The sequence below is a fragment of the Schistocerca americana genome, chromosome 1, assembly GCF_021461395.2.
Source record: "Schistocerca americana isolate TAMUIC-IGC-003095 chromosome 1, iqSchAmer2.1, whole genome shotgun sequence".
NCBI lineage: Eukaryota > Metazoa > Arthropoda > Insecta > Orthoptera > Acrididae > Schistocerca > Schistocerca americana.
Window position 1 is genome coordinate 172405993 of NC_060119.1, and position 144179 is coordinate 172550171.

Consider the following 144179-nt stretch of genomic DNA (forward strand, 5'->3'; position numbering starts at 1 on the left):
AGGCGTTACGCAATACGGAGAGGTCTATTATCGAAATTACGAGAGAGCACATTCCGGGAAGAGATGGGCAACATATTACTACCGCCCACATATATCTCGCGTAATGATCACAACGAAAAGATCCGAGAAATTAGAGCAAATACGGAGACTTACAAGCAGTCGTTCTTCCCACGCACAATTCGTGAATGGAACAGGGAAGGGGGGATCAGATAGTGGTACAGTAAGTACCCTCCGCCACACACCGTAAGGTGGCTCGCGGAGTATAGATGTAGATGTAGATGTAGATATCCAACATTAATATCATATTCTGGTGGTGTCCTGTAGCACAAACGTGATGCTCCCGCAGCACGCAGTTAACAAATCTCTGCACTATAGTATACAAATAGATAAATTTAATTGGAGAGTCTAAGATGAGACATTGATTGCTGCTGAAAAAACCTTGTATGACCAGTAAAGCAGACATGAGTAAATGATGACTTTAGTTTTCCACTTAGCTACAGCAAAAGTCTGGTTCACAAATGAGCAAATGCAGAAGTGAGTCAATTGGTGGATGTATAAATTGCAAAGATTCAGTGAGGGGCTAGGTAAAATAAGGTTTAAATGTCTCATTATTACACACATGTGAACTGACACAGATAAATTAACAACTTACAATATAATTCTTTTGAAACACGCTCCAACCATCAAGGTAAAAAACACAAGAATGATGTTCAAGGAGGGTTATGGTAATATCTCTCTCCATTGAGGCAGTCCATGCTGTAACGGTTCCCTTAGAAGAACAATATGATTAACTGATGGAAGAGAGTATGTTTCACACAATTCTTCAGACATTAAGGTCAAACATCATCCTAAATTATGACTCCACTGTCACTTCACCATCCACTACCGCAATACACCACACCAAGCATTTGTGGGAGCTGTAGAGGCTTTATACTGGGCTCTGATCCTCACACTTGAAATTTCAGAAAAGATGACAGAGGAAATTATAATAAAGCTGTGGCATAAGGCATTTAATGATTTGGCATTTGTGTCTGCATATGCATACTGACACACAGGTAGAGCATTTAAACAGCTAAGTACACACTATTAAACAAACCAATTTGTTTAAGACTAAAAAATTTGGCATATCATCGTACTGTAATTTTACTCGGAAGAGCTGTTGCAAGATATATTTATATGTACAATTTTCCATAATTTATACACTGAACTCCAAACTGCTTCTTCATAATATCTAATAACAATGTCACTCTTGGTCATCATGCACATTGTAATGGGTCAGCCAAATCCATGTAATGACATAACTCTGCAGTTTCCAAATTGAAGGACTAATCACTCCATGGATGAAAATTGTCAGACTTACTGTTACATCCAGTGCACATCATTATCACATGAAAATAACCATACTGGCTCCTGCTTAGGATAAACAATATGTACTTTTGAAGGAAATAGTAGAACAATATGCAGTCAAATTACAGTTTTTAATACACGGCAAGAATATCAGTTATTCTAGGATAACTTTTTCTGATATTTAATTTCTCACTGCAGCATAAACTGAAACTGTTTTATTCTATAGTGCAGTACATGGTACTGCTTTACATATTTGCTTCTTCTGTACAAATAATTGCACATTAAAACACATACATGCAAGAATTTCTTAATTAAAATAAATATGCAATCTAAATATTAGATAACAATATATATATAAATATGTGCAAGGTGGGTCCACTTTAATTTGAGTATAACTGCTTGTAAGTACTACACATTTAACAAATGCAAAAATAAAAAAGTTTCATCGACCAAGTATTAAATCACTTTGGTCATTCACTAGAAAATTGTAAACAAAATTCGCCTTCTTCCTGTCAAGTGCCTGCTGATTTGTCCGAACTCTTGAACTCAAATCGCCACGACTACGTGGTGGATCACGTAGGAAGATTGTCCCAAACAGTGTGGCTGAAAAAATTGCAATATGTAAGATTTTTTGTAATGGCCTTCACAGCTCACAGATTTTATTCTCATCTTGGGTTATAATTGGAATAAGTTACCTTACTACTTTTAAAGATCTTTTTCAAACTTAACACAGTGATTTTATATTGAAGAGCTATTACACTAAATAATAATTAAAAAAAGGTATAATGATTAAGTGGATACTCCACCCTCTTCAAGTGGTTTTTTTATTCTGTAGTCATGCAAATACTCAGTATAGATATATTGGGGATCAGTAAAGTGAAAATGGGATTTTTTTAAGGATTTCAGGGCAGATGAATATAGGGTAATATCAGTAGCGCCAGACGATGAAATGGGGGTAGGATAATCATGAATAGGAAGGTACAGAGGTAGAGCAGAAAGTGAGTTATTGTGAGTAATCCAATGAAAGGATTATGCTCACCAGAACAGACAGTAAATCAATACCAACAACAACTAATCAGATATACATGCCAAGGTTCCAAGCAGAAGATGAGAGAGAGAGAGAGAGAGAGAGAGAGAGAGAGAGAGAGAGAGAGAGAGAGAGAGACTACATGAAGGTACTGAATGTATAATTCAGTACGGAAAGGGAGGTGGAAGTCTAATAATCATTGGTAACTGGAAAACTCTATAGGGGAAGGAATAAAGCACTGTGTTATAGGAGAATATGGGTTCGTTAACATGCAGTAAACTTCAGCTTAATGGCAAATGCACTATTCAAAAATCACACAAGGTCATGGTGAACCCTGAAAAGATCAGCAGACACAGGAAAACTTCAGCTGGATTACACTATCATCAGACATAGATTCCTAAATAAGATACAGCATTGTAAGGCCTAATCAGCTCATAATTTATAAATGCTGAAAAGTATGCTGAAGTTCAAGAGAATTATCAGAAATAATCAACGTCAAAATAAGGGAGGTACTGGAGTACTGAAGAATGGTGAGATGCATTTGAAGTACTTTAAGACTGTAGATACTGCAATAAAGAATACCACAAAAGGTAGATCAGTTCAAGAAAAATTGAAATCTCAAAAACTAAAATGTCACAAGTTGGTGAACATTTCAGCTTCACCGAGTTACTGCTGTGTCAGATTTGTCCATCTTGAGCTTTTGACAACTCCCTACGTCATCACCAGGATATTTCAATGTCTATGACTGAAGAACATTGGTAGTAATGCCGATTTCTTTAGATAAGTGACTCGATTTATCTGTCGCCTTTCAGTGTCAAGCATCAATTTCCATGCACCACTAAGGGTGTAACTGCTGACTCAGTTAAAATAGCTGTTACACATTCTGATGTTAACACCTTATGGATGACACAATCACAGTAAATAGATGCACAGAATAATATTCTGTTTCATCATACATAATCACGTGCCTCTTCACGAGGCTACAATTTGGAATAGCAAATCTGAGAAAATCACAATATTTTCTGTGTTGTTGGTGCTCTTTGCAGTCTCTGACATCAGTGGTATTGACTGACCAATCCAAATGCTACCACATGCAAATTCCATGAACACTGAGACTGAGGCTGTCTTTTCCTGGGTGCAACATCTTTAAATTTTCTTTGAATACCTTTTTTTTTTTTTTTTTTTTTTTGGGCGCAAAAACTGCTACGGGCATTAGCGCCAAGTCTGTGGCTTAAAAAAAAATAAAAAATATGGAAATCAGCAGCAATAGGAGTGAAAATCAAAAAGTGGGGAAACTAAAAAACAGAAGGAAAGCTAAGAAAACCACTATAGAAGAGCTTCAAATGACCGACGTCGTCTCACTGACACCACTGACACTAATAAACTCAAGGACGCAATCGGCTGAGCGCGTGTCATCTCCTAAAATGGAAGATATATCAGGCGAAATCCATAGACGGGCGCATAGCGGAGTAAAATAGGGGCACTCAAGTAAAAGATGTCTCACAGTTCAAGGGGGAAGGGGGGACAGGATTGCCACTTAAAAGATGTCGATGGCTAAAAAGACAGGGAACCACGTGAACAGCAGGCTGAAGAAGGGAGACTGCAGCCTTGGCCACTATATTGGCCGCCTCATTTCCATGGGTACCAATGTGTCCTGGGATCCAGAGGAATACCACAGAGACACCCCCCAAGTGGAGGCAGTCCTGAATCCAGTGGACCAGAGGATGGACAGAGTAAAGAGCTTGGAGACTGAGGAGAGAGCTGAGTGAATCTGAGCATATAATATACTATATCCGCTGATGGCGACGGGTGTATTTGACAGCCTGGAGGACAGCGTAAAGCTCCGCAGTAAAAACCGAACACTGGTCAGGAAGCCGAAATTGATTAGGGGTGTTGCCAACAATATAGACACTCCTAACACCAAATGATGTTTTTGAGACGTCAGTGTAAATAAATGTGGCATCCTTTATTTGTGCGCATAGAGCAGCAAATGCCCGACAATAAACGAGAGAAGGGGGTACCATCCTTGGGAAGCTGACAAAGGTCACGGTGCAGGCAGGTTGTCAAAAAAGTTTTAGGAAATTGGAAGGAAAGAGAATGTAGCAGTTGACGGAAGCAGACTCCCGGTGGTAGTAGAGAGGAAGGGTGGCCTGCATACCCTAAAAAAAAGGTCATGGGCCAGATTAGCAGGCATGGAAAACAGATGGCTAGCATAGCAACTCAGAAGGACAGCTTGCCGATAGGACAGCTTGCCGATAGGACAGCTTGCCGATAGGACAGCTTGCCGATAGGACAGCTTGCCGATAGGACAGCTTGCCGATAGGACAGCTTGCCGATAGGACAGCTTGCCGATAGGACAGCTTGCCGATAGGACAGCTTGCCGATAGGACAGCTTGCCGATAGGACAGCTTGCCGATTGGACAGCTTGCCGATTGGACAGCTTGCCGATTGGACAGCTTGCCGATTGGACAGCTTGCCGATTGGACAGCGAAGGGTCAGCAGTCTCAGCATAAAGGGTTTCCACAGGGCTGGTGTAAAAAGCTCCAGATGTTAAATGCAATCCATGGTGGTGGACAGAGTTGAGACGCTGAAGAATAGATGGCTGAGCAGAGGAGTAAAATATGCTTCCATAGCCCAATTTCGAGAGAACTAAGGCGCGGTAGAGGCGGAGAAGGACCACTCTGTCCGCTTCCCAGGAGATAGCATTCATTCAGAGGAGATTGTGTTGAGGGATCGCAGACAGTGAGCCAAAAGATAGGAAACTTGGGAGGACCAGCACAGTTTTCTGTCAAACATAAGACCCAAGAATTTAGCGGCATCCGCGAATGGAAGGTTGACAGGGCCTAGATGTAGGGAAGGCGGAAGAAACTCCGTACACCACCAAAAATTTACACAAACGGTCTTACTGGGAGAAAAGCGGAAGCTGGTTTCGATGTTCCAAGAGTGGAGGCGATTGAGACATCCTTGAAGACGTCGTTCAAGAAGGCTGGTCTGTTGAGAGCTGTAGTAGATCGCAAAATTGTCCACAAAGAGGGAGCCCGAGACATCGGGAAGGAGACAATTCATAATTGGATTTATGGCAATGGCAAACAGTACAACCCTTAGCATGGAGCCCTGGGGTACCCTGTTTTCTTGGGAGAAAGTACGGGAGAGAGTTGTGTTCACTCACACTTTAAATGGGCGCTCTGCCATAAATTCAATAATAAAAAGGGACAGCCGACCTCGAAAGCCCCAAAGAGAACAGTGTGTGGAGGATGCCTGTCCTCCAACAGGTATTGTATGCTCTCTCCAGATCAGAAAATATTGCTACCGTTTGGCATTTCCTGAGAAAATTTTTCATGATATAAGAGGAGAGCACCAAGATGGTCAACTGCAGAACAATGCTTTCAGAAACCGCATTGGGCAGGTGTTAAAAGGCTTCAGGACTCCAGCCACCAGACTAAACAGCAATTCACCATATGCTCCAAAACCTTACATACACTACTAGTGAGAGAAATGGGGCGATATCTAGAGGGGAGATGTTTGTCCTTTCCAGGCAAAGGAGGTAATGCAGACTATGGTAGGATAAATGCAGCAACATTTGGATGTGGATACCATCTGGTCCTGGGGCAGAAGAGCGAGAAGGAGAGAGTGCGTGTTGGAGTTCCCGCATGAAGAAAACAGTATTATAGCCTTTGCTATTTTGAGAGGAGAAAGCAAGAGTTCGCATTTCTGCTGCACATTTCTTTGGGAGAAAGGCTGGCAGGTAATTTGAAGAGCTCAAAATCTCAGCAAAGTGTTGACCCAATGAGCTAGAAATTGCAAGGGGGTCCAATAAGGTATCATGTGCGACAGTGAGCCCAGAGATTGGGGAGAAACTAGACGTGCCAGATAACCGTCGAATTCGACTTCAAACTTTCGAAAAGGGAGGGAAGATGTAGAAAGAGCTAGTAAAGAAGTCCCAGCTTGCCATCTTCCTGTTGCGGATGACGCGACAGCATCACGCACCTAGCTGTTTGTAGTGGATACAGTTGGCCGAAGTGAGATGGTGGCGGAAAATGCGAAGAGCACGTCGCCACTTACATATTGCGTCATGGCTTGCCTCGTTCCACCAAGGAACTGGGGCGTGCTGGGGCAAACTGGAGGTGCGAGGTATTGAACGTTCTGCGGCTGTAAGAATAACTTCTGTAACATGAGTGACCTGATCGTCGACACAAGGAAAGTGATGGTAATCGAATGCTGCTAGAGACGAAAAAAGTGTCCAATCGGCTTGGGCAAACTTCCAGCGTCTCGGGCGCATAGATGGCAGCTGTGGCTGCAATTTGACACATGGAAAACTGTCACTCAAGTGTGTATCAGCAAGAGAGAACCATTGAAAGTGCCGAGCTAGCTGAACAGTACCAACCGAAAGATCGATATGAGAGAAATTCGATGTGGAGGCAGACAAAAATGTATGGTCCCCAGTGTTGAGGCAAACGAGATCCACTTGGTGGAAGACGTCAATCAATAGGGAGCCTCGTGGACAAGGACGCGAAGATCCCCAAAGCGGGTGGTGGGCACTGAAGTCCCCAACCAGCAAATAGGGGTGCGGGAGTTGACCAAGGAGATGAAGGAGATAAGCTCTTGTCATCGGTGTGGACGATGGAATGTATACAGTACAAAGAGAGAAGGTGTATCCAAAAAGGGAAAGATGGACAGCGACAGCGACAGCAACAGCAACAGCTTGGAAGGAACTGTTTAAGGGGATTCGGTGATAATGGACAGTATCATGGAGAAGAATCTAAGTCCCCCATGTGCTGGAGTGCCATCAACAGAGGGGAGATCAAACCGGACTGACTGAAAATGAAAGAAAACAAAGCGATCGTGGGGACACAGCTTTGTTTTCTGAAAACAGATGACAACCCGCGAGTAGGATCGTAAGAGGATCGACAATTCATCCCATTTGGCTCTAATGCCACGGATATTCCAATGGATAATTGACATAGGGTGGGCAGAGAAGGGAAGAATCTTACCACGGTTGCTCTCAACTCGACTGCTGAGAGTCGGCGGCTGACAATGTGGAACGGCATTCAGCCAAAGGCAGAAGATCCTGATCCATAGGTTGTTCGGGGGCAGCTCCTGCCACCAGCAATCGGCCGGTTGATCGGCCGCCAGCAGTGCTGCCTTGGCGACACGGAAGACGGCCAAGGGGGTTACCGCCAGGTGACACTGTAGACGAGACACGCCTTGGCGGAGAAGGAGAGGAACTTAGTTTCTTATGAGCCTTATTGGAAACAGAACATTGAGATGAGGGAGGAATCGATGATTGTGAAGTTGGGGTACATAAAAAATGTTCACGAGTAGGCTCTTTTTTTGGAAGTCCGGGTGTCTGATTTTGGGGCTCGTGATTTAGCACAAGCCGATCAAGGGTGAGCTGTGAGCAGGTGATAGTGTGGAGGTTGAACGGGCGATCTTGGCACTGGCCAATGTGATGACCGTGGCGTTTAAGGTGAGATAACAAGTCTGTGTGGCTGTTCCCTAGTAAGCCAAGAAGATGCAAGAACAGTGCTATATTTACCTGCTGGAGGCACAGTGGGCTTTCGATTGGCGAATAACTTACGGGCAGCAAATGTAGACACCTTTTCCTTCACTCTGATTTCCTGAATAAGCTGTTCAACTTTGAAAATGGGGCAATCTCTAGAGGAAGCAGTGTGGTCACCCATACAGTTGATGCAATGAGAGGATGGAGGTGGACAAGTACCTTTATGGGCATCCTTGCCACACACAACACATTTGGCCGGATTGGAACATGACTGGCTGGTATGATTAAACCGCTGACACCAATAGCAACGCGTAGGGATGGGGATGTAATTGAAACTATCTAACAGCCCGCTTTAATGTTCGATGGAAGTTTAACTCTGTCAAATGTCAAGAAGATAGTACGGGTTGATACCAAGTCCTTGTCAACCCTTTTCATGACTCGATGTACAGCCTTTACGCCCTGGTCAGACAGGTAGTTTTGAATTTCCTCGTTGGACAATCCATCAAGTGAGCATGTATAAACCACCCCGCGTGATGAATTTAAAGTGCGGTGTGCTTCCTCCTGGACAGGGAAGGTGTGTAGCAGTGAAGTTCACAGCAATTTTTGTGCCTGGAGGGCACTGACTGTTACAACAACAAGGTGCCATTTCGTAATCGGCAACAAGACTTTACAGGACCTGCAATTGCGTCGACACCTTTCTGAATAATGAAAGGGTTGACTGTGGAGAAGTCTTGACCTTCGTCCGACCGAGAAACTACAAGGAACTGTGCCACTGATGGAAGAATTGTCCGTGGCTGAGACTCATTTAACTTTCTCTTGTGAGCAAAAATTGTAGACATAGAGGAAACCATTACGGAAGCATCCCCCATGATTACCGGTGTCTCCGATGGCACGCTCCTGCCTTGTGGGGGGGCCCTATCTGTGGGCACTCCCGCCTTAGGCGATTGTTCACACCTCCCAAGAAACGGATGGAAGGTACCAGCTCAGGTAATAACCCCTCCCTGGGCCTGGCCGTTCCCAGGGGATACATACGTGTCCTACCTGTCTACCCGGGGTGGGGAATTACGCGTTACACCATCACTGGCTACACTTGGGAACGCATGGGTCAGCCTTGAGCCACGCATAGGGAGCAAAGAAAGAGAAAGGGAGTAACAAAGAAAAGGAAAGAAGAGAGGACTCAAACGCCGCAGCGGAGAAGAGGGTAAAGAGAAGAGGCAAGGAAAAGAGAGGGACAAAGGGAGGACAGAGACTTTCCAGCATAGAAAGCAAAGAAGAGAGACTGTCTTACAGTTACAAGTGTTTGTCTCCGGACGTAGGCACGAAACATACTCCCATAGGGGGAGAAGGGGAAGGGAAGAGGCGCAGGTGGGGGGGGGGGGGGGGGGGGATGGGGAAGGATGTGGAAAAGGAAGGTACGCAGCCCAGAAAGGAAAAAGAGCCGCACTAGCTTGGGGTCTCGTGCTCCCCACGCATGTAACAACAAAAAGAGTTGTGGGCCCCCTGGTGGGAATTGAATACCATGTCTGCCCAGGACTCTGCCTATTTTATTAATTGCTGTAGCTTCAAAGAAAGAAGGAATGCTATGGGCTGATCACCTGATTATTGAGTATCTCAGTTTGTTTCTTGAATGTGAGATCTCGGAATCCATGTGTTCTTTGCCATTGTTTACTTTATTTATCAGAATATTTAAAACTGCTCCTTTATGGGATGGACGAAGTTTGTTTTGTGCCCTGAGATATACTTCTGTATGGCTCGCTTTCCAGAGAATAGAGTGCCCTAGCTGACTATATAATTTTCGTTGAAGCAGACCTCTAAAAATGGTAACTTTCCTTCTCTCTCCATCTCACCTAATCAATGAACAGGTGAATTGCTTCAATTTCATGTGACCAAATCATAAATGTGTGTCACACACAGCAAAACAAACAAGTTAGACAAGGAGTTTAATTTCACGTGCGTGTCTCAAAGTGCTCCATAAAGACATTGCCCACTGCTGGAGACAACAGATTTTCCATTAGTCATTTCATTTCATAAAATCTACCTTTATATAAAAATGTGTGGTTGTCGAAGTATGGTGAAAGAGTATGACAGTCTTGAGAGGGAAGTGGTCCAGTAGTAACTTACGTGTCCTCCACAGGGACTTTTGAACAAAGAGACCACATCCAAACTAACAGTAATTTCACCTTGATTGGTTCAGATCTGTTTGTGACCAAAAAATTTGAAGAGTTTTTAATATCGTGTTCACAGTGAATAGCAATTGACTTACGTAATGTTTTAAGAATATTGTGAAAGGATAGTTGTTACTCACCATATAGCAGAGATTCTGAGTAACAGAAAGATACAACAAAAAGACTGACTGAAACTGAGATTTTGGCCAACAAGGCCTTAGTTGGAAAAACATACATACAAAAATCAGATGGATAGCTCAGGCACTATGTTTACCGGAAACCAACTTATTTTGACCTATATCTTAATGCACAAAGATCTCATCATCTAGCCCATAAAACAGCAGTTTTAAATATGCTGATAAATTAAGCTAAAATTGCCTGTGCAAAGGCACACATGGGTTCTGAGATAGCATATCTAACAAACTTATTCCAGGAATTGCTATAATTATTCAGGTATTAAGTTAGCCATGTCTAAGAAACAAAAACAGAGATACTCAATCACCAGAAGCTGATCAGTCCGTAGCAATCCTTCCTTTCTCCAAAGCTACAAAAATCAAAATAAGCAGAGTCCTGGGCAGACACAGTATCCCATCCACTTTCCAATCACACAAAAATAGTTAAGAGAGATGATAAGCCCATAAAAGGCAACCTTGGTCTCAGTGTTCCCGGAATTTATAAACTAACTCATGAATGTGGTACAGTTACACCAGTAGTCAAGATGAGTGATTTCAGGGGGGGAGGGACCAACAACACGGGATTTCAGCAAATCTGTCATTTCTGAACACAGCCTCATGCATGAACACACGATTATGTTTGATGAAATGGAAATAATATCCCAGGTATCGACCTATTGCGATTCTGTCATCAGAGGTGCCATTGAGATCAGAATGTGCAACAGCAACTTTAACACAGTCAGCAGCTACACCCTCTGTAGGGTGTGGAAATGAGTGTTTTATGCTGTAAGGCAACAGATAAATCAACTGAGACATCCACACTCTACGAAATCAGCATTGCTACCAATGTTCCTCAGTCACAGACATCAACATAATCTACGACAGCATACGGAAGTTCTGTAATGACTCTGCCAACTAATGTACCTAATGGCTTACTGGAATCTACTGATGACAATGACAGAGGTAGTTTTCAAAAGCACTAAATTGACAGATCTCACACAGTAAGAAATCTGTTACACATTTGTTGAAGAATGTCGTCGTGAAAAATTACGTTGCCAAATACTTCAGCTGATCGAAAAAAGAAGAAGCAAATGTTCATCAATACAAGTCATTTCAGAATAAAATAAACAGGAAGAGCAAAACAACCTTCCATGAAATTAGAAGCATTAAGAGTGCAGTCTGATTTCCACTGTTAAGACCCAAGAAGAGAGAGCAGATAGGAGGAGAAAGTACACTGAAGACTTCTACTTTAGAGAGGAACTGTTTGGTGACACAATTGCGAAGAAGTGGGAATTGATATGGAAGACATAGAGGATCCAGTATTGAAATCTGAGTTTAACAGAACAATGGAATACTAACAATCAAATACGGTGGAAGGTATATATAATATTCCTTTGGACTTTTTAAAATTTAGGGTTGCCACAAGTTTTCCCAAGTGAAATTCCCTGACATTTCCCTGATTTCCAGACAAATTTTAGCATTTTTCCCTGACAAATTTTGAGATCTCAATGGTAAGTAAAGACATAAGTTGACAAAAAAAATTTAAGGACTTCTGTATTTCTAAATGTGTGAGCAAAAAATCTTAGGTACTAAAATCCACATCTTTTGTAATGAACTGTTTTCAGATGGAGAAAGAAAGCCAAGATGGTATGTGTTTCATCAAGATCACTGATGTTATTTTATGTCAATAAAACAAAACCCACTGTGTTATGTTTTATTTGACAGGTATTGTATGATCAAGAAATATGTGAGTACATAGTGTACTGACTGCCTGTAACTGCCATGATTTTCTTCTTCTTATCACCCATACTTTCCAATATATAAACTACTTTCAGTGCCAAAATATACTAAAATAAATAAAATGTCTACAAAACACCACACTGTACCATGTACTTGCGGTGAGACAGTTGCAATTCCTGAAATCCATTACCCATGGCTTCTGGCCTGCCAAGGAGCATCAGAGTCCAGGGTCTATGGATAAACCACAAAAATCCACCACATTATGCCACACACAAACAGACCTGGTCTGCGAACAGATCTGTGAGACTAGATACGCTGGGCAGGGAATGTACATTAGTGGGAAACAATGGGCTTTAGATCAGCATGACCGGTCCATTACAGTTACCCACAGAAATAGCCTGCAGTTTTGGCCTGTAGTAGAAGTCTACTCATGTGACCAGTTATTCACATGTCTCAGACACCATGCTGAGGAAATGAGATGGTTTAAGTGGGGAGAAGGGAAAAGAGAGGTGGGAAGTGACAACAGGTTATAGAAAAAGTAGGAATAGGACTTTCTCAGACAATGTTGTTGTGAATGTGGAAAATAGATTTGATCTGTTGCCACAGTTGGAAACTGATGAGCCACAAGCAGATGTAGGAGTAGACAAGACACAACAAACTTTCAGTAAGTGTTTGAAAAGTAAGAAGTCAGAATACATTGTGGAGAAGAAGATGAGGAAATTTTTGTTGTTATGTTGTTTACATGGTAGAGGTGTTGGCCAACTGTTGTAGGATGAACTAACGTCAGGTTACCGGGTCAAGTTTTTTTTAAACCTAGTGCAAGTCTGGGTCAGGTGATAGAGGATGTAGGTTCACTTTGCAAAGACTTCACAAAGGAAGACACTATGGTAATAGTGGGTGGGGCAGGCAACAACATGGACAGGAACCCTAATTATTCAATTTAGAGTGAACTGCTAAAGATAGCTTCAGCAATGAGACATACTGGTGTTGGGCTTGTGTCTATCGTGAGGCACCATGATTGGCCTCATTTAAACTCTTCTGTTAGGAGAGTTAATTCTGAAATGGAAAGGCTGCTTGAATCAGGTATGGGGGTCTCATATTGGTGTGGTTCCTGTTGACTCCATCAATAGGATGGGACTATACTAGGCATGGCCTTCACCTCAACAGGCAAAGGAAGGGAAAATTTTCTAGGCTAGTAGCAAATATGGGAGTTGATGTCATCTACCACAGATGGTAAAGTACCAGTTGTTACAAGTGACAGAATAGCAGTTTTTTTCTTTTCCTTTTTTGAGGTAGGGAGGGCAGAAACAAAAGATGTTCAGACACAGTCTGAAAATGACATTCACATTGATAAAACAGGCAGTTAGAAAGTAAATTTTAACGTACACAATTCAAGGAGACAGCCTCTGACAAACTAGAGATATTCAAAAATTGACAGAACAATTACGTTCATCCAGTTGTAATTCAGCCAGTGTACAAAATCAGTTACCCTTATTCCATCAGAATACCAAAGGACTAACGAGTAAGCTTTACAAGTTGCTTATTTGTATTGAAGAATTAGAGGTGAGAAAACCAATTGATTTAATCTGCCTCTCTGAACATCATGTGATCACTGGTATAGATATGTTAAATGTTACAGGATTCAAGTTAACTTCTTACTGCTGTAGAAAAAATATGGAGAAAGGAGGAGCTGTCACATTTATCAGAAACTGTTTTGGTTTCAAGAATATTGATATTAATAATTTTTACTCACAGCAGCACTTAGAAACTCATGCAACAAAAGTAGTATTTCATAATATGTCCTTTATAATGGTAAGTATATACAGATCACCTTCAGGAGGAAATTTTAAGCTCTTTGTAAAGAATCTGGAAGCTCTATTCTCCCATCTCACAAGGAGGAGGGGGGAAAAAAAAAAAAAAAAAAAAAACCAAGGAAATGATGGTTACTGGTGATTTTAAGGTGGATTTATTGAAAAGCTCTGTCAGTGAAAAATTATTGCAATCAGTAACACTGGCATTCAATTTAGTTCCTACTGTGAACTATGCAACCAGGATATGTAAATGCTCAGAGATTGCTACTTATAATATCTTTGTAGACAAATCTAGGGAAAAAAGTCATATCACAGCACCAATAGCAAATGGGCTATCTGATCATGACATGCAGCATCTTGTTTTAAATGTTGAAACTTGTCAGGATAAAAAAAAAAATCTGTTAAATCTGAGTACATGAGAGTAATAAATCAGTCAAAAATTGAGAAATTCGGGAAATTTCTCAAAGACATTAACTGCGAAGATGTTTACAATATCTCTGACTCAAATGGAAAACACTAATAAAGTTACTTCGACTTTTAAAAACTGTTTTCTCCTAAACATAACTCAGATCACACAGCAGTCAAAAAATAAACCCTGGGCTACACAAGGAATAAAGATATTCATGTGGGACAAAAAGGAGACTATATCTACTATCTAGGAACAGCTCTGATGTTAGCATTGTAATGCATTACAAAGAAAACTACAAAATATTGAAGCAAGTGACCCGGAAAACGAAGCAACTTTATTACAAGAAAAAGATAATCACATCAGGCAACAAAATAAATAAAAAAATCGTGTGGGATATAGTGAAGACAGACACAGGTGGGGCCAAAACGAAAGAGGGACAGATAGCTCTAAAAATAAATGAGACATTGATAACAAGTGCATGTAGTGTTGCAAACCTCTTAAACAAGTACTTTATTTCTGTTACTGACAGCTTGGGGTTATCAGGTTCAGTGAACAGTGCAATGTAGTATCTGAGACCAGTCTTTAAAAAGAGCTTCAGTAAAAAGGACACACCATTCACGTCTCCCAAACAAGTAGCAGCCATCATAAAATCCTTAAAATCTAAGCATTCTAGGGGGTACGATAACATATCAACAGAGTTAATCAAAGAGTGCTCATGCAAGTTGCCTATCTTAAGTTATTGGTGTATTCGATCTCTTATCAGCAGAAGATTTCCAGACTGGATAAAATATGCTAAAGTTAAGCCTCTCTTGAAGAAGGGGGATAAAGTGATACCCTCAAACTACTGACCAGTTTCACTTTTGCTGGCTTTTTCAAAAATATATGAAAAGTTTGCGTTCAAGCATCTGACTGCAAATAATATATTGCCCAAGTCACAGTTTTGGTTTCGTAAGGATTCTGACAGAGAGAAAGCTGTTTATACTTACACTGGAAATGTACTTAATTCATTAGACAATAAATTAGAGGCTACTGGCGTGTCAAAAGCCTTTGATGTGCGACATGCAGATTGAAGAGGTTTACAGTGTTAATTTTCTGGGATTACAACTTGATAATAAATTCAGTTGGTAAGGGCATACCACAGAATTGCTGAAGCACCTAAAAAGTCTACATTTGCAGTGAGAATGATGTCAGATTTAGGAGATATAAATATAAAAAACTTTCTTACTTTGCTTACTTTCATTATATTCTGTCATACAGGATCATATTCTGGGGTAACTAATCAAACCGAGCAAACATTTTTAGTGTCCAAAAGCGTGTAACAAGATCATCATGTAGAAACCTGTTCAAGGAACTTTGTATTCTAACCACTGCTTTTCAGAATATTTATTCCTTAATGAAATTTGTTGCAAGTAATATATATATATATACTTCCAGCCAATAGCTCAATACATAATATCAATACCAGGAATAATAACAATCTACATGAAGAATTAAAATCACTTGCCTTGGTCCAAAAATGGATCCAATATTCATCAACACATGTTTTCAATAAACTGCCAGCAACCATTTAAAACTTGGTTTCAGATGAAGCACGGTTTAAACAGAGTTTGAAAGATGATCTTCTAGGCAACTCCTACGCTATAGATGAATATCTTAACAGGGACTGTTAGACAAGTTTAAGTAAAAATGTCTGTTGGATTTTAGTTTTGACAGCACTTGGTCACAACAGTCGAGATTAGATTTTTTTTGTACGATAAATTTATTAAAAGTGCATAACAATGTTTAATTCTGTAAATATTAGCAGTTCCAGTTTACTGTAATGTATTTACTTATTTTGACAATCTCCTGACAAATGATCTGGGTAGTAAGTATTATATTCATATGTTTTATGATTTTTTTTTTTTTTTTAGTCTATGGAGCAAAAACTGATTCTAATCTAATCTCATCTAACTAACTGTGATGATCAAGCCATGCAACAGATAACTTGTGTAAATACTCTGAGAATCAATACTAATGAGGATAGATAGCTAACCCGTCAAAGAAGATTCCTGAGCCACATACAGGCACATGGAAAAAACAATCACACTCTCACAACTAAATTTTTGGCGATAGCCTTTGTTAGAAAAAGGGAGCACGCACGCAAAGGCTAGCAGCACGAAGTGGTGGCAGCACTGACTGCAGGCTGAGGGGAGTGGTAGAAAGGGAAGAAGCAGTAAGAATGAGAGAGTAGGGGAGCGGCGCATATATTCAGCGGCCCCAGGCAACAATGATGCACGATATCTCAGCAAATAAACGATTTCACATACCGAGACAAAAAAAAAAATTCCAATTTTTTTTTCTTTTTCAAATTTCCCTGACACGTCTAAAATTCAGTGATATTACCCGATTTTGAAAACTTGTGGTAACGCTGAAATTATTGGGGGTGTGGCAACCATACAACTAATCAAGTTGGTGTATAGAGTCTGCGAGTCTGGAGATATCATCCACAAAATTCCTCAGATAGCAAAGGCAGATAACTACAAGAACAACTGCACATTCAGCTCACTAACTCAAGCATCCAGACTGCTAACAAGAGTAATATACAGAAGAATGAAAAAGAAAATTGAAGATCCATTAGATGGCAGTCAGTCTGGCTTCAGGAAAATTAAAGGCATCACACTGCACTTGATAAAGGATGCCACACTTATGAAACATCAAGACAGGTTTATATGATTTATCGACCTAGAAAAAGCATTCAACATTATAAATTGGTACAACATGTAGGTGAAGGTGGATAACACAAAATATGAGGGGCATTCAATAAGTAAAGGAACACACTTTCTCCTCGCCAGCTTTAGTTGAAAAATGCGAAATTTGTTGTGTGACATCATGGACTTTTCCTGTTTCAGCTCATACAGTTTCACGAAGTTTTGATAGTTGACGGTGCTATACATAGTCTTCAAAATGACGTCTGTAATGGAGACGCGTTCCAAGCTGAGAGCTGTCATTGAGTTTCTTTTGGTCGAAGCCCAGAGCTTCACAGATATTCATAGGCACTTGCAAAACGTCTACTGAGACCTGGCAGTGAACAAAAGCATAGTGAGTCATTGGGTGAAGCACCTGCCACAATCACAAAAAAAGTAACTCAAACCTGACCAATTTCCCGCATGCTGGCTGACCACCCACAGCTGTGACTCCTGCGTTATTGGAATATGAAGACACTCATTCGAGTTGGTCAATGAATAAAAATCAAAAGCCTCACTGCTCACTTGGATGTCTGTGTTGGTAGTGCTGACACACTCGTCCACCAGTTGGGGTAATCAGGGGTATGTGTCCACCGAGTTTATCACCACCAAGAGAACCAAATACCATCTGTACAGAATTTTTTGCACATTATGATGCTGATCATGATAATTTTTTGTCAAACACCATAACAGGTGATGAAACTTGGGTTCATCAATTCGAACTGGAACCAAACCACCAATCTCCCAAAGATAAAGTTCACAGCCGCACCCTCAGTTAGTAAAGTCAGTCGACAGTCTTCTGGGACTCTGACGGAATTATTCTGTTTGATGTCCTCCCTCATGGTGCAGCGATCAACTGAAATGTATCGTGCTACCATCAGGAAACTGAAGAAACTACTTGAACATGCTTGTTGCCACAAATGCATACTAACTTCCCCACACAAATGCATACTAACTTCCCCATCACCAATGACAATGAAAAGCATCACGCAAGTCTGCACACCCAAACAGAGCTCACAAAATTCATGATCCAAGATCTTGTGCTTTGGAAGCATACTAAAAATTAGATGTACTGATGAGAAATGAGTAGATTCCGCACAGAAATGGCGAGGAGAGGAACATGTGTAAAACACTGAAACGGACAGACAGGATGACAGGATGTATGTCAAGGCATCAAGAAATAACTTCTATGGTACTTGAGATAGTTGCAGAGGGTAAAAACTGTAGAGTAAGACAGAGATTGTAATAAATGTGCTTCATCAGGAAAGAGGGAAGGAGAGGGAAAGACGAAAGTATGTGGGTTTTAAGGGAGAGGGTAAGGAGTCATTGCAATCCTGGGAGCGGAAAGACTTACCTTAGGGGGGAAAAAGGACGGGTATACACTCGCGCGCGCGCGCGCACACACACACACACACACACACACACACACACACACACACACACACACACACACATCCAGACACAAGCAGACATATTCAAAGGCAAAGAGTTTGGGCAGAGATGTCAGTCAATGCGGAAGTGCAGAAACAAAGATGTTGTTGAATGACAGGTGAGGTATGAGTGGCGGCAACTTGAAATTAGCAGAGATTGAGGCCTGGTGGATAACAGGAAGAGAGGATATATTGAAGAGCAAGTTCCCATCTCTGGAGTTCGGATAGGTTGGTGTCAGTGGGAAGTATCCAGATAACCCGGATGGTGTAACACTGTGCCAAGATGTGCTGGCCGTGCACCAAGGCATGTTTAGCCACAGGGTGATCCTCATTACCAACAAACACTGTCTGCCTGTGTCCATTCATGCAAATGGACAGTTTGTTGCTGGTCATTCCCACATAGAATACCAACTGCACATTAGAACAGCATGCCACCCTCCACCTCAAAAAACTATCCAATCTCCTGGTTTCCCACCTCCGGAAAGGCAACTCACTCACCCTTCACAACCTTTCCAGCAAACCTCAACCTCCTCTCATTGCACACAAACCCAGTCTCTCCCATCTACTCAATCTCCCACTTCCAGCTCCACTCCCTCCAAAACCTCAAAATTCCAATCAACACAATCTGGAACCACAACACCCTAATTCAGTAGTTAACCTTTCCTCCAAACCTCTCTCCCAATCCGAAACCTCTGTCCTATCCAAAGGCCTTACCTTCAGCCCCACTCCCAGATTCAACCAAACAGCCCTCATCAAAGTTTTACTGTCCTACACTCATACTCTCTGCTGGAAATATCACTTTGCCACAAAGAAAAATGACCCTAATCCTACTCCTAATGATCCAACTCCCCAAGACACTATCCAAATTGAACCCTGCCTGGAACAGTTCCGTCCTCCGTCACAGCGGGACCCCCACCTCCTCTTCCTCAAAATCACCCTCTCCAAACCTTCCAGGAATTTCTGACTTCCAGCCTTGCCTCTCAATCCTTCTTAAAAAACCTTAATCCTGCTCCCAACATCACCACTGCTGAAGCCCAGGCTATCCGTGATCTGAAGGCTGACCGTTCCATCGTCATTCTTCCGGCGGACAAGGGTTCCACGACCGTGGTACTAGATTGTCGGGAGTATGTGGCTGAGGGACTGTGTCAGCTTTCAGACAACACCACATACAAAGTTTGCCAATGTAATCCCATTCCTGATGTCCAGGCGGAGCTTCAAGGAATCCTCAGAACCTTAGGCCCCCTGCAAAACCTTTCACCTGACTCCATCAATCTCCTGACCCCACCAACACCCCGCACCCCTACCTTCTACCTTCTTCCTAAAATTCACAAACCCAATCATCCCAGCTGCCCCATTGTAGCTGGTTACAAAGCCCCCACAGAACGTATCTCTGCCTGCGTAGATCAACACCTTCAACCCATTACATGCAGTCTCCCATCCTTCATCAAAGACACCAACCACTTTCTCGAATGCCTGGAATCCTTACCCAATCTGTTACCCCTGGAAACCATCCTTGTAACAATTGATGCCAGTTCCTTATACACAAATATCCTGCACGTCCAGGGCCTCGCTGCGATGGAGCACTTCCTTTCACGCCGATCACCTAACACCCTACCTAAAACCTCTTTCCTCATTACCTTAGCCAGCTTCATCCTGGCCCACAACTTCTTCACTTTTGAAGGCCAGACATACCAACAATTAAAGGGAACAGCCATGGGTACCAGGATGGCCCCCTCGTACGCCAACCTATTCATGGGTCGCTTAGAGGAAGCCTTCTTGGTTACCCAGGCCTGCCAACCCAAAGTTTGGTACAGATTTATTGATGACATCTTCATGATCTGGACTCACAGTGAAGAAGAAATCCAGAATTTCCTCTCCAACCTCAACTCCTTTGGTTCCATCAGGTTCACCTGGTCCTACTCCAAATCCCATGCCACTTTCCTTGACGCTGACCTCCACCTGTCCAATGGCCAGCTTCACACGTCCGTCCACATCAAACCCACCAACAAGCAACAGTACCTCCATTATGACAGCTGCCACCCATTCCACATTAAACGGTCCCTTCCCTACAGCCTAGGTCTTCGTGGCAAACGAATCTGCTCCAGTCCGCAATCCCTGAAGCATTACACCAACAACCTGACAACAGCTTTCACATCCCGCAACTACCCTCCCGACCTGGTACAGAAGCAAATAACCAGAGCCACTGCCTCATCCTCTCAAACCCAGAACCTCCCACAGAAGAACCACTAAAGTGCCCCACTTGTGACAGGATACTTTCCGGGACTGGATCAGACTCTGAATGTGGCTCTCCAGCAGGGATACGACTTCCTCAAATCCTGCCCTGAAATGAGGTCCATCCTTCATGAAATCCTCCCCACCCCACCAAGAGTCTCTTTCCACCGTCCACCTAACCTTCGTAACCTGTTAGTTCATCCCTATGAAATCCCCAAACCACCTTCCCTACCCTCTGGCTCCTACCCTTGTAACAGCCCCCGGTGTAAAAACTGTCCCATGCACCCTCCCACCACCACCTACTTCAGTCCTGTAACCCGGAAGGTGTACACGATCAAAGGCAGAGCCACATGTGAAAGCACCCACGTGATTTACCAACTGACCTGCCTACACTGTGATGCATTCTATGTGGGAATGACCCGCAACAAACTGTCCATTCGCATGAATGGACACAGACAGACAGTGTTTGTTGGTAATGAGGATCACCCTGTGGCTAACCATGCCTTGGTGCACGGCCAGCACATCTTGGCACAGTGTTACACCGTTCGGGTTATCTGGATACTTCCCACCAACACCAACCTATCCGAACTCCGGAGATGGGAACTTGCTCTTCAATACATCCTTTCTTCCCGTTACCCACTAGGCCTTAATCTCCGCTAATTTCAAGTTGCCGCCACTCATACCTCACCTGTCATTCAACATCATCTTTGCCTCTGCACTTCCGCCTCGACTGACATCTCTGCCCCAACTCTTTGCCTTTACAAATGTCTGCTTGTGTCTGTAAATGTGTGGATGGATATGTGTGTGTGTGTGTGTGTGTGTGTGTGTGTGTGTGTGTGTGCGCGCGCCAGTGTATACCCGTCCTTTTTTCCCCCTAAGGTAAGTCTTTCCGCTCCCGGGATTGGAATGACTCCTTACCCTCTCCCTTAAAACCCACATCCTTTCGTCTTTCCCTCTCCTTCCCTCTTTCCTGATGAGGCAACAGTTTGTTACGAAAGCTTGAATTTTGTGGGTATGTTTGTGTGTCTGTCGACCTGCCAGCACTTTCATTTGGTAAGTCACTACATCTTTGTTTTTAGATATATTTTTCCTACGTGGAATGTTTCCCTCTACTATATATATATATCTGTGTGTGTGTCAGGAATTCCTCCCCTGTGCCAAGAGTATCATTTGCACCCAATGATCCCAATTATAAAGAGAGAGAGAGAGAGAGAGAGAGAGAGAGAGAGAGAGAGAGAGAGAGGAGGGGGATGGCGAGTGGGGGGGTTATGAAATACAGGCTATTTCCTAAAGCAATCAATGATATCAGACTAACCTTATAGAGGAAGATCTTCAACAAAAACATATGAGAAGTTCTTATCTATGAAAAGAAGCAAAAGAGAAGTTAAAAGGAGAGCCAAAACAGATAGGTAGTTGAATCTACAGCGCAAATTTTTACAAAAGATAAAACTGAGCAGAGAGACTACCCTTAAGGATGCATTTACCAAGAACTTCACACATTTATTACATTATACACTAAAAAAGAAATTGACTATTAAGTTATGTTAACATCTTACAAAAATTTTCTTTAACTGGAAAGTCATTTACTTTATGGTATGTCACTATTAGACTGACATACGCATCACAATTCCTCTAACTGCCATCATCAATGCTCCTTTCATACCTTGTCACAGTTTGCCTTTTGAATAACATGACATCACTTTTATTCTTAAAACTAGCTCACAAATCTGGCACTGCCCAGGTATTCATTTTGCCAATTTCCTATCAGAAACAAAAACAAAAAAGAACTTGTGTTTTTAGTGAAGCACAGAAAAAATTTCATTTCCACATATTCATGATTATGACCTTCGAAATTATGACACAGTTGTACAAACAAATATGCGTAATGAACAGAAGTATAAGTTCTGTAACCACATTAACAAACATGATCCCGTGCACTAGGTGCAGCTGCTTCACGTGCCTACAACACAATTTTGTAAACATCTCTATGGCAATGCCTCTTCATAGCTCTACAGATGGCTATCGTTTTCACCTACAGCTGTTTGCACTTCACAGTTCAAAGCTGTAAAAAGCACTGCCAGATGTCAGCAATTTCCTCAAGTCACCTCGACTATAAGAGTGTCTTAGGCAGCAGTTTTACCTTGAATCTTGCTGTTTATGACATCTTATCTGCTGAACTATAATAGGTAGGTGGTTCTTAACCTCACAGCAATTGTTGCCTGACAGTAACAGGTGTGTTTACTAAGTCTGATTGGAATCAGCCCAATGATTTAGGGGAGAAATGAAAACACACACACACACACACACACACACACACACACACACACACACACACACATACTTAACATATTAATGGATGGAAGACTGTGTAACACTAGACTGTATTCCCTAGGAACATGGAACTTTTTTTATTCCAGTGTTTCATAAATATGTGGCATTTAATCAAACACACTAACTCTCAAACAAAACATTTTAACTACCAGTAGTTCCTCACCTACTGTTTTTGCATCCAGGCCGTTATCATTCATGTGACTCAGTACCTCTTGTAGAAAGGTACACAAATACAGGAAGACATTCTTCCTATGTTCAGGCAGCTGCATGACAATCTAAATTTGAAAACCAAAATGAGCAAAATAGGAAAATTTACAACAAAAGATAGTACTTAAATTTGAAAACAATTAAGTTATGAATCCTGCATTATGCTCAGACGACAAGAAAAGATGATATTTTTGTGACTTATTAAGTAGTTAATTGATTATTCATTCAAAAATCAATATTACAATGATGTTAAACATTTCAAGTTGGTATAAAGAGAAAACAGAATTAAAAATTAACTGATTCATACATGCAAACAGGTAGTTACTTGGAAGTCTAGTTTAACAACTACCTATAGAGTGCTCTTTTGTATATGCATAATTTCAAACATTTGTTTGATGGTATGCCCTCTTGCCACACCTGTGGATCAAAATGAAAAGGCTACTTCAATAAACAGCCAACCAAAGTATATCATGCTATACAGATAAATTACTTTGAAGTATTTTTAAGATAATTATTGTGTCATTAAAGCTGTAAATCTCCGAGTTACCTTTCAAATTAACTTTCTATAAGGATGACATGATGGATATTTTTCATTTTACTGGACAAAATATTAAGTCACCCTCTTATACGAGCATGATGGTACCACCACTGATAAACATCACAGCAGTGAGGTAATGTGTATGTTCCAGTCAGCACAGTCAGATGGGTCAACATGGAGGTGATACAGAAAGGAAGTATTGTTTTGGATGTGCCAATGACCACACCATGAATGGAGTTGCTCCATTTGTTGGTATATCAATGTGGATTTTCCAACTCGCATACAAGATATAGTGTATCACATGCAGCTATGTAACACGGCATATGAACAGTGGTTGTCAAAAGATTTTAACTAACAGGAACCAGAGGAGTGTCACATCTTGTCAATGACAACTGGTTTCTAACCTGACAAAAACTGCTGCTGTCAGTGAATGTTAGTCCATCTCAAGCAGATCCCAAGCAAACTTTGTTAAGGTAATGCAATGCGCATGTGGCACATAAAGCTGCACTAGTTCAACAGGCCAAACACACAAACTGGACAGTAGAGGATTGGAAGCATGTAGTGTAGCCTGATGAGGTGAAATATTGCCCCTTTTCAATAATACAAGACACTGAAGGCACAAAGGCCCAGTGAATTGTTTAACCTCTAGTGTATGGAAGGTGTAATTGAGGCTGGAGATGGTTCTTTGATGTTTTAGGGGTGTTTTCCATACCCTAACTTTGACTGACTCCTTTAGATTCTGGTGAACAGAAATCAATAAGTTTATTTCAACATTCACAGTGACCAAGTGTTGCCCTTTCTTCAGAAATGGCATAATGAGCATGCTGTGGACACATTTCTTTTAAGATGACAACAGGTGTGTTCATATGGCTGCACACATTTGTTCCTGATTGACAGAAATATAGGCACTGTGTTATACCTCTACTGGCCTGCTAATACACTGCCTTAATCCTACAGAAAGTATCTGGGACAATTTGGACCAATGGGTGAAATAAAGCAATTAACACCCCACCTATTTTGGTAACTGTACAAGACCTCATTACCAGTGAATGGCTTTAACAGACACAGCATACCTGAGAAAATTTTTGGTCCCTCCTGACTACACTGATGTCATTATCACTGCTAGAGGTGTGTTGCATGGTATTAGCATGTCATCTTCTGCCAGTGACTGTCTTGTGTACTTATATAAATGTGTGTGTTTATGTAGAAATTTGAGTGTCAGTAGCAACAATCATCATCTGTATTAGAATGTGCTATTATTGTAATTTCTTTAGTCTGCAAACAAACAAGAGGCATTACTTGCAGGATAATGTTACTGTGTCTTATGCAGTCTCTCAACTCATTTGGCTCACTGCCTTCTCTATGTGCACAATTTAGTCCTAGTTGTGTATTACAGAAAAAAATTGGTAATACACTATGAATGTGACAAGTGAAGGGTAAAAGTTTTCACCCAATATTGCTGAGATGAGCACACTTTGCAAACAACAAAAATTAAAACTTCCTGCCCAATAAAAGGTAGGGTAACATTTGAAAGCAGCCATGTTCTATATCAGGTTTGCTGCAATTACTGTACAGCATTCTATGTGGGTATGACAAGTAACCAAATGTCTACTCACGATTAGCCACCGTCAAACTGTTGCAAACTGCAATCTGAACTGTCCTGTTGTTGAACATGTTGCACACCACAAATAAATTACTTCAGCATCTGCTTAACTGCAAAGGCTATTTGGATGCCCCCTCCAAGCACAGGTTTCTCTTAACCAAGCAAATGGGAATTGTCTCTCCAACATGTTGCGCGCACTCACTATCCCACTGGCCCAAACCTTTGCTAACCTGTTCCACTTTCTCACCTTGCCTCTTCCCTTCTCTCTTCTGTTCATGCCATAACTCCTCCATCTGGATCATGCACTGCCTTCTCTCCACTCCCCTCCACCCTTTTCTCCCCCACCCAAACCCTTTTCCCTCCATCACTTTTTGTTGTGCCATCTGCACTTCTTGTGCAGCTATGAAGTCACCTGTTCAAAGACCTAGCTCTTTACCATTACCCCCTCCCTGCATTCTTGCCTATTCCCTCTCCACCTCTATCAGCTCAAGCACCTGCTTTCGAAAATTAGTCTTGCCGTAGCCATGGGAGTGTACGCCTGGGTGTGTGTGTGTGTGTGTGTGTGTGTGTGTGTGTGTGTGTGTGTGTGTGTGTGCGCAAACGTGTTGTTCCTGGAAAAAACTGCTACTGCTTGAAAGCTAGGGTGAATGTTTTTTTCTGTTGTGTGTTATTGTGCTCCATGCATTGATCCGTTATAGGTAAATGGTTGCCTTTCCCTTATTTTACATATTACTTCATCCAGGAATTTTTGTTAGTGTTAGAGAGCAAAAATTTTTTAATTAAATTTTCAACTACGTTTTTCTGCCTTCTTTTGTTTGTGTTTGTTGTTGTTGTTGTTGTCCTCAGTCTGAACACTGGTTTGATGCGGCTTTCTGTGCTACTTTGTGCTGTGCAAGCCACCTCATCTCCAAGTAACTACTGCAACTTATATTCTTCTGAATTTGCTTACTGTATTCATCTCTTGGTCTCATCCATGATTTTGTAATTGGTGATATTTAAGTGGTGATCCCTTAATGTATTAGAATGTGTCCTGTCAACAGATCCCTTCTACCAGTCACGCTGTGCCACAATTCTTTTTTCCCTCCCCAGTTCTATTCAGTACTTTCTCATCAGTTGTGTTACCTACCCATCTAATCTTCGGCATTCTTCTGGAGCACCCCATTTCAAAAGCTTCTATTCCCTTCTTGTCTCAACTGTTTAACACCCATTTTTCACTTCCATACAATGCTACACTCCACGTCCTAACACTGAAATATATATTCAATGTTAACAAATTTTTCTTCTTCAAAAACGCATTTCTTGCCATTGCCAGTTTGCATTTTATATCTTCTCTAGTTCAGCCATTGTCAGTTATGTCGTCCAAATAGGAAACTCATTTACTGCTTTAAATGCCTCAGATCCTAATCTAATCCCCTCAGCATCACCTGATTTAATTAGACTATATTCCATTAGCCTTGTTTTGCTTTTGCTGATTTTCATCTTATCTCCTTTGAAGACACTGTCCATTCCGTTCAACTGCTCATCCAAGTTCTTTGCTGTCTCTGACAGAATGCAAAATCTAAAATTCCCCTCTACTACACAACAAGAGGAAAAATTCCCAACAGGACCTCTTGTACTTACAGTAAAAATTACAATCTAATTGCTATTATAGTGTTGTTGTGGTCCTTGGTCTTCAGTCTAGAAACTGGTTTGGTGCAGCTCTCAATGGTACTCTATTCTGTACAAATTACTTCATCTCCAAGTAACTACCGCAACCTACATCCTTCTGAATCTTCTTAATGTACTCATCTCCTGGTATCCCTCTATACAAAAGGTAAAAGTGACAATCTGAGTGTTAAATCAAAAAAGATGTCTCCCACAATCTGGAGAAACAGCCAATGCTTTTGATTTTTCTGCATATCCGTTTAATTTAATCTTTGTCTTCCTATTTCTTGTTTTCATAAATATCAAAATATGTAAAGTTCTAAACTTACTATAGTTGAATTCTTTTATCTTGGCGGCTCGCGCATGCCCGCCCAGACGCGGGAGATTGCTGCGTTGCCAGCTGCACACGACGCACGTGCCAAGACAAGCAGCGTCATAGTATAGTATAGTTCGCAAGCTTACGTTTAGGGGGGAGCGCGCAGTTTATGAAGTAAAGCCACAACTGCCGCATTAACCCTTTCGCTGCTACAGAGACGTGCTCCCCGCATTCCGCGCTGTGCGCGATTTTGTCACTGCACTGCTCGCCTGTGCTGACACATGGTGTTTCCGACTGCTTTGACACACTTATCATTCGATTCCACAAAAACTATTTGGCCCAAAAATTAGATTTTTACACATCATCTTGACTGATACCTTCCCTCCACTTCCTTTGACTGATTAAAGAGCTTTAAAATAAAGCCAAACGCGCCCGGTGTAAATAAAACTTTTATTACAGTCGCGAAAGACGGAATATTTCTCAATATTACATACGACACCTATGTGGTACTTACATTAAATGAGATATTGCTATACGGTAAATTTTATATGAAATTTAGGTACCTTGTCCACATTTCATTCTCAACATTGTGGCAACTAAAATCGACCATACGGAAAGTATACGCTATGGACTTTTACCTCTGCAAACTCTTCAAAATTTCGTGCAATGGTTTTCTACATTTAATGCTGCACAATAACTGGGTTGAACATCGAACCAAAATTAAGTCATTTATGGGGGGAGGGTATCAGTTAAGAAGATGTGTAAAAATCAAATTTTTGGGCCAAATAGTTTTTGTGGAATCGAATGATAAGTGTATCAAAGCAGTGGGAACACCATGTGTCTGCACAGGCGAGCAGTGCGGTGATGACAAAATCGCGCACAGCGCGGAATGCGGGGAGCACGTGACTGCAGCAGCGAAAGGGTTAATGAAGAGACAAAGCACTAGAAATTTCAAAAAATTGCATTCAAACGAATAAAATTCGTGAAGTAAGACACTTTGATATCGTTTTTAAATAAAGAAAATATTTAACATCCCACAAGGTTTGAACTCTTTACCTTTCGCTTACTAACCCAACGCCCTAACCGTTACGCTAGCGCAGCTCGTCCTGCTGTGTCACTCCATAAGGACTCTAACAGGTCACGCAAAATTCTGACAAACATTGTTGGTATGCCTATGAATTACTCGCACTTCGTCAAAGTACAATAGGAAATAAACAATTACCGCTGTTCTTTATTGCGAAAAAGCGGTTCGTGAAATTGATACAAACACCTTTCCTTGCTATCGCCTGAATTAGGAGTCTTATTGCTTGTTTGGTTTAATTAATAAATAGAAAATGAAGCAATTGGTATAAAGAATGGTTTTTCCAAACTTTCTATAAAACAAAGTCTGCTATCAAGACATTGCTTTTGTTCTATTACTTTATTTATGATTGAACGTTTCTAAAACTGAAGACACTGGTCCCTGCTCTGCTCTGCAGTCGAAATCTGGCAACGTTGTTCTCTGTTCATTGACTGACTGTATTTTTTGACGTCAGATGCGCAGAACGAACCTAAACTCGGCCGCCAACATAAATGACGCGCACTTTAGTGTTTGCTGTTGACTGATAGTGGTTTGTGATACATAAATACAAAAGTATCAATTATTGACAAAATTAAATAATTTTGCCAACAAATACAAAACTAATATTTATGAAGTAATTACCTGTTTACACTGCAGGTAATTGCTGGACGCATTCAGGCAAATATTATGTAAATTGTACGGTATAACTGGCTCTGCAGTGGATTCCAGAAGTAAGAGTAAAGCTTCAGCAACTGAATGAACACTGCCAGCTATTTAACAGTTAAGTGAAAAAGTCAAATGCAATATGATACATGGAACCCGTTAAATGTATAAATAATCACATTACAAAGCAGCTATACAATTTTTCTAGAAATATACAAGCTACCATTTACAGATCTATTATATTGGCCTCACAACATAAGAGAAAAAAAAACCTTATACTGTTGTGTGTGCTAGTATGATTTTGTCCAACTGCAGTGCAGTTAGTGAACCCTTTGACTGCAACATGTGATACTTTGTGGTCATGGTGGAACACTGCACTGGCACAGCTCATGTGCTGGGTGCCTAGTACTTCCAATGCAGTTACTATTTTTCAGTGTTGTTATTACTCTGACATTTAGACTTGTATTGGGCAATTTAGAAGTACTTATTTACAATATTTACTGCAGCTTGTAATGCCTACACATCATTTCAACAAAAAATTGAAGATGCAAGATCAATGGAAATCACTGGTTTTATAGCAAATAGTGTGGTGAAATTCTGTTGGAAGCACTTATGATGAACAAACAACAGTCATCCATCTGTTAGACCTAAAGCATACTACAAAGTCTGGAGCAGGAACAGCAAAAGTGCACATGTCTAACTGGGAATGCAGTCGTGTACGCCAAATTGAAGTTGGAGTAAATGATAGTGTGTAGTGAGACTCTGCTAGTTATGATGCGCCATATGGACTGTGTTCCACCACAGTGAAATGATAAAGAAGCATAAGTCTGAAAATGTCTGCAGTTGACGACCCAATATGGCCCTGTTGACACTGAATTGCTGTAGTACTCCACTGCAGTTGGAACATGGTGCACACTGACTGCTGTGGCAGTCCACTGCAATCAAAGGATCAAATGTAAATACCATCCACATTTTTGATAAACTGACTCCCTCTATTAATCTACTCACCTATAGTTCACTGCTTACTTTCAACTTATTTTCATCTACAACTACATGACTCGTCTTCCGTTCACATTTAAGTGTGTGGCAGAGGATTCATCGAACCACATTCAGACTTTTCCAGTACCTACCAATGTGCAGGAAAAATGAACACTTGCATCTTTTCATTGTAGCTCTAATTTATTGTATTTTACCACAACGATCATGTCTCCCTAGGTAGGATAGCATTATCAAAATATTTTCGCATTCAGAGGAGAAAGTCCGTATTGAAATTTCATGAGAAGATCTCACTGCAATGAAAAACACTTTTGTTTTAATGTTTGCCACTTGAACTAACATAACATATGCGTCACACACACTATTTCACAAAAAATCAATATGAGCTGCCTTCTCTGAACTTTTTTGATGACCTATGTCAATCCTATCTGTGCGATACCATATCGCACAGGAATACTATAGAAGAGGACAGACAACTTTAGTGTACACAGCCTCTTTATATGACCTGTTGCATCTTAAGTGCTCTGCAATAAAACTGTCTTTGGTTCACCTCCCCCCACAACTTTATCTATGCCCAGCTGAACTGACAGACTTTAAATTTGTGTGATTAACAGCATAGCCGAAAGATAATCAATTTAGTCAACTGCCTTTTTGCACTGTACAAATATCTTATCAATCACTATGTAACTGGTTTTGATCACAAGTCACTAGTAAGAAACAGTGTCAAAAGCCTTCTGGAAAACTAGAAATACAGAATCAATTAGAGATTCCCTATTGAAAGTACTCATTATTTCGTATGAAAAAAGAGCTAGCTGTGTTTCACAAGAACAATATTTTTTTAATCTGTGCTGACTGTGTCAATAGTTCATTTTATTCGAGGTAATCCATAATATAACTTATTTAATTCTTGTAAATAATCCTTTACTAGTTAAGATCACAAAAATTATTTATGACAATATTATGAAATGGACATACTGTTACTCACCAAATAAAGGAGCTATTGAGCCACAGGCAGGCACAATGAAAGGACTAATTTAAGCTTTTGGCCAATAGTAAGTGCACAAACATTCACACAAGCGCAAATCACACACATGTGGCCTCTGTCTACAGCTGCTGTGGCCCGACTACAGACTGATATGAGCAACAATATAGAGAGTGTAGTAGGGCTAAGGAAGAGGTGTGGGGCAGGAAGATCAAGGAATAGCAGGGTAGGGGGTGGGGAAAGGAAGTGTGCTGACTTGTCAGAGTGAAAGAGAGCATACAGGGATGTGGTAGGAAGATTATGAGGCTGATAGGTGCTTGGGGGGGGGGGGGGGTCAGAGAGGGGGGGGGGGGAGAGAGAAAAGGGAGAGAGGACAGGGAAGAAGTAGAGAAGGGGAAATGCTAGTGGTTCCTTTGGCATGTATAGTGCTGGAGTGGAAGCAGGGAAGGGACAGGCAGGTGGAAGACTGGAAATAGTGCATGTTGCTGCCACAGGTTTAAGGATATGTTGTAGGGAAAGTTCCCACCTGCAAAACTCAGAAGAAATGTGATGCGTTAGTAGGAAGGATCTAGATTGCGCAGGCTATAAAGCAGTCATTGAGTAGGATCCTTCCTACCAACATTTTTGAATTGTCCTGGTAAGAACCCTATCAACAACATATACATCATTCCTGCAAGCCACAATGTCATAAAACAAACTGTTTCATTCCAATTTAATAACATATTTTCATTTAAAACCAGTTATGATTTTATTTTTTGTGGTATAATACATCTGTTTCATATAGGCACAAAACCAATATGCCAAGTTGGTGTGCTATTTAGACACAAAAAACATTTACCATGCATTTAGGAAAGGTCATCTGCAGCAATGCCTTTGCAGAACTTAGCTTTTGGTTGTATGTGGCTTTTATCACTTACATATATTTTTTAACAAAAAACTACATAGTTGTAGATGTGGGGCGACTGGCTCAAGCAGTGTAGGAGAAAACCCATCTGCTGCTTGGATGGAAACAGAGCGCACGTGCAAATATTTCTTTTCACTCAATGTGCAGAATACAACAACAGATAATGACGACTATTTATATGGAATTAGATTTTCTACAGCTGTCAGTTCAGTTTATGCCATCAATCTCCTCTTCTATTCACTCCAATGTAGTAATTACACATGAAAGTCACCAAAACTGCTGTAAGTTCATATACTACACAAATGGCAGAACTACGATCATTTTCAACATACATCTTTACTGATGTATACCTACCCATGTACACAGGAGGAAAATGGTACATCTGCAACAGCCATTTGATTGCACATGCTGTGGAAACTCGCTTGCAGTACGTCAAATCTTTATACAATTGTGCATTGAATGTGAGAACATTAAACATTTCCTACATGCTTTGTTACATCTTTATAGAACTGTTAAATCACAATTGTTTTACGAGTAAAGATGGTTTAATTATGACAATCTAACTAACCTGTGACAATTAAACCAAAATGCTCTTGGACACGTTATTTACTAAACAGCTCCAGAAGGGAGGGGGGGGGGGGGGGGGGGGGGGGAGGAGAAGATTTTGAAGAGCCACCTTTTTTACCACTGAGCCACCTTTTTTACCACCAATGAAGGCTGGCAGTGAAATTGAGATCCTTTATGAGATTATCAAGTGACAAAACTGTGGAGGTAAGAAATGGTGAAATATTATTAAAAAATTTAACACTGAATAAGTAACATGAAAACTGTACATTCCTTCTAGAATCATATTTTAGGTTCAATGGAATTTTAAGGAAATTCTGAGTTATCAGGTACGCCAATAAAAACAATTTTCAGATGAAATGGCATTGTGGTTTACAGCAGTACAGAGTAAACTCAATAAAAAGAAATTGAACAGTGTTCCATCAATACAAAAAGGCATAATAATGCATGTTTTCAGCATTTGCAAAAAGTTGATCAAGATCACACCATTCTTCTCTACCCTTCATAGTCATCATACCTTCAAATTTAACGGTATAGCATGGAAACGAACACCACTGGGAATCCTGGACTTGTGAAAACAAATCACTTTTTTCATTGATGAAAAATGGGAACTTAAAAGTGGAACCAAAATTAAATAAACACTCAAGACACTCTCCGTATGAAGTTTCTGGTTCCAAAACATATTTCTGTTTGACAGTGCTGGTGCAGAGGAGTTTAGTATTTTAATGTGATTAAATGCCTAAAAGTAGTGGATAAATATCCAAAAGAAAAATCTTGTAATTACTTTCACAGTACAGCAACGCAGTACCTGTTGTTCTTCATCCAACTCCTCTTTATGAGTCAACATACTGTTTTCTTGTGAAGTGAATTTACTGAAACATCAAAGAACTACTGAAAAGAAGGCTTGTTTGCTGCAAAGGATACGCAGAGGATCAGGTGAGCCATTATCAAGCCAGTTTCTAATTTGCAAAATTTCTGAATGCAAACCAGGCTGTTCAAACAAGTGTGGCTGTTTTAGTCCATGCCTGTAGAGGTGGTCAACCAGAAACCATATTTCCTTTGGTATTGGGTATGGATCCTGTGTTGATGTTACTTCCTTACTGCTTTCCTGTACAGAAGGAAGGGGAAAAAAAAACAGTCCTTTATTTACAAATTAAGTTTATGAGGTTATTACTATAGTCTTATTCTACAGTCAACACTTACCAGTTCAACAAGCCTGCCAACAGGTATTTCACGTATTGGAAGTGTAATATACACCAGCGCTTCAATTGATGCTCCAAAGCAACTACGCTCATATGTTCCTGTAAGAACAGTGTGCAAATGTGAAACTATTTTATGCCTAACAAATTATTATTTAATTTCCAAATGCTGAGTAAATCTGTGAAATTTGCATCAGAGAAGGACAAAAGCTGTGCAAGACTAACTGTACAACACCCCAACTAATTACTGAAACATAAATCATACTGTCAGATGTATTTTGTGTTGCACTTAAAATTATCAGTGTTATCATAAATTTCTAAGAAGGGTTATCCTAGATATTCTGTAGCAGTTCAACAAAACTTTCATCAGGGACCCAAAGAAACAACAGAAAATGAATAACCCAGGATCACAAAAAAAGTGTATTACAAGCCATAATGTTATATAAGCTCAGAAAACAGTACAGAACATTTCTTATTTCTCTTGGCATTATCACAAGAAGTCTTATTTTTTTCTCTGCTCTTTACTTTCTGGACGATTTTTGCATGTTTCTGATACAGATACAGGTAACATATCAGTTCTGGGAATTCCAAGACCATATCAAAACCTTTTCAGTAGTTTCACAGACAAGCCCGGACATACAAAAAGAAGTGAGCAGCGGACTTTAGTTTATATATGTAAGAGAGAGAAGAGTTACTAAAATATTTTTTATTTACCTACTAAAACGAGGGATGATAAATGGAATGTTCAGTCTAATGGGAAAACAATATTTTTATGTAATAACAGAAAGTACCCTAGGATTTTCATGAAGCGAGTTTTCCATTATCCAAAACTTATGACAGAAATGAACATATCTTTTGCTTGCATTGAATTAGAAGTTTGAAATTTTTACGCTGTCAAGATACCATAGACCTTAATATGTGACAAATTTGAATTTGATATATCTGCCCGTTCCTGAGAAAAAGGGTTCTAAACAGTTGGACGGACAGACAGACAGACAAAGTGACCGTATGTTGTTGTTGTGGTCTTCACTCCTGAGACTGGTTTGATGCAGCTCTCCATGCTACTATATCCTGTGCAAGCTTCTTCATCTCCTAGTACCTACTGCAACCTACATCCTTCTGAATCTGCTTAGTGTATTCATCTCTTGGTCTCCCTCTGCGATTTTTACCCTCCACGCTGCCCTCCAATGCTAAATTTGTGATCCCTTGATGCCTCAAAACATGTCCTACCAACCGATCCCTTCTTCTAGTCAAGTTGTGCCACAAACTTCTCTTCTCCCCAATCCTATTCAATACCTCCTCATTAGTTGCGTGATCTACCCACCTTATCTTCAGCATTCTTCTGTAGCACCACATTTCGAAAGCTTCTATTCTCTTCTTGTCCAAACTGGTTATCGTCCATGTTTCACTTCCATACATGGCTACACTCCATACAAATACTTTCAGAAACGCCTTCCTGACACTTAAATCTATACTCGATGTTAACAAATTTCTCTTCTTCAGAAACGATTTCATTGCCATTGCCATTGCCAGTCTACAGCAAAGTGACCGTATAAGGGTTCTGTTTTTACAGATTGTGACATGGACCGCTAAAAACCAGATATCAATTATTTCTTCCGGACAGGAAATAGTAAGCACATTGTATGACAACAGAAATAATGAAATATTAGCAAAGGTAGTATTCGTAACTTGTGAGGGATCATCAACATTAATTTTAACCCTCAGATGGAGTGTAAGTATAGGATTTTTTGGCAATTACCACCATTGAATAGGCATGCTTGCTGCAAGTGCAGGGTATGTATTTATAGTAATGTTTTGGAGAATTCTGCAGAAAGATTTTTTATTGTAACCCTATGCAGAATCCTGAGGAGCTAAAAGAAAGAAAAATATCCATCTAAGGTTACCTGAATGGTGACAGCTAGTCTACAAAATGTCAGAATTTATGGAGTATTGGAGCCAATGCAGTGACATGAAGCTCTTGAAATGATGCTTGCAGAGTTTTAGTTTCCTTGTGGATTGTGTACTGAACAGCTCAACACACCAGGCCAAGCTTGTACTGAATATTGAATGTAACTGAACTTTCGGAAAGTTAGTCAGCAATTTTAAGGTGCATAGAATGTACCTTTTGATTCACGAATATATTCAATATACATTACACAAGTACTCTTCATTGTGACTTGTAGACTGGTGTCACATGAACTGATGTTATTTGGTAGTGATTGCTTGTTCCAGTTTAACTTTGAACAGTTTGTTCGATTCTGAGTGAGATTAATTACTACACATGTGCATTTCAATAATTATTCTTAGGAATTTATATGATCTCCATGTGACTTTAACTTTCACTAGTAGTGAGCAGTTTCAAACTTCAAGCCTAGGCAATTAGATGAACATCTTTATTAGGGCTATATTGTCTATTACTTCTAGCACGTTCTAAGAGATTTGGCTATCTTTTATGAGCAATCAACAAAAATTTTTTTTTAACTTCTCGTGATGCTCTACATCTTTAAAATGATGTGATGAAGGAATAGAAGTAAAAAAATTACATTAAAAGAAATAAGAGTGAATAAAAATAATGGTCAAAGTCATTTCAACATAGATTTAAAATTAAAAAACTTCAAAGGACTTGATGAGATTCGAACCCACAGCTTATTGCATGTGAGAACTATACCTTAATCAATATGTTACACGACCAATCTGTAACATTCTTTTTCTAAAGCTACAGAACACCACATTTTTTTGGTGATTACTCACAAACAAAGGCCCACCAGGATGAATGGTTGCAGGGTGTGATAGCTGGAACTTTAACTTGCATAACCATATAAATGGTTTCGAGAAGTCGGACCCACCACTGGGGACCCCTACTTATAAAGTCCCTTTACTTGGCACTGCACATTGTCCAGGTCTAATAATCTTTATGCATACATGATTAGGAAGGTGGGTAGTGAACTGGCTCTTGACACCAAATATAATATAATATTCATCCACCCCCCACCCCCATAGGCAGTCCACCAAAAAGTTAAGATTAGACAGACTCTACGATAAATGGGAAAGTAAGTTTAGCTTCAAAAATTATGACTGTTTCATAAGTAACACACTCAACTGCAGATCATACTACTTCAGAAACTCACAGCATAGTTTACAGTCGGTCTTAACAGCTGACTGCGTCAACCTTGATTCAAGATTAACCACAGTAAAGTTGGCATTCAACCCTTTTAAATGCAATATTCTGGTGTACCGAAACTGATCCCAAGTTCAAGAGGAGAATTTACTGCAGTCAAATTTTACCAGCTTTCTCAAGATGACCAAAGTTTTGTAAGTGTACAGTTTTAAGATAGGAGCACGTTTCAATGTACTGAGACAGACTTGAGGCTTTGTATACTGTAACCTAAATGTAACATGAACCCAGAAAGTTTATTAATTTATGAATCAAACTTTCCATGAGTAAAATTAAACTGCTTCCCCACATGTGAACACAATTACTGTATTTCCCTAACACGGGAAAGAAATAATACAAGTTTCCTAGAACAATCATTGGAAAAACTGAGAAAATTCATTATGGCTGCACTAAAATTTAGATCTGTGAATTCATTATTTTACTGCTACCCATTTCTGAGGCTTCCTCAGTTTTGCACACAGTTTTGTAAAATATATGTGTCACATAATATACCATACCTGTAACTGTGATAAAAATATCTTTTCCTCCTTCTAAATGTAGAACTAGAATGTCATAAAGCTTATCCTCTCCAGAATTCAACTTAAATGCCGATTTCTTGTCAACAAAAACTTCCAGCCTGATATCACATTTTTCACCTAAAACAAAGAAATGTATATTTTAACAAGAATGGAACGAGAATAAATATTAAAACATTGCAGTGAGACTTTTAGAAGAACTGCTGATGCCAATAAGTTGTTCCTGAAATAATTAACCCAATGTTTATTGCTATTACAATGTAACAAGCTTTTTACATACTCAACAGGAGTGTGCATTTAGAACATTCACTATCTGATCGAAAGTATCTGGGCACATATTAGTAGATACTAATGTGGGGTGTCTCCAGTGTTCACCTTTATGACAACTTTAACTGGTGACAGGTCATTGGGCCCCCAGCAAACAACACTTACCAATTACAAAGAACTTTATTGATCTCAATATACGGTGTAGCGAGGCAGTCACATCTCTCTTCATGGACCCTGGTTGGGGTTGTAGTATGGGTGGCAGCTTCCACCTGGCACTGCTGCTGAGACTGACATTGATGTTAACGGCATGTCGTGTAGCGCTGCGACAGCATCTAACTCGGGAAATGGCCCCTTGGCTCCGCAAATGGGCGCAGTGGTAGCATGAGGAGTATAATCTGAGCGCCCTCTGAAGAAGTCTGGCAGCAGCTGCTGTTGTGGTGGTGCCCTGGATCCCACCAGGAATTCAGTGTTTGAGTCAGAAGTGCAGAGATCAGACCCGTAGGGCTGAGACACCAGGTACCGTGAAGGACTTAGTGCAGACAGCAGGTGCAATCCACTCATCCCACTGTCCGGCATCATCTTATTACTGGCTTCTGGCGGCGATGAGTGATATCTGCCCTAACCCAACAGGTTCTTCATATTCCTCCAGTGCCCATTTGTTTCTCTAAAACCCGACACCTAGTCACGCTATCAAAACAAGATACTTGCCTTAGCGTGGTGACCTGCCTCACCTGTTACACAGTCACGACTGTGCACCACCATTCACTGCTGAGCTCTGCTACCCTCGCTGCGCAACTACTGACTTGTCTGTTACTGTAACCCACATGTTGCCACACTGGTGGCTACCAAACGGTGATGGTTAACGCAACACTCTGTGGCCCTTCCATGTTACTTCTCCTTACTTTTGTTAAAGACTAATAATTTTCTGACCAAAGACTGGGTCGTGACACTACAGAGCTGTTTGAATGTCTGTGGAAGAATGGCAGTTCATTCTTCTTCAAGAACTGAAATCAGAAAAGGTAGTGATGTTGGACACTGGGGTCTGGATCAAAATCAGCTAACTCACCCCGGAGGTGCATCAGTGCGTTCAGTTTAGGATTCTGGGCAGGCCAGTCCACAAACCATTCCCTCAAAGATGATTTAATAAGAAAGGTCTGTTTTCATGTTGATACCCACAATTATCTCCAAAGTGTTTCTCTACTGTACACAATACACAGTGCTATAATGCGTTCATGTCCTGCATTTAGCATTCTCTCAAGTGCAATCAGGTGATCACACCCTAACTACAAAAATGCCCGAACTGTAACACCACCATCTCCGTACTTCACTGTCTACAGTACAATTAATGATAGATAACATCCACCAGGCATCTCCCGCAGCCAAACATGCCCACTGGATTGCCACAGAGTGTAGCACAATTCACCCTGTGAAGTCACTAATTTCCAGTCATTTCCAGTGGCATCACTCTTACACCATGTCAAATACCACTCAGCATGTGTAGCTTATGAGGAACTGATCAACCACTGCAACCCATTAGCTGTGGTTGTTCCTTCGAATTTCCACTTCGCATTCACATAAAAAAATCAGCTTGGACAGCTTTAGAAGTGATGAAAATAATGTCCCTGATGGATCTTTTGCTAAGGTGATATCCAATGACTTGTCTGCATTCAAAGACACTGAATGCTCCTGACCAACCCAGTCTGCTGTTAATGCTTATCTACTGACAACACAACACTCACCAGCTCTTTTATACTGGTGGTTCTGCACCTTGTGACATTAGTGGTCAGTTCCACATTACACGTGGGTACAGAACCTGTATAAAGATGGATTTATAATTAGGTACGGGTGTTCAGATACTTTTAATCAGATACTATAACTCCCCTTCCCCAGGTACTGCATTTTTTTGGTATAATTCCAATAATTTTCCTATTCCATAAAGAGAACTTGGTGTGCCATTTTATTACTCAAAGCAGAAATAACACTTCATTTTGAGACACCTAAGTTCCAGAACTTTAGCAGGTCATAATCTCATTTTGCATATTTTTGAAAATATATTGGTCACAATAAACAACATGACCATGAGATGTAATTACAATGAAATTAAAAAAATGAACTCTTTGCTGTACCGGTTTTACAATCCTCAAGAAAAATAGCCTATGACAAAACAATTATTCACTTCTAGTACCATTTAATAGATTTAGTCCTTTAGAAGCCAAGTTTACTTCCAACCAAGTTCTGCTATTACTGAAGCAATCTACTGTAATATTTTCACTAGCAATGTCTTATTAAGGTAATCTACAGATATCTACTTCTGCTCATTGACCTTTCTACACTCTGCAATTTACATCATGTTGCAGCCTGTGAAAAAGCCTTAATAGCAGTTGTCCAGAATTTTTGTACAATCCTTGTTAAGTGGACCATATGCAGTAAAACTTGCTCAAATCGACACGTGTATAATTCGGATTTCTGCCCAAACCATACAAATATTTCTGTCCCGGTGCATTCAGTGCACTTGTATGTGCTGATTTTTGTATAAAGTGGAACATGCCTAATGCGGAAATGGAAAGCAAATTTTAGAACATACTTAATAATTCATTGTATAATGCAGAAAAGAGCCTACACAATACTACAGTATTACAGTTCATTAGTTATTCACGACTTTACAAGGACATTACTTTTAACACCTCTGTTAAGTGGGGCAAAACCAAGAAAAGAGTTCCAGCACAGCACTGCTGGTGTGGACCTAAAACCATGCTGCTCTGTACAACAATGAATAAGTTACGCTCAAGTGTCGGTAGAGTACATCAAAGGAAACGGTTCATTCATCAGCACTCTGCCGGCTTTCTGTTTTCCTCATTGATGCATGCCAGCACATACAGGAACATTGTTCCGAATCTACCAACACACTGCTGCAATGTGTTCCGTTAAACAATGGTTTTACCCGGCAAGATCATTATTTTCTGCCAGTTTCAGTTGACTAGTAGCACTTTAAAGAGATACAGTAACATGATGTCGAACAAACGGTATGTGTTGTTAATACCTAATGAAGAGATTGATATAATTGAGACGAGTGAGAAAGACCAATTCTATGTGCGCAAAATTATGTTGCATTTCAAATGCGGTAAAACACAAATTTATGAGACGTTAAGAAATAAGGATAAGATTCAGGACGAATGGACGAAAGGGAACGGGCAGATGAAAAGAAAGGCAAAGAAGACCAGAAATGAAGAAATTAACGAAATAGTGTGGAAATGGTTCGTAAGTGTGCGCGCAAAAAACTTATCTTTATCTAGACCCATGTTGCAGAGTGTGGTTTGGAAAGTCGCTGAAGAGCTTTGAATTATGGAGTTTAAGGCATCCACAAGACGGCTCGACAGTTTCAAAGGTAGGCACAACATCATGTAGAAGGAAGTGTGTGGGGAAGCTAAGGATGTGCAGGAAAGTGTAGCGATAGAATGGAAGACAATACTGTCCAACTTAATTGTGAATTATGACCTGAAAGACCCGTTCAATGCTGATGAAACAGGACTGTTATCACGCGCTGTCTTCAAAACTGCTAGCAATTCGAGTAAATAGTGCACCGGCGGAAAAATGTCCAAGGAAAGACTCATTGTACTGCTGCCTGGAAACATGTTAGTTTAAATAGAGAAGCCACTGGTGATTGGAAAGGCGGCAAAATGGAGTTTCAAAAACAGACGTCAGTAAGCTTCCAGTCACATGACAAAGCAATAAAAAGGCATGGATGGTGAGTGGTCTTATGGAAGAATGGCTGGTCTCCTTCAATGCCAAAATGAAAAAAGGAAAGCGGCAAGTTCTCCTTATCCTAGACAAAACAACCTGCTACCTGAAAGTAACGTTATCAAATGTGAAATTGGCTTGGTTCCCTCCAGGTTCAACCAGCCTCACACAACCCATGGATCAGGGCCCTATTTAAACATTCAAGTGTCATTATAGGTGATTACTAATGCAATCTCTTATTCTTAGTGTTGAAGAAGCCGAAACTGCATTTGCTCTTGCACGGTCAGTTTCTGTTCTGGATGCAGTAAACTGTATTTGCTTGGCAGTAAAGGAAATAAAACCTGAAACTGTCACCGAGTGCTTCAATAAAGCGGGGTTTGGGGACAAGAATAAGACGCTTCTGTGGCCATCGAAGTTCAAGAAAATGCAGCAGCAATTGCTGAATTAACGAAAATGTGAAACGTTTCGTGTAGTGCAGATGATTACATTCGAAATGATTCCCTTTTGTCAATTCACTCCACTTTCACTTCAACAGATTTAATTGAAATCCATAACACAGAGGATGATGAAGAAACAAAGGAAGAAAAAGAGGAGAAAAATGACTTCCCTAGAAAAATCAATAAGCTTGAAGAAGCCATTGCACGCGTAAACACTGTTATGCAATTTGCAGCACACACAAATTCTCCCAACTTGTCAGGACTATTGTATGGTGTAAAAATTGCCTAGGAAAAACAATTTTGAACAGAAAATTGAAACAAGTTTCCCTCCTTGATATGTTGTGAAAAAAAAAAAATAAATAAATAAATAAATAAATAAATGTAAAGCAAATAAACATGGGAAAAATATGAATGTACATACAATAATAAACGAATTTAAAGTTAGAGTAAAAATATAGAAATGCTGTGTTAGTTATCAATTAGTGTAATGGTCCAGTGTTTTATTGTCCAATATACAGCAAACGAACATCTACAGTGCTGGAGTGAAGGTACGAAGATACAGTATATGCATAGTTAAAAATTTTTACTGTAATTTTGTTCATGATACCTGACAAATTTTACTTAGCCCCGTGAGTTTTGTGTAATCCGGAAACTTGTCCAATTTGGAAAATTATTTTAGTTCCAGGCGATTACGTTTTGAGCAAGTTTTGCTGTATATATATGGAGACTGACAGTGGCTACAAGAGTGTGCGTTTGAGTGTGGGTGATTGTGTATTTGAATCTGTGTACCTTTACTGAAAAAAGAACAAGAGCTTGAAACCTAGTGCAAATACGGTTTTCCGTTATGTGTTTGTGTCCCAACCACGAGTCTGCTATAGGTGAGAGTGTGAACGAGCTAGGTGGATACTTTCCATGTGTTATGTTTCTCTATTCCCAAAATAACCAAATCTTTCATTTAATTTCATCTTATTCTCAATATGTTTACCTATTGACACGTAGCACTTACCTAAAAACCTCAACTTCTTAAATTTATTATTTTAAGTGTTAAGTTTGTTATTCACATTCTCATTTCCAAGTGTTCTGATTCCATCTGCGTAATTAATTTTCATTAGAACAAAAGTTACTGATAATTGAAGTTAGCACTATAGTTCCAGATGTGTAAAACTTTACAAGTTTATCAGCATAATATTACAAAGCGAGCTGTGGAGGACTTTAAATTACTGAAAACTAATTACCTTAAGCAATACTTAACATAAAAGTTTCTAGCTACTGCCAATTTCCACTATCAGTTTACAGAGTGATTACTAACTTTTGTTAACTTATTTTTCCATACCAACTGACATACAGCATTAATTAACTCACCTTACTAAGTTTTGCAATATGGCACTCATCCATATAAATAAGGAGATGCACACTGGCATTACAATAATAGTTCTTCCACGTATTTTACTAAATTTCTGACTAGCAACATTTTATATAAGTGAAAATCTTATTAACGTTGCTGCTCATCAAAAACAATAAACAGCACATAAACGATTTTCAAAACATGTGCTTTTCAAAATATTAGTTTGGTTTTAAGCCCATTTATAAATAGTCTGATGTTACCCAACAGACAGTTCACAGTTTGAGAGCTAAAGAGTAACACCTATGCCGGACAGTCTCTTGTCCTTTGACTTATGTTTCTATTATGTATATTCTTCACATGCGAATACAGACTCCAGTCACCAAAACTCACAAACTTTAATGTTTAATTACTTTTGAGTGACTAGTTATTGAAGTTGTATACGATTATTGTCACTGAAGTGAGGAACTTGTTGGACTCAGTCATTTGTGTAATGGATGCACTCAAATGAACACGTTTAACAGATAGCTAAAGGACTGTGCTAAATGTGAACTGTGTTGTTTTTAGATAAACGTGAACTGTTTATTTTGTACCACTATTGAAAACTGTGTTTGCTTGTGCTGGTCTGTTGACTTGCAAGAATGATTGTTCATAGTGCAAAATTGAATCACCATTGCAGCTAGAACGCATAATAAAGTGTGTGTGTGTGTGTGTGTGTGTGTGTGTGTGTGTGTGTGTGTGTGAGACTAGGTTCACATCCATAATCTTACTACTACAACTTGCAGCTATTACTTCCTAAAACTGGAATGTTAGTTCATGTATTAACAGGCAGCTTTACGCAAAAATAGTACCAATCTACTGTAAATAACGCGATCTACAGACGTTGGGCAACTAAAAAATTCAAATAATATATATTTCTGGAAATTGTGGTATTCTCTAATTGATCATTATTATTTACATGGAGCACAGATGTATACAGCAATATTTACAACTTCTGGAATGTGCCATTACAAGATGGGCTACATTTTTAAACACATATCTAGTGTGAATGAACTGTTTTTCAAAGAAGAAAGAAACATGGTTTTACACACAAAGGAATGAACCAATGCTGACAACTAAGCACTTAAGAATATATATATATATAGTATGGGTTACTGTGCTAACTCCATTAATCTATTCGTCTTCTGATGTGGACTTACTTACAATCTATTAACATAATGTAAGCCAAAAAACTTGTCAGATTATAACCAATGTCCATATTCAACATTATACAAAATTCTAATTCCTTAACATTATATTTTTGCAATTTTGGAGAGACTAAAGGAAGCTTCAGTTACATACCTGGCATTATAAATCCTGCATATGGTTCTATATTCAACCAATCCTTGCAATAACTTGAATCATCCAATTTTTTTATGAACTCAAATGTGACAGGAACCTGAAACAGTTTATCATGTAAAGATATAGTGTCTAATAATATACGTTATAGTGTGCCTAGCTCATACTATTACAAATTTTACAGTTACCTGCCCTGTATTAGCAATTATCAAATCTTTGGTCTGCGATTCTAAGTAGTAAATAGTGTCAAATATTATTTCTGTATTATCCACCATCACTTGAGGAAGAAATTCATTTTCCAATTTATCCAATTTTTTCATCACTTCCTCGTGTATTTTTCGATATTTGGCAGCATCAATCACTCGTATCTGCAGTAAAAAAATATCAACTGGTTTTCACAATAATACAAAAATACTTAAGTAAATTAGGAAACCAATGTAAATCAATCACACAACAAGTAAAAGCTCAATATGAAATCATTCATGGTTTGTCTTTGGTAGAAGAATACTTCAATGGTTTACAACATTTTGTGATTTTACTAATGTACCATCTGGTACTTAACTTAGTATGAAAAATTGGTTCATTTGAACTTATAATTGCCTATAGTAGCAACTAATTTATTTTACTGCAAAAGTATAGTACTGCATGCATTACACTATTGCTTCAATTGTCTATCTCATTTCTCCAAAATGTCTACTCAACCATACTCTGTATGGCTGCTTTGAAAGACATGACAGATATATTCCATTTAAAGTCCTTGCCTGTATTGAAAAAGACCAACAATTTCATTATCTGGGAATACTAGCAGAATTTCAATGGACGGTGACTAAGTGCTCTATGATCAATTTTTCTTTTGCCTTCCCATGGGTTAGCTTTTCCAATATTATTTACTTTAATATCTATCTCCAATACAACAGTGTATTTTCATACAAATGGACATTACAATAGTCCTTTGCTACAGGTCATCTTCCTAGAGGAAGAATTTTGCTGCTATCATCCCATAGCTCCGTGCAACAAAATTAGCTTGAAAAATTTCTGCCCAACGTGACAACTGCTACGCAATCCCCCAAAAACCACAATGTTTGAAAATGGATCTACAATTCTGGCCATTAAAATTATAAGCATTAAATTAGCATAAAATAGACTATGTCCTTGGATAAAATGTTTAGCATTTCAGAGTTACCGCACAATGTAGGACGAGAGAACACCATCTACATCCTGCATATGAACAAGTTTAGGCAGGAGATATCTCATTCAGTAATAGCGCCTGAATGTTAATTTTTGTGAGAAGATCGTTATGCCTCATGTAAGAAGGAGAAACTCTAGCAGCACATATTGGAATTTGATAGTGACAGGATCATGGCCTATTGAGATGCCATTCATTGTTCTGCAATATTGCAGGACACGTTAGTCGGGACTGCAGGATAGACATGGTAGTATGGAATGGGTTGTAGGGGGCTATACTCAATGCCATGCTCAATCCCAAGTGTTGCTTGAGAGGTCGGAAACACTCTTTGCTCTGTTGTGCAGAAACACACAGGTACATCACACATCTTGTTATAGCTTTACCGTCATCAATATTTCAATTTTTGTAATTAGCTGGTTTTGTGAATTTGGATATGTATCTTTCAAAATACACTCCCCTGAAAAGTGATATCTGTGGTGGTGCCACACTGTGACTTAAGTTGGCAGTAAAAAGAATACCAGAGGAGCAAAGTGTTTTGGTGGCCACTTATGTATGAAACAGTGCAGGAAGGGGTTGAGTGGAATGACCACTTCAAAGTACGGTATAAAAATATATATTGAATAAAATATATTCTCAAGAAAATACTATATGTTGCTCAAATTACTAAATAGTACATAAATATGAAACCTGGAAAAACCTGCATTTCATATGTCTTGAGTTGTAGTCAAGAATAAATGCATCAACAAAGTGCAGTGGCTGGTAAGAAAAATCCAGTGTTCAAATATAAGTGGAACTAGATGCGTAATCCTGCTACAGAGGTGCTATAGAGGACAGAAAAAAGGTAACCAGCCACACAACCTTGAGTTGAGAAATGGACTTGTTTGCAGTAAGACAAGATTCCACATTGACAGTGCTACAAAGTCCAGTGCACCACTAGCTATAGCATGATTACCTTCATTCCAACTTCCATTGACAGGACAGCAGAGAGATGTGCCAGTAGTGGTGTGCCCAACAACAACACTGGGCAAGAGTTAATCACACTGTCTTTCTTATAAGAGCAAAATCCTGCATACAGTATCATGACAGACATAATTCGTGCACAGAGACACCAACGAGAATGCAAATTGCATTTGTTATTGTAATATGAGCCCAGCACCTGGCAAGATGGTATAGTGTGCTGCTTGTTCCACAAGATTATCACTTCTAGTTTGCAGAGTCAGTAATTTGCACAATAGGTCTTACATTTCTGACATGTTGGGCCAGCAGTTGTGCCCCGTCTTCAAGTCTCCATGAATTTATTTTTTAACATAATAATGTAAGACCACAAGTTGCCTTTGCTCTCTTGACATACCTTGATACAGGAAGTGTGACTGTTGTCCTGACCAGCACATTCTCCTGGTCTTATACACTGCGAACATTAGTCACGGGTTGCCAAGAGACTAGCATGCCACCACTCACCATCCACTATGACTGATGAACTCTGGCACTGAGTTGAAGTAGCATGGCATTATTTACCTATATTTGTGATCCGATTCAGTCTATGAAGTCAGTGTTGCAGCTGAAGGTGCCAGCTATGTGTACTACATTTCACCATATGCATATTTTATAGGGGAAATTTGCATGTAAATTTTTCCAACTCATTAAATACGCACAAAATTTATGTGTGATTGCAGTAATTGGATTTGTCATTTCCCCTCCAGTGCAAACTGTCTGTAACTGAATTTAGTACCTTCCTTTAAGTGCTGGGTAAAATGGTCACTAAGACCTACATCTACATCTACATCTACATCCTCCACAAGCCGTATGGGGTAGAGGGTACCCTGTACAACAGTTAGTCATTTCCCCTCTTGTTCCACTCGCTCAGTGAGGCAAAAACTACTGTCTATATGCCTCCGTATAATCCTTAATTTCTAGTATCTTATCTTCGTGGTCCCTAGTGTAATGCATGTTGCTGGCAGTAGGATCATTCTGCAGTCAGCTTCAAATGTCAGTTCTCTACATTTCCTAAATAATGTTCTTCGAAATAAATGTCTTCTTCCCTCCAGGGATTCCCATTTGAGCTTCCGAAGCATATCCATAGCAGTTGCATGCTGATCGAACCTATCGGTAACAAATCTAGCAGCTCACCTCTGAATTGCTTCAGTGACTTCTTTCAATTCAACCTGATGCGGATGCCTTAACTCTAGCAGTACTCAAGAATAGGTTGCACTAGTGTCCTATATGCTGCATTATTTAAGATGAATCACACTTCCCTAAAATTTTCCCAGTAAACCAAAGTCCAACATTTGCCTTGCCTACCACAATCCTCACATGCTCATTCCATTTCATGGCACTTCTCAATGTTACGCCAAAAACAACGTGACTGTGTACAGCATGACACTACTAATGCTGTATCCGAAACATTACAGGTTTGTTTTTCCTATTCATCCACATCAACTTACATTTTTCTACATTAAAGAGCCAGCTACCATTCATCAAACCAACAGAAATGTTGTCTAGGTCATCTCGTATCAACCTACAGTCATTTATCTTTGATACCTCCACATACAGCACGGTATCGTCAGCAAACAACTGCAGATTGCTGCCCAGCCTGTCTGCCAGATCATTTATGTATATAGAGAAACAGCGACAGTCCTATCACAACTCCCTGTGGCCTTGCTGATGTAACCCTGTTGCTGTCAAGGACAACATACTGGGTTCTATTACTTAAGATGTCTTTGAGCCAATCACATATCTGGGAGCCTATTCCATGTGAAAGTTCCTTTGTTAACAGTCTGCAGTGGTGTACAGTGTCTAATGCTTTTCAGAAATCTAGAAATGTGGAATCAGCCTATTGCTCTTCATCCATAGTTCACAGTATATCATGTGAGAAAAGAGCTAGATGGGTTTTGCATGAACGATGCTTTCTAAGGCCGTGTTGATTCGTGGACATAAGCTTTTCGGTCTGTAGAAAATTTATTATATTTGAACTCCGAATTCTGCAGCATACCAATGTTAAGGATATTGGTCTGTAATTTTGCACATCTATTCTTCTACTCTTTTTATTACAGGAGTCACCCGCATTTTTTTCCAGTCACTTGGCACTTTGCACTGGTTGACAGATTCACAATATATGTAAACTAGGTAATGGGCAAATGCTGTGGAGTACTCTTTGTAAAACCGAACTGGGATTTCATCCGGACCTGGCAACTTATTTCTTTTCAACTCTGCCAGTTGTTTCTCTATCACAAGGACACTTATTATTACATCACCCATCCGGGACACTGCGATGGTCAAACAGTGGTACATTTCTGTTTCTCCTGCATGAATGATTTCTTAAATGTGGAATTTAAAACTTCTGCCTTCCTTTTGCTATCTTCTACTGCCGAACCAGACTGGTCAGTGAGTGACTGCGTGGAAGACTTATACCCACTTAGCAATTTTATACACAAACAGAATTTTTATGGGTTCTCTGCTAGATCTTCCGCTGCCTTCACTACTTCATCCCTCAAAGCTACCCATTCTTCTTCTACTGTATTTCTTTCCCCCATTCCTGTCAATTGTTCCCTTATGTTCTCCCTGAAACTCTCTACAACCTCTGGTTTAGTCAGTTTATCCAGGTCCCATCTCCTTAAATTCCCACCTTTTTGCAGTTTCTTCAGTTTTAATCTACAGTTCATAACCAATAGATTGTGGGCAGAGTCCACATCTGCCCCTGGAAATGTCTTACAATTTAAAACCTGGTTCCTAAATCTCTGTCTTACCATTATATAATCTATCTGATGCCTTTTAGTATCTCCAGGGTGCTTCCATGTATACAACCTTCTTTCATGATTCTTGAACCAAGTGTTAGCTATGATTAATTTACGCTCTGTGCAAAATTCTACCAGACAGCTTCCTCTTTCATTTCTTACCCCCAATCCGTATTCACCTACTATGTTTCCATCACTCCCTTTTCCTACTCTCGAATTCCAGTCACCCATGAGTATTAAATTTTCGTCTCCCTTCACTACCTGAATAATTTCTTTTATCTCATCATACATTCCATCAATTTCTTCATCTGCAGAGCTAGTTGGCATATAAACTTGTACTAATCTAGTAGGCATAGGCTTTGTGTCTATCTTGGCCACAATAATGCGTTCACTATGCTGTTTGTAGTAGCTTACCCGCATTCCTATTTTCCTATTCATTATTAAATCCAATCCTGCATTACCCCTATTTGATTTTGTATTTATAACCCTGTATTCACCTGACCAAAAGTCTTGTTTCTCCTGCCACCGAACTTCACTAATTCCCACTATATCTAACTTTAACCTATCCATTTCCCTTTTTAAATTTTCTAATCTACCTGCCCAATTAAGGGATCTGACATTCCACACTCTGATCCATAGAATGCCAGTTTTCTTTCTCCTGATAATGGTGTCCTCCTGAGTAGTCCCCGCCCGGAGATCCGAATGGGGGACTATTTTACCTCCAGAATATTTTACCCAAGAGGACGCCATCATCATTTAATCATACAGTAAAGCTGCATGCCCTCGGGAAAAATTACGGCTGTAGTTTACCCTTGCTGCCCATAGCATGATTTATAATCTGTTTAAGCTTTGCCCACAATTCCCCTATGGCCATCATTCTGGAACTTCATGATTGCAGTTCATTGTCTAAGTGAGATGCTAACAACTGCTTATCTGCTCTTTCTAGCAGAAACACTCTCCTAGCCCTCTTGACCGATTTATCAACTTTCATAACCATAGTCACTATGATGACATCATGGTCACTAAACCATATATGCACAAAATGTTTAGTAAAAGTCTCAGGTTTACAAGGTAGTGTTCAAGAAACCAACAATAGTAGACGTGACATACGACAGAAGGCGTGCCAAGGTAGTCTGCGCGGCTGTTGTGAGCACTATGTCCAGATGGCGTAGTGGTCAGCGTATCTGCCTAGTAAGCAGGAGACCTGGGTTCAAATTCCAGTCCAACACAAATGATATAAATCAATGCCCATTGCCAGTAATGTCTTTAATTCTTCTGTGTCTTGAAACTTGACATTGACAGGCACTGGCTCGCTACTAGTTACATAAATCTTCTTTAGTGTCATTCAGGTATGTTTACATCTTTTGAAAATCATCATGTCTGGGCCAGAAGTTAAACTATCAGTGAGTCTGAGTAGCTCCACAAAATGACAACATACGACAATAGGTAAGGTACGACAGATCACAACCAAACAGTTTTCCTACATTTTTTCAGATAAAAAACTGTTTGCTATCTCATCAGAGCAAAGTGCTTTAATTTTGCCATTTATACTCTCAACAGTTCAAATGGCTCTGAGCACTATGGGACTTAACATCTGAGGTCATCAGTCCCCTTGACTTAGAACTACTTAAACCTAACTAACATAAGGACATCACACACACCCATGCCCGAGACAGGATTCGAACCTGTGACTGTAGCAGCAGTGTGGTTCCCGGCTGAAGTGCCTAGAACTGCTCGGCCACAGTGGCCGGCTCTCAACAGTTCAAAAGTTTGTTAAAGACTGAGTCCGCAACCTTTACGTAATTACTGTATGTAGCCATTCCCAGCAACTGTCCCTAGCTGTGAAAAATCATTATTACCAGTTTGTAAACCTTTTCAACAGCTGAGAGAGCTGGGGGCACCCTATTGCTACACTGATTCTTGGCAGTCACTAAGATTAAATTTGTAGCTTTTTCTGTGTCATTTGCCTAATTTTTTCAGAGACTCTGAAGAAAGGTACAATGTATTACTAGTTTTTCAGCCTCCCACAAATAAGCTTCTGCAGCGGATGTTAATATGGAAACACAATTTTCATCGCTTATCTTGCATTTAGCAAAAACCAGAAGTACAGAAGTGCAAAGTTCCTTGAGACTTGCTGTAAATTTTGCTGCTGCTGCTACTGTTGTTGTTGTTACATATCATTGCTGAGTGATGATACATGACATTTTACAATTGTCACCAGTATCCCTGTTTTGCTGGTGTATGTTGAGTAATTTGTTTTAAATCAACAAAGCCAATAAGTGTCAAAGCATTGGTCAATTTCTTCATATGACCTTTTTCTCCCGGCAGTTTCCATTTGAGTAGGCTTCAGTGATCTTTCTTCTTCATGTATTTTTCTGATCAACGCCAATGAAGGTGACCTGTTGTCGTTTTTAGTATTTAACAATTGGGAAAGTCGTGCCCACTTCTTTTTTCCATCTGAATGAGCTATGAGATAGGAATCCTTAATCATTTCTACAAAAGTAGGTGATTCTCCATTCTTCTTGTCTGCAAATGTAATTAAATGTTTCTGTAAACCTTTCAATTCCTTGCAGAGTCTGAGTAGCTAAACATCACGTTCAAGGGTGGGGGGAGGAAACTCCCACACTTAGGGACCTGAGAAGGTATCATCTATTTTTGCCGAAATTTGCAAATCTCTTTGCAAATGATGAGACATATAAATTAAAAAAGATATCATGCTATCTATGGGCCTTAATGCTTTTAACTAAATTTCTGGTGATTCAGGAGCTTCTCGACTCCAATGTTTGCTTTTGCAACCACATCAGCATTTCACCACTGCTCCTCATTAACTGAATCCCATCACAAACACCCGTAAAGTTAAAATAAGACTAATTTTTAGCCACATTCATTGGGGTTTATAATAAGATTATAAAAATTTTGTACCTGAATATACTCTCTTTTGCAGTTCTATAAGCCTAATGGTAATTCACATGGTGATTACTTAAATAACGTTCAATGTACAAGAGTATGACATTAATTTTATTTTATTTAGGTTGGTAGCGAGTGTAATTGTCTAGTAGAAATAGTAAATCTCTTACTTTTCTTGTCCCCTCTTGAAAAAATCATTTGCAAAATGACTCCCCACAAACTGCAAGGAACTCATCATCAGACCACCTTCTGACGTGTGTCCGCAAATGTTCCATAATCTTCCTTAACGGACATGAATGAAAGTTTACTTCAATCTTTATCATACCAAATATAAAGTCAAACTTAAAAGAAACAAACACTACATCTGAGGTACTCTTGTAATCTATAATATATGGTCATTTCCTAACTTTACAGACAAGCTGAGATTTTTGCCTGTTTGAAACTCCCCTCTGCTGGTCTTTTTCAGTATCACTTAAAACTTTGGAGATGGGCCACTTAGAAGACTATCAGGCTAAGGTGATCCATCATTTATGCCATTATTTAAAGCATTAGTGACACGTATGTAACTGATGTATCTTCAAGATTAATACATACTAAAAGAAAAAGAACAAGATTTATTTTCCATATTTAACTTAATACTTTTATAGATTACATATTTTAAAGATGACAGAGTATAATTATTCCCACAGGAAAAAAGTGAGAGGTGAGTTATTGAGCAGTTTCTTCCTCTTGAGCTTCCAAAATTTCTTGCTCACCCAACAAACATGATGTATTTGTAGCAGAATTACAGCAAACTGTGAAACCTAATAAGCACACACACAAAATTGTATCACTGTGATCATATTGGCTCAGCCATTTGTGGAAGCAGCTGTTACATTCACTGATGTCTCTTTCGAAATAATTCTGGAGAATAACAGGAGACAGCAACAGTCAAGGTACAGGTAGCGTGATGTCCATACATGGTTCTCCTACAAAACATGTCTAGCTTTTGAGTTAGAAGTGGCTCGCATATGAAGAAAATCACAGCTTTACCTATTCTAGGGTTTGGTCTTTCTATGACGAAGTTGTGGACTAAGCTATGCTCGGGGCTTGGTCTCCAAAGTGTTGAACATTGACATAAAGAAGGTTGTTTTCCATGGTTAGCATACTTCACTTACCCCTTCACAAAGCACCATATCCTTTAAATGTATGTTGGTCTGTCTGCAAGAACGAGTATACTCAAGTGATGATCACTGACACAGATCAACTTAGTAACTCCTAAGTTGTCACTTTTTCTTGTCCGAGAGAATAATATCATTTCTTGTAAGTATAAACATGTTACACAATGGAAATGCTTTGATAGTCACAGTACAAATGTTTATTTTAAACTTGTTTTACTTGTAAAAAACATACTGCTTGATAAACAACGAACACATGAAGTTCATTAATTTAATCTTTTCTTCCATTAAAGCTTGTGAACATGGAAAAATGTGAATCACTCTTGCAGTAAGATGCTGAGTCATTTGCATAATTAAATGGATGAAAATAACTGTTTGCAGTCAAAGACGTCACAGGTTTCTGTTTTATTAGGAACCAAAGCTTTGAATTCAGCTATATGGCCAAACAGCATAAATATTTCTCAATTTTTTTGAACTGCCTCTTACACAAGAGTAAAGAAATGATGAAAGTAATACTTTGGCCCCAAAAATAAACCACAACTCCGAAGAATAGCCACAAAAGCAGTGCTGTCTTTGGGTCTTGGGTAGGATAAATGATAGCACACACACTAAACCCAAACTTCTGAAAAAGCCATCAGCCCAACATGGTTCAGGCGAAGTCAGAACAGAATCTCTTAATTATGAAGCACCCTCAGAAAATTCAAATTGTTTCTGGACCTAAACACAGCGTGTACTTAAAATTCTTCAAAATAAGGGAGCCTTAAGAAATTCCCATTCAACAGTCCATTCCTGGGACATGTTATGACTTCCTTCATAGTTGCAATTAACATTTCCAGAACTGCCAGTGAATGGATCAAATAGCATGTTGTAACATGAGCCAGCATCTCATGAGAGATGGAGAGATGCTTACTCTCAGGGATAGTGGTGGGTGAAAGGGGGCATTAGTGTAAACAATCAGCAATTTGTGTATGTTGCAGTATCCATCCAAACACTGCCAAAAAGCAATTAAAACCAACACCTGAAAGTGACAGCTGAATTTCATGTACACTTCCAAAGGAATGCAGTAGATGACTGTTCACACTCATACACATTAAATCTACAATGGAAATCAATATAATGAGATTACAGTAACAATGCATACAAATGTCTGTCTAAAAAACAAAAGTTAATTTACAACAAACTACACTTGGTATGAACTGGCAACCAAGAAATAGGACTTCAACTAATGAAATGAGATGAGCAAGCCTTACCTGTGAATCAAATAATGCACTAACTGGCTTATGATCACTAATTTTGAGTTCTGGATGACTTCTGTAAGCTAACTGTTTGATACCATCACCTTTCCACAGTATTCTATCACACCATGCTGGTGCTCTATTTTTTTCACTGTGAATAAAATGTACAACGTTAAAAATTAGGAAAACAGTGCAAATGTGAACTGTAGCAATTTTATTATCAAGTTACCAGGTTATCTTCAGATTATAATTGAATACTGTAGAAAAGGTAACCCAAAGATACAAAGTAAGAACTATAATCAGATGTAAAATGATTGCCAAACAAATACCCTAAAAATTGGAAGAGATATACGAAGATGATATCTGAATAATCAAAACTGAAGATGGGAACACTGTGGGATGATTACAGTTTTAATATGTAGTGCAACACATTGTCAATACTCAACCATAATTTGCCTGCTACAAACACTTCTACATTAATCCAAAATTTAAAGTCTGCACCTCAATGACATTTACGCTCCTTCACCCAATTGTTGTAGTAATCATTATTGAAGTGCACTTCAAACATTATAAGCAGGAAGAACTGGCACAATTGTCAAGTTTTGCCACATTTATTTGGTAAGACACTTAATCAAATACTCTAATGCACATAAAGACTTATATTTCAAATTATACACAAATTTAGTATGTTAAAAAGGAAATAACATTTACAGCATTACCTTGAATCCCAGTTGTCTGATCCTGGGTCATATTTATAAGTTGGTCGGAAAGTGAGTGACCCTTCTTGGTAGCCTACAAAAACATTTTTGTTCTTGTGTTGTTGCCGTAGCTGGTCAAATTCAATAATGGTCTCTAAATTATTTTTATCAATACAATCCTTCACAATCTTCGGATCTAGATCTGTTATTCGGTAATTTAAATCTCCAAGCCAAAAAATTTGACTGCAAGTACAAAAGAAAATCTGATATAGATTATACCTCATAAACATCTTAAAATGGCTCAGGTATTCTCATCCCAAATCATATTTTAATGTACAGGTAGCATCATTCAAAAGTTTTATTTGATCTTCTGTTTGTTGCTTAGATTTTTCCAAGCACAAATAACCAAAAGATGAGAATTTGCAAAATGTTTGGGAAATTGCTTGAATATCTGATCAAAACATAAACAAAAATAACTGTTTACGCATGCAGACTGACGCAGCGAGTGAAAGCCTGTACAAACGCCAGGAATCAAACCCAGGTCTTCTGGTTACTAGCCAGGTGAGTTAGCCGCTAAGCAACCTTGGCACAGTGGTCCACACAACTGCATGGATTACCCTGGCAAGCCTCCCTCCTTGAGCTAAAGTTTCACAGCTGCCCCAGTCTACTTGAAATTCCCCCTTACACACAAACAGAATTGCTGAGGCTCTCCATGTTCTGAAACAGCATCTCAGCATCAATCGGAGATCCAGCCTGAGACCCAGGTGCAGGTACTTAAACAGAAGCCTAGTAAGCAGGAGGCCGGGTTCGATTCCTGGCCTTGGTATAGGTTTTCACTCACCACTTCAGTCTACATACATGAAATCTGTATCTGTGTGAGACCAGTAAAGTCTCTGAAATTGGGTCATTTCATCCGTAAAAATAATTTTATCTTTCATTTATTATAATAAGTTACAGCTTTGGCATCTACATATCTGCTACATCAGTGAATTCCTTAATATCTAAATCAACAACCTCTCCCAGGTTTTCCTCTCCTCTACGCAACCCACAGATTTTGCCCACAATGAAATCTCCCATACTGTCTTCTTCACACCCTCTGTTAAGTACAGCTCCCACTTCTAAAGGAAACTTAGAATCACCAGTTACTCCACAAACACTAACAAGGGGACCATCAGAAGAGTAAATAACGGGTTTTGAGGCATCTTTGATATGTTTTAGAGGGACATGCTCCGAGTATGATGCTAAGCGCTTTTTCTAGCGAGGGGCCTTGGTTTCCGAGAAAATTGATCTTAAACCTCACTGTGCATTGTAATACACATAACTTTAGCCATATTCCAACCAAGTGAGCGTGCGACAGCAGTTAAGGTCTACAGCTATCACACTGGAGGTCATTTCCGTGTTTTTGCTTTTTCTAACATCAGAATAATTTAATATTTTTCCATTTTATTTTACAGAATATCAACAAACAGTATAATTGTGTGAAATTACTAAGAAGTTTAAATTGTGTAGGTTCGATCAAACAGAAAACGTACTATCCGTGCGGACTTCTCATGCGAACTCTGTGTATTGTGAGAGTGCGGCCCCATCACCGCCTTTACTTGGCTACGGTGATACAATTTCATAATATGCAGAGTTCACATGGACAGTCCTCAGTGTTATGAATATGTATCACCATGGTCAAACAAATGGTGGTGACCTAGCTCCTGAACCAATAGTTTGCATTTGTCTTCAACGTCTGTCGCGCGTAACGCGTTGTTAATGCAGTGCGTGTTCAGAGACTACAGTGAAATGGACGGCCCAAGTGTGTCTACAGATGTGCAGCCAGAAGAAGATACATCAGAGGTAGAGTAGTTGAATTAACACTTCAGAGGCGAAATCACTAACGCCATCAAATACACTGAATTAGATTTAAATCTTCTAACAAATACACCGCCCAACACGATCTCTCCTAATTCAATTGCAATTGGCAATGAGATATGCATCGCAATACAAGACCTGTTGGCCGAGAGACGGATCATTGATGACGATGAATTAATAAACATCAACGAAGAAGACAAAGTACACAAATATGAGGCGGTTAAGTTTCAGTTTTGGGTAGATGTTCTCTTTCTTGCAGGGGAATCCAAATAACATAAACCTGTTTATTTTGTAATATATGGGAGTAGAGGGAGACGGCAATTTCATTGCCAACGAATTCGCACATGAACCAGCAGATTATGTGCCTCCATCCTACAAAGTACGAGCAGCCGCTCTTGCAGTACCTCATCTGAAATGGAGCCTAAAGAGTTTGCATTCCTCCGGTGTCTCTCATTTAAATAAAAACTCAATGCTATATCGATGGAAAGAGGAAGTGAAACGAGGTGGAACTCATCATGATAAATGGAACACTATCAATCGTGAGACTTGCGAACGGTTTGTTGAAGTGAGACAATTTGGAAAAGGTAAATCATATCAAAATTTATGTCAAATACATCATAAGAAAGAGACTGGCTTGTGAAAATAATATAATGGATTATGAACACTGCTGCTCCATTTTTATCGATTACCTTTAATTTTGTGGCCAGCTTGGCTTGAATCAAATGATTTAAGCAAAAGCATAAAATCAGGCAAAGGAAGATTACGAAGTTTATCAGTTGCAAAGAATGTGCAATGATGGAAGACGTATTAGTAGGTGCGGAAGAATTCCGCACACATACAAAAATACGTGTTTGTAATTTTAACCTCTAGTACATAATCAACACCGATCAAACGGATAGTCAGTATCAACCAACTTACATTAGATCCCTATTGGAGAAATGCACGAGAACCAGTCTCATGCACAGAAAAGATTTAAAAAAGATAAGTACACACTAACTGTGTCAGGGAACGTGATCCTGTACGATTTTTTATGTATGCAGCAACTGTTGGGAAAATTTGGTCCAAATATTCAGAAAAGAGTGGATGAATTAACCCTCAAATTTAAAAACTTAATTGTGTCCTGCACGAAATGAGGGAAGTTCATGAAACTGGTGTATGAAGACTTTTTAAGATCTGTGATTCTTCCATACATGGGACAGGAAAAGTTTCTATGCATCATTGATACATGGGGAGGGCAGACTGATCTGACCGTATATGATCACATCTTCGTGGATGAGAGGAAATCGTGCACTTGCACCATAAAAGTTATCCCACCAAAGTTAACTCCACTTTGCCAGCCATGTGACATATATTTTTACCGACAGGTTAAAATTGTCACGAAGGAAATTCAGAATGCTCCAGATTTGTTTGAAGACCACCAGAGCAATCACATCCAGCGACGATTCCATAAAACTACTCATTAATTTTGCATCAATTCAGGGCACCTGGTTTTTCGAATATGAAATGGATGAAACAGAAACTTCTTTGAATGTAAATGAACAATGTTTTCCGGTATCACTCTTAAAAAACCCCGTGCGCCTGCAAGACAGTAGCTATTATTAAATTGGCTAAGTGCTGTAAAACATTGTGTTTCGGTTACTTTTATGACAAATATCATCCGGAATTCTGTTGTGGCATAGCAAGCAATGCAGGCGATAGCAAGTACGATTTTGTAATAATGATGTGAATATTAAATTACTACAGCAAAATTGGATATTTCTTAATAATTTCGTTGTGCCCAACAAGGATGTGCAAAGTTTGTATAAAATACAAAGTACGAATTGAAACGATGTTGGGAGTGATTTACATCTACCACAGTGCTTTCAAAACTCTGCAGGACTACAAATTTTTAGAGTTGTAGGCACAGAGTACCACAAACAAAACTGATACGCCTCGTGTATTGGTTAATTATCTCTTGTCAAAGTGCTTGTGAAGTGGCAACAGTCTCAGAAAATTGGTTGCACTGCATTTTATCAGAAAGTTGGGTTGGTTGGTTGGTTTGGGGGATTAAAGGGACCAGACTGCCATGGTCATCGGTCCCTTTTTCCAAAGACAAAGAACACCCACAGAGAATAAAAACAAGGAACAGAAGAGATCACAGACGATACAGAACAAGAGATACTGAGACAAAGACAAGACAAAACAAACTAAAACCACACAGAGTGTGACGGTGGTTGGCCGACCATAGACAAAAAAAGGAAAGGCCAACCACTTAGAAACACATTAAAAAATCAGTGTAAAACCATAGGCCAAAGGCCAGAATCAACACAAAACAATAAAATAAAACAGAAACACTCAGAGTAAATGATAAAATCCCCCTGCCCGAATAAAACGTAAAACTAAGTCAGCCATAGTGGAGTCATCTGTTAAAAGGGCAGGGAGCGTAGCAGGCAGCGCAAATGTCTGCCTGACCACAGCTAAAAGGGGGCAGGCCAGCAAAATGTGGGCCACTGTCAAAGCTGCCCCACAGCGACATAGAGGAGGGTCCTCCCGGCGCAGTAAATAACTGTGTGTCAGCCGGGAGTGGCTAATGCGGAGCCGGCAAAGAACTACTGAGTCCCTGCGAGTGGCTCGCAGGGATGACCGCCACACAGCCGTCGTCTCCTTGACAGCACGGAGTTTATTGCGCATTGGCAGTTCGCGCCATTCATCGTCCCATAGCACCAAGATTTTGCGGCGGAAGACTGCCCCCAAATCAGTCTCTGGGAGGCCAATGTCCAGAGATGGCTTACTGGTGGCCTCTTTCGCCAGGCGGTCAACATGTTCGTTACCCGGGACACCGACATGACCGGGGGTCCACACAAAGACCACAGAGCGGCCGCAACAGGCAAGAGTATGCAGAGACTCGTGGATAGCCATCACCAAAGGAGAACGAGGGAAACACTGGTCGAGAGCTCGTAAACCGCTCAGGGAATCGCTACAGATAACGAAGGACTCACCTGAGCAGGAGCGGATATACTCTAGGGCACGAAAGATGGCGACCAGTTCAGCAGTGTAAACGCTGCAGCCATCCGGCAAGGAACGTTGTTCGGAAAGGTCCCCTAGAGTGAGCGCATATCCGACACGACCAGCAACCATCGAACCGTCAGTGTAAACAACACCAGAGCCCTGATACGTGGCCAGGATGGAATAAAAGCGGCGGCGGAAGGCCTCTGGAGGGACTGAGTCCTTAGGGCCCTGTGCCAAGTCGAGCCGAAGGCTAGGGCGACGAACACACCATGGGGGTGTATGCAAAGTAGCCCGGAAAGGAGGTGGAACAGTGAAACCCTGGAGCCCAGAGAGAAGCTCTTTGACGCGGACCGCTATTGTACAACCAGACCGGGGCCGACGGTCTGGCATATGGACGACCGACCGCGGGAACAGGAGGCGATAGTTTGGATGCCCGGGCGAGCTTAGAACATGGGCAGCATAAGCGGCCAGCAAACGTTGGCATCGGAACCGCAGGGGAGGTACACCTGCCTCCACCAGTACGCTGTCCACAGGGCTGGTGCGGAAAGCACCAGTGGCAAGGCGTATCCCGCTGTGGAGAATCGGGTCCAGCACCCGTAACGCAGATGGGGATGCTGAGCCATAAGCCAGGCTCCCATAATCCAGACGGGACTGGATTAACGCCTGGTAGAGCCGCAACAGTGTAGAGCGGTCGGCGCCCCAGCGGGTGTTGCTCAAGCATCTCAGAGCGTTTAGATGCCGCCAACACGTCTGTTTCAGCTGCCGGATATGAGGCAGCCAAGTCAACCGGGCATCGAAAACCACCCCCAAAAACCTGTGGGTCTCCACCACAGCAAGGAGTTCGCCGGCAAGATAAAGCCGCGGCTCAGGATGGACTGTTCGGCGCCGGCAGAAATGCATAACGCAGGTCTTGGCTGCCGAAAACTGAAACCCATGCGCTACAGCCCAAGACTGCGCCTTACGGATAGCGCCCTGTAGCTGACGTTCAACAGCTGCAATGCCAGTAGAGCTGTAATAAAGGCAGAAGTCGTCAGCATACAGGGAAGCGGAGACAGAATTTCCCACGGCCGCAGCAAGCCCGTTAATGGCTATTAAAAACAGACAGACACTTAAAACAGAGCCCTGTGGCACACCGTTCTCCTGGACGTGGGAGGAACTATACGAGGCCGCGACTTGCACGCGGAAGGTACGACACGACAGAAAATTGCGGATAAAAATCGGCAGAGGACCCCTAAGACCCCATCCATGAAGCGTAGAAAGAATGTGATGACGCCATGTCGTATCGTACGCCTTCCTCATGTCGAAAAAGACAGCGACCAAGTGCTGACGGCTGGCAAAAGCAGTACGGATGGCCGACTCCAGACTCACCAGATTGTCGGTGGTGGAGCGGCCTTTACGGAACCCACCCTGAGACGGAGCCAGAAGGCCCCGAGACTCCAGTACCCAATGCAAGCGCCGGCTCACCATCCGTTCAAGCAACTTACAAAGAACGGTGGTGAGGCTAATGGGACGGTAGCTGTCCACCTCCAGAGGGGTCTTCCCAGGTTTCAAAACAGGGATGACAATGCCTTCCCGCCATTGCGACGGAAACTCCCCCTCGACCCAAAGACGGTTGTAAAGATCGAGAAGGCGCCGCTGGCAGTCCACTGAAAGGTGTTTTAGCATCTGACAGTGGATGCCATCTGGCCCAGGAGCGGTATCAGGGCAAGCAGCTAGGGCACTGCGAAATTCCCACTCACTGAATGGAGCATTGTAAGATTCCGGGTGGTTGCTGCGAAACGAAAGGCTCCGACGTTCCAGCCGCTCTTTAATGGAGCGGAAGGCCAGGGGGTAATTCGCAGAAGCGGAACTCATAGCAAAATGCTCTGCTAAGCGATTTGCAATGACGTCGGAGTCGGTACAAACGGCTCCATTCAGTGAGAGCGCAGGGACGCTGGCAGGGGTCCGATAGCCGTAGACGCGTCGAATCCTGGCCCAGACCTGCGAGGGAGTGACATGTAGGCCAATGGTGGACACATACCGCTCCCAGCACTCCTTCTTGCCTTGGCGGATAAGGAGGCGGGCCCGCGCACGCAGCCGTTTGAAGGCGATAAGGTGGGCTAAGGAGGGATGTCGCTTGTGACGCTGGAGTGCCCGCCGGCGATCTTTAATCGCTTCAGCGATCTCAGGCGACCACCAAGGCACAACCTTCCGCCGAGCGGACCCAGAAGAACGGGGAATGGCAGATTCGGCGGCAGTAACGATGCCGGTGGTGACAGATTGAACCACCGCATCAATGTCATCAGTAGAGAGAGGCTCAAAAGCGGCAGTGGAGGAGAACAAATCCCAGTCAGCCTTATTCATAGCCCATCTGCTAGGGCGCCCAGAGGAGTGACGCTGTGGTAGTGACAAAAAGAGCGGAAAGTGGTCACTACCACACAGGTCGTCATGCACACTCCATTGGACAGACGGTAAGAGGCTAGGGCTACAGATGGAAAGGTCAATGGCGGAGTAGGTGCCATGCGCCACACTGAAGTGCGTGAAGGCGCCATCATTTAACAGCGAGAGATCGAGCTGCGACAACCAATGTTCAACGATGGCGCCTCGACCTGTGGCCACTGACCCACCCCACAGAGGGTTATGGGCATTGAAGTCGCCCAATAGCAAGAAAGGCGGCGGCAATTGGGCGACCAGTGCAGCCAGGACATGCTGCGAGACATCACCATCCGGTGGAATGTAAAGACTGCAGACGGTAATAGCCTGTGGCGTCCATACGCGTACAGCGACAGCCTCTAAAGGCGTCTGGAGAGGGACAGACTCGCTGTGCAGAGTGTGAAGGACATATATGCAGACGCCACCAGACACCCTTTCATAAGCTGCTCGGTTCTTGTAATAACCCCGATAGCCACGGAGGGCGGGGGTTCGCATCGCTGGAAACCAAGTTTCCTGGAGAGCAATGCAGAAGAAAGGGCGAAGGCTGAGAAGTTGGCGGAGCTCAGCTAAATGGTGGAAAAAACCGCCGCAGTTCCACTGGAGGATGGTATTGTCCATGGCTGAGAAAGGCGTGAAAGGACTGGGAAGGCAATTTACGCCGCTTGTTCACTCACTGCCACCGATTCAGTACCCGTACAAGAGGCATCCATGGCGTCTGAGGGACCAGCGAGATCAAGGTCCTCAGCGGACGCTAGAAACTCGACTTCATCCTCAGACGCAGAGCGCGAAAGGTGCGGTGGGGTTGGTGCCACCGCAAGTTCTTTGGCCTTAGAGGTCTTTCTCTTGGACTTCTCTCGCTGAACCTTGGGTTTCACCGGCTGGGAAGGCTTCACCGATTCAGTCTCCGGGACAGAGGAGGATCGTGAAGCCCTACGCCCGGCCGCTGGTGAGGACTTATGCCACTGGTGGCCGTCATCCTTCCCGCTGGTGGAACCCTGGGAAGGGAGGGTCCCAAGGGAACTCTTACGGGCGAGAGTAGTCGAAGAAGTTAGACGCTTCTCCGGCTGAGAAGCGGGGACGGACGTCCCCGACGGGTGGGAGGAGGTTGCTCCTGAGGTAGGTGGTGCAGGAGCAACCTGTTGGGTAGAGCCCCCAACGGGCAAGGGGGCAGGAGGAGTCTTACTGCTTATCGAGCTGGCTGGAAGTCTCGAAACTGATGGAGCTAGCACAGTTGTTGTAGCAGCTGCATAAGAAGATGTCATTCTCACAGGATGGAGTCTGTCATATTTCCGTTTGGCCTCAGTATAGGTCAGCCGGTCCAGGGTCTTATATTCCATGATTTTGCGCTCTTTCTGAAAGACTTTGCAGTCAGGCGAGCAAGGTGAATGGTGCTCCCCGCAGTTGACGCAGATGGGAGGCGGGGCACATGGAGTATCGGGATGAGATGGGCGTCCGCAATCGCGACATGTGAGGCTGGAAGTGCAGCGGGAAGACATATGGCCGAACTTCCAGCACTTGAAGCACCGCATCGGGGGAGGGATATAGGGCTTGACGTCACATCGGTAGACCATCACCTTGACCTTTTCCGGTAACGTATCACCCTCGAAGGCCAAGATGAAGGCACCGGTAGCAACCTGATTGTCCCTCGGACCCCGATGAACGCGCCGGACGAAATGAACACCTCTACGTTCTAAGTTGGCGCGCAGCTCGTCATCAGACTGCAAAAGGAGATCCCTATGGAAAATAACACCCTGGACCATATTTAAACTCTTATGTGGTGTAATAGAAACATTAACATCCCCCAACTTGTCACAAGCAAGTAACCTGCGGGACTGGGCGGAGGATGCCGTTTGTATCAGTACTGACCCAGAGCGCATTTTAGACAAGCCCTCCACCTCCCCAAACTTGTCCTCTAAATGCTCGACGAAGAACTGAGGCTTTGTGGAGAGAAAAGACTCCCCATCAGCTCTCGTGCAAACTAAGAATCGGGGCGAATAATTGTTACCTCCATCCTGAGACTTACGCTCTTCCCACGGCGTGGCCAGGAGGGGAACGTTTTTGGATCGTACTTCTGAGCATTAAATTGAGCCTGAGAACGCTTAGAGACTGCTGGCGGCTGGCCGCCAGCGAGAGATGATGTACCACGCTTCATTGCGGGTCATCCGCCCTGATGCCACCTACTCCGACCAAGGGCCCTCCCCACGGGCGCCACCCAGCCACAGCAATAGCTACCTGGCAGGATGGCCATTGCCGGGAGTCCTGATGCCCCAGGGAGATGGGCATCTACTCCTTGGCATACGTGGGGAGTTAACGGCGCAGGCATCAGTAGAGCGATCCCTGTGTTGTCAGGGGGCTACAACCAAGAGGGTACATGGCGGCCCCACCACAACGGACTGGCTACCGTGCTGGATGTTAGATGACATGTGGTCCATGGGCGTCGTCAGTGCAGAAAATGGCCCTGCACAGTGCTTGGCAGAAAGTGCACGCAGGGGCGCATCGATGCCCAAGAGATGGAGAGCGGGCAAGACTGCAATGCAACGACGAATAAGATGGCGAAAGTTCTCAACACAACACGGACCCAATGCACCAAGTAAGGCGCCCTTCCCCAATCGGCTCGCTCTGCGGAAAAATTTTGAGATATGGAGGTCAAACCCGACAGGGGACCATCACATAAGGCCGAAACGTTTGAGACTCCTTTTAGTCGCCTCTTACGACAGGCAGGAATACCGCGGGCCCATTCTAACCCCCGAACCCGCAGGGGGGAGAAAGTTGGGTGCACTATGTGTTTGTGCATCAGTTGTTGTGAAAAGCTTGTATTGTTAATTTCTTACAGAAATAGGACAGCGCTCAAATGGTTTAAATCATACCTAACTGGAAGAGTGCAGAAATTTTAAATAAGCAGTTCACATAATATGAAAAAACTGGTGATTTCTCAAACTGGGGAACAATCAAGAATGTGGTGCCACAAAGGTTCGGTCTTGGGTCCTCTGCTGTTCTTAATATATATTAATGACTTGCCATTCTACATTCACGAAGATGCAAAGCTGGTACTTTTTGCCGATGATACAAGTATAGCTATCACAGCCAATGGACAAGAATTAACTGATGAAATTGTAAATGATGTTTTTCAGAAAATCATTAGTGGTTCTCTGCAAATGGGCTCTCATTAAACTTTGACAAAACACAGTATATACAGTTCCACGCAGTAAATGGAATGACACCATTAATAAATATGGACTTCGATCAGAAATTGGTAGCTAAGGTAGAATATTCAAAATTTCTAGATGTATGCATTGACGAGGGGTTGAAATGGAAAAAAACACACTGAAGATCTGCTGAAACGTTTGAGTTCAGCTACTTATGCTATTAGGGTCATTGCAAATTTTTGCGATATACATCTCAGTAAATTAGCATGCCACACCTATTTTCATTCTCTGCTTTTGTATGGCATCATGTTCTGGGGTAACTCATCATTGAGTAAAAGAGTGTTCATTGCACAAAAGCGTGTAATCACAATAATTGCTGGAACTCATCCAAGATCATCCTGCAGACACTTATTTAAAGAGCTGTAGCCTCACAGTAATAGCAGTGTACATGGCTACAACACTAGAAGAAATGATTATCTTCACTACTCAAGGTCAAATCTAACTTTGGCTCAGAAGGGGTAAATTATGCTGCCACAAAAGTCTTTGGTCACTAACCTAATAGCATCAAAAGTCTGACAGATAGCCATATAGCATTTAAAAGGAAATTAAAAGAATTTCTGAATGGCAACTCCTTCTACTCATTAGATGAATTTTCAGATATAGTAAGTGGGTAATTTCCCCACCCCAGGTCATGTAATTTTTGTGTAATGTAATATCTTGTATAGACACCTTTTATTAACCTGACACGTTCCACATCATTACGAAGTGTCGTATTCGTGATCTATGGAACGAGTACTAATAAAAAAAGGGGAGCAATTTGCATTAGAACAGATATTTTTTATTGTAGAGTGTTACATAAAGGCACGCTCAATCGATGAGTGTAAAGAAATGTTTCAAGCAAAGTATCCTGGTAGGAAACTCCCCATGGTCAGCACATTTGAGATCTGTACATGAAATGGTGGTCTATAGGAACCATTCAGTATGTGCAGAGTAACATGCGCCTACAGTGACGACCCCTGAAATTATAGGCAGACTTCGCATGGACATTACCAGAAGTCTCCCCCAAGTCAGTAAGGAAGTTATTGCAGAAGGTAGGTGTAGCTCGTACATCATTTCATTGCGTACTAAAAGAAATAAAATTAAAACCTGTGGTGTGAGTATGGTGCGGAAGTTGAAATTTGAGGATCAGGAAAAAAGAGTTGATTATTGTGACTGGCAGTTACTTGAACCCCTTGCTTACTTCATGTAAGATGAGGCCTTGTTTCATTTATCAGATTATGTAAACTCCCATAATTACAGATCCTGATCACAGGACAAACCCACATATTCTGCATGAAGAACCTCTCCACTCAGAAAAGGTGTGCATTGTCTGGGATGTGCACTACTGGCCCCATATTTTTCAATTACACCTTAAACAGTGCCAGAGATCTTTGACTCTTTCTATGCACAATTAATAGATGTAGAGACGCCGATCGAGCAACCACTCACATATCCAACCAAAGTATGGTACAGATCATCAACGTGATCACTGAAAACAGACTTATCAGTAGAAGTCTCCGGCCTCTAAGGTCACCGGACTTAACATCTTGTGAAATTCACGCCTGCAGAGTTACAATGTGTTGCTGATAATGTCATCACACCAAGTCAGCAATGCCAGGATGGTCATAGTCACCACTTCCAGCATCTCTTATAAACAAGTGACTACATGAAACTTCCTGGCTGATTAAAACTGTATGCCAAACAGACTTGAACTCTGGACCTCTGCCTTTCACGGGTTGTGAGTTGTGTTTGGGTAGACCAGTTGGTAGACCACTTGCCTGTGAAAGGCAAAGGTCCCGAGTTCGAGTCATGGTCTGGCAAACAGTGTTAACCTGCCAGGAAGTTTAATATCAACACACACTCCACTGCACAGTGAAAATTTCATTCTGGAAACATCCCCCAGGCTGTGGCTAAGCCATGTCTCCACAATATCCCTTCTGCCAGGGGTGTTAGTTCCGAAAGGTATGCAGAAGAGCTTCTGTGAAGCTTGGAAGGTAGGAGACGAGATACTGGTGGAATTAAAGCTGTAAGGACAGATCGTGAGTCGTACTTGGGTAGCTCAAATGGTAGAGCACTTGCTCGCGAAAGGCAAAGGTCCTGAGTTTGAGTCTCAGTATGTCATACAGTTTTAATCTGCCAGGAAGTTTCATATCAGTGTGCACAATGCTGCAGAGTGAAAATTTCATTCTAGATGACTACATGTGTTTTTAATGTCACTATTATCTGTTCTTTACTAGTTAGTTCATTGTTACTTGAATCTTGGGCATGAGGCGTACTGGTTTTATACGAGACACCCTGTCTTTTCCTATTAGAAATACATTCAAGGGCAGCAATTCTTTTTGCAATTAAAGATTTTTTGACAAATCTACTTTTAGGCATTGTGTTATTACATTCCTTCTGAAGGTGTCACACCTGAAGACACCCAAGAGGATTGTAGTTTCTAAGCATTGTTTATGTATAGAAATTTATATTTTGAAGTATTGTGTTAAAAATATATGTATAAAAAGGGGATAAGAATTAAATTAGTGTTGATGTGCACAAGAATAGTATTGCATGAAACAGATAAAGAGTACAGCTACATAATAAATCTGTTTGTACTGTGATTGCCCCATGCATCATGCTGGCACATTTAGCACACATCATTTCCAACTGCTTGGGCATGGACTTCATCAAACTAAATGGTACAGCAAGGGGTTAACAATCCCTGGGCGCTGTTAACTTTAAGTGTGAGCAACCTGCCCCTGGAGAAGGAACTAACAGTTCCAAAATCTAGGCTAAATTGTTCTATGCTTGTAAATCAAAAAGCAGTACTTATAGTTTCATACCCTGAGGGCAATAACTGGCTAAGCTTTCCGTCTCGCTATAATTTTATAGTTTTTCAAGTAAATTTTCCTTTTGATACAGACAAAACAGTTGGCACAACAGTGCCAACCATAGCTAAAACGGGTGCCAAAGATAAAATTATGCAAATACTGAGCATAAAATGAACAGAGCCGCTTGGGAAGCTGCAAATCCATAATGATTATGAACCACTACATAATTGTGGATGCAGTTTTTGGTTGTATTTTATTTATATTCCATATTTCATCTTTGATATGTAAGTTTTATTATTTTACCAACTGTTACCTTCCATATGTGAAATTGAAACTCCCTAATACAGGCTGAAGTCTTACACTTTTAGCATGCAACAATATTACGAAAAGGAAAGTTGCTACTCACCATATAGCGGAGATGCTGAATGGCAGATAAGCACAACAAAAGCTATCAGCCGGCCAATAAGGCCTTTGTAAAAAAAAAAAAAAAAAACCGCCCACACACACACACACACACACACACACACACACACACACACACAGTGAGTCTCAGTGGCTTCAGTTGGTCGAGACTGCAATCACGTGTATGAGGTTTGTGTGTGTGTGTGTGTGTGTGTGTGTGTGTGTGTGTGTCCATTTTTCACAAATGCCTTATTGGCCGAAAACTTTATTTGTGACCGTCTTTTTGAATGCCTATCTGTGACTCAACATCACCACTACATGGAATTGTTATATCCCATCCTGGATTTTCCATAGTTTTTGCATGTCATACGATAAACAGACACACTTAACATTCAGAGCAGTTATTGATACACCTAGGCAGTTACTGCTAGACTCCTTGCCAAAATGTACGCGGAAGAATTATGTCCTAGATGCAAACTCATGAAATCCTGGAAGGTTTAAAGTTACTGTTGAGTATGACACCCACATCACATACATATTCTTGTAACAAAAGATTAAGGACAATGAGGCAGTCTAACCTCAATGCCATGACCATTAATAGTATATTTAAAAAAGGTTTAATGAACAAAATTATATTACAAAATCTGTAGTCAATGGTCTTTAGGACCATGCCATTCGGTTCACTTTGCTAAATGTTAATACTGAACAACATAAAACATTACTAAATATGAACTGTGGATTATTTCAGGATTTTCCTTATTTTGATCCTACAATTGGTTCTCGGTAATTAACTTTCCAACACAGGTGGATAAAGACAGCTAGACCCTAATGCATATGGCTTTCTCTGATGAAGCTCAACATGTGTCAATAACTGTATAACCAGTAACAAATGCTCTCTGTGTGTGACACACAGCTGGTTAGGATAAATAAGATAGTGTCTTAGAATAGTTAATGACTCCAGAACAAACATTTTTAAGAACAGTTTACATGAGTTGCCTGGAACGAAATTTATAATGAACCAATTTAATCTATTCCATGATAAATTCATATCATTATTTGAAAATAGCTTTCTGCATAAGCTAATCAGAAAGGATATCAAACAGTCTTGTGAAAAGAGCCATCTGTCACTGGAGAGACTTTCTTGTGAAAGGAAAAGGGGCATGTATCTCTTGATAAGGAAAAGTAGAGATCTTGCAGTAGCTGCACACTGCAAGGACTATCCAAAATTATGGAGAAAATTACTAAAACCGAGGAACATGCACATTATGTCAGAAATAAGTAATTCTGAAAACAGGCTTATAGCTACAGAAATTTAGTGAAATGAGAGACAGCACAACAACTTACACTACAGTATACCTTCACTATTGATTTAAATGGAACAAAATTAAGAAAATTCTGCGTTTACGAACATTATATGCTCTCTCAAAAATAAAAGCTCATTTTTATTTGATGGTGTTTCAAACAGAGTACTGACGATTTGCTCCCCTACAGTAACCCTTGTCTTATCTGAAATATAATGCATCTCTATGCATGTAAAACAATCCCAATATAAGAAAGGTGATAAAGATCAGCGGTGGCTGCTGGGGCATTCCACTGGTGGTGGTGGGAAGGGGTGGGAGCTTAGTCTGGTACCATCGAATGTAATTCTGTCAATAATGCATATATTTAAATATTTAATAAGATATTATATCAAACAAAATGTACAAGGAAACAGAAATAAACACTTATTAAATAGTGCCCTTCTTATGTACAATAAGACTTTGATATGTTCCTGGAGAACATGATAGCAAGCATTTGTATAAAACACACACACACACACACACACACACACACACACACACACACACACACACACACACAGACAGACAGACAGAGAGAGTGCATGTCTGTATGAGAATGACAACAACAACACAATTCTTCAGGCTCACAGAGTATGTGCAATCACTTTTACGTGCCATTCTTAGGTAGGAGGTGTTAGGATGTACGGTTGCTTAAGATACCACTGGAGATTAGGCCTCAACTATCGCCTTAATGACACTGTCAACGTCAGCTAACAATTGCACTTTAACAGTTACTGAATGATTTGTGCGCTCCACTTTGCTTTGAGTTATGCTTGTTGGTGTTTCCTTTTCTTATTTTGAAATGAATGCAGAGAGCAATCTTGTTCTGTCACAGGGTTCAAATACAACTCTCACAACACCAGATGGAATCTGTGATCGATATGTCCATTATTACATCGGTTCTGCCTTCCCAGGAGCACAGAATACGGATGTAGAATGCCACTCCTGTGAGAGAGAGGCGTGTCTTATCCCCACACTCCGCTCGTCTCCCCTCAACTGCCAGAACTCCTAATTTATTTTATGTTCGTGGCCGACTGCTAGAAAAGTGTCCCCTACAACATGAGTGCCAGTATGAGCTTGTTAATTTGGATTTTGCAAAGCAAATTTAATCAAATTACCAACATTTAAAACTAAAATCATTGTACTCACCAAAAGCAGTAACTCCATAACTTTGGGAAGACAGTTTCAAAATAATTAGTAGGAATGGTATTGGAAATCCATTCGTCGCTCCTTCTTGTTGGCAAATAAATCTGTCACTCTCAAATTGAAATCCTCAATTTTACACATGAATGACTTTTCACAGGATAGCATCCCTAAGGCACTCAGTCATTCTTCTTTCATGGTGTTTTGTAGGAAAGTTTATTCAGCTTCTAATGTCAAGACAGTCGTCTTGATCAGCAGTTTCTAAACTCTAACAGTCTCACCGAATGTGTCACAAAGTTTCTGACACAGTTCCATTTCTTTCGCTGATTCTAGAGTGAAAGAAACTGAACTGTGCCATAAACAGTTCTCAATTCAGGCCTAGCATAGAAGACTTGAAGCTCACCCTTCAACTTTCTTTTTTCCAGAAATGTATGTGTGTCTAATTTCAGGGCATTCGTCTGCAAAATTTGTAATGTATTTGTCAAACTGATTTACATCAAATAAGTTGGCTATAATTAGGTGTCCAGTGAACTGAAAACGTAATTTTATTTCAGAAAGGGTGGCATCGCACACTTCCAAAGCATCTCTCTCTCTCTCTCTCTCTCTCTCTCTCTCTCTCTCTCTTTTTTTTTTTTTTTTGTGCCCATCAAGAATCCATGGTTTCTTGGCTGGTATCATTTTGTCATTTTCGAACTAATATTGTTAAGGATGGAGTCAATCTCTGATGTTCTGCATTACTGCTTCAAAGTTCTGGGTGTTTTGTTTTGCTCCGGTCAGTTCAGTTGTTTTCTTCTGAGGCTGATTAAAAAGTATGTATGCATGAGGCATTATCATACAGCAAAATGATATCCAGAAAATGAATTTGTTATCTTGCAGTCTTGGTTTGCATGAACCAGCTTTTTAAATAGTAGAAGATAGTTTCATGCTCTCACTTGTTTCAATGACTTCCGTAACAGTAATAAAATCTTTCTTGTTTTCAAAAACATCTTGTGACACACACACGCACGCACGCACACACACACACACACACGCGGGGGGGGGGGGGGGGGGGGGGGGCAAGCTTTTTTGAATACTGCTATGAGACACTTTTGATCTACGAGTCGAGTTAGAAAAGAAAGAAGAAATACCTAAATACCCGAAAGACGTGCAAAAGAGATGTGGGCTTTGTGATTAACAGAGGCTGCCGTAGACATATTAAGGTTGAACTGATACACATTTGGGTATTTGTTTTTAATTAATTTCTGAATCCCATTTGACTTGCTACTCAATGTTTACACCGTCTTAACTCTCAGCTGTTAGTTTTGATTGGTCATCACCAACTAATTGTTAAATTTCTTTCAGAATACTCTCAGTTATAGTAAGAGCATTCTGACTTTCTGGATTTAAAAAGTTCGAAAATCTTTCAACAGGGTTTCCCTCAAAAACGTAACACAAACCAACAACCAATTGAAACTCGCAAGACACATCTGTGGTTTCATCCGCGATTATTGCATATAATCGGCATGTTTTATTTCTTTATGATCTTCACCTTGGTACACTTTTAACATGCATTCTGAACAGTCTTAGAAATATCTCGAGATGAACTTTAAGGTCTCTATCCAGTTCCGTGCTGAACTGATTAGCTCACAAAAAATGCCCTTATTTTGAGAGTTTGGCCCCTGAGAGCCAGTTTCAGAGCACCACAGAACCAAATACAGTTTACAATTCAATTCATTCTACATGTTTGTTGTGGCTGTCAATTGTTTGTCTATATTGCGAATGTAATTTCTGCCGAATGTTGGTTTTCCCTAGAAATGAAAAGACTAAGCACATTATTCAAGTGACACTTTGACATTTTATGTTCTTTCATTTTCGACCATCATCAGTTATTCCAGTCTTACATCAATGAACATCTCCCCTCAAATAACATGCAAGAAAGAAAAGCAACAGTGTTGCTTTCTTCACAGCCACAAATCCATTTGTTCTTTTGGTAAATTCTTGGATAGACCATACGGCATCGATTTTTTTGTTTGCTGCTGCAGATTCAGATACGGGAGTTGCCTACGTAGTGTTTTTTTTTATCTGAAATTTTTCCTTGCGAGTACTTTCGCTTAATGGCATTTTTAATAGCTCACTCATTTTGTTCATGTTTGCTAATTTCATAGTCAACTGAATTTTCCCTTACAGATAACGCTGTGCACACAGCCATATATGGTCAATTACCTGACCTCACATCGACTACAATGTGTTTGTACAGAATCTTATTACACAAACTTAATGAACATAAATAGAAATACTACACTGTTTGGAAAATAGATGCTAAACAGGTGGTGAATATGTTAGTTTTTCTGTTCTGTAGCAAGATGCCTGCTGTTGTGAAATATACCAATATTGAAATAATGTCTCAGTTTCAAAATCTTGGGGCACAATTATATTAAAATCATATATAGCTATTTGCACAATATTTAAGTGTATTATTTCTCTATTTGATTTAATAAAGCATTAATTTGTGTTTAGCATTGCATTAGCATTAATTTGCAGCCAGATTGTATACTGGATTACAAAAAATTTGTGCCCCGATGTATTCTAACATGATCGCGAGACGGCAGATCGTGCTTCTGCTAGTTTTCTACTTTACTGCTCTCTGGTGGAAGGAACATAAAGCTCAGAGTCAAACTAGCTGTGGCTCCATCTCCTCCATAAGAAGCATGTAGAAACAAATGGCCGAACCTTTTACACAGTGCTTATGATGGCGGAAGGTGCCAATTTAAGTTGGCTCCAAGCTTCAGAAAACTACAGTGAGAGCGCGCGTGCCAGAATGCACCTATTCAAATCAGATAACAGATACTTCAAAACAATGTTTTATGTGCAATTTGCATAGATTTCTCTTTCTTTCTTTATCATACAAGTGGTAACACGGCACAATGGCACTACCTCAGAAGCTGCCCCTGATAGAGTTGTTAGTAAACACCAATACATTTCACTACAGACATTTTTCAAAATTTTTGAGAAGGTGATTTACTCCACAATAGTATATCAGCTGAGCAACAATAATAGCCTTACTGAACCACAATTTGGATTTCAGTGAATGCAATTTACATGTTCACTCACCAAATGTTACAAACGTTAAAGAACACCTGTCTACAGCATTTGTCTCTGTGAATCACACTATTCTCCTACATAATTAAAGTTTTATGGGATTGGAGGTATAGGCAACCAACGAATTACGTCATATCTAACCAAAAAAATTCAGAAAGTTTTACTCAGTAATTCAACCAATGCAATTAGGGGGCGTAACTCATGGGGGAGAATTCATATACGGGGTTCCCAAGGCTGAATCTTAGATCCATTATTGTTCCACATACATGTAAATGATCTTCTGTCTAATATACAACAAGCAGAATTATTTCTTTTTGCAGATGACACTAGTGCCATAAGCAATCCAAGCACACATAGAGCAACACAAGAAAAGGTAAACAATCTCCTCAAAAATTTTATTTATGTTTTTTTTGTGGATGGTATCATCCTCAATTTTAAAAGACATAACATATACAGTCCTGCACATCTAGAGGTACTACTCCAGTGTTAAGTGTAACATATGGTTAGGAAATAGTAAATCGAGTGGAAACTTCACATTCTTAGGTGTCCATATTGTTAAAAATTGAACTGGAAGGTGCACATTTTGGAACTCCTAAAGCAACTTAGTTCAGCTACTTTTACAGTCAAAATCACTGCAAATCTTGGAGAGAGACAAATCAGTTACCTGAAATATTTTGCATATTTTCATTTAGACCTGAGGTAACTCATCTTTACAAAAATTATCCAAAAATGTGCTCTAAGAATAACATGTGGTGCTCAGCCACAATCATCATGTAGACATCTGTTAAAGGAGTAGGACTGTAATGTGTAAAATGTGATGGGCAGGAACTACTAACTCACATCTGGCTTTGTAAATAATCATCATGAAGGTATATGTAAAAAATAAATTGTGATATTAATATAAAAGGATTTATTTCACATCATTACAATTTATCAAACAAATGATCCATGGAACATGAAACTAAATAACTAACATGAACTGGAATAACGTATACAATGCTCATGGCATGAAAGAAAAAGAAAAAAATCATTAATGAAGTCCTTCTCTTATTTGATTACTGGTTTCCCCCAATACTAACACAAATTACACCAAAGTCTACAAAGAAGCCACAGATTGCTCACAGAATAAAAGTATCTCGCGAAATGAAAAGGAAACAGTAAGTCAGGAAACAGTAACTTGTAAGTCAAACAGCTCTGATGTTGTTGTTATAGCTCATTGCAAGACATATTGCAAAATATTAAAGACAGTAATAATGACATCAAAAGCAAATACATTACAAGAAAACAATCACTTCAGATAGGAAAGACAATATGGGATACAGTGCAGAAGAAGACTAGTAGAACCAAACATTTCACAACTATTATTACTGAAAAAATGTGGCTATCATGTTCAGACAATGCTGGCACAGAACGTCTCAGTCCAGTCACTACAAGTAACTTCAGCAACATGACTATGATCCTCCTTACAGTGGTAGAAGTCCACCATCAAAATATTCAAATGGTTATAGTAAAACATCAACAATGTTAATTAAAGAGAGTGCTTCTAGGTTTAGTAACATTAAGTTACCTGTGTAATGAGTAATTTATCAGTGCAACATTTCCTGAATGGCAGAAGTATGCTGAAGTTAAGGCTTTGTTTAAGAAAGGAGATAAAGAAATACTTCTGTCCAATTTAATTCTTTCTACCAAAGACAATCCCTATAAATTATATTCACAGAAACCTGTGTACAAGGATAAATTCTATTCAGTCTTACTGGTACAAGTGCATCAACAAAAGATTTCACATGAGGCAACAGAAAAATACTCACTCATGATCCTTAATCCCTTTAGGAGGCAGAAACCTTGTAAAACTCATTCTTTGGCAAATGTCATGATAATCCTGATTTCTTCTTTCATATTCCTCAACATGAGCTGCTAAGTGGGAATTCACAAAACAAATTGATGTACTGTGGAAGTCTAGTCGAACACCCACGCCACCTTTGTTTCCCTGAAAGAAAACACCACTATACAGCAGAAGTTACATGCAAACTTATAGCCATCTACTCTGCAAGAGCAAAAAATTATGGAAGACTGGGGTTTAACATCCCACCAACAAGATTAGATACTGACACAAGCTCACATTGTAGAGATGAGAGACGATTGCTGGACACAAATTAGGACTACTACTATCCCAAACACGAGTTCCTCCATTAGTGCAATATAAGCTAGAAAAAGTTGTCATTTATTGTCTCAAAACTATCAAAGATACACCCTAAAAATGAGAGAATTTCAGATGTCTTTCTCTGAAGCAGCAGGTTGTACATACATTAGAATGGTCCTGGGTAAAATTTCAAAAGTTCAGTTCATTTGCTTCCTTCATGAATCTCCAAAAACTAGAAGTGCTAAAGATGTTTCCTTGTAGCTTTGATATACATGAGTACAACTTTAAATATAGCAAGCTCCAATCCTTCCGTCTGCTCTTCCTGCACTTCTACTAATAACTATAAGTTTTCGATTTTTTAACTTCCACGTAAAGCTAGTCGAACACAATGTGTATATGTAGAGTGTGCGTAATCTTAATATTATATTTGGACTGTATATTGGGTAATTATCATTCAGGTGCTAATTGTCAATATGCTGATAACAATAGTAAATTTAGACTTGCTCAAAACCAGGTTATTGGAAAATAATGGATTGAAAAATTTTACTGAGCATGTAAGGAGGAATTTCAACTGAGACAATCCGTCATTTTAGAGACTTTCACACATACCATTAGACTGGAATGCAAGCTTTACTGCAACATGCTTTTATTTTTCTGAAACTAATTAACTTGTCAAACAATGGAAATTTGAGGTTGGGATGATAATAACTATGAAAAGGATAGATTGTTACTCACCATGAAGACAGCATTTTGAGATTTCGGTCAAAGCCTTCTTCATAAAAGAAAGGAAACCACTGTCTCCAGCTTCTTTCTTTTCTAAAGAAGGCTTTGGCCAAAAGCTCAATATGCTAGTTTTTCGTTGTGTCTGTCTGCAACTTCACGTGTCATTTTTTATGGTGCATAACAACCTATCCTATTCATAATTGTTAGCTAAATCATCAGGTAATTAGTACTGAAGTTCACATTCACCTAAAACTACTGTAGCCTTCTGTGCCTTAATAAATATTTAATTCCAAAGTTTAACACTATACTTTTGTTGTCCGAAATTTCTGACCATATGACACCTTTCATTAATTAAGAATCTGCATCTAATTAAGAATCAGCATATTTTATCGTAATTTCAAATATGAAAATTGCACTCAAACAGATAACTCTCAGTATAGGCAAATAAAATAGATCTGTGACTTTCTGTATTTTATTAACTCATCTACATATTCTGTAAAGTTCTTCTTGAAACAATATTATTAAAACGATAGTTGCTACTCACCATATAGCAGAGATGCTGAGTGACAGATAGGCCCAACAAAAAGACTGTTACAAAATTAGATTTCCGCCAACAAGACTTTTGTCGAGGTGGTGGGAGGATGTACAGGACAGGTTTTGCATCTTTGTCTATTATAACGATATGAGCCTAGAGGCAAGGAGTTGGGAGCAGGGGTTGTGTAGGGATGGCCGAGGATATTTTGTAGGTTCAGTGGGCAGCAGAATACTACTGCAGGAGGGGTGGGAAGGATAGTGGGTAGGACATTTTCCATTTCAGGTCTCGACAAGAGATAGTCGAAACCCTGACAAAGAATGTAATTCAGTGGCTCCAGTCCTGGGTAGCACAGAGTCACAAGAAGGGAATGCTCCTCTGCGGCCGGACAGTGGGACTTTGGGAAATAGTTGATGACCGTAAAGATAAACGCACGAGAAATCTCGTGGTTTTGTACAAGGTTAGGAGGATAATTACAGTCTGCAAAGGCCTCAGTAAAACCCTCAGCATATTTCAAGAGGGACTGCTTGGCACTGCATATGTGACAGCCATGGGTGGCTAGGCTGTATGGAAGGGACTTCTTGGTATGGAATGGGTGGCAGCTGTCAAAATGGAGGTATTGCTGGTGGTTGGTAGGTTTGACATGGACAGAGGTACCGATGAAGCCATCTTTGAGGTGGAAGTGAACATTGAGGAAGGTGGCTTGTTGGATTGAGGAGGACCAGTTCACAAAGATGTCATCATCCACTCCCAAATTCATTTGAGCAGGACTTCTTAAAGACCTTCCTCCTCCTCCCGGTCCTTACAATGGAAACACGTTTTTGCCACCAACAATTTTTTCCCGAAAATAAGTTCATATAAACAGGCCGACAGCGCTGCTCTGAAATAAAATGGGAAAAATCTAGAGTGTTCACAAAAACCAACTTTCAATCTTGCACGGAGGCTTGAATGGAAAAAAAGATTCAAAACAATTTAAATCACTTTTGTGATATCATTGGTATTTTACAGGTGGAAACGGAATTAAAAGTTTCCACCAAACACCAACAGGATCATGAGGAATCTGGCAGAACCAATGAAGCACGCCAGTTGAGCCATGCCTCCAGCAGCTCTGGACTACAAGTGTCCTCTGCTGCTGCTGCTATATAGGGTGGCTGACGGCAGCTGCTCAACCCACTTGCACTCAGAGCCATTTTGTCGTGTGGCACTATGCAGACATTGCCTAGTCACAGAACACTATAGTTGGTGCTCAGTAGAGTGAAACTCTTCCTTATTGGCAATAATGAGCTGGACTATATCTTGCTGCAATATTTGTAATGTGACTTCGCTCATACAAATACAAGTTAAGTAAATTTTCTGTTTATTGTGTTAATTTGATTGCTAATCGTTTCTGCTCCTGTCCAGCTTTCCCATGACAGCAGTTGCTACACCACTTTGTAGCTCATCTCTCCTAACTGTTGTGTACAAAGTTGTACAAAACAGCTTCTTCAACAGACAGTATTATTGACAGTGTTTGTCCCTCTAGTGCAAACTTATGATAATATTGCTTGTTACATGGCTTTCATTATCTTTCACACTTCTCATCACAAAATGGTATTACAATGGCAACTCAGCTCAAACTCTCCCTCACTCCCAATCTGGCATTGACAGACTCCTTGACAAGTTTCAGAAAGCTGTGGTAGCTTAACTGAAAGAGATTCAGTTTCATGGTTTCCAGCACTAATCACAAGGAACATCAAGGAAACTATTCTAATGGAAACACACTGTGAATAAACATAAAAATCTGAACAGTGTCATGCAAAAATCTCATGTTTTAAAGGGACCTTCATGTGTCACAGACTGCATAAACTGATGTAACGGAGAGTGCCAGATGACGAACTGTAAAATATGTGTAACAGTTATACTATACATATTATTACTTCATTGAAAGACATTTTAGTGTAGAGGTGAAAGTGGCAAATGAAATACAAACCATTTTGCCCATTATTCCTGTTCCTACAGTTTCTGTGGCAACACCTCTAACATATGCCACATGTTGCTCTTGAACAAATATCAGTAACATCATCCCAACAAGCCTCACAAGTGCAATTTTACGATACCGAGCTTTGGGGTGAAGACTGTTCATAACAGCAGATCTGAAATAAAAAAAGGGAAAAGAAACTCAGCACAGACAACAAAACTATAATTTTACAAGTGTTGCGAGATTCATCACTTTGATATGCCATTATTCACTAAAAACTGCTTTGGTACTGCACTATTTTCATATTATTCCAGCTGCTAACCACTTAACAATTAGAAAAGGAAATCTGCATCACAAAATATATCTGCACTTCCCTGTGAGGTTAAAAAATAGCTAGTAAAAGAAATGTGCCAGCTTTGGTTCGACATACCATCACTGACATCTTTATGAGATGAATACAAGAAGTGGGACAGGGGAGAGCAAGAGGCTGAGGGGTAGGGACTGGGTCGCAGGAGAGTGGAGTAGTATACGCACACTAGGACTGTAACAACATCCTTGATTTATAGAATAAGCAAGTTTCAGACCACATTTATGTATTACAATTCTCATTTAGTGTGCTTTCTCAGAATTCTTCTAGGTAACTGACAAAAGGTTTCCGTCAAAACATAATTGCCATTGTACATGAGAAGTAATTTTAAGGGCTCGAAGTTCACAGAACAAGAATATCTGGATGCATACTACTTTTGTGAATTTTTAACTGAAATGATCCCCTTCTATAAAATGTTTATTTCAGATGTTGTAACATGAAAAGTTTCCACAACAACTAGGAGTCCTACACCACACTTGCCTGCAACAAGTCTATCAGAACAGCGTTCTGAATTTCATTAATAGAATTTAAGCTCTTGACTACTGACTGCCTTGAATTAGAAAGGGCTCTCTCTCTCTCTTCTTGGTGCAAGATATTTTAATCTCACGTGTTACCTTATCTTGTATTTGCTTTTATCCAATTTTACACATTTGTATTTAAGGTGACAACAAAGCTAAGTCCTGTACAGATTTGCTTAAGAAAAAGTTACAATTTTACACCTACACTGTTGGCTTTACACACGTCTTCCCAGCATCTTCCTATAACTTACCTTTAAACACTCTTAATCGTTATGGTTCTATGACAGTACTTTTCTTCAGTGATCTGAATCCAACTAACTAGGATGGTCAAATCATCAACTATCATTGTTACTTCACTTAACGTAGTTGGGTCTAGGAACAAACAACCAATAGCTATTACACTATTTCCTTTGATTCTCGTTAGGAACTTTCCTGTAGCAAATAATCCAAATTTGGATATCAAACTCCTTTATCAGCATTACTGACAGAAAATCAACACTAAAGTCTCTGCAAAAATATGATTTTCCCAAGTTTGTGCTACTAGCTCGTGAATTTCCTCATATTGTATTACAGCAGCAGTTCAGTGTCTTACCATTGCACCAATTAACTTAGTTTACTGTGAGTTATTTACTTATGTATCACTGCCAGTACACACTTTTATCATGCTGAACGTCCTCTCTCGTCTTTGTTCGCTAGCATAAACCCGAACAATATTATTAGCTTTACATTGCCTATGAGCAAATAAATTATTTGAAAGGAACTTTTTTGTTCAATATACTTCCCTGGGCCACACCCGAAGCTGCTACTACATCTGACGATGACTATCCACCCAAGAGAACATGTTGTGTCCTCCCTGCCAAAATGTCCTCAATCCAGTCACAAATTCACTTGATACCCCATATGACTGTACTTTTGACAATAAGCGTAGATGAGGTACTGAGTCAAATGATTTACGGAAATCAATAAAGACTGCATCTACCTGGTTGCCTTTATCCAAAGCTTTCAGTATGTCATGTGAGAAAAGTGCGAGTTGCGTTTCACATGATCAATGTTTTCGAAAACCATGCTCGTTGGCATTGAGGAGGTCTTTCTCTTCAAGATAACTCCTTATGTTTGAGCTCAGAATATGTTCTAGGATTCAACAACAAAAGTATGTCAAGGACATTCGAAGGTAGTTTTGTGGATAACTTCTACTATCATTCTTGTAGATGGGTGTAACCTGTGCCTTTTTCCAAGAACTGGGCACATTTTTGTTCGAGGTATCTATGATACATTATAGAAGGAAAGGGGCCAACTCAGCTGTGAATTCACTATAGAATATGACAGGCATTCCATCGCAGGTTGATCATGCATACCACAGTCTTTTTGGTGTCTGCATTCCTTACCTATTACTTTATCTTAATGAATATAGAGGTTTCCATAATGTGTACAAATGGTAATAGAATAACACCAAATGTCTTAAACAGAGATTTGCATGAGCCTCTAAGTTTGCATCCAAACATGAATCTAATGGCCTTTTTTTGTATTTTAGCTGTTTTTCAGAGTTTCCCCAGAACATGACTTCATATCTAATACGAAATGGAAGTAGGCATAGTACGCATTCATTGCTATTTTCTGGTATTCAATATTCCTAACATTGCTCTGCAGCGAAACTCCTAATTATCTTGTTTCAGTACTGCTACTAACTAGTTCATCATTGATAAATACCAAGGGATAAACATGTCCTCCTTTGGAGCATTGCGGAATTTTTTTTTTTTTAATTAAAAGTTGTTTATTCTGTGTTCAGCTGCTTTGTTGTTTTGTGACAGTATTTACTGACTGCTGTACTTGTTCTTTACAGTCTTCTTTCAGTAGAATTGTGGTATCATCCGAAAATATGATTGTTTTATGTGCACCCACATTGAAGTTGAGATCATTTATATACAGAAGGGGTCCCATTACTGATCCTTATGGTATACCAGATTTAATTCGTTCAAATGTCTGATAAGTGTTCGTATACTACTTCAAGCTAGATATTTGTGTATTTGAAGCACACTGCTGCTTAAGATTGCTCAGGAAGGAACTGATCCAGCTATTGGACAGACATCAAATACCATATTTTTCAAGCTATGACAGCATAATCCTATGGTCCACCATATCAAAAGCTTTTGACAGGTCAATAAATACTCTTACTGATTCGTTTTTCTCATCCATCAGGCTTAATATGGAAGAATAATAATAATAATAATAATAATAATAATAATAATGTATGTTCGGCCAGTCATAAAAGGCGACGAAAAGAACAAACCACTAATATGGCTAACCCCCCTTTTAGTGTGATTAGTTGGTTCAGGACAGAACTAATGAAGCCTCGGACAAGCACTGTCATGGTCGGGGATGGTGCTTGAACCCTATGCCCGTCCACAATGGTAACGACACTGTTAGCCACACGGAAAATGATTTAAATCCAAATAGAGGTGTTTTGCAGGATATGCCCCTTGCAACCACCCTACAAGGAAAACAAAGACAGATGATGAGATGGTCAGATGAAGTTAACCGACACCTCATGTTCTGCTATTACCAAGCAACAAACTTAGGAACCAACAAAACTGGATACAGATCACAAGTATACACAACATTTATAACCAGATACCCAGAATTAAAATGTTTAACAGAACAACGACTAGCTGATCAGATCCGTGTAATAATAAAAAATAACAGGATACCCCAGTCAGAATTAGAAAACATCAAACAACAAGTACAACAAATACTGGAACAAAATAATAACAACAATAACAAAAATAACATATGGCTGAACAGCCTGTATTTTTCACAATTAAATACAAGTTGGAATAATAATATCCATGTGGACTGCCACCTTGTTTACAGTTCAGAGTATAATTCTGTATTCTGATTTCATCTCGCACAAAGTTTAACAAAATTAAGAATTCCTACACATTCAAAAGAACGTAAATCTATACTTTATTAGCAATTTCTTCTAAAGATTATCGAATCAGTTATATGACTGGCTTAATGATTACTGTTGGGCATATGAACACTAGCCATAATCATTGTGAACTGGTTTCTTGCTTAGAAGTGACAGGTAACTGTTATTCCATGATAAATGTAACTGTGGTCACGTAAATACTAAGTGAGAAATAGAATATAAATGGAATCCATCTAATATAACAAAGGAAGCAGCTATTTGTCCCCCGCACAGTAATAGCATTCTTTTAAAATTGTACGTGCCTAAACATAGTTTGAGCAAGCACAAGTAGTTTAATGTAGTCTGATAGTAGTTTCAAAACACTACTCCACTTTGTTAATGAATGAAGACTGACTAGATTCTACTATTTTGTCCACATACTCAGCAATATACATCACAGTTCAGTGGCAAACTCACACCAAATGAAGGTTTATCTTTTTTCCCAGCTGTTCATGCAATTTACTTGATGATTCAAAAATACAAGTTTCCATGTCAACATCTAGTAATGTATCAAAAATTATTTTTTCTACAATCTAAAAATAATGTAATAAACTGCATTATGTCACACTCATTTATTGCATTTCTCACCATATAAGTATCAGGAGGAATATAAAAATGTAAAAATAATGAGGATATTAATAAGGACTCAACCAAAAACAGCAAAACTTACAGCCATTCTTCTTCTCTTGGTGTATCATTGAACAAAAATGCTTCTTTGCTCAAATCAAGCTCCTGAAATCCAATTGCGTATATGTCAGGTGGTTCAGGGTCATGGGCAAGCCATTCTGTAAGTGGCACAGTTGGCGGCTGTCCATTGACATTCCAAGTGCCAATGAAAACCCTAGAGAGGGAAATCTGCATAATGATTGACATTTCAGAATTTATAAGCAGTGTAATAAAATAATTTTTTGCACTTTAAATGTTTATTTGTCCCAAAATAATTTTAAAAAAGCTATAAAAAGTCATTATAAAGCAAGATGTTCAATACAGAAGAGCTTAGAACCTCTAGTTCAAATATTCACTGCTCTTACTAAAAAGACAGACAGACACACACACACACACACACACACACACACACACACACACACACACACACACTTTACAGTGCCTTGACAAAAATCACAAACACTGTAATTTTCTCTTAAAATACCATCTGTGCTTCCCCAACTGTTTCAGCCATGTTCAATCCAATTAAACTTTGTTTACTTGCTATTACATATAACTGAAATTATTTCAACATGAAAAAATAATAAAGAAAAAATAATAAAGTGTCTACTTACTTCAGAACTTGAGTGTATGTATAATGACGTTCTTTCATTGCCATCTGATATCTAATAACACTTTCCCTTGCTGCTATAGGCGTGGTCCCTTTAGCAATGCTTTGACGTGGTAATGTAATATCCGGGCTTTCAAGCTCCAGCAGCTTAATTAAAAAAGGCAATTAGCTAATTACACAGCTGGCACTTAAAAGCTACTATGCATTGCATATAGTATGAGTGTGGTGTAGCATAAAGTGACAGTCTCAGCTTACTAAAAAGCTGATGCTCTAAAATTATTCTAATATGGCCAACATAATTTAAGAAACAGCCTTTATATATATATAAACACATTTATGGAATAGGAAGAATATGAGAACCTGTATGCAAATTATAAATTTAGTGTAGCCAACAATTAATGTACTAACCAAGTCTCTGAACAGCATACCAGAGCTACAAAAGTTCTGCACTAGCACTGTAAGGTAAGTTAACATTTACATAAAAACAAGTATTACTAAACAACTCACATATGTCAATCTGTTTTACTGCTGCTACTAGTCTTCCAACTGAACCAGATTCAATAAGTAATAATATGTGTAAGTAAATGAAGACAATGTCAAATATTAATGGGCTACACCAACAATTAATCTCACAGGCAATGTTTTCTTGTCACATAAGGAGATCATTAAGAACTCTTAACAGTGGCATCAGAAATGGCGAATGTCATGGTATCAAATGATTTTTATAGCATAGTTTGTGTTGTCATTCTCTACAGACCTATAAATCATTTGAGAAAGTCTGGACCCATCATGATCCTAAGTACCACAGTATATCCCCCCCCCCCCCCCCCACTGTCAAACCTCTGAATAGCCTCTTACCACAAACCCAGAGAATCTTGCAAAGCAGATCTCTTCTCCAAACACCTAAATCTTTAACAGTTCAGTCCTCCCCACTGAGCTCATCTTCAAGCCAACAACAACAGTAAAACACATGGACTAGTCAAAGATCTACAGCCTATAGTGAACACACACCTTTACCACCCACTTTAGAACAAACTAAGTCAGATGTTTGTGCCAAAAATCTCATAATGCTTGCCAGCAGGTCAAATATGCAGAATGCCACAGCAATATTACAAATTTTTCAAGACAGTAAAAATTTGAAAACTAACATTACTCTTAGAGTACCCTTTTGGATTTTATCATTTGAAACAATGGTGATGATCTTTTCTAACAGATACTGTACCACCTCGCGCATTTATCCTGGCCTACTTTTTCCTTTTTTTTGGTTATGTCTTTCGTGATAAAAACAAATTCTATAATGCACAATTACCTTTGCAGTTTTAAAATGACTCATTCATTAAAATTTGGTTTTCTGATGGGCACTGAATGCTAGCTCATGCAGCTAACTCTGTAACTTGCCTCCAATTCAATCACTTCATAGTTTGCCCTGACTTGATCCAAAAAAAAATTCCATTCTGCACTTACATTAAAATCCCTTTGATGGTAACAATTGAGGAAATTCTCAATTTTTTTGTATTGGACAGCAGAATCATCACTAGAATAGTGAGAATAATGATTATGTTTCATTTCTATGATGTTGCATTTAAGCAACTTTACTAGTGAAAAAAAAAACCGCACTATATCTGTATCATGTTTTAGGCATGCAGTAATAATGCAGTAGCTAATAGTAATTGTTTTCATTTTCATTATCTTTGTAGTAAATGAGAAATGGGTAAACTGACATTTAACTGTTTTCTCAGTGAGAGCCAGCAACTGCATCTTTAACAACAAAGGCATGATTTCCAGCTAAATTCATTAATATAATCAACTCACTAAATGAGAAATCATCTAAAACACTTTGAAAGCTTACTTTGAGTCTTAGCGATGCTGAGTACAAAAGCCAAATTTTTTTATTTCTAGTTCTGCAATTAATTCTTGCAATGTCAGTTGTCTCTTCATCAGTGTGAAACCACCATTAGATTATATTTTAAGATCATTATTTTCAAGTTCAAATGTATCGTCCAGAATTTTTTTTTTTATATAGCCTCTGTTCCTGAACTTCCCGGTTCCAATCTACACACAATTTTGTTAAGCAGCACTTTATAACATTTTCTAGTGGGCTGCATGCCACTACTAGTTTCCCATTCTGGTGTGTTGTGCAAAAACTGAGTATGAATCTGTTAATTTACAGTCAAGTGCTACATCACATTTGACATACTTCACGAAATTCAGATCAATTTCCGTTTCAATAAGCAATCACTGTTTCTTTGCTACTGAACAATTTGGAAGTGTTGGGCTTCTGAACTTTTTCTCTATATACTTGAATGGAAACATAGGCTTCCTTGCCACAAAAAATTTAATTAAATTCTTTATCTTCAACTACTTCAATGATCTTTACACTTAAGTTTCAGGAAACTTTCTCACACTTATATTTTGGATGTGCCACTATTCCAAGGATGGCAAACCAATGGCACGCATGCCACTAGTGGCAAATTATCAAATAGTTTGGGCACAATGTTAAATGAGGAATTTAGGAAGGCCTATCTAACTGAAATAATTCATTTGTTTGTTTGCATTTGAAGTCCCAGCAACAGTGTTCATCGTGAACGGGCTATCGATACCAAGGCATCATAAAAGTTTTAGATGACAGATTTTCACTCGTTCTCACTCACTGTGAGCCATGGTGTACTCAAATGCTTTAGTAAAAATACACTATTGTTCAATGTTAGATTGCAGCTGTTCCAACAACCATGACTAATGACTTCTACTGACAAGTACCACACTGCCAAACAGTTTCACTGAAAAACATGTTCACATGCTTGTTTTCATTGTTACACATGTAAGTTGTGTGCTGCAAACAGCTCTATTTTTGAGCTTTTGAGTATTATTCAATAACGTTAGCTAGGCAAAAAAAGTGCAAGGTATGTGTGATAGAGAATTTCAGACTTGGTGGACAGGGAAACATGGGTAAGATTAACAAAGGCAATAAAGCAGTGTGTGTGATATTCCTCGACTGTGGTATGCAGATCTTCTGTAAAACAGCACTGTGAAACAAATCACATATCTCTCTGTCAAAAAAAGTGAACCAGAGCAATAGGAATGCATTGTATGTTCTATTAAAACAGGAATAAACAGACAGCATCTATGATTAGGTATTTTAACAAGTACTGTCGTACCAGCGCTGTCAAGAAAAAGAAAAAAAGAATGAAAGGCATCAAGTCATTTCCTTATATTTCACAGTATCTTTATGAAAATACAGAAGTTACTAAATCTGCTTGTTTAACTATGTTTTCTCGATATTGCGTTGTAAATGACATCAAAGAAAAACTGACTGTGATAATATCATTGCCAGCAACTACTAAGCCAGATATGTGTACAACTGTTAAAAATTCACTTACTGAAAAAGAAACAGATTTAAGCAAAATTGTTTTGGTAATGACAGTGTGTTCCCAATATGCTGGCCAAAAAGAATTTTATTATTTTATTCCAAGCAAACAATGGACATTCTATTCTAGAAATCCACTGCATCACACATCAAGAAGTCTTGGGTGCAAAGAGTGGTTCTGCTTCCCTTGACAATATAATGGCCGTAGTTATTTTGAACGTGTCATTAGATATGGTAGACGTCCAAATGGTGTTTCTCAAATACTGGAACTGCAGAAGAAATTATTATATATATGTACAGCAAACAGAATCTTGTTGCCCACTATTTTGGAAATGTCAACTCCTAACTGTTCCCTCCATACACGTTTATGATGAAATAATCTTCCCACATAGCAGAAAAATAATTGAGGTAAATAATTTTAACCACACATACAACATGGGAAATAAAAGTAATTTTATGCTACCTACACAACAACTGAAATTATATGTACGGACTCCACAGGAAATGGGGATGACAATACATAACAAGTTCATGGGCAAAAACATATTTAATATGAAGCCAGAGATTCTAAAAACAAAGTTAATCAGGTTCTGTGGGAGAAATGCTGCTATTTAGTAGAAGAATTCATAGAGGATGAAATAATAATTTAAGCAATGGGAAATTAAGTGTTAAATTTTTTATTGTCTGTATATATAACAAATTGTATTATTATTCTGAAGCTGTTTGTTAACATCAGCTATTATATGTTTATGGTGAAGTTTTACCACAATTTTGATGTGTTTCATGTACTTGTGTCAAATGATTATGTCTGTTATGAGACTAATAAACCACAATTCACAAAAACAATAAACCTTATGTTGTCGCAAGCTAATAAAAAAATGATGGTGATGTCAACTCTGTGTACCCTGACCCAATGATGTACAACATTGTTCACTGGTTGGCCACGGCAACAAACTCAAAGATTTGTGGATTTTTTTTAGAAGAAATCGGCGTGCTTTTTCCAAATGAGAGAAAACTGTGCAATACTCACAGCTGATGGATGTTATGTGGCTTACAAAACTGACGTTTCGTTACGCACGTGCCAGCGTTTCAATGATTTGAACATAAATCTTCAAGGCACAAACAAAACTGTTACTGCTATGATAAATCTTATTCACACTTTTAAGGATGATATTGCCAGTTTCTAACAGCGATATTGTTCCCATAAGTACAAGTATTTCACAAATTTAAAAACTATCAGCAATTCAGATTTACTCTAAAAGCCAGACCAAGAAAAAGTCACCAAGGAACTTTCTTTGGTAATACATACAACTTAAGAATTTGCATCGATATTTTCTCAGTTCAAAGTATTGTTGAAAACACTAAAATTTACTATGAAGTTAGATGTGGCTTTACTGAATACACTGAACTTTGTTAAATTTGTTTGGTTGGGAACTGAAAAAATTGAATTCCAGCTGACTGATTTCCAGTCTAGTTCAATGTGAACTCAAAAATTTATTGAAGCAACAAAGGAACTGAAAGTAAACTTATCAGAAGGACCATCACACAATATGACAAAAAAGCCAACATTAAATTTATCAGAATGTTGAATTCAATTCCAGACAAATGCTGGCATTTGCTACCTTGATTGTATTATCTAATTACGCCTGTGAGTCATTATTTCCTGAAATGAATAACATCAAAGACTTGCTAAGAAAGCAGTGATCAGACAACTTGAGTTCAGCTTCCATTCTGCTAAAAGTTACGAAGCGTGCACGTAATATAAATTATATGGCATTGAATTTGCAACTGCAGTAATCACATTAATTTTTATTTTATTTAGATAAACTAAAAATGTGTATTTTATTATTACTGTTTCAATGGTCTATTTCTGGTTGCAAATCAAGAGTATTAATATGGAAATATTTAGTTTTTTTCTTCGTTAATTGGTAGAGTTCATACTTCAGTGCACTAGCAAATCTTAAACACACATGCATTCATTCATGCACTATCACACGTGCAAAACATGAACAAAAATACAAAAGAAAGTGTAATATATGATACCAAAACTTAGTTCTACACTTAGTTTGATGGTAAACCATTGCCTTATTAAAGATTTCTCTGGGAAAAAATGACACACAGATGTACAAAGGTTCAACATCTCTGCACTATTTCTTTTTTCAGCTTGAACTTCCTTACTTCTTACGTCTAATACTCAAATCTTAAGAATATCTGTTTAACATGGTATTAAATGTGCAGTTTTATTTGTAGGAAACCATTTTCTGTGTTCAGGTCTGGTTTCATATCAGACTATCATACATTTCAGCTGATAAGCCAGTTCCATAACAAATGAATGCAGACATATTTGTATTGTGCAATTATTTTTGATAAATGGGATACACCATCACCTTCATAAAAGATCATACCCACATAAGAGCAGTAATTTAACATGAACACACCTTTGAGCACCTTCATTCACACAGTGTCGATTCAGCGGGTCATGTTCCTACAAAGAAAATTATTTTACAGCTTCTAGGCCTTTACTGAATATGTACAGTTGAGTGGCACACATTCAAATTTCAAGGCCTCAATTGCTCATCTTTCACCTCTATATCACAAATTCACTGCTGACGGAACTATGACAAGTTTTCAGTCACTACTACATAAAATGCAGTGCAGTAACCTGTCTTCGAATCCTAAGCGTACTTATTACTATAAATACTTAAAAGAGCACATAAACCAACAGTGCTACAAATAAATTTGGGATGGAAGCAAGAAACTGTTATTGTACTGACCACAAAATAAACAGTACTTAAATACACAGATAAAAGCACAAAATTTTAGCCAAACTTTTGTACACTAATTGAAATGACACCAAAATTAAAATAAAAGTTTCTTATTGACTTACATGATTCTTCAATGGTGTAAGTAATTATACGATCAGTGCTGTTAATTTTAAGATACACGATGTGAAATATAGCCGGAGTTTGGTCTTTTTTTTTTCTTTTGGAAATTTTAGATGTTAATTTTTCCTAATGGTAGACAGACAAACCACTGACAAATGATAATGCTTCCAGTCCCTTTAACTTAATAATGTACATGAGCTAAAAAAATCATACTGATTACGACTGGTGAGAGAAATACATTATCTGTGGTGACCTCGTCACGCGAAAGAGATCTGAATGTGTTCTACTCCTGTCGTCCTGACAACATCACAGAGTACTGACCAATGGAGGTGCAAGCTTTTGCTAATGGACTATTTGTTAAATTCTACATTGCACGATATATATCCAAAAGGCCAAAAAAGTAGTAAAAACCATTGTGCTTATTACTGTTTGCCAGTTGACCAGCTTCTTCAGATCATTGACTGCTAACTTCCCACTCTAGAAATTGCCCACTTTCACCATATATATATAGGCTCCCTGCTCTTCACTGTTGGTGCCATCTCCATATGACTGTTCCCACCCCACTCCCGAACTGTCCATCGCCAAAACAGTTTATCCCCGTGGCCATGCTGCACTGAACTAGCAGTGCTGCTCCCACCAACTGCTTTTGGGGCTTTGAATTCAATATAACCACAGACCTAACCAAGGCTGATTTGCAACATAGCACTATAGAGTAACATACATGGCTTGGAACTGTTAGAGATGATGTGAGCCCTAACACCCCACCCCCCCCCCCCCCCCAAAAAAAAAAGACTGACCATAGTTCAAGCTAGAAAGAAAACTGAATTAAGTACCAACCAAACCTGGAATGCTGGTTTTCATTAAGCAACTGTCTATTGACTAACAAACAACTTTAAAACAAATGTACTTTTCTACACCAAACTAGGAGATCAGTGTCAATATTATTCAGGGTTAAATGCAACATTCCACTATCTTATCAAAACAGGTAAAGGCATACACTGTATCCTCTCTTCTTCTTCTTCTTCATGTGTCTTCCAGTGGTAGATGACAATGAGGAGTTTTGCCAATGACACTTTTTGTGTACCTTGCATCAGAATTTGTTTTCTACAAATGTGGACACTAATGTGAAAATGTGTAATTTTTTTCAAATCTATACAAAAACAAAAGGGACACATTCATACACCAAAACATGAAACATATCATAAAATATTTAGGTTTCCTTCTCTCTCCTTTGCCATCTTTCTTTTTTATACATTCACATTAGACATTTGAGTTCAAAGTGAGAAAATTATCTGAATGTGTCACCATCCCAAACTTGTACTGTCTTATTTCTCGTAAGCATGCTGTAAGTTTTGAGTAATTTGGGGAAAATCTGAAATCTGATGCTGAATCCCGTATCATATGCAAACTGCAATAAATATGTACCAATTCCATATTACTCTTTACTTTCAATTTTATTTACCACCCATCATAAATTAACAAGAATTACTTTTTGTTGTAACACACTGTCAATAATATTAAATTAGACTATAAAATAACAATCCTTACAGAGGTGGCCAACGAGTCATCCTTGGTTGCAGGCGGTATTTCCTTCACATCTACTGGTTTTTCAACATTAACTAAGGCACTGTAAGAATTATCTGCAGCATACTTGCGTAGCCACTGGAATTCTGGAGGTGGGCCCCTCCTTTTACTGTAGACTGAAACATAGAAATAAAAACAAAAGGGACATATTCATACATCAAAACATGAAAAATATCATAAAATATTTAGGTTTCCTTCTCTCTCCTTTCCAATCTTTCTTTTTTATACAATTACCTACCAATTAGGAGCTACACTGAGAAAACTCAATTGTTACCTTCCATTACTCTGAATAATTCTCCAACGAAGTTGCTTGTTTTCACTCCAGGCACCATTTCAAATAAGAGCTTAAGTTTATAAGAAGATATGTTGACATACACATCAACACCATCTTGATGTTTACTTTCAGGGTCTGAAATAAAAACAGCAACCATAATTACATAATGTGTCAATGATGAATCACATTAACACTCGGAAAACTAACAAAACAAAAATGAAACATCACCTATTTCACACCTGAAGTCAGCATCTACTGGCAATGTTCGCTCAATAGTCAGATCAGTAAAACTTTGAGGGGGCACTCTTGAACTCAGAAAAACAAACAATGCATGATCATTCTCATTTTCAACCAGAGCCAGAACTCTAGATGTGCGCACCCATCCTTGCATTAAGCTTGCTTCGTGGACATGTTTCAGTTAAGAAACAGATATATGGAAAAAATTACATAGCAGCACACAATCTATTAAGCTTTGAATTACTAACGTTTTACCAACAATAAACACTTTTAGCCTGCAACACAGCTGTTTTTAATAGTAACTGAAAATGTACATCATATGATTTTTTTCCCTACAAATTATAGAAGTGTGTCCATTTTTTCCATTTGATATTATTATTGAAGCAAAACTGGCTGCAGAAACTGTCTTTTAAAAACCTTTCAACTTACCAGTTCACAGAACTCCTTGTTTTTAGAAAGTTTTGTGATGTTACTAACTTAAGGTTGTTTTGTGATGAGGAATTCTTGCGATTAACACGACAGACAAATGGGAGAGAAAAGAAGTTGTGGGTTATACGATGAACATTTTTGTGAAGTTAAATGTGAATAAAATTCATTCAGTATTTGATTTCTTATTTGAAGCCTATCTTCCACATTCACTGTAAGGGCCCACGTGTTTAACATAAGTGTTAAAATTTTAGTATGCATGATCAGTCAGTGTTAGGAGCAGGTATATGTGATGATCATTGTTGACAACTGATAATAGGCAATTCATTTAGATGACCAGAATATGACACAGGGCAGACTGTTACTCATGTGTGCGCGTGCTTAATAGCTCCTATTTCCATTCCGGATTTTCTACTGTTTGACTTCATTTAGACTAAGCAATGGTCCTATATTTTAGTCCAACTGTCTATTCATAAATACAATTACACTAAAGAATCCCTAAGCTATTATATCCATATACAACAAAAATGAGAGTTTATTTCTGTTAATATCATTACTATGTGGAAACATTTAATATTATTGCTAAAGCATGAATGTGTCTAGCTCAGAAACTTGACGAAGTTTAGCATCAAGAAGGTACCCAGGCTCCTCTTTTAGAGATCTTGCAGTAGTTACAACTACTCCAAATTACTAAAAAAGGTTACTAAAACACAAAGGAATGTGCACCTAATATTAGATATCAATAATTCCAACAGTCTTAAAACTATATGGAATGTAGTGTAACACAGGACAATTAGCCAAAGAACAGGATAAAAATCACTGCTGAACTGAATGAAAGGGCTACAAATGATGAGTCACAGGTAGGAAATATATATATATATAAAACTCACATTTTCTTAAACAGTAGGAACTATAGGGAGAAACAGTTCAACAGAAAATAACAGCAGTATGTTTAAAAAATATCTCTCATAAAATTCAGTCATATGTATGCCAACAACTTCCCCTGAAATTAGTAAAACTATATATTCTCCCAAAAATAAAAGTTCATCTAGTTTTGATGGTGTTTCTAACACAGTATTAAAGAGTTGTTTCCACACATACGTAATGCACTATCTCAAGGCACTTTTCCAGGAAGACTGAAACATGACATTGTCAAACTACTATTTAAGAAATGTGATATGAGAGATGTCAATAACTACCGACCTATTTCCCGTCTGACAACATTTTCCAAAATTTTGAAGGTGGTGTATTCTAGAACTGTATCTCACCTTAGCAATAATAATATCCTCAGCAAATGACAGGTTGGATTTCAGAAGTTTTGCTCTACTGAGAATGCCATTTACATGTTCACTCACCAAATGTTACAAGCATTAATTAATAAAATGGCACCAGTTGGTATTTTCTGGAACCTATCTAAGGCATCTGAACGTTTGAATCACAGTATTCTCCTATATAAATTCACGTTCTATGGGACTGCTGGTGCAGTCAAAAAATGAATGATGTCATATCTAAACAGAAGAATGTTACGCTGTACTTAATAATTCAACCAATATAGTCCAGTGATTTAATTCTAACAGGAGAGAATTCATGCAAGGTGCTCCCAAGGCTCAATTTTAGGTTCATTATTGTTCATGTGTGTAAATGATCTTCCATCTAATATATAACAAAATCTTGAATATAGCTATGTTTCATCAACTGTATAAAATTGAAGAGGTTTAAAAAATCAGCCATCCAGTTGCAAACCAAAGCTTTATTTAGCTTTAACAAAATTTCTTCTTCAGAAGGGGTGGGCCTGCTACACCCACAAAACCACAGGAATCTGACATTGCCCTTGACATATATCGCTCAACTGAGGCTATTGATACAAAAAATCAACACCCACAATGCCAAAAAGTGGAATCTGACATTTCACTTTACTTATATAGCTCAATCACAGCTATCAATACCAAAAAGACAACACCTACAACTCCGAAAAGTGCAACCAAACACCCAAATACTTCCATTTTCACTACATGATAATAATAATAATAATAATTAAAAAAAGACCTACCATAGACAAGATATCACAATTACTACACAATAAAACTCAAAGAAAAATTACTTACGAACAAAAGCCTTCAGCAATGTCGCCTAGGCTGGCCACACAAAGCACATGCACACACACCAAATATAAAAAAATCTCCTTGAATACCCACAACCTCCCACCCATAAACCAATCCCAACCCACCCAATATCATCCTTTTAAAAAAAAAAAAAAACCATGGAAACCAATTACACCTAAAAGCTACAACCAAATTGGTTCTCTCCAACATAATTTCTAAATGCCCCCCAAACTCGCCCCATTAACCCCACAACCAATATCCATTCAACTCACCACCATCACCCTATACATCCTCCCTACTCCCCCCCCCCCCCCAAAAAAAGAACACTGTCATAAAATCAATACTGTGGTAAACTACTAAATGATTATAACACCTCTCCCCAAACCTCTATATAACAAACACGCATCACAAATTATAGTACTAACCCCTCAATATATTTCTCAGTCAGCCCCATTAGTTTTCTCCTACTATGACTGTAAAACTGTAAAAACAATCAGCACCCCCCCCCCCAACACCACCACAACCACATCCACAAACCAAACCAAGTCGAGCCGAGAACTGCCCCTCCCTAAGTTCCTCTTACCAAACTGTGATTCACCAATTTCAACAACCTCCAGCCCACCCAACTTCCCACTATATTTCACATTCTCCGAACAAACCTCTCAGCAGAAAGAAAATCGATCCAAAATAATTCTCCATTCATACCAGTCCTATTGCCACAAAAACTCTTAAGAGGACTAACAACAAAAACAGAAAGTAACCAAGACAATCACCCTTATGCCCAATCTAGATTTCTCGAACCAGGTACCATGTATTATCGAGCACCACATATTATTGCACCAACACCACCACATATACATGGCCCTGGTCCAAGCTGTCAGAACTCTCAGCAACCTCACATTGCTGCCACAGCACCAGACTGAACATCTGCAGAAACTGTATGAAAGATGACATATCATCGTCCATTGCTGACTGTAATGTTACACTCTTAAACTTCACAGTCATATCCATGACTAACAAAAAGCAATAAGAAAATTTAGGCTTCTTTCTGCACAATGAACACCAAACTAATCAGATATAACAAAAACGCCAAACACCAACTACCCTAACCCAAAACCACATTAGCACGATGACAACCAAACCTCAATTGAACCAAATACCACACGTTCAACTCAGCATGTCAACATCCACCACCAGAGAGAACCATCAAATACAACATAATACCTACAAACACAACTGACTCAAAAACACCGCGCCATAGTGACTTCACACATGACAACATCATTACATCACAGGCCAGAGCAGACGGGTGGAATCAGACACTTCCATTGACCCCAAAATGCTACCTCATAAAATAGTTGTCACAAATTACAATACAACTATCAACAACACATTAAAAGAACAGTAGCCAACTGTTTTCACAGACACTACAGTCACTATTTATGATCTTCATACACCATCTAAATTCTTGCTTAGCACTTATCTTGATGTTTAGATATTTCTTGAATGGTAATTATATAACTCTACTAACTTCTGTATTAATAATTCACGGATTTTATAAAGTACTTCATGTCATTTGCTGACACAATTAAAACATTTGTAAACAAAAAATTAAAAGTAATATGAGGTTAAAAAATATTTCAATTTTATTTATACTACCGGCAAATGGATCCAGAGTACAAGTAATCATAAATGTTAGTATAAAAATATTTTTCTGGTTGCACAATTAAAGCAAATTACAAATACTGTATTTAACGAAACTAGCCAACAGTTACACAGAAAAATACAGACTTGCTTGAATTACCTAACTCAAGTAATAACCAAATAACATTGCTCTGCACTCACAGATGACAATTCCTTCTACATGTGTGCTTAAACTGTCATAATTTTGTTTATCAAAGAATTCAGGTCCAACAACTAAAAATTTAACTCTCTTAACTAGTTCCACAACTCTTAGTATGCCTGTGGGAAAATATGAACTGCAAGTAATAGAGTGGCATCTCAAATTGGTCAGCAGCACTACACTAAGCACAGTACTGTACTCAGAAGCTAACATCAATTGCTGGCATTCAACTGTTTCCTAGTAAACTGGTACAGTGTAGCTATTTTCCCCCTTTAAGTCACAATCTTATGACTCTCTGGACAATCTGCTAATAATCTTCTACATATTTCCCTTTGTGTTTTCTTAAGTTTGGTCACCTATATAGCAACACACTTATTTTTCAATGAATAAAGAAGCAGGTGATAAACAGTATTGCATACAAGAAATCAGTTTAACATCCACTCAAAATTTTAGTTTTCACTGTAGTGTTTATATTACTGAAGCAGCATTATCACCGTTCTATTACCAGATAACTGTTTTTTTCTTTGAAATAGCTCCAATTATGTCTACGAATTTTAACTGCCTCCCCAACCCCATACATTCATGAAATATAATTTTCTTTCCACAGAAGTGAAATAACTGGCTTGACCTAACACTTCTATATAAACACAAATTCTGAAATACTGAAGGAAGTACGTCATGTCTAAAAGTTACCTGAAATAATTAATAAAATAGAAAAAAATCTCATTTCTGTCAACAGCTTATGGAAATGCATATTTATTTTTCTTAGTTTCATCCTCGAGACAGTCACAAACAGCAAAGAAAACAAGGACTGTTCCGGTACATTTTTTGTTAGCGCCTCATGTTCGTCGCACAATAAAGATGCGACGTGTAAAATGTTTATCACGTAACATTTGTAGTTTAAACGCTAGCATTAAAATAGCATGCTCAACCAATCCCAACGTAAAAAATAAAGTTTACCTCTTTCAACAACAAAGCATTTACTTGCAATTCAAATCTTGACGCGAAAGTATACCCGTCTTTGCACTGCTGCCAGATACTAGGCTTCACGTCCGAGTAACTCCTCCGTCACTGCACGCTACGCTTCACATAGGGGGCGTTCCGTAAACAAGTTTCCGGCAATCACCGCTAGGCTGAAAACGAATATTTAAGGAAAAGGATACTGAAACCACATTGTCTTCGGCGCTCAGTTTGGTCTGAACAACAGTTAGCACATCCATGACCAGTCAGTGTGTCCTTTCCAGCGCCCTTACACTTATAACGCGCTGGAATTAAGAATGCATTTTCTTCTGTCACTGGAAAAGAGGTTAAGAGTAAGAGTTTCGTTAAAAAGCATACAATATTTTGAACCTACTTCTTGTCTAGTCACATTTATTTACATCATTATACAATAGTTAACAATGAGCAAAATATGACAGGTAGTCAGCTTCAACTCTCAAGTTACCTTAGTTACCTCTGCTACCGATCGGAAGAAGCCTGTTGCCAGCTTTGTGTCTCTTATTGACAGTTATGTGTTTAACAACAACAATTTTCAAGTTACGTAGCATTTCAGTTGACGAAAATACTACTCAAACAATCGTTACACAAAAATACTACATACAGTATTCATAATAACGCACGTAAAGTTCGCATTAAACAATTCTACCAACAGTGGAAATTTACCATCTAATCTCTTCGTACTACAGAAGCCTGGCTGTATAAAATGTGGAATAAGATAAGTAATGCTTCAAACATCGATTTTTGTAATATTGTGTGTCATTTGCAACCTTAATTATCAGGGAAGTCAGACGTTCATAAAATACAAAATATTTATTTTTCCTGAAACCAGTTGTAACTGAAGTTGCTCAAAGTAGAGAGATGGAAATCGGCAACATTTCTACACTAAAACTCACAATGGTGAGCATAGCAGACGGTACTCCCCATTAATTGAACTGGGTTTATTTGCCAATAGATAACTTGTGTTGTATAAGCATCGTCACACGTAACATAGTATCCTAATTAGAGCTTCTGCCCACTCCACTCACGCATGGGGCGCAGGAACAGTGTTCAAACAACTATATGCGCGCTGTAATTAGACTAATAGTGTCTTCCTTATCCCTACGGGTACGGTAGGTAGTATATTACTAGATACGTCATTTAAACCTGGTTCTTGAAACTTTCTAACCGGGCTTTCACGGTATAATCTGCGTCTATCTCGAAGCGTCTGCCAGTCCGCTCTCCCATGGGTCAAGCAAACCTGCGACCATTCACGCTGCCTTTCATTTTATACAATCAACATATCCTGACGTCCCAGTTGGTACGGGTCTCCCGAGCTTGAGTAATATTCTAGGATGGGTTGCGGGTAGGACGTCCATTCGTCCCGTTTTTTCCAGGACATTCCATTTTTTCGGTCTCCTGCCTCCCCGAAAATTTTTGTGGGAACCATGGAGGTGAGAACGCTCATATGTCGCGGTTTTTTGAGATTGCTGTTGGCTACAGTAACCTCTAAGACAAACAAAGACGCATCATGAATAAATTATCCGAATGGAACGGAAATCGGTAGATGTGATGTAGGTGCACAGTGAAACAAAACGTTCTATTTAAATTGTTTCCAGCAATTTTTTTGTTAATATTGGTATGCCTAAACATTGATCATGAACAAAGACAATTTTGACTGTTACCACAGTCAAACATAACAGTCGCGACACTCACTGCTGTAAAAATTGTTACCGTTTGACAGATGGAGCGACACTAGCGCTCCAAGCGGCACGTACGGTGAACGTCAGACGCGTCGTAAGCAAAATATTTGTTTTGCATCCATTTCCTACGTAATTTACGAAATATTTGAGTTATTTTATTGCCTCCAAGAGTTTATGTAGTATCAGATGGCATATATATTTCTAAAAATGATTCTAAAATAAGCGCAAGTATGGACAAAAACCATGAATCGAGTGGCAATCTACAACACATTCGTGAAGAAACACTTGTGACTTTGGATAGAATTGCAGCTTAACACGTTGATATCAAAAGAATATAAACAAACATATTCACAAGTAAGAAGCACAGACATGTACCTCTACATACAAAAGCGACCGACAGCTCATTTTTCGTTCTATAGTCCTACAATGTTTGTCATTGTCGCCTGTTGCCACAAGTACGACCTCCTTCTTTATATTATTCTAAGTGGGACAAGCAACTGCCAAATAGTTGGAGAAATATGTTGAAAACATTATAATGAGCTGATTACATTACATTTCACGCAAAACCAAATATTTGAATAATTTTTAAACAATCTGTCAGCGAACAAGGTGCTAACAAAATAATGTCATCACACGAAGGAAGCAAGGAAAATTAAGTGACTAACAACAGAAGTGAATGAAATACATACCAAACATTACGCTTTCGTAAGACACGAATAACTGCACATAATGTAACCACTTCACCGTCAAAGCAGGTCTGTGTTGACGATTCACACGAATCTGGCACTGATACATGGAGAGTTGAACTGGCTGCTTCTGTGTCATAGAACTGTTTTACAGCTTTAGGTGGATTGTCGAATCTTTGTGGCAGTTTCCTCTTCATCGTCAGCTGAAGTGGCTTATTTGGGATGTCAAACAGTGTGGGTACTACATTCCACACGAGTTTATTATTGCCTGTATGAATGAACTGGTTTTGTTCGAAATGTAGCGAACAAAACCTAATACTATTACACAGGTAAACTGGGTCTTTTTTCACAAGGTCTTCTCGTCTGCTATTGACTAGCCATTTTCTGCTCCTAAAACGAATCATTAATCACTCAAACACATGTAGTTTGCAAGTGAATCCTGACGGTACAGTTTAGTAACATGATGGTATATACCTCTCCAGATGCTTAGGTAACCTAAAAAAAGACAGCTGTGGTGTCTTCTTCCTGTTGTTGCTGGAATCTATTGCGCTACAAACGCTCCTGCTTGTAAAAAACCATTGTAGGAATCAAAATAAACAACCACTATTGGCATTCACGATCGCGCTGAACTCACAGTTTAAGTTACTGGCCGCTTGGGGCGCTGCTGGCGCGGTAGGCAACAAAATTGAGGCGAAGTGTCGTGACTGTTATGTTAGACTGTGCTGTTACCGTGGACTGTTTGGAGGATTGTAATCTTCTTTCATAAGTGTATGTTTTTGGTGGTCATAAGCTACAGTTAACGTCTCTGTATAAATTTAATAGTTCCCGTAAAATATACAGCTAATAAGAGTTTGGTATCTTATGACCAAGTATTCACTTTTAGCTGTATATCGACAGGTATTACATGTGATGTAACAATTTTATCTTCTTACAGGTTAAGGATGTAGGCCTAGTGCACAACACAAATAACGTTCTTACGGACTGCAAGCAAAGTGGAATTATGAAATTCTAATCAGTGTCTTAATATATCTCTCTAGCTTTACCATGGTTAGACAGAAAGATATACCTCAGAAGATTGGAAGAAGTGATGAGCAGCAGATCCTCTGGTAGGGGTAGGAAGAAGAGTTAACATCTCGCTCTGTAAAAAACAACTATTGCGAAACTTCTACAAAGTAAGGTCGGACGGATGAAGGAAGACGGATCTGACATGGAAAAGGACAAAGAGGATGGCATACAAGTAAATGAAGGAGGGAAAATTAGGAAGAAGAGAAATATAAGGCGTAGATCAGATCTATATATTGGTACTTGGAATATGAGATCCCTATATCGACCAGGAGTACTGGAAGTAATGCTGGATCAAATAATGAGTCTGAAGCAAAGTATAATAACACTACAAGAAATTAGATGGACAGGGAGTGGAATTTTAGAAAAGAAAGAGGCGAATATATTCTACAGCTGCAGTGAAAGAAATCACCAGCTGGGGACAAGATTTGTAGTACACCACCAATAAAGCATTTGATAATAGGGTTTACATCCATTGGTCCAAGATTATCAACACTCAGGATAAAGGGGAAATTCTTTAACTACCCCATAATTAACGCCCATGCACCAACAGAAGAATCTGAAGAAGAAGAGAGAGTAGTATTCTATGAATCTTTGGAAAGAGTATATCATGAGTGCCCAGGGCATGATATTAAAATAATAGCTGGTGATCTAAACGCTCAGGTGGGGAAAGAACAGATTTACAGACCAATAATATATACACCATATGTGTTGTGGCTGGAGGCAGTTCGCTCTGCGCTCTTGTATATGCCATTGCTGAATAAACCTTTGTTAAGTGAAGTTAGTGTTCGTCATTCATCTAATTATACCTTCTTCTCCGTGACAATACTAATAACTGAGAAATACAACATCTATCTACTACAACTTTCTTTAAAAAACTAACTTTCACGTTAATTTTACTTTGTTAAATTTAGCTTGAGTAAGCACAAATAATTTACATAGTTATGAGAATAATAGTAGCTGGTGGATAGTTTTTTTCTCTGAAGCAGTCACTAAAAGATGGATAGTTGTCCTTATGAAAGCTAAGAGTGAACAATTATTTTCTGCTATAGATGTGGCTGAGGTAACTCATCACATTAGTGTACAATCAAACAGTCATAGTAAGCCATCAATTACAGAAAAACGGTACTTCTCACAAGTACAATATAAGATATTTCAGTTTAAGTTATCTTCAACTAGCTACAATTTGATATAAAGGACACTGAAAATAACCTGATGTTCAAGAAAAGCTAAAAACATAGCATTCTAGGCACTCCTTCATTATGCTAAAAATATGCAGATTCAATAACTAGATTCCTATTCTGCTCTTGTAACACACATACATAGCTATTATTTTATGTTAAATTTGGAAATTTGTGGTAAGGTCTCATGGGACCAAATTGCAGAGGTCATCGGTCCCCTAGCTCATGCACTACTTAATCTAACTTAAACTAACTTATGCTAAGAACAATACACACGCTCATGCCCGAGGGAGGACTTGACTCTCCGATGCAGGTAGCTGCGCAGACCGTGACAAGATGCCCTAAACTGCATGGCTAGCCCATGCAGCTATGCTAAATATATGTGAGCTTATGTGGATGATACTGATAACTGAAAAACACAACAGCTATGTTTGATAGTGGGGAAAGAATCATCTTTTTTTTAAAAAAAAGAAACAACTAAACTTTCCTGTTACTATCACTGTGTTAAACTTAGCCTGGGTAAGCACAAATAGTTCACAGACTTTAGTGAATAATGGTAGGTGGGAGACATTGTTCTTGATCTGAAGCATTAATGGGCATGTGATCCTAATATTTTCACTAACAGGTGGAAATTTGTTCGGATCGGTTGTGGTATTTACAAAATGGGGCATTCCCAATAGAAAACAGAGTGGAACAATATTTTCTGCCAGTCCTTTCCACTACTGCCTCAATTGTAACACACGCCACGTAAACAAGACTACTCCTGAAACTTCCTGGCAGATTAAAACTGTGCGCCCGACCGAGACTCGAACTCGGAACCTTTGCCTTTCGCGGGTGAGCTTCTGTAAAGTTTGGAAGGTAGGAGACGAGGTACTGGCAGAAGCAAAGCTGTGAGTACCGGGCGTGAGTCGTGCTTCGGTAGCTCAGTTGGTAGAGCACTTGCCCGCGAAAGGCAAGGGTCCCGAGTTCGAGTCTCGGTCGGGCGCACAGTTTTAATCTGCCAGGAAGTTTCATATCAGCACACACTCCGCTGCAGAGTGAAAATCTCATTCTGAAGACTACTCCTACGCATAGTGTCATTATAATGTGCATGATTCACATAAATAACACAATGGAATTCAAGAAGCACTGAAATCAAATGCGTATTACTACAGATAAACAGTATTATTTAAGAAAACAGAGAAATCGTCTCACCTGTCTGTCATAAGCTCCATCGTCTCACAAACAAGACTCAACAGATAAGTGAAATCTGTATATAAATTCGCAATCGGCATCGTCTCACTTTCTTCTCATTCTCATGAACAGTTTAGCAAAAATCTTGTCATTGCTGTCTGCATCCTTCACTGTTCCTGCCATCTCGAAAACTTATTCCCTTGTAAAGCTCACTAACAGATCAGAAATCGCCAGTTAAGTTATCACGAGTTTATTCTGCAGTTGGGCGTGATTCAGGTTTACACAACTCGTTTCTCGCGCTATTCTGGGAACAGAAGTTAACTGGCTGCAAACTGGAGATTGTACAACTGGCCCTTATGCAGTTAATGTTGACATATTTGATGAGTCGGAGTTCCTAACGTCTGTGGTTTCAAAGTGCTCTTCTAAATTCTAATGTGCCCACTTCAACATAGCCATTGAAATGAGATAGATATCATCCCACCAAACAATTTGGACTGACACTAGACTGGTGTCCTTTGACATCGTCAGCCTTTATACAAATGTCCCGGTTGATGAAACCATAGACCTTGTAAAAAAGAATCTTCTTAAGCATAAAAAACAAAGTGAAACTCAGATTGCGGAACTCATTGGTTTGCTTAAGGTCGTTTTAAAATACAATTATTTCACATTTAATGGGGAAATGTATGTACAGCCAGATGGTCTAGCAATGGGTAGCCCCCTCGCCGGTATTTTAGCAGAGGTTTTCATCAACGCCCTGGAAATAACATTCTTCAATTCAAGTTCAGAATTACGCCACAAAATCCGCTATTATGCACGTTATGTTGACGACATTATCATTGCTTTTGATGGCACTGATCATGAGTTAGAGCATCTCTTCAATACTTTCAATGGTTTACATGAAAAAATTTCCTTCACAAAAGAACTTCAAAATGAAAAACGTGAACTTAACTTCCTCGATTTAACAATTTCTATACAAGATAATACCTTCCATTTCAATATCTTCCGCAAGGAAACATATTCAGATAATGTCATTCCTGCTGACTCAACTCATCCAAAAGCTCATAAACTGGCGTTTTTTCATTCCGCCATTCACCGAATGGTAACTACTCCTTTATCACCTGCGGATCAACAAAAGGAATTGAATGTCATCAAAGCGATTGCTGCTAATAATGGGTACAATCAGAATATGATCGATTACTTGCTCAATAAGAAAATTTCCCAAAATTGTTCGACTTTGAGCAACAACCTCCCCACGGGTACCAAAGAAACTAAAAAATTTATTTCCATCCCTTTCTTGGGTAATATACCATATAGGATTAAACGTCTTCTAAATAAAAAATATAACTGTAACGTCTCCTTCTCTACAGATAACAGTTTAAAAAGAAATCTTGTACATTCAGTAGAGATTGCCAGTGATTGGTTTTCCAATTCAGGTGTTTACAAACTAACCTGTAATAACTGCCCCTCATATTATATTGGTCAAACAGGCAGAGCTGTGAAAACACGATATAAAGAACATCTATTCGGTAAAAAAGGAGCGAATATTCACAACTCAACTTTTGCTGACCACCTCTTGATAGCCGGCCATACGCCTAAACAGTTAGAAGACACGGTTATCCTACACAGACAAGTCAAAGGTCGTAGACTAGATCTGTGGGAAGAGTTACAAATTTTTAAGCATCTAGAGCTCAAAGATGGTAATATACTGAACGACCAGTTGAACCTTGCCTGTAGACAATTTTTTGAAGGCTTTAAACCCGTACTGTTTATTGTATAACATTAATGCTGGTAACCTCAGTAGTCTATATTCTCAGGAAGGTATAATGCACTATCAAATCTTTAAGCTCACTACCTTTTATGTAATGTGGTTTTCTCTACATCGGCCCTCATGTGATTTTCTCTTATTCTAAAACCTTGGCAATCCTGAGAATGTGTATTAACTGGAATGTGGACCAGGGTTCGTAATTTTTGTCTTAAGAGCCATTACTGATTATTTTAAAGTTTTGACTAATATACGGTGTGTGTGCTTCACTAATATTGTAATGTAACTTTTATATTCTGGCTGTATATGCCACTGCATGTAACTCACGGCGTAAGCGCCATCTGCCTTTTTGATGTATATATCTACGTTAATGTTCCCAAGGTTCCCATACTGTTATAACGGGAGTGTTAAATGCTTTCCTTCTATTTATTGTCACTTTATCTAAGGACGCAATTAATATTGATATTTTACATGTTGCTTCAGTACGCCAAGCGGCACATAGTTCGCGACATGAGCGCCACCTGGCCGCAGTGTAACTACGCTGGCCGATTATACTCAGTCGCTTGTGAGCTCTGCAACATCCATGCACTAATTTTTATTTACATGACAAACCTTATTTTCAGGGCTATATTTTATTTTGGACTAATGGATCTATGCAGATATTTGTAAAAACGACAATGACATATCATTCCATATTAATGTAATACTGTAAGTACCAGGAGTCCTTCTCATATTTTGTAATACAAGAGCTTTCTAATATGTGTTAAACTCTATTCTTGACTTATGTTTCATACCTTTTAATATAAATTACGATGTTCATTGTCCTCAGGCCGCCTTCTGAAGGAGATAGATTTAAATCTGTCGAAACCTAAGTAAAGATTACTTTATCCATTGCAACTGGTCGGCTGTTTTAATCTTATTAATTTGGATGATAATATTCAAAATGTTGAATTAGCCAGTTGCAGTTTATACAGTGATAATAGTAGCACCAGCAATCATATATCTTACCGGAGGAATTTTGAGGTTTACGACAAGCTAGTCATAGAAAAACAATTCTCAAACAGAAGAACCATCATAACGACACCAGCACCTGGAAAAACAGTTATTGAAGAAAAGGCTTTAAGGAAGTGCAAAGGTAAAAGAAAAACAGAAAAGAAGTTTAAAGAAAGCCGACAACCAGAAAACTAAGCAAAGTGAAAGTAAAAGGGCTTAAAGTGAAAGTGATGAACAACTGATAAGGATGATGTGTCATATGAAGAATCAAAGTTCATCACTAGATCTTTTTAATTTGAAACGAGATTTTATGTTTGGTGACTATATTTTGGTGAAATTTCGAAATGAAGATTTTTTCTTTTTCTTTGTAGGTGGGGTGTTAAAAGCCAGTATGTAGTAATTATGAATATGAGGTCTCATACCTTCAGAAAAAAAACTGGTTTTGTATTCCCAGTAGAAGAAGACATAGCTTGTGTAACACATAAGGATACTGCAATGATTCTGCCTCCATTGTTGCCCATGGCAACAAAGAGACTATAAATTATGTCCGTTTTTCAATCAGTTTTGGTAGAATTAATATTCTTTGAACAAATTTATAGATGTTGGTGTTCGTAATTGTATTTAAGATACATATTCACGACTTGGGTGTTATCTAAGCTATTCAAGTACAAAGAAAAGCAAAAACGACAAAAGTTTCATTGTGTGATATACCAGCACACAGTGACACATTTGCAACGTTCATTTTAATTGTACATTCACTAGTTAATTAGCTACAAAAGTAGTACTGGTTGATTGCAAATGGTAGACAAAGGATTGTTCTTTTAAATAAATAAAAAGATTTCTTTCTCTAAGAAACATTTTCTACAAAATCATCAAAGTGCCATTTTCGTTTCGCTGTGTGCTACTCTTTCATACATGTACAGACAAACAAATGATTGCAATTTCAGAAAAAATTTGGACTATTTATTCAAAAGACAGAGATTCACAAATAGAGCAAGTCAGTAAAGCACAGGTGCATCTCTGGTCCTTATGCAAGCAGTTATTTGGCTTCGTATTGATTGACAGATCTGTCTGATGCATTCCTGAGGGATATCATGCCAAATTATGTCCAGCTGGTGCATTAGAAAATCCTGAGATTGTTGGAGGACCCTGCCCCTAATGTTCCAAATGTTATCAACAGGGAAGAGATCCAGTGACCTCACTGGGCAATGTACGCTTTGGCAAGCAAAAAGACAAGCAGTAGAAAATCTTGTCGTGTGCAGGCTATTATCATCTTGCTGAAACATAATCACAGGATAACTTGCCATGAAGAGCAATAAAACGGGCTTTAGAATATCATGGATGTACTGCTGTACAGTGTGGGTGCTACGGATGACAACCAAAGTGGTCCTGCTATCAAAAAAAATGGAACCCCAAACCACCACTCTTGTATGTGTAGGTGACAGCCAGGTTGATACGCCACTGCTCTGTGGGGCATCTCCAGACACGTTTTCGGCCTGGAATCTCTTTGTCTGGTGTTGAATTGTCTTCAGTGACGTGCCCCACTTCGAACTGAACCCTGATGACCAGCAAAGACGTGTCTGGAGATGCACCAGAGAGCAATGGGGTACCAACCTGACTGTCGCCCGCCATTTTTATTTATTTAGCATCCCTGTATATTATCATTGCAAAATGATACAGGATATAGGATTTGTCATACATGAGCTTACACAGATAATAGGACATGAAAGATATACTGTTATAAGTTGGCTAATAAAATATTCTTAGGTATAACATGAAACCATACATGTAACAAAAGTCACAACATACTAAATTAGAATAATTAACGAACACAGTTTGTTTTCCAAATGAGCACTTTGGGTCACTATGATGAGGGAAATAAGCTACTCTATATTCAATGCTGATGATTTAAGTATTCCTTGACAATGTAAAAAACCTTTGATAATCAGCATTTTTTCAGTTCTTTTTTGAATACCTATGTGGAGTACTGATATTCTTTTAATTTCGTTTAGTAATTCACCAAACAAGATTTTAAGCTAGAAATGAGCACTTTTTTGATACATGACTTGTGTGAATTTCTGTATGAAACTCATCTCTATTTCTCGTTTTGTAGTTGTGGACTTGACAGTTTAAGACAGAATGTTCCTGGTGTGCCTTCAGAAAAGATATAGTTTCATAAATTTAGATACATGGTAGGATAATGTGGTTTAGTTCCTTGAAAAAATGTATATGATTATCTATGTGTCACCCCTTTTATCACTTCTGTTGCTCTCTTCCAAAGCACAAATGCAAATGCATGTTTTGCCAGACTAGTTTTCACCCAAAATATGATGCCATATTTTAACATGCTATGTATTAGTTCAAAATATACTACAGGAATTTTTTAGCATTCTAAGAAGTAACAGTACTGACTTAATTTTTCGTTTAACATTTATTTTTATTTCTCCCACATTAAATTTTCACCTAACTATACTCCTGAAAATTTAGTATGGAGGTTTGCTCTGTGTTACTCTGTTCAAGTTCTATTGTTAGGTTGGTTCTCATTTCGTCAGTTATATGTGTGAAGTTTATTCAAACTTATTTTTTGTCTTTCACAATTAGTTATTGCAAAATCATATGTTTCCCGCTTCTGCAGCTACTGTAACTCTCTCCTGTAGATCAGTTTCATTTATAGCTATAACACTCAACCTGGTGTCACTGAGAAACAAGATTGTGTCTGCTGCCAATATATGGAGTGGCATGTCATTTATAAATATTATAAACAACTATGGTCCCAGTATGGAGTGTTGTAGCCGTGAGTCTTTGTTATGCAATGAGTAAACTTTGCCTTTATGTTGTATCTCTATCATTTGAGACCACTTAAAAAGATCGGATTTGATCCAGTCCATGAGTCACATAGCATTATAGTTCCACAATTTATTTCATTTTCGTCTTCAGGATTTATGATCAGATTTAAAACGTTATAGATTGCTGTGCCAGTTGACCTATTTTTCCAAAAACCATTTCATATGTTATCTAAGCCACTTATTTTTATTAAGAAAATGAGACAGTGTTTCATGCATTATGTTTTCTATTACTTTTGAAAATTCAGAGAACTGTGATATAGGCTGGTAATTGATAACATCAGATTGGTCACCCTTTTTTAAAATTGGCTTGACAATCGAATAATTCAGTTTTTCTGAGAAAGCACCTGTTCTAAATGATACATTAATGATGTCAGCAAGTTGGGAATTTATGTATCTTGCACTGTGCTTTACTACTTTGTCTTTAATACAGCACTGCCCCAAGAGATTTTATTGTTTAATATATTTGTAGCATTTTGCACCTCCAGTGCAGTAACAGGATACAGAAACATAGTTTTATCATTCTTGAGGAGTTGCATTATGGAATAGAAATTACATTTACTTTGAATTAATTTTCCTGACAATTTGTATAATGTTTGTTGAATATGTTGGATATCTGCAGTGGATCCTCAACAGTCTTCCCTCCGCTTTTAATTATAAAATTGTTTTTTTTTATTTACCAGTATTGCTATTTATTACTTCCTATGTCGATTTTATTTCTTTACCAACTTTTGTGATATATGAGTCACTAATTTAGCACCCACTGCTTCATTCGCATAGATTGTATGGCCTGCATCGATTTTTTTCTTTTTCTTTAACTAAATTTTTATGCAACACCTTCTAAATATTTTATGCTAATAAGGCCGCAGAAGCATTTTTTTTTTCTGAATGTACTTCTGACCAAAAGCGAATCAGGTAGCTGTAGTCAAAGGATTTTGTTAATTATGCCTTTTGTGTTCTTTTGGAGATATTATTACAGAAACTTTAATCTCTTAACACATATTTCTTTATATGTAACCTAGAACTGAAATACCAGTTTTCAAAGGTTTAGCTTCAATTTTTTAATGTAATGAAATATTTTCTTAAAAATTTTCGTCTCTTATTTCGTCCCCTTAGGAGTTGAATTTCCAAAAAGACATTGAAACACGTTTTTTTTATTTATAACTGAGACCTCAAATACAAATTTTCATGGATGTAGCTTCAAAAATACTTTAGTAGTTCTTTAATAATAATTTACTTTCAAAAAAGCTTTTATCCACTATTTTCCTCCCTTAGTGGTTGAATTTCCAAAAATACTGAGTATGTATTTCTTTATTTCTGACCAAGAAATAGCAAGTTTTCTAGGTCTAGCTTCAAAATTCCTTTGAAAGTGACATTTTTCAAAAAGACCCTGTTTCAGTCCCTTGAGGATGGAACATCGATAAATACATTCTTAAATGATATCTGCAGTATAAGATGGACACGATCTGAAAATTTCAAGTTTGGGTAGGGTGATGATAAGTCAGTGAGTCAGACAGTTGCGACATTGTCTTTTATATACATGGTGATTCATGAAGATATGCAAATATTGTAATATGTTCTTATACAAGTAAAACTAAAGAAAAAAGTTGATATAACCATAGGTCTGCAAATGTTTAGTTATGAAGTTACGGCTATTAAAAGATTTTGCCTGAAATTTAGTGACTTGGCTAATATAAAGCCATCGCAAAATTGTACGAGATTAAAGTAAAGCATAATTTCCCTTTATTTTGTTGTATCAGATAGATTATATAATGGTAAGACAGAGATTTAGGAACCAGGTTTTAAATTGTAAGACATTTCCAGGGGCAGATGTGGACTCTGACCACAATCTATTGGTTATCAACTGTAGATTAAAACTGAAGAAACTGCAAAAAAGGTGGGAATTTAAGGAGATGGGACCTGGATAAACTGACTAAACCAGAGGTTGTACAGAGTTTCAGGGATGAAATAGTGAAGGCGGCAGATGGTCAAGCAGGTAAAAAGACGGGAGCTGGTAGAAATCCTTGGGTAACAGTAGAAATATTGAATTTAATTGATGAAAGGAGAAAATATAAAAATGCAGTAAATGAAGCAGGCAATAAGGTATAAAAACGTCTCAAAAATGAGATCGACAGGAAGTGCAAAATGGTTAAGCAGGGATGGCTACAGGACAAATGTAAGGATGTAGAGGCTTATCTCACTAGGGGTAAGATAGATACTGCCTACAGGAAAATTAAAGAGACCTTTGGAGAAAAGAGAACCACTTGTATGAATACCAAGAGCTCAGATGGAAACCCAGTTCTAAGCAAAGAAGGGAAAGCAGAAAGGTGGAAGGAGTATATAGAGAGTCTATACAAGTTCGATGTACTTGAGGACAATATTATGGAAATGGAAGAGGATGTAGATGAAGATCAAATGAGAGATACGATACTGCGTGAAGAGTTTGACAGAGCACTGAAAGACCTGAGTCGAAACAAGGCCCTGGGGGTAGACAACATTCCATTAGAACTACTGGCGGCCTTGGGAGAGCCAGTCCTGACAAAACTCTTCCATCTGGTGAGCAAAATGTATGAGACAGGGGAAATACCCTCAGACTTCAAGAAGAACATAAAATTCCAACCCCAAAGAAAGCAGGTGTTGACAGACGTGAAAATTACAGAACTATCAGTTTAATATGTTACAGCTGCATAATACTAACGCGAATTCTTTACAGACGAATGGAAAAACTGGTAGAAGCCGACCTCGGGGAAGATCAGTTTGGATTCCGTAGAAATATTGGAACACGTGAGGCAATACTGACCTTACGACTTATCTTAGAAGTAAGATTAAGGAAAGGCAAACCTACGTTTCTAGCATTTGTAGACTTAGAGAAAGCAAGCAGTAAAGGAAACAAAAGAAAAATTCGGAGTAGGTATTAAAATCCATGGAGAAGAAATAAAAACTTTGAGGTTCGCCGATGACATTGCAATTCTGTCAGAGACAGCAAAGGACTTGGAAGAGCAGTTGAACGGAATGGACAGTGTCTTGAAAGGAGGATATAAGATGAACATCAACAAAAGCAAAAAGAGGATGATGGAATGTAGTCGAATTAAGTGGGGTGAAGCTGAGGGAATTAGAGTAGGAAATGAGACACTTAAAGTAGTAAAGGAGTTTTGCTATTTCGGGGGCAAAATAACTGATGATGGTCGAAGTAGAGAGGATATAATATGTAGACTGGCAATGGCAAGGAAAGCGTTTCTGAAGAAGAGAAATTTGTTAACATCGAGTATTGATCTAAGTGTCAGGATGTCGTTTCTGAAAGTATTTGTATGGAGTGTAGCCATGTATGGAAGTGAAACATGGATGATAAATAGTTTGGACAAGAAGAGAATAGAAGCTTTGGAAATGTGGTGCTACAGAAGAATGCTGAAAATTAGATGGGTAGATCACGTAACTATTGTGGAGGTATTGAATAGAAAAGGGGAGAAGAGGATTTTGTGGCACAACTTGACAAGAAGAAGGGACCGGTTGGTAGGGCATGTTCTGAGGCCTCAAGGGATCACAAATTTAGCATTGGAGGGCAGCGTGGAGGGTAAAAATCGTAGAGGGAGAGCAAGAGATGAATACACTAAGCAGATTCAGAAGGATATAGGTTGCAGTAAGTACTGGGAGATGAAGAAGCTTGCACAGGATAGAGTAGCATGGAGAGCTGCGTCAAACCAGTCTCAGGACTGAAGACTACAACAACAACAACGATCTGGTGATTCTAATAAAACATGTTCCAGACATGTATCTGCAGTAGTTTCTAGAACATCCAGGGAAGCAAACATTATTATCCAAGTAAATTTGTTTACTTTCCGTTAAGATTGTAAAAAAGTTTATGTCATTATTGGCAACCGTTAGGGAGTTGTTTCAGCCGTTTCCTAACCTTGAAACGCGTTAGTTTTCTGTGCTGTTTGGTGAAAGAACACAATAACAATAGCGTATTTAAGTTAAACTACATAGTAACTGCTGTAGTTTGTAGATTATTTATGAAATATTGCTACACATCTGTGGCCACCCAGATCGCCCTATTTAACACCAATGGATTTTTGTGTGTGAGGATGAATAAAAGACATAATTTATAAGCACAAAGTCAATAGACAAGAGGTATCACTTGATCCCATTATGAATGCAATAGACGAAATTAAGAGCAGCCTTGTGAAACTGAAATGAGCATCAAAATCTGTTCATACACGTGCAGCTAAATGCATTGAACTTGGTGGAGGCATTTTTCAACATTTATTGTGAAATTGTACGTACACTGCACAACTTCCTTAACACTGAGCTTTGATTTTCTGGTTTTTACATGAATTCACATGTTCTATGGTATTAATAAATGCAGATTGTCTGATGCATTAATACAGTTTCAGTTAATGTTATACCATCATATTTCTAAAATTAAATTCTCTACAATTTCTGTTGAAAACTTTGTGCAATTGTCTGGAATTTAAAAAACAAATTGAGCCAAGTAGTTAATAAATTTAAAATTTTACGAAATTACGTCTTTGCTTATCTGAATGTTCTGGAGAACTACTGCAGATACACATCTGGAAGATGTTTTATTAGATTCACCAGATCCATAACAACAAAATAAATGAGAATCATGTTTTACTTTAACCTCATACAGTTTTACAAAGCTTCACGTTAGCAAAGTTGCTAAATTTCAGGCAAAATCTTTTATTAGCCGTAACTCCATAATTATACATCTGGAACTATGTTTGTATAAAGTTTCTTCTTTAGTTCTATTTATAGAATAACATATTAAAGTATTTGCATATCTTCGTGAATCAACTTGTATAGAGATTATTAAGTTTCTTAACTTCTATTATAACTTTATTATATAATATCCTGTAAATTTTCATTATGGTTTTAATATGGTATTTTTCTGGCATATTTGTTTAATATTCTGAGGGTGTCTGCTGATTTTTTGATTCCCTGGGCTACCCTTACTTTAATTTTAATTCTGACTCGCTTCATAGGAAGTGAGACATCATAGAAATTAACAAGAAATGATTCAAACGTTTTATCTAAGTCACAATTTGGTTCCATATCGTAAGTTACATTTTTAACATATGATTAAAAAGCCTTATGCTGTCTTCATTAATAAATTTCTTTTCTCTATGTTTATCACAGACCACTGGATCCTTCTTGGATATACTATTTAATGACAACATGACTGCCTTATGATATAAGAATCTATTGTCTGTTATCTAACCAATATACTCACACTTGTTCTTATCAACAAACACTTTATCAATTATTGTTTCAGACCTGTTCATACATCTAATGTCTTTGAATACTGTTGCTGTTATAAGAAAACATTGATCGACTGTTGTTGTTTAGTACACTTATTTTTAAAATTAACATTAAAATCTCTTGATGTTTGAGTTGATTTAGTACCATTTCAAAGTTTTTCAAGGAAAAAGTTAAACTGTCTGATGGCGGTCTATATACATACACAACAATAATTTTGAGTTTGCTTAATTCATGTACACAGTATTCAGAGTTTTTTGTATGTATTATATGTATGTATCTTTACCATGTATTATACTTAGCTTCCTTTGCATCTAGTCCTGTCGTAACATATATGCATGTTCCATCTGACTTATAATTTCAAACTCATGAATAACAACAGTACATGTCTGCGTCTCTTCTAACCAGTGCTCATTTATACATAAGAATTTAGTTTTTATAAACAGTTGTTCAGAAGGACTTCTATTTCATCTAGCTTGCTGCCTAAATCCTGCACATTTTGATAGAAAACAGTGAACATACTTTTGTTTACTGACTTTTGTGCACCATGTACCTTACTGTTTCTGTGACATTGTCTTCCAAAACAAAGTCTGTGAGATGTGTTGGTGGAGCTTGTTTTTCTTCTCAGTCGAAGTCTACACTGCCTTCTGATGTTGCTTCTACTTTTGGTGGTGGTGTGAACGCTACTTCGTTTTCTGCTGGTCTTGCTGTTCTTGTGCCACCTATTGCTGCTGTAGTTATTAGTGTAGATGTGCATACTGTGACAATCTCCTTTTCCTGTTCAGAGATTGGTACTTGGTCTTTTATTACTGTTGCTGCCGTTGCATTCCTTAGTAGGGAAGTGTCTTCCAAGACACTGGTGGCCTTGATCGTACAACATACATTGCAGGTAGTGCTTTCTTTACAAATCATCTAAGCTAAGAAAAACGGCATTGAAAGTGGACTAGCAGATCTTTTTGGTCAGTCCTGTTAGCTTTGTGTATATCTTTGTCTACACGTGAAGACTCAATAAGGTCATGCTTTTGTGGTATGCCTACCACAATCGCTTTCTGATACTTTAATGTCTGTATTAATAATCTACTTGCTACTTTGAATTCATTCTTATATACATCATTTGCGCCGCCTACTATCACAATACAATGATTTTGCGACACAAGATTTTTGTTTTCATACTCCTTCACAATTTCCTCCAAGCCTACTCCAGATTTCACAATACTTGCAATATTGAGATCCTGTTGGTGATGAATAATTCCAGCAATTCCTCTGCCATTGCTGTCAGAAAGCCACATTGTGCTAACACATTTTGATGTCCCTTTTTTTAAAATTGTTGCACTGTTTGTTTACTTCCACGCTGTTATTTTGTATTCATGTATTACAACGTGAAGAGTGCACAGTGTGTTTCCTTGTTGCCGATTCAGATCGATATGCTTTACCTGAATAGCAAGATGTAAGTTCTCTGTACAAAGGTAGATGCTGAAATTGGTTGCTTAGAAGAACCTTTAATGTGTTTGAAAGAAATTTCGGTTTCACACGCTTCTTTGGGTCGTTGTAGGTTTCAAAATTTCCAAGTTCTTCTTGCGCTGGTTTAGATAAGCATTTCACCATGTTTTCCAGAAGCTCAGCAAGATCTGGCAGAGCAGAGCAATAACAAAAAGCACCGGCTCATTGAAACACTCCTATTTTCTGTCTTCTTTTATGGTTGCAAAACATGGACAGTCAAGGCCAGAGACAAACAGCACATTGATGCATTTGAGTTTTGGTGCTGGTGTAGGATGGCATGCATAAAATGGGCCGAAAGAAGAAGTAATGTGTCTATTATTGAATAACTCGATATCTCCAGACATATTTCTTTTCGAGTCACTGAAAAAATTCTCCAATTCTTTGGCCATATTGTGAGAAGAGATGGCGAAAATCTAGAGAAAACAATCTTGGAAGGAAAGATCGAAGGCACAAGACCAAGAGAAAGAGCAGCGAGCAGAAGAATGTATCAAATCAAGATCTCCGGTCTACCTCTTCAGCAGGCACTAAGAGAAGCTGGCATACTGTCCTGGGTGGAGACGCTTAGTTCATGGGGTCACGACACTCAGGAATGAGCACAACGACTTATGACGATGAACGTGTTCTATTGCGGCTTTCAGATGTTTCTGCACTTTAAGGTCGCGGTTAGAACTGCAAATTTCAATTCCATCTAAGTTGACATTACACTTTGTTCCACATGCACATGACCGGTGTTTTCTTGATTTGCTTTCGCAAAAAAATGCAAATAATAGCATTTATGTATCACGAGCATATTCTAATACTACTTGTTACAATTTTATTATAATTTATACACGCTACATACGATTTACGGAAAGATTTACCCATACGTCTACACACGTCACCGTCTTGCAGTATCTTGCTCCTTTTCATAGCAGGAGCCCTTTCGTTGTCATCAACAGTACGCTTACAGCATACCGGAACGTCAACGACGCTCTACACCCCGATTTGTTGTCCTTCAAGGCACGCCATCCTAGGCTTACGTTTCAGTAGGATAATGCCCAGCTGCACACAGCAAGAGTTTCTATTGTTTCTCTTCGTGCTTGCCTAACCCTGCATTGGCCAGCTAGGTCGCCAGGTCTCTTCCAAAATGAGGACGTTTGGAGCACTATGGGCAGGGCCTTCCAACGTTCTTGCGATATTGACGATCTAGCGCATCAGTTGGACAAAATTTGGCACGATATCCCTCATGAGGACAGACAACAACTGTATCAATCAATGCTAAGCCGAATAATGGTTTGCATAAGGTCCAGTGGTAGACCAGTGGATTGTTGACACGCTCAATTTATGAAGCACTTTCTCTTGAATAAATAATCCAACTTCTCTAAAATTGTAATCATTTGTTTGTTCCATGTATATCATGTCTACCGATTTCTGTCCCATATGTATATTGCTTCGAAATGAGTGTTTTTAAAAACTGTCTTATAAAAACTTGATCTACAGTCTTTATTTATTGTTAATATTTTTCCTGTTGATAGTATTGATTTATGTTAAGTTGTATTTTTGACTGGTTTAGACCAGGGTTGCTCAAACCTTTCCTTGGACAGAACACTTCGAGAAACCCAATACTTTGATGGAATACCTGTGTATTTTGAAGGCAAATAAAATTAACAAAATTTTTAAAAATTAGAAAAATGTTTAATTTAGTGATTACTTAAATTTTAAATCATAACTAAATTTTTTAAGGAAATTGATAAAAAATGTCGAAAAAGGCTGACATATACTTAATAGTTTTTCATAGTGCACTAGTTCATTTTATGTGGAACACCTATGTTTTGCAGAACACAGTAAGGGAAACCCCATATTAGATAATAAGAACATCTGTTTCCATAGTGGTAAGCAGTCTGAAGATGTTATAATGGATACATTACAATTTTAACCTTTGCAATAACTGATTTAACTAGCCCGAAGAGCACCACATCAAGTCGCCTGAAATAGCAATTTAGTTGCATTAGAAATTTATACTGATGCTGCCCAATACCCAAAAATAATTTCATTTGTAATGACACTGGCTATGGAAGCCTACAAACTTACATGTATGCAACAACTGTTTCATCGCGCCAAAATGAAAGTGAATCAGTTATTATGAAAAGGTCATGAGTCCAATTTTTCACAAATTCAGATTTCAGTACTTTTGCATTCCCAATCTGTAGACACATGTATCTGTGTTGAGAATGTCATGAGTTTCTGCCTTTAAAGCCAAGAATATCGTTGCCAAAATTTTTAGTTGGTATGACAATGTCATGAGTCCAGGACTCACGACGTTTTCATAATACATCTTCTGATTATTTTTATTTAATATTTTTTAAATCACCATAAGTACCCTACGGTTTATATCCCTACATAAATAACAAATTTTACCAGTACCTGTTTCATGATCTGTTGTTGACACCACACTGGAAGACAAATCTTGTGTGGTTGTTCTCTAATCTTTCATTAGTAGTGGCAATTTAATCAGAACAGAGCTCAAATGAAGAAGTGAACAGCCACAAGAAGATGAAAGGCATACAGCATTATGATAAATACAAACACATCATAATAAAGAAGGCTAGATTACGAGAAGAAGCGTACATTAACTACAAAGGACTAAACATTCCTTCAACTGGTATGTTTGAAAAAATTTTTCAATGCTTTCATATCTGGGGGCACTCTTTCCTACCTTGTAATGGGGTGTTTGGGAGTATAAGAAGAAAGTTTCGACAAACTAATAGAGTTTACACTATGAAAGAATATATTTAATTTATAATTCATTCTGATAATAAAAAGAACTCATTCATTGTCAACTACCTTGAGGATAACAACATTGTTAAGAACTATAAGGACTGGTGGCCGGATCTTTTTAAATGCAATTCCCAGAGTTTAGAAACAATGGGAAAAGACAGTTCAATGAAGCTCAACGTCAGTCTTTCACAGTACAATATGTTTGAGTATGACAGCCACAACCCAGGGGTATTAGTACCCCGATCATTCACTGATGGACTGACTCAGAACTTAGCACACGGGAGTGGAATGTTCTATAAACATATTTAAGATAAAAAATACAAAAAAACTGGAACAGAGCATCACAGAGGAGCACAAAGACTTTTATATTGATTTATTCACTTGGCCTACAACAGCTCAAGAAGATGAAAATGTATTAAACCTACAGAAAATGTTGCAACAATGCTTATCTGTAATGATGAATATGTTAACATATTATTTGTAATTTGTGTTTATTAATAAATTCTCAAAATTCTGTAGTTGTACTATTGTTTATTTTAATTTGATTCAAAAAGGTCATGAGACCAAGATATAAAAATTAATTCGAAGAATGTGAAAATAAAAATTGATGATTTGAAGATGTAGATTTAATGGTTTCTGTGTACATCAGCATATGAAAGTCCAAGTACTTCATATCTTCTACCATTGAAGCATAAAACAGTTGTCTTTGAATATCTCAAAATCATTTACTATTAAAAACAGTCTTGATCGCGATTTATTTATCAAGGTGACCAGTTTCGACCACTGCTGTGGTCATCTTCAGACCACTGAGTAGGAACCTCTTTCTGTTGGAGATTCTCCGACAGAAAGAGGTCCCTTCTCAATGGTCTGAGGATGACCACAGCAGTGGTCGATACCGGTCACCTTGATAAATAAATCGTGATCAAGACTGTTTTTAATAGTAAATATTTGTATCACATTGATCACTGCCACTCCCATAATGTATTCAAAAGTAATCTCAGAAACATGTTTTATGGACTTATGACCTTTTCATAATAACTGATTAAAGTGTAATTTTAAAAGCAATATAAAAAGTGAGTTTCCTTTCATCACTGGTAGTAGAGAAAATATAGAATGTATGTACATTTTCCTTAGTGATCTCTTTGCAGTCAGATAAAAAGCCGAATGAAACTTGAAACAGTAAAGACCTTTCTCATTGTGAAAACATATTTTAATGAGGTATCATGTGCTCAAATCTATTACAAAACGTCAAAAGAAAAAGCATCTACTAGTACAATACAATGCAGCAGAATAAAAGTAAAAAACCATTTTGGATTATCTGAGTCTATAATACAATGGTAAGCTTCTTCTTGTATCAAATTTTGTCGATATAATTTGTGTCTCGTTTTTTACCTCATCCGTTCCAGTTTCAACTTTTTAAACATATTGTTACTTAATAAAAATGAAATGGATATCCTAGTTGCATGAGTGTTTTCAAAGCAATGTCCTTCCTAGACTGATCGCATTTTTCTAATATTTTATCTTTGACTGAGCCTATGTGATCATTCCATTTCGTCTATCTACAAATTGTTACAGCAATAATTTGTATCAGCTGGCCGATTCATATTGAGTCTCATAGATATTGTGGTATTAGGAAACCACGTTTTTCGTTTTCGCGAGCTGCTTAATTTTATGTCCAGCTCTCGAAAGAGGTTCAATTTTTATAACATGAATGTCGTCTTTCAGGTGAAACAGACAATTCAACTCCTTGTCATCACTGACGTTCTGTTGAAAGACTGTATTACATCAGTTTTCCAGGTTACTCCTGGGGCTTCCCTTCACAAGAATAATCAGGTACTTGGCATAAAACACAATTCCTACGACCTCTTTGTTACCCTGCAGCTTTCCTAATAATGGATCGAGTACCAGATCCCAGAAGACAAGGACACTTACCGGTCCCTGTGGGCATGCATGCATGCATGCATATGCACTCCGTCTTCAGGCCACAAGTGGCCCATCGGGACCATCTGACCGCCGTGTCATCCTCACTGAGGATGCAGATAGGTGGGGCATGGGGTCAGCACACCGCTCTCCCGGTCTTTATGATGGTTTTCTTTGACCGGAGCCGCTACTATTCGGTCGAGTAGCTCCTCAATTGGCATCACGAGGCTGAGTGCACCCTGAAAAATGGCAACAGCGCATGGCGGCTGGATGGTCACCCATGCAAGTGCCAGCCACGCCCGACAGCGCTTAACTTCGGTGATCTCACGGGAACCGGTGTATCCACTGTGGCAAGGCCGTTGCCTGGTGCCTGTGGGCAACCATCCGAAATTTCTTTTGGAAGTGTCTGTTCTGAGCACGACAGAGTTGCTTCCCTGTTTTGACAATAGTTTTTAAGACAGTCTAAGTCCTTCAGGCGCTCAGAAAGTGCTGGCCACCATAAGTGATCGAAAGCCTGGCAGCCCCGGATCTGCGACATTTCCGAACTGGGGCAAAAACTTGATACTGACGTCGATTCTCAAAACCATGTTCATGAACTTGATACTATGTGATCAAAAGTATCCGGAACCCCCAAATACACACGTTTTTCATATTAGGTGCATTGTACTGCCAGGTACTCCATATCAGTGACCTTAGTAGCCATTGGATATCGCGAGAGAGCAGAATGGAGCGCTCTGTGGAACTCAGACTTCAGGTGATGGGGTGTCACTTGTGTCATACGCCTGTACGCAGATTTCCACACTCCTAAACATCCCTAGGTCCACTGTTTCGATGTGATAGTGAAGTGGAAACTTGAAGGGAAACGTACAGCACAAAAGAGTACAGGCCGACCTCGTCTATTGACTGACAGAGACTGCCAGCAGTTGAAGAGGGTCGTAATGTTTAATAGGCAGACATCTATCCAGGCCATCACACAGGAATTCCAAACTGCATCAGGATCCACTGCATGTACTACTACAGTTAGACGGGAGGTGAGAAAACTTGGATTTAATGGTCGAGCGGCTGCTCGTAAGCCACACATCACGCCGGTAAATGCCAAAAGACGCATCGCTTGGAGTAAGGAGCGTAAACATTGGACGATTGAACAGCGGAAAAACGTTGTGTGGAGTGACGGTGAACGTCATTGCCGGCATGTGTAGCGCCAACAGTGAAATCTGGAGGCGGTGGTGTAATGGTGTGGTCGTGTTTTTCATGGAAGGGGCTTGCACCGCTTGTTGTTTCGTGTAGCACTATCACAGCACAGGCCTACATTGATGTTTTAAGCACCTTCTTGCTTCCCACTGTTGAAGAGCAATCCGGGGATGGCTATTGCATCTTTCAACACGATCGAGCACCTGTTCATAATGCACGGCCTGCTGAGGAGTGGTTACACGACAATAACATCCCTGTAATGGACTGGCCTGCACAGAGTCCTGACCTGGCTCCTATAGTATACCTTTGGCGTGTTTTGGAACGCCAGCTTCGTGCCAGGCCTCACCGACCGACATCGATACCCCTCCTGAGTGCAGCACTCCGTAAAGAATGGGCTGCCATTCCGCAAGAAACCTTCCAGCACCTGACTGAACATATGCCTGCGAGAGTGGAAGCTGTCATCAAGGCTAAGGGTGAGCCAACACCATATTGAATTCCAGCATTACCGATCGAGGCGCCACGAACTTGTACGTTATTTTCAGCCAGGTGTCGGGATGCTTTTGATCACATAGTGTATGTTCAAGGAAATTTAGGACATTCACGCCATTGTATTTCCCTTTGTGGAATTCAAACGCGCATAATTTTTAATAGGAATCATCAAGCCTATATTCAGGACAATGGAAATTTAAATGTCCTGTGGTGCCTTTCCTGCTCACAGTCGGCCGATTTGATATCCTACCCACTTCAGAAAAGAGCTCACCATTAATACTGGGTGCGATTATTTGTGGCTGTGAGTGAAAGAACTCTTCAGTAAATTTGCGCTCTTTATTGCCTATTAGCTAATAATTTTCTCTTTTGTGTGACAAAAAATTAAATATAGGAAACATAAAACCAGTAAAGACAAGAGACAAGCAAGGCAGTACACATTTCTTCACTCCTTAGGTCCCAGCATTTTTTCTCTCCCTAATCTTGCTACAAATTTACATGGTGCGCTTTCCTCTCTGCGAAGGAATCTATTACCTCATCAAAGTTCGTCAAACGTTTTGATGCGCGAAAAATCCTAATGTCACTGTCTAATACTGAAAAAGCTGTTAATACGAATAGTGCCCAAGACGTGTGGTTTCTCGATTTGATAACGTCTGTTTCATCACTGTCTGCTAGATAAACGAAATATGCCTTTCGAATATAGCAGCAGTTGCAACAGGCGCCAAATAAGCGAGACTGTTTTTGCACAAATTGTCATTTTTATCTACTTTATTTACATAAATAACACGACAGAGCCGGCCGGAGTGGCCGTGCGGTTCTAGGCGTTACAGTCTGGAACAGAGCGACCGCTACGGTCGCAGGTTCGAATCCTGCCTCGGGCGTGGATGTGTGTGATGTCCTTAGGTTAGTTAGGTTTAATTAGTTCTAAGTTCTAGGCGACTGATGACCTCAGAAGTTAAGTCGCATAGTGCTCAGAGCCATTTGGACCATTAACACGATAGAATATAAGTCACTAAATACCAATATCAAATGCCTATTAGGCCCACTACAAGCAAAAACTTTTATGTTCGGAAATAGTTTCACATTGCATTCATACGCTCCAGTTTCTCAAGCATAAGATCGAAAAGTAGTAGTACGAAATTTTTATATAAATTTGGAATCGTCATATTCTTCCACATACTTTGTGTGACGTTCCCGTTTCTTCTCCTTCCTCGTTCTAACAATCTTGTCGTCTGATCCTGTTATGTACTCCTGCTACTCTCATAACTTATTCTCCGGTTAACTTCGCTAACCCTGCCAGAATCACTGGTTCAGTTATCCCGGGCCTATTCTCCGGTTAGGCGTTATTACGTAATAGTACAACGCGTTTTCCGCACTATTTCCAGAATAGAACTTGAGCGGCTGCTAACCGGGAAATGTACAACTGGCCCTTAGTAGTGTAGCGTTCTAGCAAAAATTTTCTGTCAAAATTTCGTTTTCTTGGATGCACGGAGAAAATTGATATTTAATCTTTCTTACGTGTTATACCTGTTAGTCGTTTATTTCTACTCTGGTAATCTAAATCTATGGGTTTCGCTAGTAATTATAGCAATGATGATCATTCGCACACCCAGTCGACTTCATAAGCAAACAGCGATTGGCATTCATCCGTTCGGGTTTATTCGGCTCAGCTCATGTAGTCCCGTCCCCTTCTGTCCGTAGGAAAGTTCTTTATTTCTAGATGCGACGGGAATTTCGTGGCAAAGGCATCACGTACACTATGCATGCATTCAATCAATTTAAGATTCGTTTAGAAATCAATCTACAATGTGGTCGAAAATGTTCAAAAACCAACAGGGATGCGTTTCAAAATCATATGAATATCGACAGACCAACGTGCATTGGATGCTAGGCGCTTTGTGAAACAACGCCTTTTCCTTCCAAAATATGAATTTGGCGAACCATGAAATTGCCGCCCGGGGCAGATACCCCGGTTTGCCCCTCTCTAGATCTGGGCCTGAGCCTTGCGGATGTCCACTATTATGACTACAACATATTTATGCGGAGCGTTTTTTGCAAGTTTTATCACCTCTTTCACAGTGTCTTCTGCTGACTTTCTGTTTCTGAATCCATATTGTTTGGAATACACGTCATGGAGAAATCTTTTCTCGTATAGTCTACTGCATAGTAGTTTCTCCATCACTTTAACTAAGGTATCAAGAAGACAAATAGGTCGGTAAGACGTTGGAGCTAGCGAATGCTTGTCTTCACCCTTTTTCAAGATAATGACATTTATTTTGTTCCATATAACTGGTATTTTTCTCTGCAATAAACATACATTGTAGAGTTGACACAAACATGAATTTAAGTGCACGTGAAGGGTATGTAGAGCTTCAGGAGAGATGCCGTCAGTATCAGGTGATTTCTTCCTTTTCAGTTTCAGGGTTTCTTCCCTCATCTCTCCTCTTCCGAAAATGGACAAATTGCCCTATCTCGACAGTAGCCTTCCCTTTGTTCCGCAGTTCTCTGTGTTAATCAGATTCGTCTGCTGCAGTGTGCCTGTTAGTAATCGTGCAGAGTGCCGTCAGTTTTCTGTTATGCTGCCGCCTGTTCGTTATAGAGTTGATAATACTGTCAGAGATTTTATCTTTTGGCAGACGATTTTGTATGGCACGTTCCATGGGGCAAGATGTAGATTCTGTACCACAAATCGGTTGCAGCTCTCTATTCTTGCCCGCCACAGGTGGTCTTGGACTCATGGATGTATTAGGGGCAGTCAAATGAAAACAAGAGAGTTGGAAAAAAATTAGTCAGCTGTTTATTATTTCGAAAATAATGGTCATAATTGTCAACGTGTTTATCCCATTATGATACAAGACAGTCAATGCCTTCATAGAAAAACGTTTACGGCTGCCTATGGGACCTTGATTGTACATCTTTGTTCAAGCAACTCAACGGCCACGAGAATCATTCTTCGGTGCTCCAAAAATATGGAAAGCACATGGGGAGAGATCTCTGGCTACATGAACGACACATGCAGGAAGTGTGTCAGCAGCTGTATAATTATGGTATAGTACTGAACGAAGAGAAGCGTGTCATCATCAAAGCAAAAGCGATTTTCCTGGGACAGACGGCTTCGGCAGGTGATATTCATTCGTTGCCAGAGATAATAGCAGCTCTCGAAGCCCCTCCAAAGCAACAGATTAGCAGCAGTTACGAGGTTTCCTTGAAATGGTTAACTTTTATCGCCCCCACCTCCCAGCAAAGACGGATGTACAGTCGCACTCGAACGACACAACACCACAGGCCGGCGATACCTCTGGTAGCCCACAGAGATGGAAGAAGATTTCCACAATCTTCAAGTGAAGGTAACCGGTGCACTGCTCCTCGCTCATTCAGTGCTGTGTGTGATACTGGCAGTAGTCGTAGACGCTAGCCAAACAGTATAGGTACAGTCCTACACCAACAAATCGACTAACATTGGCAAATACAATTTTTTTCCGGAATGCAATGGGTCACATTTGACAGAGAAGTGCCTGCAGTCTATGTAGATGTTAAATATTTACGACCACAATTTGAAGCTCGTCCTGTGGCAGTTGACATTGATCACAAAGCGATGCACTCCAGAACACCGGTGACTAGTGTCCCCTCTTCAAATAGAGTTTGTTAGTTTACGCTGGATGTGTGCCACACAAAAAGGAGCACACAAATCATGGCCGATCACTTTTCATGCATCTGCGGTTTGGCAGGTAACATGGATTACAAAGAAAACACAATAGCTCAGACTACAGATCCACAACTACAGCATTTACTGGCCATTCCTTCAACAGGGCCGTGCCACAGCTCAGGCTACAATCCACAATTACAGCATTTATTGACCGTCACTTCCACAGGTTTGTGACTCGCCCAAATCCCAAGTTAACACTATGGGGCAACATTTCTCAGCAGAAGCCAAGGCCCTACATTTCGCCAGAACTCCGGGTAGTTGCTTTTGACAAGTTCACGGTCAGTCATAACCAAGATTAAACCTGATCATCAAATTGCTGACTGACTGTTTTGTGTCTCGATTGCTTAAAAAAATGCCAATCCTTGGTCACGTTCATTTATTCTACCCCAGGAATATAGAGTGGGAAGACATGTATACGCCAACATTTAAAAGCTCTCCAGTAATATTCTTCCATATCCACGTCAATTTTGAGGCCCCCTTCCATCTGTGCATGGCTACAGATACCTTCTAACAGTAGAACAAATGTACTTGATGGTTAGAGCTACATACACATGGGTATTTCTGCTGAGAGAACAGCAAGGATTTTCGTCACCACCTGGACAGCACGACTTCATTGCGCCCTACATGTCGTTACAAATAAGGGTTGACGGTTAGAATCTCTTTTGTCCAGGAACTGCCCAAAATGTGCAGTACGCCGTGTCATCATGACAAGATACCATCCTGTCAGCAAAGGGATGATAGGAAGATCGCATTGGACCTTAGGGGCAACTCTCACGTGCCCCTGTGAGAAATGGACAGAAGCCTTTCTCTTGGTCCTTTCAAGCCTTTGTGCAGCATTGCTTCCGGATATCAGCACATCATGTGCAGAAATTGTGTATGAGGAACTGTTATAAATTCTGGCAGACTGTCTATTACTGACACTGCTTCCATCCACGGGGGAACTTCCACATTTGGTACAAGAGCTCCAAAACCGCATAGCCAAAGTCCGTCACACATCTGCTTCGCGCCATGGCTAACACACCGATTTCGTCCAGAAAGCTTTCGGCGACTGTATTCAGACCTTGATCCATACAGATCTCATCAAATCGCTGCTCCAACAACTGTGCACTGAGGTGACAAAAGTCACGAGATACCTGCTAATATCGTGGTGGACCTCCTTTTGCCAATTGTAGCGCAGCAACTCGACGTGGCATGGATTCATCAAGTCGTTGAAAGTCTTTTCCGGAAATATTCAGCCATGGTGCCTCTATAATCGTCCAGAACTGAGAATCTATTGAGGTGCAGAATTTTGCGCATGAACGACATCTCGGCTATGTCCCACGACGGTCGATCTGGGTGGCCCATCATTAGCTCAAGTTGTTCAGAAAGTTCTTCAAACCAATAGTGAACAATTGTGTCTTGGTAATATGGCGCATTATTATCCGCAAAAATTCTTCATACTTTGGGAACACGAATGGTTGCAAATGGTCTCCAGGTAGCGGAACATAAGCATTTTCGGTCATGATTATCTCAACTGGACCAGTGGACCCAGTCCATTCAATGCAAGCACAGCCCACACCATTATGGAGCCACCAACTGCTTGCACAATGCCTTGTTGGCATTTTGCATCCACGACGTCGTAGGGTCTGCGCCACTCTAGAATTCAACTATCAGCTGTTACCAACTGACATCGGGACTCATCTGATCAGGCCACGGTTTTGCAGTCGTCTCGAGTCCAACCGTTATGGTCACGAGCCCAGGAGAGGCGCTGCAGACGATGTCGTGGTGTTATCAAACACACTCTCTTTGGTCGTATGCTACCACAGTTCATTAACTTCGAAGTTTTGCCGCACTGTCCTAACGGATATGTTCGTTCTACGTCTCACATCGACTGCTGCGGTTATTTCACGCAGGGTTGCTTGTCTGTTCGCACTATGTCGCTGATCTCGCTCGTTAAGCGATACCCGTTGGCCGCTGCATTGCCCGTGGTGAGAGGTAATGCCTGAAATTTGGTACTGTCGCCACGCTCTTGACACTGTGGATCTCGGAATATTGAATTCTCTAACTATTTCTGAAATGGAATGTCCCGTGCGTTTAGCTCCAAATACCGTTCCACATTCAAAGTCTTTTAATTCCCATTGTGCAGCCATGATCACATAGGAAACCTTTGCACATGAATTACCTGAGTATAAATGACAGATCCGCTAATGCACAGCCCTTTTATACCTTTTGCACCGTCCTTTTGTGCCTTGTTTACGTGATACAGCCCCCATCTGTATATGTGTATATTGGTATCCCACAAATTCTGTTACTTCAGTGTATACTGGTCCCTTCCCAGTGTTGTGACAAGGAAAACACGCCATCGAGATCTTGCAAAATGGCAAAACCACAGGTTTCTATCGACCAGGTAAAGTCGGCATGGGTCCTACTTTCACCCCTGAAAGACACAATGCTGACGCCACAAGCCTCACCACACCCATTGACAACTTCCATACTTCACTTGTAATTACCTCCCCCCTTCACCAGCCACACTGCTGCTGAGTCCAGCAACTGCACCAACGCCGCGGCTAGCACTCCGCATGAGAGAAAGCTGGCAAATAAGACAAATAAAATTTCAATTTCCCTACATTCCAGGTCCCCGCATCACAGGGTGGGGGGGGGGGGGGTGGAGGCGGGATGCGGGGGGGGGGGGGCGCAATGTGTGTTACTTGTGGTACAAGGGCTATCTGTGTTGATTTGTGGATGTGCATTCGTGTTGCTAGTAATAAAACTTAATTCTGTGCCCTTCAATTCTGTGTATGTTATTTTACGTGATACGTAAGCCTTACCCTCATGTGAATATGGTGTTGCTGTTTTAGTATGTTATCATTTGAATGTCCAAGAATTTCACGTAATGTGCCATATTTCTGTGGTAGACGTTACGGACAAACTTGTCGCCTCAACTCATTACGGAAGTAATTTACAGACCGATGTAGGAATAAAGGAATTTTGTCATTTGGAAGAATGTTTTGTTGTATTTGTAAGTTGTTGTGTATGGATTGTTGCAGAAAAGTGAGAAGGGTACAAAGGACGCCGATAATTCGGTGGTGACGAATGCTCCAGCTAAGCAGCATTCTGTGCGACTAACATATTACTGAAACCTACAGCTGGCCGCTAGCTGACGGCACGATGGCACAAACCAACTGAAATTGTTAGAAGTACTATACACTTTGGTTTATTCGTTCTTATTGGTTCCTCAGTGGTTTTAATGGTTTGAATAATCAGTGCAGAGCTGGAAGGGGAATGGGGTAGGTCGTAGATAGATTATCTGCACATGTGTGAACTCGAAATTAATGAGATAAGCCAATGAGGGTACCGAACGTTTATCATAAATCGTGGCAGTTAAGATATTTAGTGCTAATTTTTCAAAGATTGCCACAGGTTCCTGGTGTAAAGTTGTGTTGGGCAGTTGCGATTTTAAGTCGGTATTAAATCGCAGAAGAGATCTCACTCGTCATTGACAATTAATAGGGTGCAGATAAATAAATGTTTCGCGAGCGATTTTGGCGTGAATTGGCTGTACGCAAGACAAACTGACAGTCGTTTTATGGTGTGGGATTGGTGGAATTATTTAATCGGTATGGAGTCTGATTACTGTTCCAATATTATGGAACAGCGATGTGGCATAGAACCCTCTCATGGTGAAGAGTGGTATCTTATTGTAATGTGGGAACTGGTTATAAGGAAGTTGCAATGAGTGTGTAATGACAACTCATTTGCGAATTATAGTAGAGGCCTGAAATATTCTTTACGATTGCGGAAATTTTGATTTATATAACTGACCCAGAATTGTGTAAAGACACTCACTTTATTTCATTACGTATTTCCTTGCAGTAAAGGAACCGTTAAGACGAACCACAAATAATGCTATTAACCACTTAAAGCAAAAATCCGTGAGGACTGCCTGAAGCGTTGAAGGGACAACGTCTGAAGAGGTTAGGATTTTGCCGCGGCAGGTCGCATCAAATCAGTGAGAAGACTTCCGGCTCAAAAAAGAAAATGTTAAATGTGCCGGCAAAGTGGCTGTGACAGTTATTTTTGTACTTCTTTAAGAGTCTGAATAGGTCTGTTGGGGCAGATGGATACTCGTGCATATCAGCAATTGATTGTACTGGCATTTACAGAAATAAAGATCGCGTTATTTATAAAAATGAAATGCAAGGTTCTTTACTTCGTCACCTTACCTAATAAAATATGGAAGAAATAAAATTAGTCTCACGATCCATTTTGAATATCCATGCAAGTAGTGGAATGATATTACAAAAAGAAAAGAAATATAACCAAAAGAATATGAGAATTAATCTCAACAGTGTTGATAACAAAAAAATAGTGCTAATATTTGTACTGAGAATAATTTTAAAACAATAGGCAAGACTGTATTACAGACATGGTTTAGAGCTCTGTTGCTGAGTATTTGGTTTTCTGCGGAAGAACAATTCTAAGTATCTTAATGAAAACAGATCGGTAGGGTGATACAAGGACAATTACAATTACTATAAATGGGCATGCAGCTTTACTGTATGATTAAATGATGATGGCGTCCTCTTGGGTAAAATATTCCGGAGGTAAAATAGTCCCCCATTCGGATCTCCGGACGGGGACTACTCAGGAGGACGTCGTTATCAGGAGAAAGAAAACTGGCGTTCTACGGATCGGAGCGTGGAATGTAAGATCCCTTAATCGGGCAGGTAGGTTAGAAAATTTAAAAAGGGAAATGGATAGGTTAAAGTTAGATATAGTGGGAATTAGTGAAGTTCTGTGGCAGGAGGAACAAGACTTCTGGTCAGGTGAACACAGGGTTATAAATACAAAATAGGAGTAATGCAGGAGTCGTTTTAATAATGAATAAAAAATAGGAGTTCGGGTAAGCTACTACAAACAGCATAGTGAACGCATTATTGTGGCCAAGATAGACACGAAGCCCACGCCTACTACAGTAGTACAAGTTTATACGCCAACTAGCTCTGCAGATGATGAAGAAATTGATGAAATATATGATGAAATAAAAGAAATTATTCAGATAGTGAAGGGAGACGAAAATTTAATAGTAATGGGCGACTGGAATTCGGTAGTAGGGAAAGGGAGAGAAGGAAACGTAGTAGGTGAATATGGATTGGGCCTAAGAAATGAAAGAGGAAGCCGCCTGATACAATTTTGCACAGAGCACAACTTACTAATAGCTAACATTTGATTCAAGAATCATAAAAGAAGGTTGCATACATGGAAGGAGCCTGGAGATACTGACAGGTTTCAGATAGATTACATAATGGTAAGACAGAGATTTAGGAACCAGGTTTTAAATTGTAAGACATTTCCAGGGGCAGATGTGGACTCTGATCACAATCTATTGGTTATGAACTGTAGATTAAAACTGAAGAAACTGCAAAAAGGTGGGAATTTAAGGAGATGGGACCTGGATAAACTGAAAGAACCAGAGGTTGTACAGAGTTTCAGAGAGACCATAAGGAAACAATTGACAGGAATGGGGGAAAGAAATACAGTAGAAGAAGAATGGGTAGCTTTGAGAGATGAAGTAGTGAAGGCAGCAGAGGACCTAGTAGGTAAAAAGACGAGGGCTAGTAAAAATCCTTGGGTAAAAGAAGAAATAATTAATTTAATTGATGAAGGGAGAAAATATAAAAATGCAGTAAATGAATCAGGCAAAAAGGAATACAAATGTCTCAAAAACGAGATCGACAGGAAGTGCAAAATGGTTAAGCAGGGATGGCTAGAGGACAAATGTAAGGATGTAGAGGGTTATCTCACTAGGGGTAAGATAGATACTGCCTACAGGAAAATTAAAGTGACCTTTGGAGAAAACAGAACCACTTGTATGAATATCAAGAGCTCAGATGGAAACCCAGTACTAAGCAAAGAAGGGAAAGCAGAAAGGTGGAGGGAGTATATAGAGGGCCTATACAAGGGCAATGGAAGAGGATGTAGAGGATGATGAAATGGGAGATACGATACTGCGTGAAGAGTTTGACAGAGCACTGAAAGACCTGAGTCGAAACAAGGCCCCGGGAGTAGACAATATTCCATTAGAACTACCGACAGCCTTGGGAGAGCCAGTCCTGACAAAACTCTACCATCTGGTGAGCAAGATGTATAACACAGGCGAAATACCCTCAGACTTCAAGAAGAATAAAATAATTCCGATCCCAAAGAAAGCAGGTGCTGACAGATGTGAAAATTACCGAACTATCAGTTCAATAAGTCACGGATGCAATACTAACGCGTATTCTCTACAGACGAATGGAAAAACTGGAAGCTGACCTCGGGGAAGATCAGTTTGGATTCCGTAGAAATATTGGACACGTGAGGCAATACTGACCCTACGACTTATCTTAGAAGCTAGATTAAGGAAAGACAAACCTACGTTTCTAGCATTTGTAGACTTAGAGAAAGCTTTTGACAATGTTGACTGGAATACTCTCTTTCAAATTCTGAAGGTGGCAGGGGTAAAATACAGGGAGCGAAAGGCTATTTACAATTTGTACAGAAACCAGATGGCAGTTATAAGGGTCGAGGGACATGAAAGGGAAGCAGTCGTTGGGAAGGGAGTGAGACAGGGTTGTAGCCTCTCCCCGATGTTATTCAATCTGTATATTGAGCAAGCAGTGAAGGAAACAAAAGAAAAATTCGGAGTAGGTATTAAAATCCATGGAGAAGAAATAAAAACGTTGAGATTCGCCGATGACATTGTAATTCTGTCAGAGACAGCAAAGGACTTGGAAGAGCAGTTGAATGGAATGGACAGTGTCATGAAAGGAGGGTATAAGATGAACATCAACAAAAGCAAAACGAGGATAATGGAATGTAGTCGAATTAAGTCGGGTGATGCTGAGGGAATTAGATTAGGAAATGAGACACTTAAAGTAGTAAAGGAGTTTTGCTATTTGGGGAGCAAAATAACTGATGATGGTCGAAGTAGAGAGGACATAAAATGTAGACTGGCAATGGCAAGGAAAGCGTTTCTGAAGAAGAGAAATTTGTTAACATCGAGTATTGATTTAAGTGTCAGGATGTCGTTTCAGAAAGTATTTGTATGGAGCGTAACCATGTATGGAAGTGAAACATGGACGATAAATAGTTTGGACTAGAAGAGAATAGAAGCTTTCGAAATGTGGTGCTACAGAAGAATGCTGAAGATTAGATGGGTAGATCATATAACTAATGAGGAGGTATTGAATAGGATTGGGGAGAAGAGAAGTTTGTGGCACAACTTAACTAGAAGAAGGGATAGCTTGGTAGGACATGTTCTGAGGCATCAAGGGATCACCAATTTAGTATTGGAGGGCAGCGTGTAGGGTAAAAATCGTAGAGGGAGACCAAGAGATGAATACGCTAGATTCAGAAGGATATAGGTTGCAGTAGGTACTGGGAGATGAAAAAGCTTGCACAGGATAGAGTAGCATGGAGAGCTGCATCAAACCAGTCTCAGGACTGAAGACCACAACAACAACAACAACAACTATACTCAAGACTATTGAAAGAAATATTGTTTGCACAAATATTTCTCTGGAGAGCTTTGAGGAACTTCTCACATGAGAAGACTTTATCAGCTTATTAGCCAAATGCAGTCTAAAATTTATTAGGGACAATCTGCCACATTTTGGTACTCCTTCCTTTGCACAAAATCTTTTTACATAATCCAACGATCAACCATAGCTAAACCAGGAAAATGATCAAACAGTCTAATTGGCCACCTATTTGTTCTTGTGTTTGACCCGTAACAAGCAATAAACGTGTCACATAGATCAGTACCACCCACGTTATAATTGTAGCTCTTACGATAGTTGTTGTGGAGCATTACGATTTATTCTTTGCACTTGACATCGGTTAGAAGTACCTTGTGGCTAACTACCAACACAGGAAGATAACACAATAACAGACTTCTTACCTTTCCACTTATAGAGCATACACCATTTTGTCTTGCCTCTCACATTCATCCCATTCCCCTCTATTCAGATCACGATCAATTTTAAATTTTAAAGCAATTTCAGAAATTCTACTTTTCATAACAGTTCCTGTTTGATATGCAGTGTACTGTTATCCAGCAGGAGCCCATTTGACTTATTACCTGTATTATTAGTATTAATCAGATAGCAATTACACATCACCTTAGGAATACAAATAAATTGACGCTTCAAGAAGTCCGAGAATGTTTTTTTAGAACGGTGCGTAGCGAAAGACTTCGTTCTCATGTTACTATCTTCTAAGGCGAGGATACTGCGCGGCAGGTTCGTCAAATGGAGAAGCTGCGCGCGGAATATGCGCAGATGCGGAATAACTTGGCATTTCTGCAACACTTTCGGGACAAGGAGATCGTGCCCAAGTTTGCTGTGGTTAAACATCACATAAGGTCCGCAGGTGCGAATAATACTTCACGGAAGACCAGCCTGGCCGTCGTCAAAGAAAGGATAGACATACGAGGTAGGAACTGGATATAATGGACGCAGTTTATATAACTGCCATCTATTTTTATCTGTAGGTCTCTCATCTCTCGACTGGGAGTTGGTCGATATGTCGACGGCAGCTCATCAAAGAGATCACCACAGTAATAGAACGGTGAAACGGACAAAGAAATCTGAGTGATTTGCAGCCACGCAAAGATCGGTGCCACCTCATGGAATGGCACGCAGTCATCAACCAGTCAGGTGCGAATAATACTTCACGGAAGACCAGCCTGGCCGTCGTCAAAGAAAGGATAGACATACGAGGTAGGAACTGGATATAATGGACGCAGTTTATATAACTGCCATCTATTTTTATCTGTAGGTCTCTCATCTCTCGACTGGGAGTTGGTCGATATGTCGACGGCAGCTCATCAAAGAGATCACCACAGTAATAGAACGGTGAAACGGACAAAGAAATCTGAGTGATTTGCAGCCACGCAAAGATCGGTGCCACCTCATGGAATGGCACGCAGTCATCAACCAGTCAGACAAGAACCGGGACGAAGGAACCATCTCGGCCCTTAATAAAGGACTGAGTTTAGCTCCTACACCACGCACTGTGAGTGGCCGAGGGGTTCTAGGCGCTACAGTCTGGAACCGCGCGACCGCTACGGTCGCAGGTTCGGATCCTGCCTCGGGCATGGATGTGTGTGATGTCCTTAGGTTAGTTAGGTTTAAGTAGTTCTAAGTTCTAGGGGACTGATGACCTCAGAAGTTAAGTCCCATAGTGCTCAGAGCCATTTGAACCACGCACTGTACCGTAACTAACGTAGCCTTCATTAGCAGCGTGGAACAGGCGGTGCGGCATCTGTCACACGACGACGCCGACGACGTAAGACTTGTCATCAGTCACACTCTAGCCTCAGCCAAGCTGCCCAAATCTATCAGCAGAGCTGAGACGGGCTCTATTCGTGTGGAAAGATAAGATCTTTTGGCACCTCCGGCTGACAAGGAAAATGCCACAGTTGCTCTTAATACCACTGAATATCACTGTAAAGTGTCATTATTGTTGGAAGATGTCATGGTACAAATGACTAAAACGGGACCAAACTGTGTCAGAGCAGGAGCTCCTTGATTTCCTAGGCTGTACAAATTACCTAAAGTCCACAAAGAAAAATATTCCATTGAGACAAATTGTCAGCGCTGTTCGTTCTCCTACCTACAGGCTGACCAAATATTTAACTAAGTTGATGACTTTGATAGCTGGATGCTATGAGCATCACACAAAAACGGTCAAATGTTCACTGAGAGAATTTAACAGCTTAGAGTTGGCCCAAACGATATTTTTGTCAGCGTGGATGTGGTCTCACTATTTACAAAAGTTCCTGTGGAGGACACATTGAAACAGTTGACAGACCATTTTCCTCCTGAAACGATGAAGTCGTTCAGACACGTTACGGCGACCACCGACTTGTTGTATGGTGGAAAACTTCATGAAATGACGGATGGAATAGGTTCTCCGTTGTATCCAGCAATGGCCAACTTTTCTGTGGAGAATTTTGAGGGACCTGCATTAAATTTGGTTCCCCTTCATCCATCTTCGTTTTATCGCTATGTTGACGACACGTTTATAGTCTGGCCACACGGCATAGATGCTCTTGAGTACTTCCATGAACATATGAACAGTACGCACCGAAACATCCAATTCACCGTCGAGACAGGGAAAGGGGGAAGGCTGCATTTTTTGGTACAACGAAAGTCGGATGGATGTCTCAGCCAGTCAGTGTACTACAAGTAGACGAACACTGATTTATATCTTAGCACCCAGAGTTTTCACCATCCAGTCCAGAAGAGAGCAGCTTTAAATACAACTGTACACAGAGTGAAAACCGTTTCTGATGGGGAGCACTTGGATACATCTGTGGCATGGTTGGTTGTTTTTGGGGAAGGAGACCAGACAGCGTGGTCATCGGTCTCATCGAATTAGGGAAGGATGGGGAAGGAAGTCGGCCGTGCCCTTTCAGAGGAACCATCCCGGCATTTGCCTGGAGTGATTTAGGGAAATCACGGAAAACCTAAATCAGGATGGCCGGACGCGGGATTGAACCGTCGTCCTCCCGAATGCGAGTCCAGTGTCTAACGACTGCGCCACCTCGCTCGGTCTGTGGCATGGGTCACGTGATAAGAAGTCAGCGTTCTCCAAGAGAATGAAACGTGAAAATGTTGAACATTCACGTGATGAGCTACTGATTGCATTCCTTCCCTTCTGCGGCACTGCATCCACCAAAATAGGCAGCGTCCTGGGGAGAGGAGATATCAGATCTACACTCCTGGAAATGGAAAAAAGAACACATTGACACCGGTGTGTCAGACCCACCATACTTGCTCCGGACACTGCGAGAGGGCTGTACAAGCAATGATCACACGCACGGCACAGCGGACACACCAGGAACCGCGGTGTTGGCCGTCGAATGGCGCTAGCTGCGCAGCATTTGTGCACCGCCGCCGTCAGTGTCAGCCAGTTTGCCGTGGCATACGGAGCCCCATCGCAGTCTTTAACACTGGTATCATGCCGCGACAGCGTGGACGTGAACCGTATGTGCAGTTGACGGACTTTGAGCGAGGGCGTATAGTGGGCATGCGGGAGGCCGGGTGGACGTACCGCCGAATTGCTCAACACGTGGGGCGTGAGGTCTCCACAGTACATCGATGTTGTCGCCAGTGGTCGGCGGAAGGTGCACGTGCCCGTCGACCTGGGACCGGACCGCAGCGACGCACGCCAAGACCGTAGGATCCTACGCAGTGCCGTAGGGGACCGCACCGCCACTTCCCAGCAAATTAGGGACACTGTTGCTCCTGGGGTATCGGCGAGGACCATTCGCAACCGTCTCCATGAAGCTGGGCTACGGTCCCGCACACCGTTAGGCCGTCTTCCTCTCACGCCCCAACATCGTGCAGCCCGCCTCCAGTGGCGTCGCGACAGGCGTGAATGGAGGGACGAATGGAGACGTGTCGTCTTCAGCGATGAGAGTCGCTTCTGCCTTGGTGCCAATGATGGTCGTATGCGTGTTTGGCGCCGTGCAGGTGAGCGCCACAATCAGGACTGCATACGACCGAGGCACACAGGGCCAACACCCGGCATCATGGTGTGGGGAGCGATCTCCTACACTGGCCTTACACCACTGGTGATCGTCGAGGGGACACTGAATAGTGCACGGTACATCCAAACCGTCATCGAACCCATAGTTCTACCATTCCTAGACCGGCAAGGGAACTTGCTGTTCCAACAGGACAATGCACGTCCGCATGTATCCCGTGCCACCCAACGTGCTCTAGAAGGTGTAAGTCAACTACCCTGGCCAGCAAGATCTCCGGATCTGTCCCCCATTGAGCATGTTTGGGACTGGATGAAGCGTCGTCTCACGCGGTCTGCACGACCAGCACGAACGCTGGTCCAACTGAGGCGCCAGGTGGAAATGGCATGGCAAGCCGTTCCACAGGACTACATCCAGCATCTCTACGATCGTCTCCATGGGAGAATAGCAGCCTGCATTGCTGCGAAAGGTGGATATACACTGTACTAGTGCCGACATTGTGCATGATCTGTTGCCTGTGTCTATGTGCCTGTGGTTCTGTCAGTGTGATCATGTGATGTATCTGACCCCAGGAATGTGTCAATAAAGTTTCCCCTTCCTGGGACAATGAATTCACGGTGTTCTTATTTCAATTTCCAGGAGTGTAGTTTTTAAGTGTGCACTGTGAGTAGTCATGCTGCTGAGACGTACCTTCAAAACATTATAGGTGGCACTGCAAGTGGACTGTGGCGTGATCTAGTGACAGGAACTGAAACTACATAACATGCACAAACGTGTTGCAGATCTTGAGTAGATAGAAACCATTTTGAATTGCAGGCAACCGCAGCCAAATGTCCGCATTTTTATAAGAAAGCAAAAAACCTCGCCCTGGCTGTAGAATTTTTTTTATTAAATCACGGCCGGTTTCACGCCTATTTAGGTGAATCCTCAGGTGATCTAAACAGGGATTAGAAACGAACTATTTTACAATTTTTTGAGTGGGGTACTAAATGTTGCTACATGGAGCACAAGTTGTTACATACTTACGTAAATTTTCCCCACAACAGCCGGCCGGTGTGGCCGAGCGGTTCTAGGCGCTTCAGTCTGGAACCGCGCGATCGCTACGGTCGCAGGTTCGAATCCTGCCACGGGCATGGATGTGTGTGATGTCCTTAGGTCAGTTAGGTTTAAGTAGCTCTAAATTCTAGGGGACTGATGACCTCAGATGTTAAGTCCCATAGTGCTCAGAGCCATTTTTGAACCATTTTTGAACCATTTTTGAGCCATTTTTGCCCACAACATTGTTTTATGTTGTCGCTCGTATAATATAAAGGCTAAGAATGAATCGCAATGTGACACAAGCTAGATACCAACCGAAGGCCGTCAGCTCTCTTATCACAATAGACAATACTGATTCTGATAGAAAAAAAGTACCATAACATTCCTTTCTTTGGAGATATCTCTGACAGGATAGGTAAATATGATATTGCAGTGCCTAGATTATTCTGAATACGATGCAGAGTTACTTTGGACATGCATGTATGTCCACAAGAACTTTTCATCGTATTCAGAATAATACAGCCACTAGGCCTATAACATTGTATTCATCCAGCGAAACTGGACAAGCGACTATCAAGTAAAATGTCTCACCTGTACGGGAATATACGTAATGGATGTACGAATACAGGTTGCAGATGCATGGTTGACGACATACGAAAGTTTGAGGGTGGCCGTCAGTAGTGCACGGACAACCATAGGATAAGGTGGCCGCTCGCCGTTAAGCGGGAAATCCGGGTTCGAGCCCCGGTCCAGCACAAATTTTCATTGTCGTAATTCCATTCTACAGCTGATGGTTGTCCATATTCGCAACTGTGAATACATTTAATGTATGAATAGGTAAATGCCTGGTTTCAAATAAACATAGTCATGCTTATTATATTCCTAAGAACAACGACCAAAAATTTAGACACAAGGGAAGTACGCTTAATGATAGGTTTAATTTATCGGTTGACTATTGCATTTCTTATCAGCAGTGTGATGCCAAATATATAGGTAAAACCAGCAGAAGTCTTCCAACTCAGTTCAAAGGGCATATACCAATTCCACGAATTCAGGATCAGCACTAAGTGCGCATTTATGTGGCACAGGATATCAGATCAAATGTTTGGGAAATAAGGGTAACAATCTTGATACTTCAGAAGAGATAGCGATTTTCCGAGTCTTACAAAAATTTCCTGAGCTCACCTCAAACATCCAGACAGAACTGAGACACAGGTATATTTTAGGAAGTTTTAACAACCTAATCAGATATCCCATTGTTCTTATTTTTCGAGAACGTATTTCACTGCTTGTAAAAGCTTTTACTATTTATAAACTCCCCATTGGTTTTGAAACTGCGTGGAATAAAATCCATCATAAATATTAGTAGTCTGCTTCATACACGATTTATCGTGTTATATCCATGCGTCGTCCATGTTTTATAGCACTCGGTGAGTTAAATTGTAATTTACTTTTATGTACAGCACCTCCCCCTGTTTCACGCTTCGCCGTTCTATGCACTAGCCCCACTATCTCTAGCGCCACATCGCTGGGTTTTCAGATACCATGACCAATGCAGTTTTCCTTATGGTTGCTTGCATATGGCTCTAGTTAGTTCAGTGTTCATTACAGCTGTGCGCACGTCACCTCCAGCTGATAATATGGTATGTTTTTATTGGTGCTTATATACACTTCGTACGCTTTGTAGCCTATTTCATTCCCTCCACACCAAATACTCGTTTAATTTTGTTTTGAAACACCCCATTTTATGTACTTGAGAAACGTTTCTAATGGGTTTTAATTTATCAGTGTCATGAAGGGTGGGGAAAGACTTAAGGACAGCGTGAAATAATGTTGTAGACACAATGTATGTATGTACCGAATGCGAATTTCTAATGGGTTTTAATTTATCAGTGTCATGAAGGGTGGGGAAAGACTTAAGGACAGCGTGAAATAATGTTGTAGACACAATGTATATATATACGGAATGCTCAGGACTTTCATAGTCCATATAGCAATATTTACTAAGCCAGTTATAAAATTGTAAAATACTTCCTTTCTAATCCTTGTTTAGATCCTCTGAAGGAGGACGTAAATTGCCATGAAACCGTTTGTGGTTTTGATAAAAAAAACTTTCTACAGTCAGAGCGCTGTTTTTTGCTTTATAATAAAAATGTTGGTAGAAACAATAATTAATTTTATGAAGTGAAGATTCGAAGTACACAAATGTGAATCAATGGACTAAAGAGGTTTTAGGCTTTCCTTTGCTAACGTGGAGACCAAGAGCCATAGGGTGAGGTCATACTGCCTCGGCCAACAAGCCATTAAAGCACACCAGAGGCTATCAGCCAGAAAAGTTACGAACAGTAATTTTTGAGGTTCTAAAGTCATCTTGTTTGTTTATTTTATAGACTGTGTAAGATCAAGGAACACTGAACTACGTTGTGACACATTAAGAAATCTGTGAAGAACCACTGAAAGAAAACTGTGGGGTCACTTGACTATCGGCGTCAGGTTTTTGCACAATAATTCCTAACAACACATCTGCTTAACAAACATACAAAATGTTGTGTCATATCGTGTGAGACGTTTCTGAATATCTGCTCTACAGCGCACATTTGGCTCCATGTGATATCCATCTTCTTATGTACAAGAAAAAGTATCTAGGCTCCCAAAGCTTTGACTCTGATGAAGAACTTCAAGGTGCTGTCATAGGCTGGCTGTAATCTCAGATTGGGGAATTTTATGCAGAAGGAAATCTTCAACTCATTATAAAAGCTAATCTCAGGACACAAACTAAAAAATCTGCATGGTAATAGTAACGGGACAGAGCAGGTTCTGGCCCAGTTATTTATGACTCCCTTCCCCATCTGTCACTTTCAAGGTCCTCCTCCATCCTCCCCTGCCCCTTTTTCTCACAGCCATGTGGAACACTTGTTTTGTTATTCTCTGGTTATTTAGGATCTAGTTAATGACCCTGTGGTGTTATCCTGTTGGTTGGAGAGCAGATGTTGGAGTTTATTTGTGATTTACTTTATTACATAATTAATTATCCTTATCACTGCAATTTATTGCCCAAGATGACTGATGGATATTTTTCCAAGGTAGCCTTCTCTAAATGTGTACAATTTATGTCTCAATACGGCTACAAAACTCAAAACATGGGTGTCCAAGGTCCAATACTACGGCATTACAGTTGATACACTTCAGTGTAAAAGCAGTGGAAAATTTTGAAAAAGTCCAAGAGAGAAGCTTGCATATTGCATGGTCTATTTTTTTTAGGAATGTTCAGCACAGTAATAAGTATAAAATGGCACAACATTTCAAAAAAAATGAGAGATAGTTTCCTTGTTAAATCAGTTACTGACCTGTTTTAGTGCATTATAACTTCTTAGCATTGTTAAACATGAATCAGGAAATATTAAAAATGTAGCCACTGTACGGAGCTTGTGCTCACACTGAACGACGTTATAAAGCCAATTTTTCAAAACTGTCATCCAAAGAGGCACGCACATTATTGCAAATACAAGACTTTTAATGTGTAAGCAATTACTGCTGCGTGTATGTTGTAGAATTGGAAAAGGAACGTTTATTTATCTAAACAAATACCGCTTGAGGCCCCTGCCACTCTACTGGCCAAGCACTGATGGATACCTCTATGTATGGTTGAATGCCACCAGTATAGGCTCAATGTAACAACATTTCGAATGCGCTACACCACTCGGACCAACTCCCAGCCAGCGAAATGGCTCGCTGGGCACTGCCGTATCTGACTGACTCAGACATTCAGTGTGGAATGGTGAAGAGCTGCCAGCAACACACCTGAGTAAGCACAGTAAGTATCCCACCCCACGCTAGGAGCAGACCAGCCATGTCGAGCCATCTCACTGCCAGCCTGAGAGAGCGACTGCCAACACTCACACCGTTTTGTGCTATATTCCTCTGTCCAAGCTTGTTATAGTATGTATGCATGCAAGCTACTTCGACTAGTGAGTAAGGCTGGAAATTGTGCCTCTGCTGGCCTTCTGCCAGCTGGTGCCAGAGACGTGCACTCCGGCACTGTCATCGGAAGATTTGGCGTCGGAAGTGTCCGACTCCAACACAACGTCGCAGGGTGCTGCCAGCACTGAAATTCATCGTGGAAACCAGCAGCAGGGCCTCCTGGGATCAAGGTTACTGTTCAACACTCAGGCACTTCTGAGTGCTGACCCCTACCAGCTGTTATGGAGGACATCAACCAACCACACGACTACCGATACCAGACACATCGCAGTTGGATTATTGAGGGTCACTGCAGAATTCGGAGTGGAACTGAGGACTTCCAGTAGCCAGCCCAAGATCACTTTGTGCTTAGCAATGGCCGCCCCTGCTCGCTGGCAACTGGTTGCGACGCTAGCGTCGCTGACATCTTCTCATGGGCTTGCAGTTGCAGTGCTGACTTGACAGATGTCAGTTTGAATCCAGTACACAGCTGAACGAGCAACAGCCGAGGCTGGTGTTGAAGAATGGCGACTTGTAAAATTTCAGAATATGTGATTGAAGTCTAATAATGCTTTATTGGCGTCTTTGACGCATCACAGGTGCCCAACAGCTATCCTGACTTCACGCAGAGCTGTCTCTGCTCGACTCTCTGTATGTCAGTCGCGATTTTAACCAACCATTACAATCATCCTTACATGTATATCCAGTTGTGCAGTCTATAAAAAGAAATTTCAACAACAGTGGGTTATGCACTTA

General features: G+C 39.7%; 1 protein-coding gene and 1 pseudogene across 2 annotated transcripts; both read right to left on the minus strand.

Annotated features, from left to right (window-relative positions):
• Positions 1 to 290: 290 nt before the first annotated feature.
• On the minus strand, positions 291 to 99332 carry LOC124596023 (inositol polyphosphate 5-phosphatase OCRL). 2 transcript variants are annotated; one of them, XM_047135387.1, is made up of 19 exons: positions 99146 to 99332; positions 98865 to 98996; positions 93322 to 93502; positions 93094 to 93228; positions 92784 to 92935; positions 84991 to 85133; positions 84381 to 84551; positions 79873 to 80035; positions 76317 to 76495; positions 55312 to 55533; positions 54608 to 54743; positions 44565 to 44744; positions 44380 to 44476; positions 37237 to 37374; positions 33569 to 33666; positions 33290 to 33473; positions 28899 to 29026; positions 23052 to 23163; positions 291 to 1950 (listed from the first exon to the last, which is right to left on the minus strand). In XM_047135387.1, exons 2-19 carry the CDS (start codon positions 98919 to 98921, stop codon positions 1790 to 1792), a joined length of 2637 nt encoding a protein of 878 aa, XP_046991343.1. In that variant the 5' UTR covers positions 98922 to 98996; positions 99146 to 99332; the 3' UTR covers positions 291 to 1789. The 2 variants fall into 2 exon arrangements, with proteins under 2 accessions (XP_046991343.1, XP_046991868.1); XM_047135912.1 differs by lacking the exons at positions 93322 to 93502; positions 98865 to 98996; positions 99146 to 99332 and adding an exon at positions 98662 to 98750.
• Positions 99333 to 121777: 22445 nt separating this feature from the next.
• LOC124555407 lies at positions 121778 to 121894 on the minus strand (annotated as a pseudogene).
• Between the last annotated feature and the right edge of the window lie 22285 nt (positions 121895 to 144179).

What these genes read in the sequence shown, in the direction of transcription:
- LOC124596023 (XM_047135387.1), bottom strand. Translation starts at nt 98,921, where the DNA reads ATGGATGTGCTAACTGTTGTTCAGACCAAACTGAGCGCCGAAGACAAT. An exon ending in TCAGACAACTGGGATTCAAG is followed by an intron (nt 54,744 to 55,311) that starts GTAATGCTGTAA and finishes TTTTATTCACAG; the next exon opens with TGAAAAAAATAGAGCACCAG. An exon ending in TGGCTCACCTGATCCTCTGC is followed by an intron (nt 29,027 to 33,289) that starts GTATCCTTTGCA and finishes ACTGTTAAATAG; the next exon opens with CTGGCAGTGTTCATTCAGTT.